Consider the following 143,832-nt stretch of genomic DNA (forward strand, 5'->3'; position numbering starts at 1 on the left):
GAGTGCTGGGATTAAAGCCATGTGCTACTATGGCTGATCTAATTTCTGTTTCATAACCACACTTTGTTTGGTACACCTCTAGTATTCACTTTGACAGTTTCAAGCAATGACCTCTCAAGGACTTTTGCCTTTTCATGGCCTCCATACAGGAATTCCCTTTGCCACACACTACCTGGCCTCTATAACTTTGGAGGAAGAATCCATGACAGTTTCGCTCTTGCATTTTTCATTCCTCTAAAGTCAGTTCCATGTGGGTGACACTGCCAGCTTGGGATGGACCCTGGCCACTTGAATAATATTAGCAGTAAGCTTCTAGTTAGCCGCTTTCTAGGAGCAGACAATGCTTTAGTTTCTTCTCTTTTACAAGTTGGAAGCATAGCTGGCTGGGCATTTGTTCCAGTGCAGGGCAGGCTCTCCTTTTTTTTTTTTTTTTTTAAATTTTATAGAGGAATTTATTAAATGAGCATGGGGAGAGAAGGAGACAGGGGAGGGGTGCCCCAGAGACACACACACACACACACACACACACACACACACACACACACACACACAGAGAGAGAGAGAGAGAGAGAGAGAGACAGAGACAGAGACAGAGACAGAGAGACAGAGAGACAGAGGAAGAGAGAAAATAAAAGTAAGAGAGATAGAGAGAGGGGCAGTCTCTCTTTAATGGCATTAATCTCCCAGTTATAGCCTCTTTTCCATAAAATGCACTGGCTGTGTTAAGCCTCCTGCACTCTTTGTCTCTCCACAGGTACATTTTGTATTGTTTTTTGTCTTACTTCTTCTTTTTCACTGAAGACCTGCATAAGCATTACCAATAACTACTACTCCACAGATTCAATGTCATGTCGCCATGAAATTTCTTCTGCCAAAAAGAATTTAGTCTGAGCCAGATGTGGTGACACACACTCAGGGAGGCAGAGGCAGGTCAATCTCTGTGAGTTTGAGGCCAGCCTGGTCTACAAAGTGAGTCCTGGACAGCCAAGGCTACCCAGAAAAACCCCCTGTCTTGAAAAAAAAATTAGTCCATTATTTTCAAATTTTGGCCTAGCTGTTAGTATTATTCCCCTCTGAAGCCTCTTTAGTAGCTCTGTTTCTACATTCTGCATGGCTCTCAGCTTTTCTAGTCAAGTGTTCCAGAGTCTTCCGTTTGTGTGCCACGCTCACAGAGGCTAGAGGGGCCATTGAATCGTCTAGGACTGGAATTACAGATGACTGTGAGGCACCGTGAGGATTGCTATGAGGGGAATCCAGGTCCTCTGAAGACTACCGAGTGCTCTTATACCCACTGAGCCAGCTCTCCAGCCTCCCTACGCTGTTCCTTAGAGTAGCCCTGGCTGGTCTGGAACTGGTGTAGAGTACGGTGCCCTCAAATGCACAGAGATCTGTGTACTTCTATGTCTTCCTCCTATGGACATTAAAAGTCTGTGTCACCGGATCCAGCCCTTAATGCTCCTTAGCTCAGTATGCACTATGGGAAAAGAGGCCTGGTTTGGACTTTACATGGCACAAGAGTAAAGGACTTTATCATTTTATGTCCAGCATCATATTGTTTTATAAGCATGTGTTCGCTAGTGCTTGTAAACACTTCGCTCATGTTGTATTCACTATATGCAAAGGAGACTTTCAAAGTACAAGACATTCTAAAGAGCTGTGGATGCAGTTTTCTTGTATTCCTTGAGATAATTTAATTTTAAATGAATCTTACATTTAGGCAGATTACTTTTTAGTTTTATTTAAAATTCCTTAGTGTTCCTAACTTGATATTCATTATGGGAAAAGAGACTTGGTCCTTTGAATAAGGAGGACTTATAGCATCAAAAAATTCTTTTTTTTTTTCTTTTTCAAGGTCTCTCTGTGTAGGCCTGGCTGTCCTTGAACTATATAGACCAGGCAGGTCTCAAGCTCATAGAGGTCTACCTGCCTCTGCCTCCCAAGTGCTAGGATTAAAGGTGTGCACCATGACCACCACACCTGAAAACACAGTCTATTTTACAGGTACATATAGATACTATGTTCACTATGTGACAAACAGGATTACTTGGCCAAATGAAACTGGACTTGAGATAGATAGATAGACAGATAGATAGATAGATAGATAGATAGACAGACAGACAGATAGATAGATAGATATAGATAGATATAGATAGATATAGATAGATATAGATAGATATAGATAGATAGATAGGTAGATATAGAGGGCTGGAGAGATGGCTCAGAGGCTAAGAGCACCATCTGCTCTTCTGAAGGTCCCAAGTTCGATTCCCAGCAGCCACATGGTGGCTCACAACCACCTGTAATGAGATCTGGTGCCTTCTTGTGGTGGGCAAGCACACGTGTGGGCAGAATACTGTATAAATAATAAATAAATCTTAAAAAAAAATACTTTAAAAAAGTGGCGGGCAGATAGAGATAGATAGATAGAATATGAAGTTGAGTGGGAAGTGGTGAGGGATCTGGGAAGGGTTGGGAAAGGAGGCTGAATACGATCAATATTAAATTTTCAAAGAATAAATAAAACATTAAAACTAACACGAGCCTTGCAGCCTGAGGTGCTACCTCCTCTGTGGAACATTCCTCGGGGGTTGCAGGTTACTGCCATCTCGGTGACTCATAGGGCACCTTTGGTCTTGTCCTTCCCTTGCCTCTTAATCCATAGTCGGGCGAGTGTCTTCACAGTGGGCAAATGTACTGTGTTTATTCCTGAGTACAGTTGCACCCAAGGGACTCTTGATGGAATGTAATCTCTCCCATCTATATGTAATCTACCTGTCTCGCTGAATTCCAGAGACATTCCAGTAAGATCACTCCAGTCCTCCGAAAAGTCTCTGTTGACACAAGTTTATCACCATGACTGTGAGCGATAGCACGGAGTTCTTTTTCCTTGTGTGTTTGTGCTCTATATATCTTAATGTACCTTAAGTAAATAATACTGATAACTATTGTGTGTGCCTTATGTGGTATTTGCCATGTAAGTACTGCTGTGATGTGCATCGGTACAGTATGAAATGGGTCAGAGGTGTCAAGTAACCGCTGTAGGTCACAGTTACAGGCGTCTCCCTGCCAGGCCTATAACCCAGGACCACATTTCCTCCTGGGTTTTACACTCTAGCCACTGTGTCTCTCATGCCCCCTTCCTTAAAAAGCAAACTAACTCAGGTCTGTAGGGGTAGGTAGACTTAGGAGCTCATGGCCTTTCTGGGCTACACAAGTCCTTGGCTCAGAAAAATAACAATAACAGCAACCTAATTAAAACAAAATAAACACAAAAGTAATTTTAAAAAAAATCACAAGCACCAAATTCAGTTTCCCCTGAGGACGTTTGTACTGGATTTGTTTGGAATGCCTTTCCTTGCTTGTAGAGCTGGCCCTTGCTTTTCAATGGTTGTCACTTCCAGACGTCATCCTGGACCACGCTGCCTAAAACTGTCCCTACCAGCTTTTCTTTATATGACTCTCATGTACACTGTTCATTGCCTTTACATTTCCTCATAGTTTTCTCCTCACTTGTTCCTGTGCTTGTTAAGCAAATTCATACCACTGCAATACAAACTTCCTGTAAATAGCAACCTTGTCTGTTGCTCTCAGCTAAATTTCAGGACCTACAAAACCATCTAGCAGTTAGTGAATTACTTAAACATTTAACCTTTTAGCACCAATTTTATGTGGCCTCTTAGATTATAGATCTTAGTAATTATAGTATATACTATAAAACTGACTGTTAATGTGTTTATGGTCTCATTTATTTATTTATTCATTTATTTATTTGTTTTTTTTTTTTTTAACAGGGTTTCTCTATTTCGCTCTGGCTATCCTGGAACTCTTTGTAGCTCTGGCTTGCCTCAAAGCCAGAGATTTGCCTGCATCTGCATCTGCATCTGCCTCTGCCTCCTGAGTGCTGGGATTAAAGGGATGTGCCACCACCTACCGCCTGTGATCTCACACTGTTGGGGCCAATGGATGCTTGCATTTCCATTTTTATCCTGCAGAGGGAGATATAAAGAGGCTCTCACCCAGCAGTTGGGTGGATAGGGATTCAGAGACAGAAGGGGGATGGATGCATAGTGCACATTTTTCTCTGGTTTCTTGGGTCTTATTCGTCCAAGCAGAGACCTGAGTGCAGCCCCGGGATCCATATAAGATGCAGATGTGGTGCTGTTTATCTGTAATCCCAGCACTGTAGGAGGAAACTGGAGGAGCCCTGAGGCTCACCAGCTGCCAGTGTAGGCTCATTAGTTAGCTCTGGGCCAGTGAGAGGCCCTTTCTCACAGGAGGTGACGTTCCTGAGGATGACATGTAAAGTTGTCCTCTGGCTTCCATCCACAGCCACACATACACATGTACACACACTCACAATACCAATGGGCACACACTCACATTGTAAGGACCAGACAAACACCATTTTGGGGCTGGAGGGATGGCTCAGAGGTTAAGAACACTGACTGCTCTTCCAAAGGTCCTGAGTTCCATTCCCAGCAACCACACAGTGGCTCACAACCATCTATAATGTGATTTGGTGCCCTCTTCTGGCATGGAGGTGTATATACAGACAGAGCACTGTAGAAATAATATAAATAAATCTTAAAAAAGAAAAAGAAGCCAGGCGTGGTGGCACATGCCTTTAATCCCAGCACTCGGGAGGCAGAGGCAGGCGGATCGCTGTGAGTTCGAGGCCAGCCTGGTCTATAAAGCGAGTCCAGGACAGCCAAGGCTACACAGAGAAACCCTGTCTCGAAAAACCAAAAAAAGAAAAGAAAAAGAAACTCCATTTTGTGTTAAACCTGGCCAAGGGCTGAATCCAGATTCCAGGAAAAACCATAAAGTAATGTAAACAGAAAAATTCCTCTAGCAACACAATCAACTCACGTTGGGAAAACACCCAAAGTCCAAATATAATCTCAGCTGGTCAAGCTGACCAGTAGGTGGTCTGGCACATAGCAACAGCCAGTTAGGAGAAGCAAAGCCAAAGTTCCTAATGCCTCATGACTGCTTCAATTAAGCTTTTCTATAGGTCAACTTACTCCTACACCTATTACCCAACCACAAAATGCCAAGGCTTGTAACTCCCTGCTTGCAGCTTTTCTGTCCAAATATAATCCAATCATATACTGTAAAACCCATTTCTTTGTCTAAAACCTTTAAAACCCTCTTCCTTGAGACTGGAGGCTTCTTCCCTGCATCTGCTGTGTCAGTGCATAGGAGGTGTAACCCAGGCTCAATCTTGCAATAAAGACTTCCTTCTGATTGCATTTGGACTTGACTCTTGGGTGGTCTGTTGGGGGTTGGGTCAATGAAGAAAATCAAAGTTCAAGGGCAACATAAAATGAATTTAGATCATAGTCAAAAAGTTCATTTCATATCAGACTATACACACACACACACACACACACACACACACACACACACACACACTCACATATTTTTTTTTCTAGGTGGGCTATAAATTTGCCTTTCTAGCTGGGCGTGGTGGTACAAGCCTTTAATTCTGGCACTCAGGAGGCAGAGACAGGAAGATCACTATGAGTTCGAGGCCAGCCTGGTCTACAAAGTGAATCTGGGACAGCCAAGGCTACACAGAGAAACCCTCTCTTGAAAAAACCAAAACCAAACAAACAAATTTGCCTTTCTGGCCATCAACCCCAAAACATTTACTGAGATTTGAGATGAAAATGAATGACCATTGAGTGTTTCTGTTACTGACACATTCAAAAACAGGTAAAAAGGCTATAGTTAGGAGTAACAGGCTCAGTAACACAAAGTCCTAATCAGGAGGCAGAGGCAGATGGATTTCTGAGTTCAAAGCTAGCCTGGTCTACAGAGAACTCTGCCTCAAAACAAACAAATCAAATTCCTAAGCACAAGGATTATTTTTCTGTTTCTGTTTGTTTGTTTTTTTGTGAGACACTGGGAACATGGTACAGAGACCAGGCTGGCTTCACACTTGCATTGGTCTTGCCTCTGCCTCTTCAGAGCTACTATGACAGATTTTAGCATAATATGCTCAAAGGTCGGGAGGCAGAGGCAGGTGGATCACTGTGAGTTCGAGGCCAGCCTGGTCTACAAAGTGAGTCCAGGACAGCCAAGGCTACACAAAGAGACCCTGTCTCGAAAAACCAAAAAAAAAAAAAAAAAATGCTCAAAGGTATCTGAGGGGGGGAAAAAGATTTTCACCAACGGTTTTTTGTTTTGATTTTCTTTTTCTTTTTCATCTTTTCGTTCTTATTCTTCTTTCTTCTCCTTTCCCTCCTCCATTTCAGGAACAGGGTTTTTCTTTTTCCTGGAACAAGCTGTCCTGCAGCTCACTCTGTAGACCAGACTGGCCTTCAGCTCATAGAGATCCACCTGCCTCTGCCTCTTGAGTGCTGAGATTAAAGGTGTGTGTTGCCATGCCTGGCAAGAAAGCTATTTTTATGTGTTCATTTTATATTGTGCTACTTTGCTGAATGTATTTATCAACAGTAGAAGTTTCTCAGTAGAGTTCAGGGATTAAAGGTTACCTGGACTTCATCAAAATTTTAATAAGGTGTGGCTCAGTAGCTGAGTGCTTGATGTGTACAAGGCATACCCTCAGTACCAGAGAGAAAAAAGACAGGCATGATGGTAAATGTTTATAATCATAGGATAGCTGAGGCAGGAGGACTGCCAAGAATTTCAGGCCAGTCTGGTCTATGTATTGAATTCAAGAACTTGTCTCAATAAATAACAACAACAACAATAACAAAACAAATAAACTAAACTAAACCAAACCCAAAGGCAAACACACAAACAAACCTCAAGACGAAACCTAAGGTAAAATAAAAAAGCAGAAAAAAATCCATTTTTCTAAATGTTTATATTATAGAGGGAAATAAATAAGCATGTTGGTTTAAGCCATTTTACTCCTGCAAAACTCCCCACATACGTCCTGTAGAAGAAAAATGAAATGCTAAAAAAACACAGTTTGAATCCATTAAAATACTATAATTCAAAAAATGCAAGTTGCACAATGTATAAATTTATTAACTTAAAAATACATCCTTTAGCTTCTCTAGTTTTTTGGAGAGTGGGAGGATTTCACTCCAGCCAACAATATTTCTTTTCCCAACATCATTTTATTCTAGATTTTTGTTATTGTTGTAGTGCGTGCACGTGTGTGTGTGTGTGTGTGTGTGTGTGTGTGTGTGTGTGTGTGTGTTTTAATGACAAGATGTCATGTATACCAGGCTGGGCTCGAACGCCTATGTAGCAAAGGACATGCGTGAACTCCTGATTTTCTCTTTTCTCTCTTCCAAGAGTGTTTTTGTTTTTTAAATTCTGGAATGGTAAATTTTTGAACCACTGGCTGCACCAGGAACTTGGAATCGCTTGGCGTCTGGACAGGCGAGAGCGTACTGCAGTGGTGCGGCAAAGGACCTGAGCCATCACTCAGCTCTCTTCAGCGTTTGGCCTCAGGAGGCAACACATGTCTGCTGGGGAAAAGCACTTGACAGGGATTTTCAGCTCAAGTTACATGGTTGCATGGTTGCATGGTTGACTAGACCACGGAGTCTGAGATGGGCGCACCGAAGTTGCGTTTAGTGGCGTTGCTACGCAATGAAAAAGGCGGTGGGCAAAAGCAGAACCTTCCATCTTGCTGAAAGGATCCCTCAGGTGTGCACGCGTGCACCTAAGAGAGCGCTCTTGAGTTCGGCAGCTAGGTGAGGAAGTCCGTAGTTAGCAGATGCAGAACTGCGAACCTTCGCGGTTGGAGATTCTTGAGACATGCACCTGCGCGCTTGGCTTAACCGCATTGCCAGGTGACAGAGGCGGCGGTTGAGCGGACACGGAACCATAGACACCATGGATGCTCCTGTGGAGGACTGGGCGGAGAGACTTGGCTGGTTGTAATTGATAGTTTTACCTGGAGGAGGCGGGGCCCCGCCAGGGAGGCAGGCCGGATTGGCTGGCCCCTTAGCCTGGCTATGAGGAGGATCTTTTGGTCCGGGAGGGGCCGCTCTTCCACCCCACAGTGGGCTGCTTGCTTGGGCTTTGGGTGTGCTAGCGATGATAGCCCCGAAGTGCGCAGATACCTCACTGGATACTGCGCGGTGGGACAGATCCACCGGGCTGCGAGTGTTGGCGCTGTAGCTACAGTGGAGCGCTTCCTCACGTTCCGGGTAAATGGCGTGAATGACACAGACAAGAGGAACAGGTAAGAGAACCTGGGATGGGTAGGAGCAGAAGGCGAAGGGGCTGTGGGCATCCGTCGGGGCCAACTTGGGGGAGTGGTTGAGTCAACCGAGTCGGATGCGTTAATTATGAGGAAGGAGAGTTTTGCTGTGCAATGGAGGGGTTAGCTGTAAGTGACCAACTCCCAACTTTTGTGAGAGGGAGGTGGGTCGTACTAGGCACACCGTCCAACGTGCTCGCCAAGAAAACAATAGTGGGGCTCTGCCTTTTGACTTTAACTGTTAGAGGACTGGTCGGATCTAGGCCCGGAAATGAGTTTCTCCCAAACGTGAACAATGGGCTAATACAGACCGTATTCACCAGTTCCAAGAGGAGAATTTTGGGGGAAAAGTGACAATTTGGATACGCCTCAAGGTTTTCTTATGTACTAAGTTTATCTTTAAAGTTGAGGTACCTGAGTTGGGGTAACGTTAGTATGTGTATGACATAAAAAATAATGCGCGCCCAGGTTACATCATGTTCACCGTTCGGGAACAGAGCCTGGGGAAGACTAGACACAGTGTCCACTGCTCTGCAGTCCCAGCTAATGGGAGGCTAGGATCCAATGTCCGGATCATTCCCATCGGAACAATGTCCCTGACTCTTGCACAGTTAAAACTACACTCACCTGAACATGCAATCCTGGAGCAGGAGAGATTGACTCAGTAGCTAGAGGTGCTCGCTTGCCAACCCTGGCAACTTCAGTTTCTGTCCTGGGACCCCCATGCTGGACAAGGTTTGACTTCGGCAGGTTGTCTTCTGACTTCCATATGCTCAGTAGCACGAGTGCCCATCCCCCACCCACCCACTCACCCACCCCACCCCCACACACAGCAGAGTCGGTGAAATTCTATTCTTCCACTTCATTGAAATGTATTTGTCAGCAGTGGGAATACTAACCACTGTATCGACACAGCAGTGAGCTGTCGGGCGCTGGAAACACTCGTACATGCTTTGTGCAGATTTGCATTGCGGCATCACAGTAGTGTCGTGGAAGATAGTGACTGTGTTTGATCCCATCATGTGAATGGGGAAATTGAGTTATGCAGCTCGTAGAAAGCCTAAGAAGTAGCTAGTGGGTAACAGGTTAGAGTAGGATTCAAATCCAAGCCAGGATAAACCCAATGGGCTTTCTCCTTTTACACAGCAGGCTGCTCCAGGAGCGGATGTTGTCATGAGAGAGCACTAGCCCTGATTGGGGCAGCCATGTCTTATGTCCCCAGAATTGGAAGAGAGGAAGGAAAGAAATTATCTTTCTTCAGAAAAAAATTTTTAAAAAAGATTTATTAATTATTATGTATACAGTGCTTTGCCTGCACATACACCTGCAGGCCAGAAGAGGGCATCAGATCACATTATAAATGGTTGTGAGCCACCATGCGCTTGCTGGGACTTGAACTCAGGACCTCGGGAAGAGCAGCCAGTGCTCTTAACCACTGAGCCATCTCTCCAGCCCCAGAAGAAAATTAATTATACAACATCTAATATTTAGAACAGTATGGATAAATGCACTTTTAACATAAGCTTCCATTGTGTCCTAAAAAGACCTCTTACTTTGACAGAACCGCGCTGCATTATGCTTGTGCGCATGGCCATCTGGGAGTGGTGACTCTTCTAATAGAGAGGAACTGTGACATCAATGCCCGCGATGACGACAGCTGCACACCTCTAATTAAGGTAGATAGACGATGGCCAGCGGTTTCAGTGTGAGACGGATTAGACCCAGCTGCTTGGTCTTGTGCGGCGAATAGTGGCTAGCACAGACACAGCCCTTCAGAATGCAGAGAATAAGTTCGTGTCTGTGGGGTGCTTAGCCACAGTGGGACCTCTGCGTCACCCTCCTTCCTGGGAGGCTCAGGGAGCGTCACAAGACAGAAGGCTGAAACGACCCAAACCAACAGAAGTAAGAGTCCCAGTTGGAGAAGCGTTGAGTGGGAGGACACAGATGATAAATAAAGGAGACAAAGCATAGCTGGGACCAGGAGATCTTGCACAGGCTGGTGACTTATGCCAAGCAAGTTTACTTCGAAGTACAGCCTCACACATGCTATTTTCAAGGTGTGTGTGTGTGTGTGCGGGGTGTGTGTGTGTGTGTGTGTGTGTGTGTGTGTGTGTGTGTGTGTGTGTAAACAGCCAAGGTCAACAAGAGCTAAGTCAATGTTGGCAAAGACAACATGGGATACTGCAGACACAGCTGCCTAAAGACTGGTTACCACAGACTAGAAGGAAGAGTTGGGTCCTCAGAAGTTGCAAATTTGACTCTTTTGAGACACTGGTTCCATCCCTAGATGGTCTTGCCAAATCCACTCCTTGCCAAGGATACAGAACTAAATTTCTCCCTACCTCCCTTTGCCTTTTTATAAAAGTCTCTGAGGAAGTGTTGGGTAGGTTGGGCTCCCCACACCGAAAGGTTTTGAGAGCCAGAGGTCAGGGAAGACCAGAATGGTAAACAGCGTCCTCTGGGCAGGACAGGACTGAGGCACTCATGAACTTAACAGCAGCTGGGATTCACTGCCAAAGACCTGAACAAGATCAAGGCATTCATTCTACAATGGGGTGTGAAAGGTGTTCATGAGCTCCATCTTTAACTGAGGAGCTAAGGGCAGTTGGTAGCTTCTGGGGGAGGGAGTGTCAGCTTTCTTTAAGGGTGTGGGTACTAGTAAATCGACCACACCCCAGCAGATGATCACACACCAGGAGCATATTGGCAGCACAAATTGGAATCAATGGGTTATTTAAATTAAAAAAAAAAAAAAAAAGAAGACCCAAAGTTGGGGAGTATTGGGAGGTAGAAGTGGATCTGGAATAAGGGGAGTTAGGGGGTGAATATGATTAATATACATTGTATAAAGTTCTCAAGGAATTAATAAGCATTTTAAAAGTGCTTAGACTATCTAGGTGTGTTTATACACACCCGTAATCCTACCACTTGGGAGGCTGAGGCACGAAGATGTTGAATCCAAGCAAGGCTGAGCTACATAGGTGACTGTGTCTCAAAAAGCAAGGAATAAGCCGGGCGTGGTGGCGCACGCCTTTAATCCCAGCACTCGGGAGGCAGAGGCAGGCAGATCGCTGTGAGTTCGAGGCCAGCCTGGACTACAAAGTGAGTCCAGGACAGCCAAGGCTACACAGAGAAACCCTGTTTCAAAAAACCAAAAAAAAAAAAAAGCAAGGGATATTTCATAGAATAATAATAATAAAAAAAATGAATGTATCTTAGTTAATGACAAGTAATTGATGAAACATGTGGAAAACTTCCTTTTAGTTGAATTAGTGAATTATTTGTTTATGTATCACTCGTAGGCCTCACAGCGCCAGCATGAGGAGTGTGCTGCTCTCTTGCTACGACACGGTGCCGATCCAAATGCTGTGGATGCTCTTGGAAACACTGCCCTTCACTACGCAGTGCACAGTGAGAATATGTTCATAGCTTCCCAGCTCCTTGAACATAGTGCAAATATTGAAGCTAAAACAAAGGTAAAAAAGCATTCACTCTTATTTCCAATTCACCTCTAATATATTATTTTATAAAATATTGACACACCACAGAAACTCAGGCATTCACAGAATGAAAAAGCTGTAAAGAGGCTAATCATCAAAGGTATCAAAGCTAGAGGGCTGGAGAGATGGCTCGGAGGTTAAGAGCACTGGTTGTTCTTCCAAAGGTCCTGAGTTCAAGTCCCAAAACCCACGTGGTGGCTCACAACCATCTATAATGAGGTCTGGTGCCCTCTTCTGATGTGTAGGCACATGCAGGCAAAAGACTGTATATCTAATAAAAAATAAATAAATCTTAAGAAAAAAAAGGTATCAAAGATACAATTTTCAAAGGCTATATATTCTATATATTAGTAGAAAATAGTTGCAGGAACACTGAACTTGTTAAGTGTAAAAATATTTTGTATGCCTTTTCACTGAAGCTTTTTTTTTGTAGTTAGTGTAAAAAAGCTTCTTATAATTGGGCTTTCTGAGAGAAAAAGAGGATTTTATAATAAATGGAGATTGTGTTGCTGTTAATAATTTACACAAACCCAATTTGTCTCTCAGAGGTGAGGTTGACACAGGGAAATGAGGATGGAGCGGTAACCAGGACCACGGGGCAGTTTTGGGACCCTGGTCTGGAAAGGCAACACCAAGGAGACATTGGTTAACTTTCCCAAGTTTACATGAGCAGATGAAAATGCTCTTCAGTTGTGGAGACAACTCTTCGTATAGTGAAAAAAGTTTACTGAGTTACAAAGTAGCTTAGAGATGACCTCACTTGCTAATCAAAACAGACAGCCAAAGCTGGGCGTGGTGGCGCATGCCTTTAAGCCCAGCACTTGAGAGGCAGAGGCAGGTGGATCACTGTGAGTTCAGGGCCAGCCTGGTCTACAAAGCCAGTTCAGGACAGCTGAGGCTACTCAGAGAAACCCTGTCTCGAAAAAACAAAAACAAGACGACAACAACATCAACAAAAACTTTTACTATCATGTTTTAGGGTTGGGACAATGGAGAGAAAAGTTAGCACCACTGTCCTCAAGAAGCACTTGTTTTTTATTTAATTAATGTTTTTTTAACATTTTAATTTATTTACACAACACACATTACACTCCGACTGCTGTTTACTTTCCCCCTTCTCCCCCCCAGTCTCTCTCACCACCCCCTTCCCCTCCCCTCAGAAAAAAAGCAGGCCTTCCAGGGACATCAGTAAGACCAATCATCCAGTCTAACAACAAGGCTGGATGAGGCAACCTAGTAGGAGGAAAAGGGTCCCAAAGGCAGAGACAGCCCTGTCACCACTGTTAGGAGCCCCACCAGAACACAGAGCTACACAACCTTAACATATGTGCCGCGGGCCTCGGTCAGACCCATCCAGGCTCCCTCGGCTCCGTGAGCCCACTTGAGTCTCAGTCAGTTGATTCTGTGGGTCTTGTTCTTGTGGTGTTTTTGATCCATCTGGCTCCTACAATCTGTTCTCCTTCTCTGTAGAACCCCCTGAGCTCCATCTTATATTTGCCTATAGGATTCTATATCTGCTCCCATCCATCACTGGGTGACGTCTCTCTGATGAAGGCTGTGGTAGGCTCGGTCCCAGTGCGTGCTGGTTTGTAGGGAGCTGGCCTGGCCTCTATTAGGGTAGGAGCAAGATGCTCTTGTTTTAGTTGAGAAAAAGCATATAACCATATTGAAGTGAAGATTCTTTTTTTTTTAATTGGAGTTCATATTTTTATCCATTTATTTAATTTTTTTTTTTTTTTAGTTTTTTTGAGACAGGGTTTCTCTGTGTATCCTTGGCTGTCCTGGAGTTGCTTTGAAGACCAGGCTGGCCTCGAACTCACAGTGATCTGCCTGCCTCTGCCTCCTGAGTGCTGGAATTAAAGGCGTGCGCCACTACACCCGGCCATATTTTGTTTTTTATATGGTTTTATTTACTTAATCACTTTTCAGCTCCATCTCAGCTCCTCCCTCCTCTCCTCCCAGACCCTCCCTCACGTCAGGTGGAGATTCTTGTCGCCAGTGACTGGAGGAGTATTGCACAGGACTGGAGTTTCAGAGGGGAGGGGCGACCTATGGGGAAGGGCAGCTGGGAGCCAAGGAAGAGGAAGCGGTTCATCTCCTGTGCTATTTATTTATTTATTTATTTATTTTTTAATTGGGAGGGGTTTTCCAACAAAGTCAGAAAACCTGCTAGACAAATTCAAAAAGAGCTGTAACACTTTCTCTTTGCTATTTATGTCCAGAACATTAAAAAAAATTTTTTTTTCATTCAGTTGAGAAATATTCCATATGCTGTAAGTTGTTTTTGTTCGTTTCTCAGGATGGTTTCACGCCACTTTCACTTGCTCTACGGCAAAACAAAGACCTGATTGCAGAACTTTTGGTAGAGAAGGGTGCAAATATACACAGAGCATTTCACCCGGGCAGGTACGGTTGCTCTTCTTAGAAACTCTTAGGGCTCTTCTTTATTTGGAGGTGTGGTGTGTGTGTGTGCAGTTTCAAGACAGGGTTTCTCTGTGTAGCCTTGACTGTCCTGGACTCACTTGGTAGACCAGGCTGGCCTTGAACTCAGTGGTCCGCCTGCCTCTGCCTCCCAAGTGCTGGGATTAAAGGCGTGCGCCACCAAGCCTGGCCCTTAGGGCTCTTCTTAAACCACGCCCCCTATAGCCAATACTTACTCAAGCACCTTCAGTCCTGGTGCTAGTTAAACAGTTGTTTTTTTTTAAATCTATTTTTTATTTTAGGTTATGTGTACAAGTGGTGTCCTGCATGTGTGTGCTTGGGGCCCATGGACATCAGAAAAGGTCATTGGATCCCCTGGAACTGGAAGAATGGATTGGCTTTTTTTGTTTTTTATCTTGGTTTGGTTTTTTTGAGACAGGGATTCTCTGTGTAGCCTTGGCTCTCCTGGGCTCACTTTGTAGACCAGGCTGGCCTCGGACTCAAACAGATCCACACCTCCCAGAGTGCTGGGATTACAGGTGTGTGTCACCACACCCAGTTTAAGAACCAGTTCTTGTGAGCACTGTGGGTGCTGGGAACTAAACCAGAGTCCTCTATAAGAGCAACAGGCGCTCTTAACCACGGAGGTCATCTCTCTGTCTGATAGTGCTATTCTCCTCCCTTCTTTTCTTTCTTTCTCTTTTCCTTCCTTTCATTCAGAGAGGGTCTTTCTACATAATCCTGTGTAATAGCCCTGGCTGACCTGAACTGCTCACACTACTGGCGGGCCCAGGAGGTGGACCAGCAGTCTGTGAAGGGGCACTTCTTCCTGGGGCTTTGCCAGCTGGAAATAAAGAGTTCTGATGAGGGCATTGCCAATCTGCAGTGAGCCTACTGCTTGGCCAACAAACAGCGACTCAACTTTGGGAATGGTATCCTTAGTGCCCATTGCGATGCTAGGAAGAAGAGCTTGGACGATATTGAGGAACGGTGCATCTACCAGGAGTGCGGGCTGCACTCCTATCTACCAGGCTCATTGCTGCTGAGCGAGGGGAGGTGGGGAACAGGAAGTGCGTCTGAAGAGCCACGAGGGAGATGAGGATGATGGCCACATCGGGGCGTGGTGCAGGGGTGGGAGGTAGAAAGGAAGATATCCCCGATTACCTGTGTGGCAAGATCAGCGTTGAGCTTGGGAGGGAACCCTGCATCACACCCCGATAGTGTCACCTATGACAGCAAGGGCATTGAGGAGCACAAGTAGCCACTTTGACGCTGTGACCCAGGAACAGCTCACCCCAAACCTGGCTATGAAGGAAGACGCTGATGCATTCATCTCGGAGAATGGCCTGGCAGAGGATTCCGGGCCCCATGGCGTGCCTTGCTTGGCACCCTGGCTCAGGAGGGCTTGGGACGGAAGCTCCAGCCCCTGGATATAGCCTGTGTTCCTGGACTTGGCTCCGTTGGTTGTGATGATGCGTTCTGAACGCTGCGCTTCCCAGAATACCCATTGCTGGGACAGGAGCCTTTCCTGTACCTCTTCTGGGCTAGGAAGTGGCTGAGGGTGGGCTAGGTTGCTGCTGCCCAAGTCTCCTGTAATACAACTCACGAGAACGACAAAAATCACTTAGGTTGATAGGAAGATTAAGTAATAGGAACATAGTGAAATCATTAACACAACAATTATTCAGACTACACAGCACAAAGAATGGTATGTAGAAAGGCTCATATTCCCCTCGTTGTTGTTGTTGCTGTTGCCGTTTTTTGAGACAGGGTTTCTCTTGTGTAGCCTTGGCTGTCCTGGATTCGCTTCGTGAGCCAGGCTGGCCTCGAACTCACAGAGATCTGCCTGCCTCTGCCTCGTGAGTGCATGCCACCGCACCTGGTTTCATATTCATTCTAATTAGACTAATTCTTATGATTTATAATCTGATTTTATTGATCATGTGATCTTACATTAGCTAAGGCAGGTTTTTGTTTGTTTGTTTTTTTGTTTTTGTTTTTTTCGAGACAGGGTCTCTCTGTGTAGCCTTGGCTGTCCTGGACTCCCTTTGTAGACCAGGCTGGCCTTGAACTCACAGCGATCCGCCTGCCTCTGCCTCCCGAGTGCTGGGATTAAAGGCGTGCGCCACTACGCCCAGCTAAGGCAGGGTTTTTTGTTTTGTTTGTTTTTATCTTTGAGACAGGGTTTCTCTGTCCTGGAACTAGTTTGGTAGAGCAGGCTGTCCTCAAGCTCAGACATCCACCTGCCTCTGCCTCCTGAATGCTGGAATTAAAGGGTTAAAAATGGTGGTACATGCTTTTAATCCCAGCACTTGGGAGACAGACACAGTAAGTTTGAGGCCAGCCTGGTCTACAAAGCAAGTCCAGAACAGCCAGGGCTACACAGAGAAACCCTTTCTTCAAAAACCAAAATCCCAAACACAAAGCAAATAAATAAATAAATAAATAAAGGTGTATGCCACCACCATTGGTTTGCTAAGGCAGTTTTATATTAATATATTATATTATATACATTTATATATATAATGAAAATGGTTGAATTAGTGTATCTTGTTACAAAATGACATTTGTTTTGTTGTTGTTGTTGTTGTTATTTTCCTTTGTTTTGTTTTTCTGAGACAGGGTCTCTCACTATGTAGCTCTTATCCTGGAGCTCACTATGTGGACAAGGCTGGCCTGAAAATTCACAGATATCCTCCTGCATCTGTCCCCCCTGTGCTGGGACTAAAAGCATGTGTCACCACACCCAGAAATATTATTTTTAAAAGTATAGGTTCTAGTTTAATTTTTGATTGACAATGAGCTTTATAACCTTTTAAAAGTATTTCCATTCTGCTACTTGTATATTTTCCTTTAAAATGTTACAGTCAACATAGAGTTTGAAAATGAGGTTGTCAAGCCTTGTGTGGTGGTGCATGACTCCCAGCACTCAGGAGGCAGAGGCCAAGAGTTCAAGGTCAGCCTGGTCTACAAAGTAAGTACAAGACAGCCAAGGATACCCAGAGAAACCCTGTCTCAAAAAACTGAAGAAAAAGAAAAAAAGAAAATGAGGTTGTCTCTTGAATCACTCAAAGCCTTTGATTGCTTTTTTTATTCATATTATTTTTATTTTATGTGTACACAAATGCACAAGTGCATGTCTACATATTACATGCATGTAGTGCCTGCCCTCAAGGGCCAGAAGAAGGCATTGGATTTTCCAGAACTGGAATTACAGACAGTTGGTACTGGGAATCAAACCTAGGTCTTCTGCAAGAACAGCCAATGCTTTTATCCATGGGACCATCTTTCTAACTCCTTAAACTGTTATTTGAATAACCAAATGCATCAGGTTATCATGATGATCATTAAATGATGTTACCAGGTGCCATTTTTTCTTTGTTCTCTCTGAATTATTTTGATACTGTGTTAGTCAGCTGTGCACCTAACCTCCTGAAAAGCTGAAAACAGAACAGATTTATTTTGGCACATGGCTTTGAAGGTTTCAGCCTAAGGTCTCAGCCTAAGGTCGTCTGGACCGTTAGCCTTGGTAGTGGGACCATATGGTAGAGGAGTGTTCTGCTCATGAAAGTGAGAAAGCAGAAAAAGACAGAAGACAGTTAAAGGACAACACACATCATTTATAGGTGCACCCACAGTGGCCTACTTCCACCAGCTGGGCCTCACCTCTTTTATAGACAGTGCAGCTGTATGCACACACTACAATTTTTTAAGGCACAGAACTAATATGCTTTGGGTGATTTAATTTCCATGAAGACTTTAAGGAAAAAAGAAGAAGAAGAAGAACAAGCACTGTTCAAGATTTTTCAGGTGGGCTGGAGAGATGGCTCAGTGGTTAAGAGCACTGGCTGGCTGGGCTTGGTGGATCCTAGTGAGTTTGAGGCCAGCCTGGTCTACAATGCGAGGCCAGGACAACCAAGGCTACACAGAGGGACCCTGTCTCGAGAAAAGAAAAGACAAAAAAAAAGAAAAAAAGAAAAAAAGAAAAAAAAAGTTTAAAAGAGCACTGTCTGCTCTCCAGAAGTCCTGAGTTCAATTCCCAGTAGCCACATGGTGGCTCGCAGCCATCTATAATGAGATCTGGTGCCCTTTTCTGGCCTGCAGGTGCACATGTAGAGAGAACACTCGTATACATTAAACAAATACAAAAATCTTTCAAAAATATGTTAAGGAAAAAAAAAAAGATTTTTCAGGCTTTGCTGGAGATCCCTTCAGCGGTGCCCTTCGGATATGGTTCTGTAGAATGTTCCGGGCCTTCTCAACACAACAGTGGAGAAGGCCAACGTGGAGCCTAGGAAAAGAAAGCCCTGCTTCAGAGTTTGCCGACAGCAATCCCTGAGATCCGGAACTCATTGCTGTCATCAGAAAGTGACGGAACTGAAGGGCTGTGCTGCCCGCCTGTGAGTTTTGGCACAGATTCTGAGTTATAAGGATTCAACATTACACAGAAATGCTTGTTGTGGATAGAACCAGGCAGGCAGTGGTTTCCAGGATCACCTATGAACGAACTCTTGAGCTTAAAGGTATCAAAAGTGAGGTGGCTTCTGAGAGTGCTGGCCGGGGGATGCTTAGAGCAGGAATCCGGTCTCTCTGTAGAGAGCATTGCACTCAGTGGAATGCCTGCAAAGTGTCACGGCAGAGGCAGGGCTGTGTCATGTGCCGTAGGGACACTGGCAGGTGACTGAAACAGGAGTACCAGTTCCGCAAGCACACAAGTACAAAGGCAGCGGTTACTGCAGCCATCAGAACAAAACACACAACAACCAAACTTCTCCTTCCTCGAGAGTGTGTGTGTGTGTGTGTGTGTGTGTGTGTGTGTGTGTGTGTGTGTGGTTTTGTGGTTATTTTAACCAAGGACTAAATTCTTCCCATTTCTTCTACATGAGAAAAAGTAAGGACAACAGCTGTTAACTGCTGAGGAACAAATTAATAGTTGCTCACTCGATTCTAATGTAAGGTACATTATGAATCCCAAAAATAATTTAGAGTACTTGGTAAATATTTGTCATATATATATTAAAGTAAGTATCATTTTTTTTATATGCTGCAGTGGAGCAATACCCAAGAAACAGCAAATCTCAATTCATGAAAACTCCGTACAGACCACTACAGGTAAGATTTTTGATAAAGAATTACTCAAAGTGGTCCTACCCTACATAAAAAAAATGTATAAAAATTTTTGTCCTAAAAAAAGAGTTAAGGTGTAAATTACAATTATATTGTTCATTAATTTGTTTCTTAACATTCTGGAAATTTAGAATTATTTAAGAATTTATTTCCAAAAATTTGAAATATGAAAATAATCTTGTCTGAAAATGTTGGTTTATTAATTTTGGCCTCTGATATCTTTGTATCCACAAGAAACCTAATACATTATTGTTATTATAGTCATATTACCACAAATTGGGCTTGTTATAAAAATGAATTCATTTACATTTTATAATAAATGCAACATATTTTGTCCCTATGAAGTTCAATGTCTCCCATGTCATTATGTAGCCTGGTATAGAAATCCACGTCTTTAATCCCCAGCACTGGGAAAGCAGAGGCAAGCAGATCTCTGTGAGTTCAAGACCAGCCTGGTCAACATGATGAGTTGCAGGATAGCCAGAGCTACATAGTGAGACCTTGTCTCAAACAAAACAACAAAACAACAACAACAACAACAACAACAACAACACACACACACACACACACACACACACACACACACACACACACACACGAAACCCCAAATGTCATTATGTAATAAGACAATATATTCAAACATTTTCATTAATTCCTCCCAAAGAAATTCAAATTTTGTCAGTTTGGAACAGCAGCTCTGATTTCTATGTTGTTTTGTATGATCAAGAGAATAATCTGTGATAGCTGTAGCTTGGTTTTGAATAAGCGAGTTTATTAAGTATATAACAAATCAGAGTAAAAGGAGAGAGAGAGAAGAGAGGGAGGCGAATGCGTGTGTAGTTTGAGGCCGGCCGAGGAAGCCTCATTGAGACAGTAGGCTGGAGTTCCCCATAAAGAGTTCTGGGGAAGCAGAGTTTCCCCTCAGGGGGTGAGGTTTTCAAGGAAAAGAGCAAATGGCTGCAGAAAGAGGCTCAGCCACCTCCCACAGAAACTGGGGGGAACTGAGGCTCTCAGCTGGAGCTCCCGTGTGAGCTTTCTGTCCACGGACGAGCGTCCCAGGACTGAACTGACATTGTGTTCCCACACAGGGCTTTTTGTATCATGGAAATGGACAACAGTAGCCTCTGGTGGGGGAAGAGCTTACCTTCTGCTTGTTCCAGCCCACAGTGTTTTCATTCTTGGGCTGTCTTGTTCTCTCCTCTTTGTCAGAGTCCGGAAGGGAGCCATCCTTAGATAAGGGGCCTTGGAGGACACTGAGACAAACATGCTTGTGTGTGAAACAGGTAGGGGCAACCTAGCTCCAGAGCTGGTTTCACAGTTACTTCAAACTACACACGCATTCGCCAATGTCCCGCACATTGGGTGTGGTGTGTTCTGCCATGCTGCGGAGAACAGCTTCCGTAGATCTGGCTTCTGTGTGCCAGGACTTTTAATCTTTAACAACTTCAACTGGAACTGGGGAAAATCTTTGTCTTAACAAGTACTCTGTCTTAGAATTATTGTTAGTGTTCCTAGTCCAGGAAAAAGACTAGGATACTTTTCTTGCCACTGTCAATCTGATTCTGCTAACGACATCATTTTCTATTAGTTTGATAGCACACATTTAGCATGATCATCACTGTATGTAGCAGCCTATTGCATGTATTCTATCTTGGTCAGTTTCTTGCTTCCAATATTTGAAATGTACAACTTTGGGAGTTAGATATTAACTGCCTATCAACAGTCTAGTTAGTCTTCCCTTTAGTAGTCTCCCAAAGGAAGACGTTATAACCAATTACTAGTCTTCTAAGTGCGATATTATATTTTTCTATTGTTACAAAAGATATTTTGCTTTTCTCCTTTGAAACAGATGACAGTACTGAACACAACTCTTTGCCCAGGTAGGAATTCACGTATGTGAAAATATATTAAGTAACTGGGGAATGAGTGCATATGTAAGTAATTTAATACTTGCCTAGTGTCTGGGGGTAGATACTATCTCATGCACTAGGGCTTGTTATATCATGCAGTCATTGCAGAAGATTTGCAGGTTATCCATGCCAGCATAATGTATTCTGTATCAGTTGGTCACTTGCCATTCACAGAGCTGGATTAATTGGTTCCTGGTGCTGATTAACAAGTCTCTGACTGTTAATCTGTTTAGTTATCTAGCGCTTTCTCATGCTCTGTAGCATAGAATGGTTTGGATCTGTGTGCGCAGCACTAGCATCACAGGTACATATCAGTATCAGAGCAATCCAGATTGTTTAATTATGTGTTGCCCCTAGTGCAGAGTTTTCCCAGGAACCTAGATTCCGTAGTCTAATAATTTGCCCTCCGACTTTCGGTGTTTGCAGTGGTAAGCAGTGCTTTGCTTTTAAACCATCAACGTTTAAGCTTTTTCTGTATTCTTGTGAATTTCATGCATGAGTACAATGAGATATGACTAATGCAGTCTGATCACTCTTTAACATGTACCCGATCATATCTCCTTCTTTTTCCTGTCAACCACCCCCACCGTCCTTTCCGCAGAGTCAAAATTTGGGATTGTGTTTTGTTTAAGTTTGTTTAAGTTTAGTCAGTGTCTTAGTCAGGGTTGTATTGCTGTGAAGAGGCAATTCTGACAAAGGAGGAAAGCATTTAATTGCAGTTGGCTTACAGTTTCAGAAGTTTAGTCCATTGTCACTGTAGTGCTGGAGAGCTAGCCGAGAGTCGTGTGTCAGGATCTCCAGGCAGCAGGATGAGAGAGACTGGCCTTGGAACCCTTTTGAAACCTCAAAGCCCAGCCCCAGTGACAAGCTTCCTCCAAAAGGCCACACCTTCTAATCATTTCAAATAGTGCCACTGTCTGGTGACCAAGTATTCAAATCTATGCGTCTGGGGTGGGGGCAGTGGAGAGGGATGGTATTCTCATTCAAAGCACTGCGGCCAGGGCCATCTGTGTAACCGCTGAGTTTTCACTATCCCCTGGAGCCCGGTGGGGTCTGAGGTCATCAGCAGAGGGCACTAATTGAAGACAGGGACTCTGCTCTCCCCAGCTCTATCAGTAGCAAATAGTTCAGCGGTGAGGGGTGCTTCCTGAGCCCCTCCCTGCCCGCCTGACTGTTGACAGTCCATTCTTGTGTGGACTCAGTGCTGGCCTTCGTTGAGTGAGTTCCTAATTGCAGTGGCCATGTCTCACCCACAAAACATGGCATTTTATGCAGACCTTCTCCCTACCTTCTTTTGGCTCCTTCTTCTGTGGTATTCCCTGAGCCTTTTCTCCTCCTTTTTACTTTGAACTTGGATGGCATTTTCCCACTATGACTATACTCCTTTCTTATTTTTTATTTTACTTACTTACTTACTTAAATTTTTTTGGTTTTTTGAGACAGGGTTTCTCTGTGTAGCCTTGGCTCTCCTGGACTTGCTTTGTAGACTAGGTTGGCCTCGAACTCACAGCAATCCGCTTGCCTCTGCCTCCCAAGTGCTGGGATTAAAGACATGCGCCACCACTGCCTGGCTGTATTTTTTATTTTTTTTAAGTCAGGGTCTCTCTATGTGGTCCTGGCTATCTTGGAACTTGCTGTGTAGGCCAGGGCTTCAAACTCACAGAGATCTCTCTGCCTCAGCCTCTAGAATGCTGGGGTTATTAAAGGCTTCTGTCACCAGGCGTGGCTGGCTTCCAATCTTCTTTCTCCTCTTCCCTCCCCCTCCTCCTTCATTTCTGACATCTTAAATTCCACTCTTTTTTTTTTTTTTTTTTTTAGACAGAGTAAAAGCATCTAGAAGTCCAGGATTTTTTTTTCTTCCCTAGACAGGCTTTCTCTGTGTAGCCCTAACTTTCTTGGAACTTGCTTTGTAGACCTCGGATTAAGAGATACACCTGCCTCTGACTCCAGAGTACTGGGATTAAAGCCATGCACCAGGACACCTGGCCTAGAAGTTCAGAATTTTAAGAAACTGTAGAGACTAGGCAAGATGCTTCGAGTGCATTAACTCATGGTTCCCATTCTGCCCAAACGGCTGTTCTGTTAGAGAATCTCAAATGCAAACTAAACATGAAAAGGCACCAAGAGGCAGAAGTGTAATTTGGATGTATTTTGTTAACGTTAAGGCCAGTCGTCTTTCTTAGGCATCCACATGTAAGTGAGTAGTTTAATAGTACAGTGGGTAAGTTAGTACAGCGAAGCCTATTGAAGATCAGAGTGGCATTAACACGTCATCTGTGGGTTATGGTTCTGCTGTCAGGGCTGACAACTTGAATTGTTCCTTGAGCCTCCTACAGAAGAAGAAGAGAACCAGCTTCCCCAAGTTGTCCTCTGACCTCCACATGTGTACACATGTACACACACACACACACACACACACACACACACACACACACACACACGTGCGCGACTGGAAAAAGAGTGGAATAAACAAGTTAGATCTGTAGTAAGGAATAGGAATGAAGTAAAGGTGATAGACGGAATGTGAAGAGGAGCACCATTTTGGGTAGCAATCTGGGTTGAAGAAAATTGTTAAAAAGTATGGCAATTTACAAGATTGACAAAGGTAATACTAAAAAAAATAAAGATACAGAATATTGAAAATATTCTAAAGGGGCAGCAAACCAGGCACTGAGGAAGCATTGCTGCCCTTTTTTCAGTACTTTTTTGAGAGAACTTGAGAGACTCTGAGGCTTGTTTTAGATGATGTCAAGATAATTTAAGCCCCTTTCAAGGATCTCTGCAGCAGGTGGGATTATGGGATCACCTACTTCCATCTTTTATTTTATTTTATTTTTTTTGGTTTTTCGAGGCAGGTTTTTTTCTGGGTAGCTCTGGCTGTTCTGGGTTTACTTTGTAGACCAGGCTGGCCTCGAACTCACAGAGATCTGCCTGCCTCTGCCTCCCGAGTGCTGGGATTAAAGGTGAGCATCACCATGCCCAACCTACTTCCATCTTAATATACAGAAAGAACCCACTTAGAGTTTGACTAGATATGGACAATGGAAAGGCGATAAGCTGTGTAGTCTTTACTAAGGGATAGACGGTGGCCATAGCGAATCTTCTGCCTTGTTTTAATACTTTAAAAAATTGTTTATTATCATTATTGTTGCTATGAGACAAGGTTTTGAGACAAGGTCTAACTCTGTAGACTAGGCTAGCCTCGAACTCACAGAAATCCGCTGTCTCTGCTTCCCGAGTGCTGGGATATTTTTTATTATTTTTAACTTCGTATAAAGTGTATGTGTCTGCATATGGGTATGTATACATACACACGAGTGCAGGTGTCTACAGATGCCTGATACCAGAGGCATTGAATCCTCTAGAGCTGGAGTGACAGGTGGTTGTGAGCTGCCTGATGTGGGTGCTGGAAACTGAGTGCTAGGAACCAAAATTGGATCCCCTGGCAGAGCAGGAAGTGCTCTTAACCATGGAGGCATCTCTCCAGCTGAGTAATGGCTTTGCTTCTGTTCAGGTAGCAAATAATTGTTATGTGGTCATTTTATAGTCATTAAAGAATATTTCAGTTTAGTCTTCAGGGCAGGCAGTTTGTGCAGGTGAATTATTTTAGGCTTTGCCAATATTGGCTTTTGCTTTTTTATTTGGATTTGCGAATGAGTCTTCATTTAATTATGTGTTACAGATTTGTGATAACTGAAGACAGAAAGTACTAATTAAAAATAGTCAAAGGTCAACTTCCAATTATACAAATCAGGAAATACCATTCAATATGAAAATAACTGACCTTTCTCCAGATTTTGATAAAATATCCAATTTGCTTGTTATTGTATGTCTTTTCTCTGGAGGGCCTCCTGCAAATCTGGTCATGATAGTCCCAGACAAACAACAGAAGATGACAGTAATGTTGATACTAAGGTAATAGTCTCCTTTGTGAGATTAATTTTCTTGCTCTAAATTCTGAATTTGTAGTGTTTTCTTACATTCACAGTTGCAGCCTGGTGTGGTGGAGCAGGCCTGTAATCCTAGCACTCAGAGAGGCAAAGGCAGGTGAATCTCTGGGACCAGGCGAGCCAGCTTGGTCCAGGAAGTCCCTGTCTCACCTCGGCAGTTTTGCAGGTGGAAGCACACTCAGGTTTTTAAAATTTTTATTTAGTTTTTTTTAATTAACTTTAAATTACATATAAGTGTTCTGCCTGCATGTATGCCTGCCTGCCAGAAGAGCATACCAGATCTCATTATAGATGGTTGTGAGCCACCATGTGGTTGCTGGGAATTGAACTCAGGACCTTTGGAACAGCAGTCAGTGCCTTAACCTCTTGAGCTATCTCTCCATTCCAACACTTAGTTTTTAAAGTGGATTCTGAGGGCCCAAACTGTGTTCCTCAGGATTGTACGGCAAGCATTTTATCCCTTAAGTCATCTCCCTAGCTCAACCCTTGGCATTTTATTTCTGATTTATATTTTTGCCTAAAACACTTTGAATAAAGAAACATTAAATAAAGTATGAACTATTCTTAGAGTATCTTTATAACTGAGGTATCTTTTCCTTTGTAGCTTTCTTTTTTAAGATTTATTTTTATTTTATGTGTGTGTGTGTGTTTCGCCTACATGCATAGCTGTGTGTGCCTGGTGCCTTTTGGAGGCAAGAAGAGGGCATTATCTTACCCCGTAGCTGGTTGTGAGCTGCTATTTGTGTGCTGGCAATCAAACTCAGGTCCTTTGAGAGAGCAGCCAGTGCTCTTAAGCACTGAGCTAGCTCTCCATACCCTCGGTGTAGTTTTCATGGTTTTGTTTATGGGATAAAGGCATGGCCTAAGTTGAGTTTTATCGTTAACCGGCTGGAGTTTCAAGCAATGTAATAATGATGATCACTCAAGAATAAGGGGTTCATTCCCAGTGGCTTAAATTTGCTGTTTCCTATTATTAGTCATGCCTTAGAATTAGTTCTGCTTCATGGTCTTTAGTCATCCTCAGGGTCTAGACTGAGGCAGAGAACAAGATGACAAAATCAACCCAGTCGCTCTTAGTAGCCTTGTATCTACCACAGTAGAACCTATGGGAGAGTGCATACAAAAATAACTTTCTGCCTTATTTTATTTCAACATAGCCAACCCGTAAGAAAGTTTGTATGCGTTGTCTTTAGTGGAAATTAGAATGTATGAGAAGTGAACTTGATACATACAGACTGTGCAGATGCACCACTCCATCATAATATAGAGCTTAAAGCAAATTTTAAGAGTTGATTTTTTTGACGGGTATTTAATAATTTTGGCTCTTAATAAAGCTTGCCTAATGTTTAGGGATCTTCAGAAAAAGGACTGGTGTGCACAGTCAGAGCTCACTATGATCTAGGTAAAGTGAGGTAAAACTATTTTCATATGAGGATTCCTTTGTAATTTTTTTTTTTTGGATACTGAGTATATGTAGCGCTTGTTGTCCTCAAACTCATGGTGGAGACCAGGCTGGAGATCTGCCTGCCTCTGCCTCCCAGTGTTAGGATTAAAGGCATGCACCACTTATGCCTGGCGTCTTTAGTAATATTAAAAGACAATGTAATTTAGTTGAATGTAGTGGATGGACCACAGCTTTAATCCCATTCTTGGGAGGCAAAAGCAGGCAGATATCTGTGAGTTTGAGGCTAGCCAAAGCTGTACAGTGAGACTCTGTCAAAAACAAAACAAAACAAAACAAAAAAACCAAAAATCCCACCCCCAAACTTCTTAAATTTAGCACATCATGACATGTTTATTCCAAATAACATTGACAAAAAGTTAAGTGTGTTATTTTAGGGTTTTCTTTTAGTCTAGGCTGGGTAAATTATTTTCAGTTGTTTTTAAAAAATATTTGCTGATGCTAGGAATTGAACTTAGGGCCTCACACATTTGAGGCAAGGGCTGCATCACTGAACTATATCTGCAGCCCTGTTTAGTTCTTTTTGTTGTTATTTTGTTTTTTGAGACAGGGTTCCTCTGTTTAACAGCCCTGGTTGTCCTCTGTCACTCTGTAGACCAGGGTGGCCTCGAACTCACAGAAATCTGCCTGCCTCTGCCTCCCAAGTGCTGGGAATAAAGGAGTGAGCCACCTTGTTTGGCTTCCTGTTCAGATCTTAATGATAGCCCGGTTGCGAGTGACTGAGCAGATATGAAGAAAATAACTATGGTCTGAGTTCATTTCTATTTGTTCTGTGCCCACCCCGCCCCATACAACGTATAAGGATGAAGTTGCTTCCAAAACCAGTCCTCCAAGACAAAAAGCATCTCAAGCCAGGAAAACAAACCTTCTGCCTGATCATCTGCAAAAGACATCTCAGGAGCAGAAGAGGAAGAAAAAGGGTGATACAGGACACGCCCCTGAGCACGCAGCATGTCCTTCTATGAAAACACATGAGAAAGCCCAGCAAAGTGAACAGCTTAACAAAGTCCTCAAATACAAACTAAGGCCATTTCCTGAACCTTTTAAGAAAGAGCCGTCCCCTGGCACCTCTAAAGAAAAAGTACCCTTAAAGGTAACTCACTTTAATTTGAAAAATGATATATCTGTCTCTGAGGGAGAAGATACATCTGGAAAGACTGTCCCTATAGTACTGCAGATTTTAAAAAAACATTACCCAGTCTTGAAAATGTCCTTGCAACTCCTTGTCCCCAGTCTCGGGTTACACTTGACACATGCCTTCTAAGGTTTAACTACAAATAAATTACATTATGAGAACAACAAACCATATCAAAAACATACTTTAAACACTTAAAAATGTATTTATTATTTTCTGTGTGTGAGTATTCTGGATCCTTGTATGTCTGTGCACCACGTGCCTGCAGTGCCCACAGAGGCCAGAAGAGGGTGCTGCATTCTCTGTGACTAGAGTTACAGGTGTTTGTGAGCTGCTGTGTGGGTGCTGGGACTCAAACATGGGTCCTTTGGTAGAGCAGCCAGTGCTCTTAACTGCTAAACCATGTCTTCAGTCATCTGAAAATATTTTTTTAAACACAAATGAAGGCAATTAAAAAAATTTTTTTTTGAGACAGGGTTTCTCTGTGTAGCCTTGGCTTTCCTGGACTCACTTTGTAGACCAGGCTGGTCTTGAACTCACAGTGATCTGCCTGCCTCTGCCTCCCGAGTGCTGGAATTAAAGACATGTGCCACCATGCCTTGCTGAGGGCAATTTTTAAAAATAACAATACAAAAAATAACGGTGATTATAATTGTAATGATTTCTAGAGTATCTATAGTTGAAATGAAAGGAACCAACATGTTTGATATACAAGTGATATCACTAATTGAAAATTAGATATTAGACATATACATAAATCTAGTAAGCCAAAAGGGCAGTGGTTTACACTTCACAAGTGTCTCGTGTGTCTCAAATAAGAGATGCCACATTTCTGCAATTCAAGTAATCTGAAACCAAACCAGTACAAGCCTGGAAGTAGAAGCTATTACTTTGTAAAGGCTGTGTGCTAAGTGCAAAAGCATGGGCCTGGACAGGTACGGGCAGCTTTTCTCTACTACACATCAGCAGAGTTGGTGTTGTATATGCTCATGAAGGACTAGAGCAAGACAGAGAAAGCAGACAATGACACAGGAATATTACAAGGATGGTTCCTGGCTTTGGAAAAAGAGAAAGTTCACTTTTCGTGGATTTTTCTCTGTCAATTTCATTCTGCTTACAAAAACAGTGGTGTATACCGCTGGATTATCTGTTAATGAAATTGCATCTAGATATAGCTTACTTTTTCTTTGTATTTCTTTTTTTTAAAAATTTATTTATTTATTGTATATGAATGCTCTATCTGCAGAAGAGGGCAGAAGAGGGCATCAGATCACATTATAGATGGTTGTGAGCCACCATGTGGTTGCTGGGAATTGAACTCAGGACCTTTGGAGGAGCAGGTGGCGCTCTTAACCACTGAGCCATCTCTCCAGTCCCTTCCTTTGTATTTCTTTCTTTGGTTTTTCGAGACCGGGTTTCTCTGCGTAGCCTTTGCTATCCTGGAACTCTGTAGACCAGGCTGGCTTCCAACTCACAGAGATCCACCTGCCTCTGCCTCCCCAGTGCTGGGATTAAAGGCGTGCGCCACCACGTCCAGCTCACATTTCTTAAGTTCTCAGTTCGCCTTATTTAATTTTATCAACTGCCTTGTGACACAAACCAGTGGCTAACACCACAGCAGAGCTTCGAATGGATCCTTCAGGCTTTGTTCACATAACTCCTGCTGTAGGTAGATGGTCACGGCGCTGAATGAAGCAGGGCATCCATTACTGGGCATCCCTAGGTACAACAGTCACAGCTAAGGAGTGAGAAATCTCCAGAATCCATACTCACAACTCAGCGGCTCCCCTCTGCTGTGGGAGGTGGTACACTGTGTTCACGCATTTCAAAGGTCACCCTGTTTTGCTATCCCAGGATCCCAGTGGGCAACTGTGAAAGGTCACGGGAAAGGGCTAATGTAGTGCAGAAGGGTGAGGTTCCTTATGTTCCAAAGCTCCTCATTGCGCCATCTGTCGGTTAATGTGTAATCTAGGTCGTGCAGACTGGAGAGGACACCTTTTGTCTTTCTCTTGATTTCCCATTATGCAAGACGTGAATGCGTTAGGTAGCAAAGGGCAGATTTTTAAAAGCCAGATGGAGCATGTCCTCTGTTGAGATTTCTGAAAACCCTGGGTCTTTTACTCAAACAGATATGAAGCCGAGTTTACAAAATGTTAGTGGTTTGTATTGATAAAATTGTAACACAAGTATTTGTGGACTAAAATCAAGACCATGGTACTGACAAGTAGTAAAAGGAATTAAACTATAAAACCATCCTTTAATGAAAAATAACACAACTTGAACTTTCCTTAAAGGCGGAAGAAGAGAGGAAGTTCCGACTCCAAGAACCGGATGTCGCACTAGAGAACTCTAATGACAGAACTGCTTGCACAGTTGCTTCTGCCTGTGCGGCAGCTGCTGCTGCTTCTGAAAGACCCCCGAAGGGAGACCCTCACTCAAGCCTCGGGATGGCGCGCACCCAAAGATACACAAACGACCGTCTTGCTGTAAACACACGAGGTAGTTTATTGGCGGAGCTCCGGGTCGACACGTATCTCACGCAGGAGACAGAGGGGTCGACCCCAAAGCCCAGGGGTTTGGGGTTTATATGGGCAAGAGTGGGGGGGGGGGAGTGGGTCGTTTTGGCGTGACCACACACAATTGGTTGTTTCAAACATTTGAACATCAGCAAGTTGCGTAGGCAGATCTGGGGTAAGCTCAGACTTAATCATATGGGAACAGTCCTTGGTTCCTGTTTTCCTTGAAACCCGAGGGTAGAAGTTTTATCTGAGCTGACAACACATCTGGTTAAACTCAAACCTGCAACATTGTGTGCGGGCCTCAAAGAGGATTAAGCAAACACCATAAAATTGGATGAGGGGTCTTGGCTCATTACTCACTTGATCATGTCGGGTACCTGCTTCTCTCAGGAATTTGTCCTTGTGTATCCTCCCTATCTTTTATGGCCAGCCGGTCCCTGGAATACTCAGTAGGCCATTGTCTCTTATCTCCACATTCTTTGTGACTTATCATCTGGGACCTTGGGCTAAAATACCTGTCGACCTGCACTTATGAGTTAGAGAGCTCTGCTGTTCTGGTTGCTTTAATGCTAATTAAAAATATTCCTTTTCACTTCCACTTCCACTTCCGCTTCAGCTGCTTCTAATATTGCTTCTGCTTCTGCAGCTTCTGCTTCCGATGCGTCAGCGGCTGCTGCAGCTGCTTCCGGTTCCGCTTCCGAAGCTTCAGCTGCTGCAGCTGCGGCCTCCTCCAACACTGCTGTTAAGGCTGTGGTCACCGCTGCTGTCACTGCTGCTTTTGCAGCTGTTGCTGCTGCTGAACACAAAGGCAATGCACCAACTCTACAAAGGCCCAGTGGAGCTGCTAGCAACAAGGATTTTGGCCTTAAAGAAAAAGAAGAACACGATAAGTAAGAGCACGGCATTAATTCAAAATAGATCATTCTTTCCTTTTTACTTAAAAATTTATTTATTTATTTATTTATTTATTTATTATGTGTACAGTGCTCTGCCTGCATATAACAACTGCAGGCCAGAAGAGGGCACCAGATCTCATTATAGATGGTTGTGAACCACCATGTGATTGCTGGGAACTAAACTCAGGACCTTCAGAAGAGTAGTCAGTGCTCTTAACCTCTGAGCCATCTCTCCAGTCTCCTTTTCTTTTTCTTTTTTTTTCTTTCTTTTTTTTTTTTTTTTTTTTTTTTTGGTTTTTCAAGACAGGGTCTCTCTGTGTTAGCCTTGGCTGTCCTGGACTCACTTTGTAGACCAGGCTGGCCTCGAACTCACAGCGATCCACCCGCCTCTGCCTCCCGAGTGCTGGGATTAAAGGCGTGTGCCACCACGCCCGGCTCTTTCTTTATTTTTTTTAAGACAGGGTTTCTCTGTGTAGCCTTGGCTGTCCTGGACTCCCTTTGTAGACTAGGCTGGCCTTGAACTCACTGAGATCCACCTGCCTCTGCCACCTGAGTTCTGGAATTAAAGGTGTACGCCACCACTCCCAGTGCTACCTGTTTTTATAATTAGAAAATATATCTTTCATTGCTTTTAAATGGTACATTTTAATTTTAAAAAAATGAATAAATGAATTAATACGGGGAGACAGTTTCATCCAATTGTTTTTTAACCTTGGTTAGTAGAATTACTAAAAAAGAAAATCTGGCTTTTATGATTGCCTTAAAGGAGTGAACCTGTTACACATTTGATAGAAATAAACAACAGTGAAAATAAAAAATATTTTCCCAGAGAATCTGAGACTATATCAACATTTGAGAAATGTACTACAAATCCCAGTGCTCTGCCACAGGTGAAGGATAGTTGCATTTGGGAAGTACATCAGGATGAACGAAGGTAAAAAGTAAACGTTTTTAAAAAATATTTATTTATTTATTATGTAAACAGTATTTCGCCTGCATGTGCACCTGCAGGCCAGAAGAGGGCACCAGATCTCATTGTAGATAGTTGTGAGCCACCATCTGGTGGTTGTTGGGAATTGAACTTGGGACCTTTGAAAGAGCAGCCAGTGCTCTTAACCTCTGAGCCATCTCTCCAGCCCAATATTAAATATTTTGTTCTCTGCAAAGGGATATTAGCAGTGTGTACTTTTCCTGGAAATAAAACAAAAGCCTACAGTGGCCACTCGAAGCAAAAGGACACTCAGCCATAGCAATGCCGCTGGAACACTGAGTGAAATCGGGCCAGGTCGATACTCGGTCCTTGAGGAAGCCAGGCAGCGAGAGTGTTTACTCAGAGAAGCTTGAGAGAAGGAGGTAATGCCTGCGGAAGAATGTAGGATTTAGGATTTTCATATCAAAATGAACATTGTAGAGTATGTGTATTCGCATGGTTTTGGAAAGGGAAGGGAGAAATGTCAAACTTTATTTGATTAACAGTAGAAGGCACAAGCAAGAAAGCAGGAATGAAAAAAAAATTGTCTTCTTAAATAAAACAAAACATTTTGGGCAGTAAAATGTGCCCTACTTCCCTGATAAGAAACAAGACTGTTGTGGCTATTTTGAAAAGACAAGAGTATTCAAGTTTTCAAAGTCATGGTAATTACAGAATTTCTCCGTGAGGTTGCTTTACAGAAATTGAACTTAAAAGACATAATAATCTAACTGTAGACTATATGACCAAAATAAAGAGGAGTGTTTATCTGATTCTGCCCATTTTTAAAACAGTTTAAAATGTAAGTGAAAATTGTGAGTTTGAGGCCAGCCTGGTCTACAAAGTGAGTCCAGGACAGCCAAGGCTACACAGGGAAACCCTGTTTTAAAAAACCTAAAAAGAAAGAAAGACAGAAAGAAAAAAATGCAACTGTTATATTTATGTGCTCTGTATTAGTTAGGTGCTAAGTGCACAAAGATGAATATGACATGTGTTAGTTCTCCGGTCTCTGGCCTTTTGAGTACATAATCCTGTTAATATTACCAGCTGTATATCTTTGCCTCGATCCTCCTTTGTGTGTGCATGTGTGTTTTATTTTTTACTTATTCACTTTACATCCCAAATGTAGCCCCCTCCCTCATCTCCTCCTGGCTCCACCCTCCCTCCCTCGTTCACCCCCCCTTAGTTCTCAGAAAGGGGGAGCCCTCTTCCTCTATCATCTAACCCCAGCCTATCAAGACTCATCTGGACTGCCTGCTTCCTCTTCCTCTGTGGCCTGATAAGGCCACCCCATAGGGGGAAGTGATCAATGCGTGGGCAGTAGAGCCCACATCAGAGGTAGCCCCTCCTCCCCATGTTATAGGACCCACACGTGGACTGTGCTGCCTAGCTACTGCATCTGAGCAGGGGCTCTAGGTCCTCTCCAAGCATGGTCCTGGGTTGCTGCATCAGTCTCTGCAGGCCCTCCTGGGCCCAGATTTGTGGCTCTGTTGGGTCTCCTTGTGGAGCTCCTGTCTCCTCACCCCCCGCCCCCCCCCACCCCCCCCCTGCTCCCCCACACCCACCAACATTTCCATAAGACTCCCTGTGCAGCTGCGTGCAGTGCTTCATGCCTTTAATCTGAGCCCTTGGAAGTGCAGAGGCAGGTGGATCTCTGTGAGTTTCAGGCCAGCCCAGTCTACAAAGAGTCCAGGACAGCCAAAGCTGTACAGAGAAACCCTGTTTTCAAAACATAGCAAAACAACAAACAAACAAACAAACCCCCCCAAAAAAACAAAAAACAAAGCAAAGCAAAGCAAAATTAAACACAACAGAAGACTCCTGGTGCTCCACCCTAAAGTTTGGCTGGGAGCCTCAGCATCTGCTTCAATCCCCCGCTGGGTGGGGTCTTTTTGAGGACCTCTAATGGTAGGCTCCCCGCCTGTTCCTTAGCCTCAGCTGCTCGTCCCCCTACCTTTCTCCTTCTCTTTCTCCTCTATCTCCTCTTCTTCCTCTTCTACTCCTTATTCTTCCTCTTCTTCCTCTCCTTCTTTATCTTCCTTTTCTTTCTCTTCTTCCTCTTCTTTTTCTTCTTCTTCTTAAAGCACGTTTCCATTTTGTTGCCCTGGCTGTCCTAGAACTAGCTCTGTGTAAGAATTGTCTTCAAACTCACAGAGCTTCCTGTGCTGAGTTTTAAAATGAGATGTGTACGGTGCCTAGGACTTGCATATGGGGTCCTGAGAAATCTGGTTTCTAGTTGTATTTTAAAAAAGAGTTTCCTGAGTGCTTAAGCAATATTTTCTGAATGGGTTTTAGTGTTCATGAAGGTTTGCTGGTGTACTTTTATTTATTATTTATTTAAAAATTAAAATTGCGCTTATCCTTTGTGTGCTGGCTGCCTGCATGTACATGTGTGCGCCACATGTGTGCTTGGTGACCGTGGAGGTCTGAAGAGGGCATCACAGCCTCTGGATTTATAGTGGCTGTGAGTCATCATGTAGATACTGGAAATTAGCTCAGGTCCTCTGCAAGAGCAGCTAATGCTTTTAACCTCTTAGCCATCTTTCTAGCCCCTTCTTTTTTGTTTTTCCAGACAAGTTTTCTTACTTTGGAGCTCTTGCTGGCCCAGAACTCACTATGTAGACCAGGCTAGCCTCAAATTCAGATAGACCTATCTGTTTCTGTGGCCTGATTGTTTGAATTAAAGGCATGCACCAGTATTCCCAGGCCTGGTGTAGTTTTAAATGACAAAGCTTAAAAAAAAGGAAAAAAAAAAGAGAGAAAAGAATTATATTTCTTTCTATCAAATAAAAGTATTTGGCAAACAGAAAGTTGGACTAAAGTTAATTATTGGCCATGATAATAATAATATTGTTAGTGCCTTAGGTTTATTTTCAAGCCTTTTTATGGAAATAATTGTATATTAAGTATCCTATAACAGTTGTGTAAATTACAACCTCAGATTCTTATCTGCAAGAAAAATAGAATTTATATTCAAAATACTTTCTAATAATCTGAAAGAAATTGTGTTTCTTTACATTTTAAGGCCTGCAAGGAGCACATCTAAAGAAGAGCATGAGGTACTGTAATGGAATAAAGAGAAAAATAGTTTGGTGGCAGAAGCAGAGAAAATTAGAGTCCTGAGCAGCGGTGTGACCACCACATGGGGGAGCTGCTGAGCCTCCCATCTGACTCTTCCCTCCCTCCCTCCCTCCCTCCCTCCCTCCCTCTCCCACTCCCTCCCTCCCTCTCTCCCTCCTTCCTTCCCTCCTCTTCTGTCTCCCTCTCTCCCTTTCTCTTTTATTTTTTAATTTTTAATTTATGTATTCACTTTATATTTGGGTCATAGCCTCCCTCCTTCCTCTCCTACGAGTCCCACCCTCCCTTTCCCTCCCCTGTTCCTCTGGAAAAGGGGAAAAGACCCCCTACTCACTCACTCCAGCTCATCAAATCGTATCAGGACAGAGGTCATCCTCTTCCCTGCAGCCTGGCACAGCAGTCCCAACAGGGGGAAGTGATCGATTAGCAAGCAACAGTCCACATCAGAGACAGCCCTTGCTCCCCTTACTATGGGAACCCACATGAAGCCTGAGCTGCCCATTGGCTACATCTATGTAGAGGACCTAGGTCCAGTCCGTGCATGGTCCTTGGTTGGTGTACGTGTGTGTGTGTGTGTGTGTGTGTATGTGTGTGTGTGTGTGTTTGTGTGTTTTTTCAAGACAAGGTTTCTATGTAGCCTTGGCTGTCCTGGACTCACTCTGTAGATCAGCCTTGCCTCAAACCCACAGAGATCCACCTGCCTCTGCCTCCCGAATGCTGGGATTAAAGGCGTGCGCCACCATGCCTGGCAAACCCAACATATTTTAAGACATAATACATGTTGTATATGGTATAAACATCTTGTGGTGTTTATTTTACAGGTCAGAAAGCAAATAAATGTTCTAGAAGGCCTCCATGACCGGACTGTGTCATCTCAAACAGCCTCAGATGATTGTGAGTTGCTTCACCCTAGTGATAAGCATGCTTTGCTGCTAAACACACAACCTGGAACAGAGTGTGATGTCAGGACCAGCGTGTACATATGAGATCTTTGAGTGTGCCTTGTACTCACAGGTACAGAGTGAGTAGCGCTGTGGCACAGAACAGTGATGTGTTACACTTTCTGCTTACACCACTCCTGTACTTTATATTAAATAGAATGGCTGTTACGGTTATCCTCCTTGCATTTTTCTCGGTGCATGTGACATTCCCATCTTTTCTTGGCTGTTTTCTCTCCTGTCCCTTCTTCATGATTAGGTCAGGTTGACCATGGTCTCACCCTGGAATACCATAGTAACCATAGAGCTGTTCCCAGCTGTCCTAGAACCATGATCTCCTCTGCAAGTATTATGTGTTTTTTAAAAATTACACCTACATAGACTCTGTCTCAAAATAAACAAAACAAAAACTAACAGATGAAACCGTTCAACCATGTCCTTTGTGCAGCCCTGTGTGGTTTTAAGACTTACAATATAAAATGTGATTCTTTCCCCTTAGTGTATTTCCCTTGTTAAAACATTTATTATAATTTATTCAGGTTATATCCTGATTGTTGTCCTCTTGCTTGTAACTTCCCTTTCCCACTCTCCCTCCCTCTTTTGCCCTATTCCCCTCCCCTAGACCTCCTCCCCCACCATATGACCACAGCCTATCAGGTCTCATCTGGATAGCCTGCTTCCCCTTCCTTTGTGTGCCTGCCTATCCTCACCACCAAGGGGAAGTAGTCAAATAGGGGACACCAGAGCTCATGTCAGAGCCAGTCCCTGCTCTCCACACAAGCATGGAGAATGAGTTACCCATTGGCTAGATCTGAGCAAAAGGTCTAGGTTTATTGCACACATTATCCTTGTTTGGTACAATGTTTGTGCAGACCCCCCTGGGTCCAGATCTGCCTGCCTTGATGGTCTCCTTATGGGGCTCCTGAACCCTCTGGGTCCTTCCATTGCCCCTGCCCCCCCCCCCCATTCTTCCATACCACTCTCAGCACTCCACCTGGAGTTCAGAAGCAAATCCCAGCATCTGTTCTGATCCACCCCCCCCACTGGGTTGAGTCTCTCAGAGGACATCTATGTTGGGCACCACTTAAAAGTGAGTACATACCATGTGTGTCTTTCTGAGTCTGGGTCACCTCACTCAGCTTCATCTTTTCTAGTTCTATCCATTTGCCTGCAAATTTCAAGATTTCCATGTTGGCTCAGTAATATTCCATTGTGTAAATGTACCACAGTTTCTTTATCCACTCTAGGGACATCTAGGTTGTTTCCAGATTCTGGCTATTACAAACAAAGCTGCTATGAACATAATTGAGCAAATGCTCTTGTTGTGTGGTAGAGCATGTTTCAGGTATATGTCTAGGAGTGGTTTAGCTGGGTCTTGAGGTAGCACTATTCCCAATTTTCTGAGAAAACACCAGATTGATTTCCAAAGTGGTTGTACAAATTTGCATTCCCACCAACAATGGAGAAGAGTTCCCTTTCTCCACATTCTTGCCAGCATGTGCTGTCACTTGAAATTTTGATCTTAGCTATCTGGGTAGGTGTAAGATAGAATCTCAGAGCCATTTTGATTTGTATTTCCTTAATAACTAAGGACGTTGAACATTTCTTTACGTGTTTCCTGGCATCTATCTATCTATCTATCTATCTATCTATCTATCTATCTCAATGCTTTTCCATTGTTGTAGGCTTGAATTTTATCCTTTCTTTCTGACTGGTGGTGATCCATCCTGCACACTTGCCAGCACTGTTCCAGCCATATCTTATACCTCACATATTATTTTTATTCAGGCCTAGTACTCACATAAAACCATTGGTTTCCTTCTGACCCTTTCTTGCATGTGTTTAAGGTGCTATAACCTCCTATTGCACATTGCTTGTATTTTTATAAAAAAGAAGCTGGCTGTTTTTGTGTTTGCCCAATCCTTTGTATTGTATTCCATTTTAAAAAATGACTTTATACTAGCATCACTCTTGAGTCTTCTATATCTGTAGTATGTGAAGCAATCCCAGCCTTCCTCTTGCTGTCCTGGATTTGGAGACTACTTTGGCTATTGTAGGTGTGCTACATTTCTCTGATTTCGGTTTTGTTTTTGAGTGCTGGGGGTTAAACCCAGACTTTGTGTGTGGTAAGTAACTGCTGTCCCGCTAAGCTATATTCCCAGGCCTTTACAGGACTGTTATAGACATATTTTCAATTAAAAACAATCCCTTGTCTTTGGCTCTGCAGGAGTGGTTCTTTGCCTGAGAATGGCCCACATCAGCTCATACATTTCAGTGCTTGGTCCTTAGGTGGTGCAACTGTTTAGAAAGGGTTAGGATGGATGACCTTTTTGTAGAAGGTGTGTCTTTGGGAATGGGCTTTGAGGTTTCAAAAGCCCGTGTCATTCTTAGTTTTCTCTGCTTTCTGGTTGTACAGCAAACTTTCAGTTACTGCAAAAGCACTCTGCCTGCCTGCTGCCATGCTCACCACAATGATGGTCATGGAACCCTGAGCCCTGAGTTAAATGATTTATTTTTAAAGTTGCCTTTGTCACTGCGTCTTATCATAGGAACAAAAAAGAAACTAGACAGTTAGTAAAGACATTAAACAGAAAGCTTGATTTCCTGAGTTTGATCCCCAAAACTCGAGGTAGAAGGAGAGACCCAACTCCCACAAGTTTTCTTCTGACCTCACACATGCGCCATGACATAAACACCTATACATATATACACATATATACACATATATGTGAAATAAATAACTGTAACTAAGAAAGACTAACATGAAAAGTCTTTGGGGAATTAGACTGTTGAGAATTAGCATTTAAATAATCTTTTGACTCTATAGCAAAGTATATGACTACTTAGATTTGATTCATTTAGATTTCTCTGAAATATTTGTAGTTTTTAGCATATAGATCTTTATGTGTTTATCACATTTTTCTGAATTGATGATATTCTGATAAAGTATAGATTTAAATTCTGTTTATACATTTTTATGTTTAAATGACATGTGGTTGTGTGTATCATGTGATCCAGTGTGACATTTCCATGTATGTGTTCAATATGGATGGTCAAAATAGCTTGACCAAATGAGGGTGGTCATCATATCTGTTACCTCATAGAGTTACTGTTTCTTTGTTGTCATAACATCATTAATCCACTTTGTTTTTTGAAATCATAAGTCAACGACTGTTATTCATAGTTATTTTATTGATCTTTGGAACATTAGGAGTGAGTCCTCCTATCCTGCTGGACTCATTCCAAACATTGCTTTTCATCTTCCTCTGAGATCTTATAACCACTATCACCTGTAAGATGGAAATTTTCATAGAGGCTAGTTAGATGTTTGCCACTTTTGTTGATATCTGGAAAATACTTTATTTCTTTTCTGTTTTTTTTTTTTAAGTTCCAAGGATTAAATTTTTGGCCTTATACATGCTAAGCAGAACCTCCACTTTTTGTTTTAGAGAGGTTCTCAATGGGTTTCCCAGACCATCTTCCTGATAATAAGTTCTAATCCATTCCCTCCCTTTTGCAAGCTTTGGGATCATGACTATTGCTGATAATCCTTTGTCTTAAATATTGTTGACAGAACAATCTCATCTGTTTTGGCTTTGGTGGTTTCTGGTAAAATTATAAGTTGATACATTTCACTCCATCTTTGTTGAAGGCAGACTACAATGTAATCTCAGCAAATGCTGTCCATTGGCTAGACTAATGCTGTCCATCGGCTAAACTAGTGCTGCCCATCGGCTAGACTAGTGCTGTCCATTGGATAGACTATCTTCTGCTGAATCCTGCTCGTCCTTGATTTCCCAGTGTGGCCGTCTCTTCCTCAGGATAGTCTCCCTTGGTCCCACTGAGGCAGTCCCCTGTTTTCTATCAGCATTTATCTGATTTTATAATGGTCATTTTATTTATTTTTCCATCACACGTGAAACTGAGCATGAGCAGGATCTCATCCATTGTATCTGAAGAGTCAGACAAATATGTTCCACACTGTCCACATGCAGAGCTGTTAGCTCAGTAAACAAACTAGAGGGTGTCAAACATATAGTCCACCATGCATAAAAAAATCCTCAGACGTGTTGTTTCCTATATTGTTTTCTCCTAGATACAGATTCTGGTTGCCTATTGGGACTCTGGGATGAATTATATTTATATAAAAGGCTTCTAGAAATTAAAGATAGTTGTGCTGGTGTACTTATAAGAGAAATTAAAAAAATGGAAGCTGAGCATGGTGGAGCACACAAAGAACTCTCTAAAATTACTAAAGTGTTATCACAACTAGAGCAAAGAGAAACAGAACAGGAAGAACGCTGCCATTTGAGGTATGACAGGTAAGCTGGAAAAAAATTTTTAAACTTTAATGTGATGCTACAGAATTGTAGGAGATACTTTCTAATTATTGACTTGGCTTCTGGACTCTTATATGGAAGAAAATGTCTCAGTCTTGTGTAGTATAAAATTCTTGTAAATAGTTTAGCCTTGTGGTACATACCTTAAATCCCAGCCCAGTTTACATAGCAAGTTTAAGGATAGCCAGAGCTACACAGTGAGGCCCACATTAAAAAAATATATTATTGTAAATATGAGCTGAAGAGGTGGCTACTCCCTTAGGTTTGATTATCAGCATCTACAAGACAGCGCACCATGTGTAGATCAAGTTCCTGGGGACCTGAGGTTCTCTTCTGCCTCCATAGGCATGAGGCATGTATGTGATGCACAAATACACATGCAGGCAACACACCCATACATATAAAATAAAACTTTAAAGTAGTAAAAGCGATTAAAAACATTGTTGGTAACACTATTAGCTGTTAGCTACAATAATCCTAATACTTAAATGACTATTCTAAAATAAGAATAGCAATAAGATTTTATGGCTGCTTTCATGTTTCTGTGGCTATTAATACATCAAGAAATATAATTTATGTTTTGGTATTATTTATATTTTAGTGAATGCTTCAATGTAATTATTGATTGAATATGTAAGAACTTTTAGGAAGGGATTAAGCTGTACCCAGGTCAGTTCAATTAATTTAAAAGCATACCACCAGAATATAAAAAGTAGCCCTGAGGGTGAGAATGTGGGAGAGTTGGCTCCACCACTAGTCCATCTGCTGTGAGGTGGCATTGGTACAAGGGTGATGCCCTCCCCCACCTTGCCCCTTGCCACCTGGAGGCCCTCAGGAGATCTGGCCCTGGATCATGCAAATGGGTGGGCTGGCCCTGTCTCCCTGTCCCTTGCTGGCTGCAGCGCTTGGGAGAGCATGCCCTGCTCCTTGCCTTGGCAGCACAGTAGAGCTGGCACTGGTGGAGGGAGTGCAGGTGAGCTGCCCAAGGGTGAGAGTGAAGGAGAACTCCTGTGAGGTAGCGCGGATGCAGGAGTGATGTCCCATTACCTTCCTCAGAGCTGCCCCTGAGGGCATGAGAGGAGGGAGAGCTAACCCTGTTCCCTCACTGGCTATAGCACTCAGGAGAGTAGGTGCTGTGTCTTGCTTGGGCAACCCAGTGGGGCTGGCCCTGATAGTGAAGGCACAGGTTAGATAGCCCTGAGGGCCTGAGAGCAGGAGAGCTGGCCCAGCCCCTCACAAGCTGCAGCACTTGGGGAAGTGGGTCCCACAGTGGAGCTGGCTTTGGAAGCATGGGTGTGGGTGGGTGAGCAGGACCCAAGGGCATGAGAGTAGGAGAGGTGACCCTGCCTCCTGTCCGTGGCTGCAGTGGGTTGCCTAGCCCCAGCAGTCCTGGAGAGCTCTCCCTGGTGGTGTGGATAAGGTGCATTGGCCAATTAAGTCAGCTACCACCCCGGCCCAGATCCAGGGCTCTGAGTGGGCCTACTCCAAAATCTGTATCAACCGAGAATGAACTGAGATGCATGGGAGGGCCAGTTCTGCTAATCCAGAGCTGGAAGGTCTCCATGACACTGGACAACAACGAGATAACCAGGAAGAGTCCTAGTGGGGATCCAATATTGATGGTGTCACAGAAGCCAGAGACCTCAAACAAGACCAAGACTCACCACAATGAACATTTGCAAGTGAAAGTGTGTGGACAGAGGGATACACTGTGGGACACACTGTGATGTACTACGGCTTCCATGATGAGATGTTTTCTATACTTTTTGTTGTTTAATTGTTTGTGTGTGTTTTATTTTGGGGGGAGGTTGCAAGAGTGAAGTGCAGATGTGAAGGGAAGGGGAGATGGCCAGAACTGGGGTGCATCACAAAAGAATCAATAAAAAGTAATACATATGTATAAATTTCCTGAACCCAGGATTTTTTTCGCTAGGATGTAAACAGTTGTAGTTTTTAGTTAATTTTCATTGCTTGGGATCAACCAAGGGTCTCATATGCTAGACAACCCAGGCTTCATCAATACGTTTGTTCTGGATGTGCATGAAATAAACAAACCACTAGAAGGTTGGGAGGATGGTTAGTAGGTAAAGTGCTTGTCATGAGAGCATGAGGGCTTGGGGTTGGTCCTAGAATCCTTATGAGAAGTTGGGTGTCACGTTGTATGTCTGTAATACCAGGGCTAGGCAGGCAGAGAAGGGAGGGTGCATGGACACCAGTGGCCAGTCAATCTGTATCAGTGAGCTCTAGGGCTAGAGAGAGACCCTGACCCATAAAATAAAATGAGCTATTGAGAAAGATCCCTGACACTAACTTTGCTTTATACATGCATGTGTACACAACGCACACCTGTGCATAACAAGAGGATACACATATATTATGCATACAGTCAATATAAAAAATGTAAATTGGTGCTTAAATTTATTCAACATGTTTCTCTTACACACTGATGATTCAAATTTATATAGTACAAGTATATATTATTTTTATTATGGATTAATTAGATCCTATACTGGTCAAATGGGGCCTTTTTAATATATAATACTTAACTGAGGTAGTATATAATATTCAACAAGATAGGATGAAGTACTAAAAAAAAAATCTTAACAAAATGGGACAACAGATTTTAGACCCCTTGTTCTAGTCAGAGTATGGCAGCGTGCAGAAAGCTGCTGTGTAGTAGCATCTCAGGGTGCTATCAACACTGTACGATCATTTTGGGGTTGCTTGTAATATTGTGTGTGTGTGTGTGTGTGTGTGTGTGTGTTGAGTCAGGGTTTCTCCGTATAGCACTGGCTGCCCTGGAACTTAATGTGTAGATCAGGCTGTCCTGGAACTTAATGTGTAGACCAGGCTGGCCTGGAACTTAATGTGTAGACCAGGCCGGCCTGGAACTCAAGGATCCACCTGCCTCTGCCTCCAAAGTGCTGGGATGAAAGGTGTGCATTGTCACACCCACCTGCTTGTGTATTTTAGGAAGATAAAATGTAATTTCTAGTTATTTTAGAAACTTGTTCATAAGCAGTAACTTTAAAAAAGTGGTTAAATTCATATTATTTGTTTTAATTGAGAAATAACTCTAATAGTGTGGAAAAGATGATTTTCAGTTGGTACCATGCCTGAATAATTTCAAGATGATTTTTTTCATATTCTTTACCAGAGTTACTTTTAAGGAAATTCATCAATCATTAAAATGTTATTTCATTATTACATTTCAAGTATACACAATCTTTCAAAGAGACCGAAATGAGAAATAAAAACATGTGAACTAAATGGGAAAAATAATGGGGACAGAGCAGCTTTATTAAGTCATTAAAGATACTGATTTATTAGTGTGCTGAAACTCTCAGTTACAAAAATTAACATTTTCTTTTCTAAATAATGAATGTCTTACTTCTCTATTGGCCAAATGTCATGACCAAGGCAACATATAGAAGGTGTTAAATTTGGGGCTCATGGTTCCAGAGGGTTAGAGTTCATTTTGGAAAGAAGCATGGTATCAGGGAGGCAGGCATGGTGCCAGAGCAGCAGCTGAGGGCTGACCCTGAGAGCAACAGCTGAGCGCTGACCCTGAGAGAGCAACAGCTGAGCGCTGACCCTGAGAGAGCAACAGCTGAGCGCTGACCCTGAGAGAGCAACAGCTGAGGGCTGACCCTGAGAGAGCGACAGCTGAGCACTGACCCTGAGCCACAGCCTGAGGCAGACAGCATGAACTAAGTGAGAATGGTGCGGGATTTTGAAATTTCAGAGTCCACACGCAGAGACGCGCTTCCTCTAACAAAGCCATACTTCCCAATCCTTCCCAAATAGTTCCACCACCTGGGGACCAAACATTCAATTATCTGAGCCCATGGGGCCTATTCTCATTTAAACACAATGAAGATTAATATAAGCATGTTTAATTGCAGGTATTTCTTCAAACGAAGTGAGAAAAGAATAAGTGATGCTTGTTGTTATGGAAAAATGAAAACTGAGTTAAGAGACGGGGAAAGGCAATATCATGAAGAATTTGAAAGGCAGCTATTGTCACCGTCATACCATCAATGCTATAATGAAGAATTTGACATCAGTCAACATCAATTGTTCCTTGAGAATCTTAATATTAATCTAAAGGCTTTAAACAACAGTGTGACACAGGTAAATTAATCATCACTGCAAATTTCATATCTTATCAATATTACTTGTATCAATTTGTGTTTTATATATGTATGTAATATCTTTAATTTATCTGTCTCTATCTATCTATCGATCGATCGATCCATCCATCCATCCATCCATCCATCTATGTGTCACTAAAGGGATGCTATTTCAGAAACATGTTCATTGACAATATCATCATTCTGCAAGCACTAAAGGTTCTGCTTACACAACTGTAGCACATGGACTGCAGCACTGGGAAGCATCATATGTGGACCACCATTGGATAGTCACACATGCAACAGTTGACTACGATGTTGTTATACAGTGTATTGTTATATTATTAGGTGCTAAATAAATTGTTTCATCCTATGATGAAATTATAACGTAGCTAAAATTATGGATCTAACTCTTGTCAATCATTGTTTGTAACAAACTTGCCTGTAATTTTACTTTGTTCTTTTAGTTTTTGCATTGTTATTCATTTGTTTAGAAGACAATCTTGTATAAGTATACATTTACTGAAGGAGAAATGATATTTGGTAAGGATGTAACTTTTACTTAAACTGAACACATTTTTTGCTTAACAGTTTGCCAGGACAAAATTAAGCACTTCACCTTATATACTAAGACCTGTGAGATAAATGTGGGTAAGCAATTAAGTATGGAAATTTGAAGCACTTATTCTAATAGAAGATTATTTTGTCAAAGACAAAAATGAGTTTTCCTAACTATGGAGACAAATGAGATTTGGATTCCTTTGTTATGGAGCTAGCTGGGAAGGTGGACTTGTAGTGTTTAATTCAGAAAGGCTCTGGGCACTGCTTTTCTGATACGCATTCCACATACTCTTCAGAGTTCCGGGGAGGGCAGCCAATCATGAATACTCATTAGGAATGCACTGATTCATGAACCTTGATCTTAAAATAGAGTCCAATATTATGCCAGTCTTTTCAGGTACCACATCTGTTACCTGCTGTGTGGTGTGAAGGTTCTGTTTGCATTTGACTATATGATCGTTGCAGTGAAAATTAAGCACTGAGAAAAAGTTACTTATGAATCATTATAAGTGGTTGCTAGTGCAGTTGTAAACGTTTTACATATGTTGGGGAGAAATTACGGGCTGCTGCTTTCTGCAGTGTGAAAAATGACAGAGTGCACTGTGTGTGGAAGACCTCTACGGACACGCCAAGTACCTACCATAGCAGCTCTTACCATGCCTTAAACCACAAAGTGCTAATGCTGAAAGCTAATATAACATACGGCTCCTGTGCACCAATTACCTCTATAAGAGTCTGCTGTTGTAGGTAAATGGATCTCTCATGGTAGAGTCAGAGTCACTGAAGTACAGAAAGCTAAGCTGTTCACTTCACACAAGTGTTAAGCTTGGGGAGCCGGAGTACAGATCCATCTGTACAGGTGATACCACTCAGACAATTTCATGAAACATCTACTTGTTGCCCAGAATATCATCTTTATTTTTTATTATCATTGGAATTCTGTACGAATTCACCTGTATGAATTTTCCAAATGATCTTTTTTGAGTTAGCATTGAAATATAATCAAATTCCTCACACGGGTGAATTTCTGGGTTTTCTCCCATTTTATTAATTATCTCCATTTGAGTATGTCATAAGATGTAATTTCAAAACAAGAATCTTGTGCTTCCATTCTAGAGCAGAGGTCAAAAACTCTTCTGCAGGAAAGTGGACTGTATGGTTGTAGGCTTCATGGGAATAAGGTTCCTTTTCCAGCAACTCTGCTCTCAGTCTGTACAGCACGGAAGCTCCAGCAAACCATGGCAGAATGGCGAATGCGTGCAGCTGTTTGACTAGAGCGTTAGCATGAAAGTAGGTGATGGGCGGATATGTTCTGAATGACTCTAAGCTTCTGTGATTTAGTTGCAGGAAGCACAGTTGGGAGAAGATCCACAGAGAGAAGGGGTCTTGAGTTCCCCAAGAACGGAGCATCTGCTACGGAAGTATGACGTAAAGCCACATGGGAAACACCTCAGTAATGTATAAATCCGATCAATAGTGTGGTGTGGAGATTGTGTCAGCTGCAGCAGTAAACACACCCGTGTTAAGCCAGAGAGACTTTATGTTATGTACGCTGCCTGATTTAGGGCTGGGATACAAGTCAGTGCTAAGCTACATAATTTGTATCAGAAAGATCCTGGCTTCCCTCATCTTTCTTCTTTTCACTTCTTTAAGAATCAAATCATAAACCAGGCATGGTGGCGCACACCTTTAATCCCAGCACCCTGGAGGCAGAGGCGGGCAGATCACTGTGAGTTCAAGGCCAGCCTGGACAGCCAGGGCTACACAGAGAAACCTTGTCTTGAAAAACAAAAAAAAAAAAAACAAAAAAAAAAAATCAAATCATTATGAATTTAGAATAATGGGCTGGAGAGATGGCTCAGTGGTTAAGAGTACTATCTGTTCTTCCAGAGGTCCTGAGTTCAATTTCCGGCAACCACATGGAAATAGAACACTCATATAAATAAATCAATATTTTAAAAAATGAGAATAAAATAATTTAGAATAACTAGTTATTCTGTAAAATACTTTTTAGGCTGGAAGTTGAGTGTCTCAAGTTAGAGCACTCAGTAAAGTACCAAGCAGAAGAAATCGAAGAGATTGAGACTCAACTCTTAAGAGAAGATTTGGTGAGCTAGTCTGGCATTCCTTTTACCACTGTGAAGAGCAATCTGCCTGACCTCAGTGCTGCTGTATGGAAAAAGTATAGGAAACAGGAAAGAGTTAATTGATAAAAAAATATTTCTGTGTTCATGGTGATATATGTTAAGAGTGCAAATCCTCTTGACTTAACAGAAAAACTTGATTGAATTCATAGAATTAACGATTTGTCCAGTAAGGTCTTGCCAGAGAGGATTTTGACAGTTGAAATCCAGCATTTCACTGTGTTTATCCATCCACTGAGGGACATCGGGGCTGTTTTTGCCTTCTGCCTGTTATAACCTACTTTAGAGAGGCATGTGTCTATTGTCTCTGCTTGAGGCTCTGTTGGTATTTTACAGAGCTCTGCTAGTATTTTATTTTTCTTAGCATATTAAGTTGACATTCGATGTAGTCTCTTGTAATCTAGCCTTTCAGGGATGTTTTAAGAATAAATAGCTTCTAATTTTTATTTCACCAAGAACTAGTATTGTCCATTTCACAAACACTTCCCCCAATAAAGTGTATTTTTTCTATACTTAAAAGAAATGTGATGCGGTAAGTTGGTAGAAATGGTTGCTCGATGTGCTAGAGCCTTGCAGAGAAATTGGCACCACTGGCACTGAGGGCTCAGAGGCTAATTTTTTTCTTTCACGTTTGCTCATTATCCTTCCAACAACATTTCATGGCAATCTCAGAAAAGGCAGAGATGTAATTTAGGATGCTGTTTTAATAGCACATAATGAGCTGGAAAGATGGATCAGCAGTTCAGACATTTGTGGAGGACCCAAGTTTGGTTCCCAGCACCCATGTTGGCTGACTCACAACTGCCTATATAACTCCAGACCTAGGGGTTCTGATGCCCTCCTCTGGACTCAGGGGGCCCCTGCATTTACATATGCACATTACCAAACACAGACACATGTAAACACATAATTAAAAATCTTTTAAGCAAAGAAATTGGGATCATAGGATTATACTGTGAGAACTAAGTTGAAGCAATGATGCATTTGCATCTATTGACTTGTCTCTTTGCATCACAGTAGCTAGAGTCATGTGGTTCATTGCACACATGTGCTTCTCGGGGCAAAGCAGCACATTTGTATTGACTGAGCTTCTTCATGACTGAAGAGGCGTCAAAGCAGGTTTTAATTATTCCTATTAATTAAACAGTCCACCTGTTGCCATGCTTTTCCTGCATATATAATGTGACACCATATCAATAAAAAGTATCCTGTTAATAAGAGTTCTAGTAGACACTCTACACATAAGTGTCATACAGAAATGCATTAGGATGTTAAAAATTGAAACTTTTATAATAGCACCCCAAGCCTATTAAACTTATTCAAATGTATTGATGGATTTTCTATAGATTCCCAAAGGAATGGATTAGAAATAAGCAATTAAAATTAATCATTAGCCATTTTCCAGTTTACTCTATAAACCGGATATTTAGTGAGGTATGTTTCTTTTCATGAACTCAGTAATTAGCCCTAGCGCACCCAGAATGTCCTCAGACCATAGGTTGCTTACACTAGAGAGTGCTTTTATTAAGATGTTATATATATATAAGAATCTAAAATGGGGACTGGAGAGATGGCTCAGAGGTTAAGAGCACTGTCTACTTTTCCAGAGGTCCTGAGTTCAATTCCCAGAAACCACGTGGTGGCTCCCAACCATCTGTAATTAGATCTGGTGCCCTCTTCTGGTGTGTAGGTGTACATGCAGATAGAACAGTGTATAACATAATAAATCTTTTTAAAAAAAGAATCTAAAGTGAAGAGTCTAGACTGGGAATATGAGATCTCTATCTGGCACAGTGACCTTACTTCCAAATGGTTGAATGCCATGTGAGAGGAACTTCAAGGTAAGACCTCCTTAACATCATGTCTGTTTAACAAAGTAGATTATTCCAAAGACAAGAGAGGAAACAATTGACAGTCTTGTGTTCAAAGAATAGTCCAGCACGGTAAATGGAGGCCTGCAGCTGGGGCTATACTGCAGTGTGTGGAGCACGCCCCTCCCATGCATTACTGCAGTCTAATAACAGCCGCACAAACCACTCGGACTCCGGTCTCAGTCACATATGGACGGTTTACTGGGTGAATGCACAACCCAAGACAAGGCTTATTGCAATCAGGGCCACAGAAAGGACTTGGGAGCCTAACTGTGACACTGACCTCTTTCCCAGACACAGTTTATAAAGGCAAAAAATGCAGTTACCTCATACAGTGGGGTGGATGGTGGAGCAGGGTGGTCAGTTCTGACTCGTTATTCCTGCTAACCAGACAAGCAGTTCTAATCGACCTTTAGTTTGATTGGTCCAAAGTGAGATAAGTAAGGCAGTGCTTAGTGTACATCTAAAAGTATAGCCAAGTATGTAGATCAAAAAGTATGAATTATGACACCATTGAACATAGACAGCAAGGCAAGGGTGCAGCTAGTGTGTAGCTAAGTATAAGGCCAGCTTGACCTTCCGGCAGGGAATGTTAGTGTCAGCTATGAATAACGGCTTCCAGGAAACCGTTGAAAAATTTAAGAATTTTGAACTTAATTTCACTGTATAAGCAAAACAACGGAAGCTGAATATAAAAACGGCTGCAGCTATATCAAAGAGCAGAGCACAACTGCGTAAGGCCCTGGGTCCAATGCCCAGCACTGTAGAAAGGGGCTGAGACAGTAACAGGGTCTTTCAGAGCCATAACTATAAACACAGAGCAGAGGCTGGTATGCTCAGACAGTTTGTTTTTAAGGGTCACACACAGGGTATTACAATACATAAAGCAGATAAAATAGTAGTTGCTCTGTTATAAGCAAAGGTCAAGGCCATGCACTTCCTTCAAACTCCCTAAAAGATGGCTAATGTCATCGGAGCTGTGTTACTTGAAGATCTTGCTTTGGAAATTGTTCTTTTATTTTTCTTTTATTAAAAATAGATTTTTAAAGGCCGGGTGTGGTGGCACATACCTTTAGTCCCAGCACTTGGGAGGCAGAGGCAGACAGATTGCTGTGAGTTCGAGGCTAGCCTGGTCTACAAAGTGAGTTCAGGACAACCAGGGCTACACAGAGAAACCTTGTCTTGAAAAACAAACCAAAAAAAAAAAAAAAAAAAAAAAAAAAGAAAGAAAGAAAGAAAGAAATTGTATTTTTTTTTCCTTCAGGCATGGTGGCCCATGCCTTTACCCCCAGCACTCGGGACGTAGAGGCAGGTAGATCTCTGGGCTCAGGGCCAGCAATGTCTACAAAGCAAGTCCTGGACAGCCAGGACTACAAGAGAAACCTTGTCTCAAGAAACAATAGACTTGAAGATGAAAACCTGTTTTCAAGAATATTAGAATCTAGTGGAAGGCAAGAAACAGATTGAAAAAAAATCAGAAGAAAACGACAAAGTTAAGTCAGTTTTTGTGTGACTTCTTCTCAGGATACATTAACAAATGTCTTTTCACCCTAGATATGGCACCAATAGCCAAAGAAATGATTCCAGGTGCGGTTTGGTAAAACAGTGAGCTTATCAAGGTTATTTATAGGAACATTTGGGACTCAAAGATAGTGCCATCACTGAGGTGGAAACACCAGCATAGTGGCAGCTTAAAAGCTTCATTCCTGGGGCTCACTGCACACATTAGAGTCAGAGCCACTACAGAATCTCCTCTCCCCAACAATTATTTACGCCTTCATGGTGAACAGTGAGGGTGTTAACACTCTTACTGGTGGTGAGGCCTTCTGTCTCCTGTAAACTTTGAAGCTTTCTGACTCTTGTATGTTTTGCGTACTTCCTGAATCTCCTGGGTCTTCTTACTCCTTCCTGGAAGGCATGTTTCAGTCCTAAGGAAACAGGTACATAACAAGCACTTAAGTTGCTTTCCTATTGCTGTGAAAAGACACTAGGATGGAGAGCATTTATAAAAGAATGTATTTAATTGAGAACTTGCTCATAACCATCATGGCAGGGATCCAGGCAGTAGGCAGACAGGCGTGAGGCTGGAGCAGTGGCTTATCAGAAAGCTTCAGGCAGAGAGCTGAGAGACTGGACCTGAAACCCCAAACCCCACTCCAGTGACACTCCTCCTCCAGCAAGGACACTCCTCCTCCAACAAGAACACTCCTCCTCCAGCAAGGACACTCCTCCTCCAAAAAGGACACACACCCTCCAACAAGGACACACCCCCTCCAACAAGGACACTCCTCCTCCAACAAGGACAGACTTCCTCCAACAAGGACACTCCTCCTCCAACAAGGACACTCCTCCTCCAACAAGGACACACCCCCTCCAAAAAAGGACACACCCCCTCCAACAAGGACACTCCTCCTCCAACAAGGACACTCCTCCTCCAACAAGGACACACCTCCTCCAACAAGGGCACTCCTCCTCCAACAAGGACACACCCCATCCAACAAGGACACACCCCATCCAACAAGGACACTCCTCCTCCAACAAGGACACAGCTCCTCCAACAAGGACACAGCTCCTCCAACAAGGACACAGCTCCTCCAACAAGGACACACCCCATCCAACAAGGACACTCCTCCTCCAACAAGGATACACCTCCTCCAACAAGGACACTCCTCCTCCAACAAGGACACTCCTCCTCCAACAAGGCCACACCCCCTAATCCTTCCCAGATGGCTCACCAAGTGGGGACTAATCATGCCTTTACAGCCTACCGGGTCAATCTCATTCAACCCAGCAAGCGGCACACCTGTAGTCTAAGCTCCTGTGAGGTGGAGGCAGAAGATTCCCCCTTCATTATATCGTGTCTGTCCTCTAAGCCAGCTTGGACTGACAGCCTGTCTAAAACCAAACCTCAAGCTAGAAAGCTGCAGTCTGTTTTGTAGCTTGGCATTTGCATTGGCTATTTCCCCATCCGATGCCTGTGTGTGGACAGGGAGTGAACACCCAGGAGTAGGACAGGATTTTATGACTCAGTTCAGGTATCTGGGAATGGTGCTCATGGGCTTACTGGCATTTATGAGTAAATAATTCTGTTTTCTCCTGCTTGTTCACCTGTCAGCTTCCAAATACTCAAAACTTATGTTTTAGCAAATATATCCAGCATTTATCTTCTGTGTGAAAGAAGTAAGTCAATGTATTCTGTTTTTTAAAAAAATCGTTATTTGACTTTTCATAGTTGGCATTTTATAAACTGTTTCTAATGCATTTTGGTCATAAACTCATGAGAAATACTGTTTAAAGAAATAAGGATGAGTCTTAGGTAATAAAAAAAATATACTTATAAATATTTTGTCAAAGACTGGAGACAGAAAGAAACAAGGAAATAAACTGACGGAGTCAGCACAGTTTCTGGCAGGTGCTTTGGAGCAAGAGAAGGAAAAAACTGAAGAATTAGAAAAGGAACTACACAGGTAAATTTTTAATATTCTAGATCTTTTTAGTTACTCAGCTATCAATTTAACTTTAACTTAATGAATACTTAAATAAAAATTAATTATGCACCTGCCACTTTGTAACCAAAAATTATGTTTTTGTAAAATTTTAAACGATAGAAACGAAAATAAACTTAAAAACGAAGCTTCTGGAAAAACCATTTGTTCTTCCCTGTCTTGTATCGTTCCTCAAACTTGACCTTGTCCTCCCACCTGGCCTTGGGTTTCAGGGCTGGGTCTCTAAAGACATCCTTGTTGACAACAGTCTTGTCCAATGGGATATCCACAGAGTGCCTGGTGGGCATGAGGTGATTGTAGTTATAAACTTTGACAAAGGACTTGAACTTTGACCTCTTGGCGATTTTCTTCTTGCCCATGGCAGCTGTCACTTTTCAGGGATAGCAGTCAATTCCAGCCGCCAGGGCATGGCTGTGAGGGCAGTCTGAGGTGCCATCAGCCACCAGAGCATGGCTGTGAGGGCAGTCTGAGGTGCCATCATCCATGTTCTTAATGATGACGGCTTTGTGTCCAGAGTAACGTCCAGCCAGGACCAGCGCCACTTTCCCGGGTTTCATGAACTTGCCCATTTCACCAGCTAACAGCTGGCACCCAGCAGAAAGGAAAGAGGGCCCAAAAATTATGTTTTAAAGGTCAATGTAGAGCCTTTTTTGTGTGCCCAAATATCAGTATCACTCTTTAACAGCTTTGGCAGCAGTAAGAACAGAGCCTTTGGCATAACAGTCATTGTTTTCTTTGTCTTCCAACTGGAATTTGTAGTTCTGAAATGTGTGAGTGTGTAAGTGTGTGTGTGTGTGTGTCTATGTGTGTGTACATATATGTTTGTGCATATATGCATGTGTGTGTTTGTGCATATATGAGTGTGTCTGTATGCATGTGCTTGCAAGCTTGTGTGTGTCTGTGTGGGTATATGTTTGTGCATATATGCATGTGTGTGTTTTTGTGTATATGTGTGTGCATGTGCTTGTGTGTGTGTGTGTGTGTGTGTGTGTGTGTGTTTCTTTTTGGTAATATCCTTCTCTTTGACATTCAAACCTGCTTATGTCTGAGACTCTGTTGTCCTTTCCCAGCACAGTTATGTTGATTGTATTTACTTTTTTTTTTAAACTCTTTTTCAGTAATAAAATATATGGAGAGGATAAACTCATTTGAACTGAAGTCTTTCTTGTTGACATGAGATATATATGTTCTTTTAAAAATATTTGTTTATTTATTTTTATGTACTCTATCTGCATACCAGAAGAGGGCATCAGATAACTTCATACATGGTTGTGAGCCACCATGTGATTGCTGGGAGTTGAACTCAGGACCTCTGGAAAAGCAGTCAGTGCTCTTAACCTCTGAGCCATATCTCCAGCCCAATATATATGTTCTTAAACTTTAGTTTGTTAGCTGATTGTATGCCCATGAACATAGATATTTTTCCCAAGAATATATTTTTTTTTTTGAGACAGGGTTTCTCTGTGTAGCTTTGGCTGTCCTGGACTCACTTTGTAGACCAGGCTAGCCTCGAACTCACAGCGATCTGCCTGCCTTTTTGCCTCCTGAGTGCTGGGATTAAAGGCATGCACCACCACACCTGGCTTCCCAAGAATTTTTAATTCATGGTTGGTTGAATCTATGGATGTGAAACCTGTAGATAACAAGGCTGGCACACAAAATATATGTTATGTCTCAGACACGAAGACATGAGGTGAACAATCATGTCTCTACCGCCATATTCTGAAATACGTTATATTTCCCAGCTTCTTTGATGGCTCTCCCCCCTGATTGCTTTGGATTGGTTTCTGAGTTCTTGTGACTTTGTTCCTTGACTCTAGTCGATGTCTTTGTGTCATTTAGTTGTCCCTCTGCATGTGGCTTTGCATCTTCGGCACTGTGCTTATTTTACGCTGGCAAAAACCCGCAGCTATTTTGTCATCGCATGAGGAAAGTAGCCATTACAGAACTAAAAATGAACTTGTTTCTCAAATAATTCTGTATGTGGTTACAGGTTTATCTGCCAAACTAATCATAAAAATTTTCCTCACAAGCCACAGCTGGTCAAGGTGCAGAGATAATGTGATCTTGGGGTACCCATTCCCAAGTAATTTACAGCATCACCCCTGCACTTCAGACTCAGGGTACACTATAGAACAGGGTAGAAAGATTTTAAGAGACAAAGGAACAGGACATATGCTGCAAAATAGTTTGTTCTAAAATAAGTAGATACAAATAACATAAAACAGGGTTGGAGGCGGGGAGGGATGGCTTTGGGAGTTGTGGGAAGGCGGCCGTGGGGGTGGGGTGGCTCTGGGAGGAGTTGTGTCCTGCAGTGTTGGGGGGACAAGATTAAGATACCTTACATGTGGCCTGAGAGATGGCTTAATGCTAAGGGCACTTGCTACTCTTCCAGAGAACCAGGGTTGGATCCCTAGCCGCCACATGACAGCTGGTTATCTGTTACTCCAGTCCATCTATAGGCACCAGACACATATGTGGTAGATATACATATATGCAAGCAAAACAGGTGTAGGCATATGATAATACAAAATTAAAATACATTGTGAGCTGGGCGTGGTGGCGCACGCCTTTAGTCCCAGCACTCGGAAGGCAGAGGCAGGCGGATCACTGTGAGTTTGAGGCCAGCCTGGTCTACAAAGTGAGTCCAGGATGGCCAAGGCTACAAAGAGAAACCCTGTCTCGAAAAAAAAAAAAACATTGTATGAAATTCCCTAAGAATATATATGTATATGAATTTCTATTAGAATACTTTCAAGTAATTTTAGATTGGTACAAATGAGACAGGTTTATACTTTATAAAATAACTTATTTACTGTCTGTTTAAATATTATTTAAATGCTTACACTTAAATTTTCACATGCTACTACTATGTTCTTACAGATTTATGGAAGTCTTAAAGATAACAGAAGAAAAGTTAAATGAGTGTGAAAATAGAGAGTTATGTTTCCATGGCCATATGAAAAATAGAACATTTGAAGCGTTACAACATGAGGTAATTTTAAATCTTAAAGACTTAAAAATCTTAATTTGGGGGCACATAAAACTTCAAGCTCTTTACTAAATATGTAAAGATTAAAATTGTTTATTATTATCATGTGTGTAAATGGTGTGTGTTTGTGATTACACACAGGTTATATGGAGGTTGAAAGAAGTTTTATGAAGTCAGATCTTTGTAATAGGAACTTTTCTTTGCTTAATTTAATTGTCTCTGAGGCTTACTGTCTCCATCTGCTAACCTAGGCCTAGTACTGGAAGCTTCAAGCCTCAGTACAATCTAATCTAGGTCTAGAATGTTTTCACCCTCAAAACTTACTGCTCAGTAAGCTCACCCTTTCTTGTTCTAAGCTCTGGCTTCTCTCTTGGCCTCTGACTGAATTACTCTGCTGGCCTCATACCAACTTTGGCAATCTGTTCTAATTTTCTGGCTCCTTCTCATTCTCTGGCTCATTCTGTCTTCACCTGTGTCTAGTTTATTCTCTCTTCAACCTCTTTCTGTAAAACTGCCTCCTCTCTCTTCCTACGCTGCTCTTAAACAGCCTCCATTTCCTGTGCTGTTTTCGTGAGAGTTGGGCATATCCCGTCTGTCAAATCTTTCTCTGATTCGTCACTGATCCTCCCATTCAATTAGACATCACTTTCAAACTTGGCTTCTTCTACAAAGTAACTTTACCTTCATCGTTTGGGATTAAAGGCATATAGCACCACACCTGCACTTAAGATTTTCTTCACCTGAAACTTGCTCTGTGGAAGGCTGGTGGCCTTCAACTCATAGATATGCTTGCCCCTGTCTCCTGGGATTAAATGTATGTGCCACCACTGCCCAGCATGCCTGCATTCCCCCCAGATCACACAGACCTAGAAGGTCTTTGGATGTGATCTCTTGCCAGAGCAGCCATGTTCTCAATTAAAATTCCTCTACAGCTCTCTCCTTCCACAGCTGTGTGGGGGTCTGGAGGTGTAGTGGTCTTGTTAGGCTTGCATATAAGTGCATGTAAGTGTCTCTTCTATAGGTGACATCAGCTGTTGTACAGCAGTACAACCTTGGGTGAGTGAGAAAGTGCACATCTCTGGGTCCACCCAGGCAAGAGGCCCTCAAAAAAGCTTATCTGGGAGGAGACTGTGAAGAGCCAGCTCATGCACTGAGCAGGCTGGAGGCAATCAGGCAGGGTTCACTAATAATATAATAAATCTGCCCAGTAAGCGCACCTTTAGTGTAGGGATGCCAGGAAGAACCTGTCTATATCATCACAATGGAAATTACTCTCAAAGCTGTTACACGCACTGTGTGCTGCTCAGCCACCCCTGGCCTCCCTCCCTGCAGTCTTTCTTGTATATTGATGCCCTGTTGCCTAGCCTAATATCCTGGAGCTTGGTAAGAGTGCGGTTTGGCTAGCTTGGTGATCATGGAGAAGCAGGGCTTATGAAACCTTTGTCCATGTGCTCCTGTCTTGCTGAGGTCATCTGCAGGTCTCATCACCAGGTTTACTTGCTATTTTGTGGTTCTTTTCTTTTGGGTTTCTACTCACTTCATCCACGGTTCTTCTCCCCTAACTTTTTGTCTTTGGTGGAACCCATTTTCCCCTCTTCCCACATGACTGTTTTTTTTCACCACTGAAGGATGGGAAATGGAAGTCTTGGGAGTCTGCATTTATGACAAGTTCTCCAAGTAATTCAGATGCCAATAAAGCTGGGAACTTTGATCTGAGACCACTTGGAAAATGGCAACTCTTCCAGGTTGCTCCATGCTCCACTGCTTTGCACTGTCTCGGCAGGAGACTGGGGAGGAAGGAGCTGAGCTAAGCTGTAATCTTTTATTGCAACAAAGCCTGCTTTGGGGAGGCAGAACAAATTTATCTCTACCTGCAGACTCTAGGAAAACATCAAACTGAGCTTAAAACTGACTCCAATTATTAACAGTCTTGACTTGGGAAATCCAACAACAGAGAAAAATAAGAGGAAAGGTAGGAAGAAAGGAAGGAAGGAAGGAAGGAAGGAAGGAAGGAAGGAAAAAGAGAAAGGAGCCCAGAAGGAGACCATAGAGTTAGTGAAGTGAGCCCTTCTCTGCAGAGTGCGTCTCCTTTCCCCAGCATATGTAACACAGGGTGATGTACACTTGTAATCCCAGAACCCAGGAGAACAAGGCAAGAGAGCCACTGCAAGTTAGGGCAAGACCTTGTTTCAATAAAAACCAAATGAATGCAGCCCCGGTCCTCTGGATAGAGATGTCAAGATTAATGTTTTCTCAACAGGCAACATATTTTCTAGTCTAGGGCTGGGTTAAGGTCTGAAGTCCACAAGGCATCCTGTGCGCTGGAACCCAAGGCATGAGCCAACACTCACAACTTGAAATAAGAGAGCCTAGGAACACGGTGCCTGCCTGTGATCAAAGCGCCTGGCCTGGGGGCTCATCCACACCAGTGTATTTCAACAGTTTTACCTTGAGGGACACTTGAGGGCTCTGTTAGGTACTAGTCCATACCTCTGAAAAGAGTAAAGAGAGGGGCAGCTACTTTACGTCACTAAAATGTTGAACACAGTGAGTCAGAGCTTAGCATGCCAAAGTAATATGGGGGTAGCCTGCACGGTGGGAAGGTAGAGGGTTGGATGGGAAGGCAGCTGGGGACCAGAGTGTTCCAGACTCACAGAGCTGGCCCAGGGTTGGGTGACTTAAGCCTGTCAGTCCTGAGCTCAGCTCTGCTGTCCCAGGGGAAGGCCTTTGCCCTGCGCTTGTGCAGGTGGCTGTGAGTGTCTCTGACTTCACGCTTAGCTACCTCCAGTGGTCAAGGAGGTTCTGCCGCGCTCTTCCCTCTTCTTCCTACAGGTCAGTTGAGTGTCCAGTACTTCCCTGGATTGTCCGTCCTGGAGCACAGGCGTCACTGGCCCCTGCCTGTCCTGGATGCTTTTGGAGTTTATGTACTGGTCCTATCAATAGAGCCTGGAGAATAGAACAAAAAATGACCCTGAGAATCTAGCACATTAAAATTAGCCTCTGCCCCGACTTCTAGAGAAGGGAAGAAGTAAGAGGAAGCAGCGCTTAGTATGTGTCTTTTCTGTGTTTGCTGTGTGGTCCTCAGAAAGACCATCTCAGAGAAGACGGATGAGAAGCCTTATGTGAGCATGTTTCCGGGTGCACTTTGCTTTACTCAATGTATGTGAAAGCACTATTGATTCTTTTCTCTCTCTCTCTTTCTTTCTTTCTTTCTTTCTTTCTTTCTTTCTTTCTTTCTTTCTTTTCTTTCTGAGACTGGGTTCTTTGTGTAGCCCTGGCAGTCTTGGAACTCACTATGTGGATTAGGCTGGCCTTAAACTCAGAGATCCATCTGCCTCTGTCTCTGAAGCACTCGGATTAAAGGCTTGCGATACCACGAGCCAGCTCGTGGCTTGGTTCTTATCTAGTTTGTTCAGTCTGACTACATAAGGCACTAAACTCTGTGCTTTAAAAGAAGGAAAACAAGAAACACTTATAGAACAAGGAAAATGAAGGGCTAAGGGCGAATGTCCACTTTTGTGACAAAGATGGTGACAAAGAGTGTAGCTCTGTGACTCCTAGTGACTTTTGAGAACTTCAACAGATGACTCGCCAAGGTTCTGCTACAGATTTTAATAAGTTACAACTGCATTTATGTCAGAATTATGCATTTATTCTTATTAGACTATTTTCAGTCTAAATCCATCACTACAAACTGTATTTTTCCTCATGTAGATCCACTATCTTAAAGATACATGGGAACCTATACATTGCAAATACCTACATCAAGATATAAACATTCAACTGGCTGAACAAGAGCTGTTAAAAATAAAAACAGACCAAGAGGATTATGAAAGCCTATGCAAGATTCAAGGAAACGTGGAAAAGGAAGTATTAGCCCTCAAACATCTGGTTCAAGAGAGTATGGTAAGTCAAGGTCAGTTCAACAGCATGAAAGGAGAGCCAGGCAGGAACAAGGCATATCATCCTTAGCTTCATTTCACTGAGAATGACATTTTGGGTAATTCTGTTGTGTGTTTCCTCCACTTTACTTACAGCAAGTTGATTTGTATATTTCTGGAAGGTAGATGACCTAAGTTCTCCCCTTTAGAAATTCAATTCCCATCATTACATTATAAGGATTATTGTTTTGAGTCATTTGTCTTTTAAAGCTAGTTTGTGTATAAAAAGTCTATTGGGAAAAACCCGCGTCATCCAGTGGATTTGTTCTTAAGTTACAATGCTCAAGTTTTAATTTTTTTTTTGAGGCAAGTTTTCTCTATGTAGCCTTGGCTATCCTAGACTCCCTTTGTGGACCAGGCTGGCCTCGAACTCACAGCAATCTACCTGCCTCTGCCTCCCAAGTGCTTGGATTAAAGGCGTGTGCCACTATGCCTGGCAAGTTTTAAATTTTTGAATGACTCCATGACTGAGAGTTATCTGGTAACAGGAGTGGAAAAATGAAAGTGGCTCTCAGCTGAGGCTGTAACCCAGTGGCAGGGCACTTCAGCAGCACACACAGGGCTCCAGATTAGACTTCCTTCAGCGGCAAAGAAAAAAGAAGAGCCAGTTAATGTTCTCTGACTCAGGTGTAGTGCAGTTCTAGGAAATCGAAGGTAAATATTTTAAAGTCCAGCATATGGTATCGAATATATACAGCTGCTAGTGATTTATGAGTTCTGGAGATACATACACAGTACTCCCTTTGGATATAGTTATTTTTAAAAATATTTACTTCATTTTAGACACAAGCAGAAGATGAAAAAACATTAGAGGAATTAAGAGAGAACAAGAATGGTTCTAGAATGAGTCAAGTGATGCTCAGGGTCAAAAGTTTGGAATCAAAACTCCCTGAGATAAAAAGTCAAGTGGATTCTTCTAGAAGAGAAATGGAAAAATACAAACAACGCTACATAGAAGAAAATAAAAGTAGAAAATCACTCTCTAGTGCACTAAAGAAGTAAGTCAAAACAGCAATGGAAAATAATTCAACTCACTCATTGGTCTCTAAAGCATGATTTCTAGTAAAACCTGTTTTTTAGATCAGTAGAAGATGAACAGTAGCTACACAGTAAACGTTGAAAAATAATGGTAGAGAATGAATTGCACTTAAAACGTTAGTCCGCGACAGACGGTTTCTTCTCAGTTTTCTAGCTTTGGTTTTATGTTGTGGCTGCCCCTTTTATATTTTCACAGGGCTAGCCTGCTCTACTAGTCATTTGTTTTGTTGCTGTTGTTGTTTGAGACAGGGTGTCGGTGTAGCCCTGCCCTGAAAGTCATTATGTAGATGAGGCTGGTCTTAAACTCGTAGAGACATGCCTGCTTCTGCCTCCCAAGTGATAGTATTGAAGGCAGGAGCCACTATGCCCAGCTTTATTAGTGTTTTGAATATCTACTTTTTTAGTTTTTGTTTGTTTTTTGAGTCAGGGTTCCTCTGTGTAACCTTGGCTTTGTAGACCAGCATGCTTGAACTCACAGGGATCCACCTGCCTCTGCATCCCTGAGTGCTGGGATTAAAGGCATGCACCACCATGCCCAGCCAAATACCTACTTTTTAATAAAAATACTCCTAGATTCTTTTCACGGAATTATTAATGAGTTTATTTTGAAGGTTGTGCTTGAACCCAAATGGGGGAGGAGCAGCTGTAACACCACTACCCTGGGTACATTCTGAACTTGGGAAATTAACTTTCCTCAGTTGTGATCTTTGGTATCATCAGTGCCCATGGCAAACTTCCGCTTCCACTTTTTCTCTATTCTTAAAGATAAACTCATGAGAAAAGATTAAAACATGAATAAATGGATATGTAATTCACAATGCGGTTAAAGTAATTCCTTGGTTAGTGTGAGAGGGTGTGTGCAACACAGAAAACACAGGACCCAGCTCTTATGGCTCGGCAATGGGCTCACTCAAAGGTTTCTTCTTTTAAAAAAGTGTAAATGTGTGCGATGGCTTCAGAAAACAGGGTCTTACCTTCAAGTTCTTTGAGGCATCCAAGGGCAATGGAAGAAGCCTGCATAGTTTTGGAAGCCTTGTGGGTCTCCCCTAATGAAACTCAAAGGGAGGTTTCCCAGGCTTGCCACTGGGAGTTTTGTTAGCTTGTCTATGGCCACTGCAAGAACATTAGTTCTTTGGGTCACCCCACTGGCTATTTCCTCTTCCCCTTCGAGAATGATCTCTTGGGGGGGGATAAATCTTAATTTATATATAGATTATGGACAGAGTGCACAGATGGTGAATGCAAATAGATGACAAATGATTTCATGGGATGATTAAAAAAACCCAAATTGGTTTACTAATGACAAAGTCTTATGGTTTAAAAAAATTTTATTTATTTTATTTTATGTGCATTGATGTTTTACCTGCATGTATGTCTGTGTGAATGTGTCAGATCTTAGAGTTACAGACAGTTGTGAGCTGCCATGTGGGTGCTGGGAATTGAACCCGGATCCTTTGGAAGAACAGTCTATGCTCTTAACTGTTTGAGCCATCTCTCCAGCCCCCTGTGGTTCTTTTTTTTAGTTCTTATTCATTGTATACATTTAAGGAGCACAACGTGATATTTTGACACAATCACATATCGAGAACTCACTGTATTGCTAAACAAATATAACATAAATATGTATATTTAACTCTTTGCAACGAAAATATTTCTGCTGTCATCTTCAGGGATCTTGTAAGTAAAACCTTCCAGAAGGTGGTAGTTGTGACTCACTGCTAACCCTGGTAACCCTGTCATCTGAGAGGGGAACAGATGTCTTTTGTGTTAGCAGTGAGGGATTCCTCCTGCATAGATGCTCTTCTTTCACAACAGCTGTAAATCTATAATTGTGTGAGGTTGGTTTGCTCTGATACATTTTCAGCTCAAAGACTATTTGATGGGCCACTCTGATTATTCCTAGAGCATTTTTCAGAGCAAAACAAGTAATTTAAGAGTTATTAAGGAGAAAAATAAGATGCTAAATACATCCTTGTTGCAATCTTCACAGGATGATGGAAAGACTTGAGGTATCTAAAAAGAAGCTTGTGCGGGTCAACCAGCAGAAAATGACCTTGGAAACTATTCTGAGTTCCCTGCCTGTTCAACAGTGCCCTCAGACTGCCAAGCTCAATCCTGCTGTGGGACGCAGCCCTAGTCTGCCTCCAAACGATTCCTCATTTCTTCCTACTTCAGAGCCGCAGCCTGTTGGCAAGAGCATGAGGAAGGGCCTGTCCAAGGTTATTAAAATTGTCTTTTGTTCAGGAAAATTTCAGTTCCCAATATAATACTTGCTTTTAATTTGATGAAATACTGAGTTGCTTAGTTGGATGATGCATACTAAGTAGAAATTACAATAATTTCTTTTAACAAATAGATATTTTACAGATTTTAATGAGCCACTAGAGCTTGTTTTTTACAAGAAATACCCAGTTGTTGGGTCTTGTAGGGTGGTTTCGAGGGGTGGTCTGCAAGATGCTTTCAGGGCTAGTTTCAGGTCATCTGTAGAGAAACTGCATTTCTGTTGGTTGTCCCTTATCTGGCTCAGCAGGCCAGCATCACAGGATGAGTACAGTACTTTTCTAATATCCAGAGACCCAAAGAAAGATAGGGTCCTTTTTGGGAAAGACCATTTCAAGTTCTGACTTTCATTTTTAAAAAATGAGATAAGGCTGGGCATTGTGGCGCACGCCTTTAATCCTAGCACTCGGGAGGCAGAGGCAGGCAGATCGCTGTGAGTTCGAGGCCAGCCTGGTCTACAAGGTGACTCTAGGATAGCCAAGGCTACACAGAGAAACCCTGTCTCAAAAAAAAAAAAAAAACCCAAACAAACCAAAAAACCAAAAAATGAGATAAGCTCATTTAAATGGAGAAAATATAGTTTTTTAAAGCTTTAAACCGACACAAGCCACAAATGAACAATAAAAATGACCTCATATATATATGTGTATATGTATATCTCAATATACATATATATATTGCAAATATCATTTTGTAATCAACACCAATGCAGTAGCATAATACTGAATAACTACTAAGTTAGCAGAGTGAAAGTGGGGTCCCAAAAGTCCTGGCAATGCAGAATAAGTGGACGCAGCATCTAATAGATAAAGAGCACCTTATCTGTCGTAGAGTTACTCTGGACTCAGCCAATTGGATGTTCTTATCCTGGATTGTGTCTGTTTGTCTCCTCAGGAGACTCAAAAAAGGTCATCAGAAAAGAGACATTTTTATCTCTTCTAGCTCTAACTGGCAGATGTTGGTGACTTTAAACCTTCATGTGAGGAAGGGATTTTCAATTGCTCTTCCAATACTCAAAGACTTGTTTTTAAAAAAATCACTTACTATTTGCTGCTTGCCATTTGAGAGCTAAGACACCCCTAATTTTCACCAATCAGGACAAAACAGGAGCCTTCATTGCTCAAGATGTTTAAGTAAACGTTGGGGGATTTATCATGGAGAAGCCCCTTCCCCTAGTATTTTATGCCTGTCCTGTTCCGTTTGTCTTCCTCTGGTCTTTGCTATCTCTTTCTCAAAGCAGTTGCCCTCAGCTGTGATTTCTACTGTGTAGTATTCAATGCTCACTGAAGGAGAGGAAAGGGATGGGTAGGATGAGGCCACAGCACAGCTGGAGAGGGGAAATTACTCTACCAGGTGCTCTTGAAGAACTAGGAGAAGACAGGTGATATCTACTTGAATTTGTTATTCCTCACGTAGGAATTATCTAGTCCTAGGGTTAAGATCTGTTCACACAGGCCTGAGGTGTGCTCAGAGGAAGAGTGCATGTTAGCTCACACAAGCCCTGGGACCCAGTCAGCACCAAAACATGTAAGCAAGGAATTAAATGGATCACGTGGGAGGATGATAAAGGGAAAAGAAATGAAAGGATGCCTTTAGGACAGAAGTAAGGAATTTGGGGCAATGTTTTTTCTTCTTCTCCCTCCCTCCCCCCTCACTCCTTCCCTCCCCCCCTCTTTGTGCGTGCCGTGTGCACCTGCACCTGCACACACTGAGGCCCCAATGAGGGTGTCTGGCTCTCTGGTGCTACAGTTACAGGGGGTTGTGAGTTACCTGACACGGGTGCTAGGAACTGATCTGGGCTCCTCTGGAAGAACAGTATATGCTCTTAACAGCCAAGCCATTCCTCCAGATACTGAATGGAAATTATATGTTATGAATATATTTTTGGGAAAAGTATGCATAATAACAAAATCTACTACCTGTAAGTGTTAAATAAATAATTCAGAAAAGAACTTTGGATGGAAGATAATGTCACATTGCTGGTTTCTAACATACAGTTTTCCAAAATGTGATACTACAGGAAGTGTTTCAGCCTCCTCTGGTGTTGAGTTGTTACACTTACAGGACTTTCCCATAGTGCTGTTGTCACAGAAATGTGATGGAAGGCAAACACTGGGAAAGTGTCCGTCAAAGAAGTCCCTCTTCTGGCCTATAGAGACTGAGGACATTGACTACCACATTCTCACTGCCACCAAGCATGTGCATTCTGCTTTCTGCTTCAGGGTCTGCTTGGGATGTCAATAAAACGACTTAGTTTCTTCCATACAAAGATTTAAATGGCAGCATAAAAACAGGGGGCATTTCCAAGATAGTCAGAAGTATTTTTAAACATTTTATAATTAATAATTTATAACTAATATAATTAGCAAACATAAAAAGATTTTAAAATTGTATTTTATGTGTGTGAGTGTTTTGCCTGCATATATTTACATGCATCACATGCATGTCTGGTAGAGAAGTTTACTACAACTAGTAAAATAGTTCATTCAGTAAAAAAATACATATTTATTTAAGCTTTGTATCAATAAATCATACTCTTTTTTAAAAAACATACATCTTTTTATTGTTAAGTCAAAGAGGTATCAAAGTTAAAGCAAAACGTACATGGTAAGACCTAACAAAGCTACAGAGGAGCATCAAAGGAGGTGAAAATGGAACTAGGCACAGGGTGGTTACGAATTATTGGACACAGGAAGGGAGAGCAGAGGGAGCACGGTGAGAATGCTCTGACAAGGCTAGGGGAGACATCTGGTGTTGCTTTGATTGCTCGCAAGCGCCCAGGTAAGTGAAGAATGGGATAAGATTTCTAACCTCCACTTTGTGATTAAGAGTCATCCGTCCTCCCCGTTGGTGCTGCCTCTGTCATCCTCTCCTTCCTCGGCCTCTTTCTCATCATCCTGATCAACTCCTGCTGGTCATGTCCCCGCCTTCATTATCGTCATCATCCAGCAGGTCACCCTCCTCAGCAGAGTCACCTGCACCTGCCTCAGACTCCAACTTCCCAGAAGTGCTGTTCTGCTCCTCCTTGGACGTTTCACTCCTCATCTGGGGATGAGAGGGACAAGCCTCTTGTTTGCTTTGTTCTTTTTCACTTTTTAAAAACTCCCTCTCCCCTGGGCTTTCCAGCAGAGAATCCACTTTTTGTTTTATCTGAGTCAGCTCCTTCTTAATGGCCTCAACTTTCCAGACTTGGAAAAGATCCCTAATTGCCTACTCTTCAAATTGAATTCACTTTTGCCCCTTCATGAGGTGTTTCCTGACATATGCTGGCATTTAGAAGGCACCACAGCTCAAGCAAGAGGAGGAGGAGGAGGAGGAGGAGGAGGAGGAGGAGGAAGAGGAGAACGAGGAACACATGCTGGGTGACTGCACATCCTGCCATAGTAATTCCACTGAAAGTCATAGTCGAAGTCACGTGAGGAGCCGAACATCTGTGCTGCAGATTGTTTCACACCTGCTTTCCCTTGATTCCCTTTTGGCTCTGCAGCCAGGTTAATATCTAAAACCTGGCCAGCAACATTCTGCCACCCTCTTCAGCCACAACAGCCTGGGAATTTCTTCCATTAACATACTGTATAAAGGCAAAGCCCCTATGCACAGAGCAACCCACAATTTTGTCATACTTTGAAAAAAATGACCTCTATATCAGACTTTTTGACCACAAGAAGGTTGAGATTTCCAATGAATACATGGGAATTCATGGATCGAGGATCTGTCTTGTTGCTAACATTGCTAGCCATCTCCTTTGATGATAAGGTGTCTCACAAAGCTGAAAACAAGAGGAAGGAGAGAGAGAGAGAGAGAGAGAGAGAGAGAGAGAGAGAGAGAGAGAGAGAGAGAGAGAGAGAGAGAGAGAGAGACTGCCTCTCCTACTGTGGGTCAATGCTAAGATGCCAAAGCTACAGCAAGCAGGGAGCACATGACTGTTCACTCTCTGTCTCTTCACAAAATCTAAACCATACTCTTAAGTAATGTATATTTAGTGAATATATGTCCCTGTACTCTTGTTCAGCTCTTGGCACAAATGTCTTCTCTATGATCTAAACTTAAAATAAGTAGAAATTTTATTTATATGATTTCATTTTCTTGAATCAATCCTCATTAGGTCTAGTGTCTAAAATTAAAATGGCTATCATGTTCATAATAATTACTTTAAGCATTCTGTAAATAACATTTGACTTATTTCAGAGGCAGATAGGATTGGTAAAGCGCATGACCAGAGAAGCAGAAGAAGGTATGCTCCCCAGCTTGAGAGTTAAATTTAGATTAAGTAATTGATTTCTAAAATAACTTATAAGCAGCACAATAGGCTTTTCTTTCTGGTTAAAAACTTCTACATCAACTTGTTCCTAAGTAGATCAAACAAAAGATGTGAGCACACACATCGCTAACACACATTTATTCCTTGTTTTTCATGATCTGTGGCTTTGTCTCCAAAAGTCTCTGTACCCTCATGCTTTCTATCCCAGCACTTTATCACTTCTGTCACCATCGCCCTCTCAGAATGATGGTAGAAAAGACCAGACTCTCCCAGCAACACTTAGATGAGGAGTCACTGTGTAAGCTGTCCCCTGCAAGTGCCATTTAAACTCCTGCCACTGTTTTCTCGCTGCATCACTTTCCCCTCAGGGAAGTGTTGTTTCCTTAGCCTGCACTAACACAAGCCATCCCCACCAGCCAGCTGGTTGGCCACACTCATCCTCATACCTTGCCACCTGCCTACTCCACTTCTTTCTCTGTAAGCGTCCCACCACATGTGTGCTTTTTTTCCACCTCTAGCTGTTTGTGGGCTCTGCTTCCATCTTCCTGGCCTGCTCTCTTCAGTGTTTCCCTCCACCACAGAGCCTGTAGTACTGACCCAAGATGGACTTCCAAGTTTCATCTGTGTGCTCCCACAGTTCCCTGTATTATACCTGAATAATAGCCACGAGCTGAGTGGACATTGCCTGTCCATCTGATTTGGGAGGATTACGTCATATGGTTGCCGAATAGTGGACCCTCTTGTCTTGACTCTGCTGCTTGGTCCGTGTGACTTAGCACATGGTTTTTCAATGAATACAAGTGGGAAACTGTCTGGTACTTAGCTATGATGCTATCAAAGTCTGGGTGCAAACCACAGGCACATCACAATTTTTCTCATTTTGTATTGTGGTTCATACACAAGTTGGTTCTCAAACACTGGTGATTCAATGTTTCCCACCTACTTCTGCTAAGCTACTTCCAGAGCCGTTGGGATCAAACATGTAATTCTTGCTTTTCTTTCTAGATTCTGCTCCAGTTGATCCTTGGTCCTTCGAAGCTTCTGCCTTGTGACCTACATAATCTACATCAAGACAAATAAAAAATGAGAACATTTAAAGAAAAATATTTTTTCTAAAATATAACATTTGTTGAATGAGAATTTCCCATTATAATATACTAAGTAAAAATCATAAATTTTAAGCAAGAATGACTGCTTGTCTGAATTTTCTCCTTAAAAAAATCTTATGCTACTCTCACACTGCCTGTAGTCCCTCACTGAGTGTTGAGGCCCAATGATCCTCTCACCGTGTAGGATGCCCTGATGGTGCCCCAATATTATGTAGGATTTCTGCAGGAAAACACAGCTGTATGGAGCTCATGAGTGCATTACCATGTCATGTCCAGAGGACCCCATGTCATAGCATTTCTCCCCAAACTTTGATGCTTCCATTCTTTCCTTCTCTCCCTTTTACAGTAGCACATGAGCCAGGTATGGTGGCGCACACCTTTAATCCCAGCACTCGGGAGGCAGAGGCAGGTGGATCTCTGTGAGTTCAAGGCCAGCCTGGTCTACAAAGCGAGTCCAGGACAGCTAAAGCTAAGGCTATACAGAGAAGCCCTGTCTCGAAAAACAAACAAACAAAAAAAGAAAAGAAAGCAGGCTAAACAAGCCATGGGGACTAAGCCAATGAGCATTCCTTCATGGATTCTGCTTATGTGTGTGTATGATGTTTGTGGTGAGTGTGCTTGTAAGGCACATATGTACAGGTCAGCAGCCAACTTTTGGGAGTTGGTTTGATCCTCCTCACATGGAGTCTAGGGATGGAGCTCGGGTTATTAGGCTTGAATGGAGAGTGATCTTGCGTGGTGAGCCATCTCAATGGTCTTCCCCCGCCACCCAAAGTTTTACTCACATTAACATTCTGTAGTGAGAATTTTGGTCTCTTTACAAACAAATGTTATGTGAGTATGTTTCTGTTTTAATCCTAGGTGTGGGATATGGGGCTGCTTCAGATTGTCTACAGTAGCTGACTATGATTTGTCTCCTGCTCTCGTAGGTAGGGATATAATTTTGCCAGCTGAGGATAGTTTATGTTTGGAATTCTGGGGCCTCTTCAGAGCATATATAGATGCCAGAGCCCCAGGAGGCAGCTGCTGCACCCTCTGTTGCTGTCTGCCCCTGCTGCTTGCTGTTACTGGTTGCTGTTTGTTGTTTGCTGGATTGCTGTTTGCTGGTTAGAGATATCCTGCTGACAAAGACCAAATTTTCCCCAAGGAACTCAGCACCCATAATCAGCAGGAAGTAGTCTAAGGATAGTGATGCCTCTTTACCTTCTAGCCTTCTTTCTTTCCTACCTAGTGTTGAGGGGTTGGAAGGTATAGAGGTGGTATATGGAGGTAGGAAATAGAACCAAAGTAGTCAAAATCTGGCTACAACTTTTCTTTTTTTTAAAATAAAAGAGACATATTTCTTATATTCTTCTCCCTCATTAAAAAAAGAAACGCCTTGGAAACTGCTATTAAGAAGGATACTTGGCTGTGCATGTATCTCAGGGGTAGAGTGAACTTGCCTCACACATGGAAAGCTCCAGTCTCCCTTTTAATGCTGAAAAAAGGCACGGCATGCTAATATAACTAATTATGTCTCAGTACAATCAACTATGAATTGTATAACACACAAGAAGTTTCTGCTTTTAGCAGTATTGTGTCCAGAAGAAGCCATCATGTTTTCACTGCTCTTGGAAATATCTTCATTTACCGTGTATAAAAAGATAGGATCTGAAGAACCTTGTGTTCAGAATACACAAAGATCTTTTATAACAACACTAAAAGGCCACCCAAGTGACACAGTGGGCAATGGATCTCAACAGACATTCTCCAAAGAAGACATTCAAATGGTTCACTAGCACAAAGGAAGATGTCCAACATTACCAGCCCTCAAGCAATACAAATCAAAGTACAACGAGATGCTACTGAATGTCATTAGGATGGTATATCAAAAGGTAAGTGCATTGTGAGGGCACAGCCCTGTAATCCCAGCACTTGGTAAGTGGAGGAAAACATACATGAGTTTGAGGCTGGGCAGCAAGATCTCTTAAAAATTAGTAAGTGTTGCAGGTTGAGGACATAGCTCAGCGATATAGCATGTATCTAGCACGTAGAAGCACTGGGGCACACGTAAGCATATAGGAATTGAGGAACATGAATCTGCTACATTACTGGTAGAACTGTTAAATATGAAATGGCACATCCCTTAGCACCTCTATGTGCTCAGCATGATTTATAATAAACACAAATAGAAAACCTAAATACCCACCATTAGATGAATAAGTAAACAAAGTGTGGTGTGTTAATACCATGGGATATTATATAGCCATAAAAGGAGAAGTGTACTGATGCGTCCTATAACACGAATAAACCTTAGAAACATTAAACTCGGTGAAAGAAGCCAGGCCCGAGAAGAACGGGATAGTTCTGCAGTAGGTGATTTCATTTCTATTAAATACCAGAGAGTCAGATTGGTAGCTGATAGGGGGTAGGGTCTGGAGGAACAAGGTGTAAGTGTTAATGGATACAGGGTTTTTCTGGAGTAATAAATATGTTTTAAAAATCAAACATTGTGTTGGTTATATAAGGACATACTAAAAAACCCTTTTGAATTGTATACTTTAAAAGAATTAATCCAACATCGATGTCCTCTGAGAGACTCCACCCAGTGGAGGGTTGATTGGGACAAATACTGTGACTCGAAGCATGTCATGTTGTGGAGATTGTGACTTTGTCTTAGCAACAGGCTGGTTTTGTTGATTTACATGGGGCCTAGGGCCAAAACCTCAATTGAATGCTATCATGTACCACCACTGTAAGTGTCACCTGGGCTGTTGAAACTCCTCCGTTTCTAGGAGTCCTCATGTGGATCCTCTTCTTAGATTGTAGGAAGTTTTCAGTGCATTAGGCTTCCACAGCACACCCAGAACGGCCCCAAAGTAAGTCACTTCCTGCGCTTTCTTCCTCCATCCCAGCTCCACTACCAGCCACACTGTGATCCCCATCTGTGCCCAGTGTGCCTTCAGAACATCTACAGAGACTATTACTAGTGGTCTTATAAGACCAGGAACAATTCATGCCCTTTAATGGGAAGCACAATTCTCCAGGGGCTACAGGACTAGGAAAGAACAGGATCGGGTACTCTGAGACTTTGAACATGTATCCTTATTTTTCTGAAAACTAGCAGATGTGGACAAGAAGCTTGACTCACATAAGTTTGGAACTGGAAGGTTAAGAGTGACGTGTTTTAGAAATGATGTTCAAGTCTATCAAGTCTGGATAGTTTGGTCTTTTGATATCTACTCTCTTGAGTTCTTTATATATTTTGGAATTTAGTCCTCTATTGGATGTGAAGTCAGTAAAAATATTTTTCCATTCTCTAGACTGTAGCTTTGTCCAATTGACAATGTCCTTTGCCTTACAGAAGCTCTTCAGTTTTGTGAGAATGACCCACACAGCTTTCTTGTGCCAGGCAAGTGTTCTGTTACTGAGCTCAAAGCTTACTCTCCTTTTAGTGTTCCATTTTGAGCCCAGTGTACTTTGCCCAGGCAGCCTTGAAGTTGTGAACTCCCTCCTTCAGCCTCTCGGTTATCTTCTGCCAGCCCTGAGATCTCTCCCTAGATTTCTTGGACACACAGACTTGGAGGAATACTAGCCAGCAAAGCTGCAGGGGTCTTCAGAGTGATACTTCAGTTGTCCATTAGATGTCAGTCTAGTCTAGCATGAGGAATGAAACAGGGCAGCAGCCTTCTTCCAGAATCAGGGAGTGATTTCCCTCCATGCCTGTTAAAAATCAGGTTTTCCCAGTACTGGGTCTTGTGAGCTGAGGACTTCAGGAACAGAATTTTTTTCTCTGTAAACACTGTAGCTGGATTTTGACAACACCTCAGCAGAACCAGGTGGCTTCAATGAGACTGAGTTTAAAGAGAGAGAAAAGGAGAAAGGAGGTGTGGTTGCAGATGACATTCTTGAATTGGTGGCTTCTCAAGGGGGTGGAAGAGCTGGAAGCCACACATTCCAGAGGACAGGATACACAGACAGATCAGAGTGAGTACAACACAGGGCTCCTCTGATGAACACGAGGGGTCGAGTAGTCGCTCTGGATTTATCTTAGGTTTAATCTTTATCTATTTGTGAAGGCATCCCCCCTTTCTATGATAGAATTTCCCCCCAATGATTGTGTTATTGCCATGGAAAGACAATCATATCTGCAGAGTGTCTCTGCATTGAAGAGTATAGGTGATCACTAGTGATGACTCTGAGCTCATGGATTTAAGGTACAAGCGCCACTTCCCTGTAAGAGGTAGAACTTACATAAAGGGAGCTGAAGTCACCTAGGGAAATTGTTACCAATTGATACTATTCCTCTGTTTTACACCTAGTCTGTGTGATGGCATTTGTTGGTGCAATCTAGGATGGGATGTTTTTCCCCTCTTTATCACCATGGCAGACAAGTTCTGTGAGAGAGCATTATGGCAGGGTGGATGGCAGAGCCCATGATGCTGAAGAGGTTCAGGCATCAACAGCCAAGCAGCTACCTGGCCTATGATCAGGCAGTTTCCTCACTGGTGTGATTCCAGATAACACTAAAAGATGTCATTTGGCTTTTGAATTAGGATACACCAGGCTTGTTAGGTGTGTTTGGTCCTCACAATTGTGCAGCAAGCATTCTTAATCACAGAGATCTCTCTCCTGCCCCTGAAGACACACCACTTCAAAAAGTCTCCCGCTGAGGCAGAGGCTTGCCAGCTCCAGAATCTCAATGAACTGTACCCTTGGGTAATTCTGAGCAATAAGCCATGTGACTGTGGCTTGAGATCTGGTCAAGAATCAACAGAATGTCTAGCCTACAGGAAAGCAGCTCTGTATCACAACCCTAGGGCATTCAGTAAGGTAGAAACCTGGTTAAAGACAGTCTTCAAGGAAACACAGACTCAGATGCTCAGAGACATGGGAAATTCTACCCAGAGGCAGGGCCAGCATTCAAAACTGGAATCCTGAAGGACCACCTAGTGATGACATTATAATCTGTGACCTAACCCATGAAGGACTGTTCAACAGTGGGGCCAGTATGTAACACCTGATCTTAACCCCATACAGAGCTCCTCATAGGCAAGAAAGTCATTTGCAATCCAGCCTCTCAAGGACCACCAAATGGCAGGACCAGTATGTGTGACTTGGCCTCACAAAGGGCTGCTCAGGGGTGAAACAGGTACCTGGAGTTTGAGGATGACATCTAGGCTGCAGCAAACAAACAGCAACTGTGCTTCTATACTCCCATTCCACTCTCACGCTTCCAAACTGATTCCTCCTATAATTAATACCCAGTGTCAATTCAGTAGGTTGGCTCTGTCCTGCTCATCTCTCTTATAGTACTGCTTAACGTGATCATCTCATTGCCATTTTTGAGAGCAGATTTCTTTGTTCAGGTAGCCATGGCAACATATAGAACAGAACAGCATAGCAATAGCTAGGTCTATGGTCATGGTAATGGAATTGTCAACACTTTATAGTAGAAGGAAGAGAGGCTCATGGGACTCTCACCTGGAGTTCCAGCCTTTACTCTCTTGTGACTTTCTATAGTATTTACCAGTGACCTTTTGTGATGTTGGAGTACATAGAAATGGAAGGTTAACTGAAATTAGGGCTGCATGATGTAGCTTCCATGAAGTCAGCATCCATGATGGAGTAGGACTTTGCAGTGATGAAGCTATTTTGTGGTTACCATGTTATTATTTATAAATAGTCTCACCATGTTGGACTTTGGTAGAAAGAATCCTTGCTTCGTTTTGTAATAGGTACCCATTCTTCCCCAGGAAAAGGTAATGCAACAAATTACTGCCCAATGTAGAATAGAAAAAATCCAAAGTTGAGTTTGGGGGAGCTGGAAGACGCCTCAGTGGGAAAGGTGCTTGCCATCAAGCCCTATGACCTCTGTTGAATTCTACAGAGCCACATGGAGTGAAGAAAGTACAGACCCTAACATGTTGCACTTTGACTTCCACATGTGACCTTTGGCATATCCATGAGTTTTGGAGTCGTGACTTCATGGCCCTTGGTTTGGATAAGGCTAACTGAGGTTGAATTGTCTGGATGAGAATATGCATGGAAAAATCTCATGTGGCCACCTTTTTACATGGGTATGCAGTAGTGTGCCTTGCTGTTTGCAGTTGCAAAGGCCTTACTATGGGTAGAACATACAACTAAGGCTGTGCCAACTGGAGGTGGGGTGTGTGTGTATGCTTCCCCCCCCCCCAGTCTTTCTCTGTGTGATATGGGTGTTGTGCCATCTTGATTAACAGGGTTCACTGACTTTAGCATGAATTGCAGTCACTAGGAACAGCCTGTATGGCACAACACTGCTAGCAAGCCATATCTGCGTGTGTGTGGCTGCTGCTATGCACTGTAAGACATGCAACTGAAGCTGAGGCAGCTGCACAGCAGGAACTTGCATGTGTAAGGAAGGAAGGGTTGTGACTAGTGTCTTTCATGTTATCTTTTCATCAGACCAGTAAATTGGATAAGAAGAGAACAAGATTGAGATATTTGAGATAATTCACCAATTTCTATAAATTATGTATAAACCTGAAGTGGTCAATCTGGATTCCAAGACTTTGGAGAAAGGATTGTGACATCTGCTTTTATATTCACCAAACCTACTATTTAAACACCATTCAGTTGCACCATTAATTTGGGTCTCTGATCGTTAACTATTGTTTGCTAGAACACACATCTTCCAGTACTCCCAACTGCACCCATTCTTTCTACGGCTTTGCTCTTGATGTAAGGAAAGAGTTAACAGCTGAGCAATTCTATCCCTTGCAACAACTTGCATCTCCTTCTTTACATATGCCATCTTAACTTCTTCCTTACAACACCCATCTATAATACCTGGGTGCACAATAAAGCTGTGAGAAGTTAATCCATTTCTTCCGAAGGTCATTCCTACTGTCCCTGAGAATAAAGGAGCATAAACAACAGTGGTTATTTTGTATCACTCAAACTGTGGAGATAGTGTAAGATATTTATCTGAGACCAGATCGAAACCTACACTGCCTTCAGTGGCATACATTAAATCATCAATAACTAGTCTTCATCTTCATCTTCCTGCATGCTTGTTATCTCCAAGCTGACCAAAGAAGGCGCCTATTGTTTGTTGAGTCATGCCCAAGGGGTGACTGTGTCCAGCCAACAGGATGACAGGGTCCCGCCCATAGGGTGACTGACAGGACTCCTTGGTCCCACACACTGGGTGAGTGACCCTCAGGGTTAGGGCCTGGGCACAGGGTGACTCACAGGAAGTCCGGGTCCTGCTCAGAGTGACTGACAGGACGCCCGGCCCCGCCCGCACGGTGATTGGCAGGTGTGACACATGCGCAGAACTCTTATGACTTTTTGAAAAGACGGCCAGCAAAGAACCGCTGTGGGGTTGCTTCATAGGCCCTGGGACCCATGTGTGACCCTCCCGGCAGTGAGTGGAAATCGCGGTGTGAGTGGTCTGCAGCGCGTCGTGATGACGTCGCTCTACAGTGTAGCTGTATCCTCCTGGTGATCCAATCGGCTCTTCTCTCAAGTTGTCGCCGCCGTTTTGAAGCTCCCATACTAGGGGCGTGCCCTTGCGTGGTGTTTCCAACCCTGCCTGGGTCCGTCCGTCCCAGTGTCCCTTTTGGCGCCAGTAAATCCCCGATTCGTGGTATTTTGGGCGCGAAGCAACGACGCGTACCCGTAGTGTTTACGTAGCGGCGCGATGACGTATTGTCCTCACTGGACCCTGTATTTTAGGACTAGGAGAGTGTACTGCGGCCTGTGGAAAAGGCAGACGTCAGCCCGCGTGGGGTGTCCAACCCGGAAGAGGCGGAGCCCGGCAAGGGTACGTGCTTCCGCTTCTGTGTTTGTTCTTCCGTCCGTGCGGCTCGGTGCCACGTAAAGCCACTGTTATTGTCGCTGCGCGATGACGTTTCCATCCCGCTCCGGAGCCTGTCTCTGCGGCGTACTCGGTTGTTTTGAAACCTGCGGAGGCGGCGGGCATCTTCGCGCGTGGGGTTCCCCGCCCTCCGGGACCCGCCCCGCGTGGGGCCGCATGTCCGTCCGCCCCTGCGTTTGTCCATCACTCCGTGAGCACGGAAGTCCAATGCCGCGTCCTATAAAGCCGCTGTTTACGGTAAGTGGCCAGCGTGTTACGTCACGTCGCGGCGCGATGACGCAACAACCCTGCACCCATTTTTTTTTTTCCGTCAGCAGGCGGCTGTATTGAAGCCTGAGTAGTTGCGTGGGCAACCCAGAGTCCCTGCGTATCCGCGCTTGGGCCGCGCTTCCGCTCTGGCGCCCGACACGGCCGGTGTTTCCGGTTTGCGGCCGCAGTGTTGATGTCGCGCCATGATGACGCACTAACCCCGAGGTTAGACGCGGCTGTTTTGAAGCCGGAGAAGCCGCCTACGGAGTTTACGGGCCCCGAGGCAGCGTTTCCGTCGGTCCGCCTCGCGTCTCCGTCCGTGCGACCGCACTTCCGTGCGCTATGGCGCCCCGGAACCCGCCGCGGCCCGCGCTGCACCTGAAGATGGACGAGCTGTTCCTGCGCTTCCTCAGCGATCCCGACGTGCAGCGCGCGCTGAGGGACGGGCTGCGCCGCATCACGGACCCGGAAGAGGACCACCGGGCGGACCCGAAACGCCACACCCCTGTGGTGCGTGGGACCGGAAGCGGGGACGCAACCGGAAGCGCGGACTACAGAACTCCCGACGTGCCCCGCGCGCTGCTGCAAATCACAGCTGGAAGTGCCCGCCCCGAGCGGTCCCCACGGAGGAGGGCGGTGAGTGTGCGAGCCGCGGGGAGGCTGGGGGCGGGGATCTCGGGTGACTGACAGGTGTCACCTGTCGCTCTCGCGAATTAAAGTGAAAGAGCGCGTTTTAAGTCTCGTAACCGGAAGTCTCTGTTTGTGTGGCGGGGGAGAGAATCCCAGCGAGTCTTCCTCCCTCCGTGGAATACCGGGAGAGACAGGAGTCACCTCGGGGTCACAGGGGATGGTGTCGCGGTCACAGGACGTGGTCGCAGGCGCACACCTCCGGTCTCCCCCTCCACCGTGTGCATCCGTCCCTCCCCCACCCTCACTCCCTACTGACCACTTGTCACTTGTCAGGACTCCTAATCCCGGCGTCACGTGACGCCGAGGGCAGCGGTGGCCTGCCGGGGAGGGAGGGCAGGGTTGGGCTGCAGCCTGCGGGGAGGACAGCGAGAGCCGACTCCGGGCCGCGCACGGCCGCCGGGCATCGGACCGCAGGGAGCGCACCCCGGCCCGCCATGCGCGCGTTCCCCCGCTGACCTTCCGCCCCGCGTCCCCCATGCGCGGCGCCCCTCCCGCCCCGCCCCCGCGCGGCCCGGACGGCGACCATGTGCGGCGGGAGCTGGCGGCGCTGGCCCGGGGGTGCGACCTGGTGCTGCCGTCGCGCTTCCGCCGGAGGCTGCGGGCGCTGGGGCAGGTGCGTCCGTCAGGATCTGTGTCGTCCGCGTCTGAGTCCCTAAGTCCGCGCTTCCATCCGCGTGTGCGTGTCGGGGGCGGGTCCGCCCCGTGACACCTGTCAGGTGTGGGGGGCGGGGCTCTCCCTAGCGCCAAGTCCGTGTATCCCGCCCTCCGTGTGTCTTTAGGGGGTGGGGCCGACGTGTGATACCTGTCGGAGTGAGGGAGGAAAAGTGTGTTGAGGGGTCCCTTAGGCTCTCACTAAGTCCCTAAGGGGTGGGCGTATGTGGTGTGTCTGTGGGTCCCTGTCTGTCCCGAGGTGTCCGTAGCTCAGGTCACAGTCCTGTTGGGGAGACGGAGAAGGACAGGGTCTGGGTGGCACCAGGAGGCTCCAGTCAGGGCCACGGAGGCCTAGAAGGGGCTGGTCGGGAGCCCTGGCCCCGCCCACAATCAGGGCCCCGCCCGCCTTCTCCCAGCAACTGCAAAGGCTAAAAATACCCCATGTTAATCTGGCAGAGGCTGCCAGGGGAGTCTGAGGGTGACTGATGGGCTGTGGGCGTGAATCACGGGTTAGTCGCTGACAGGAGGGGGCATGTCCTTAAGGTGACTGACCCCCCCACCCCCCAGGTAACGCCCCATCCCTGCCTTCCCCGTAGGCCCAGACAAGGAAGGAGGAGCCGCCGCCCCCCCAGGCCCCGCCCACCAGCCACAGCATCATCCCGGCTTTCCATTTTCCACGCGGGCGCCCCACGCAGCAGGAGCAGGAAGGAGGGCGGAGTCTTGGTGGCCGCGTGGATGATGTTATCGCCAGGGTGGAGCGCGTGTTCTCCGGGTTCCCTCAGGAGAGGGCGGCTCTGGGGGACATGGGCGCCCTGGCCGAGGTGGGCCCCTCACCCTGACTACCCTGTGCCCTGCCCTCTGATGTCCCTGGGCCCTGCCACCTGATGACCTCGCCCCTCGCTCCAACCCCACAGGCCTGCGGCTGCCCGCTGTACTGGAAAGCCCCTCTGTTCTATGGCGCTGGCGGGGAGCGCACAGGGTCTGTGTCTGTACACAAGTTCGTGGCCACGTGGCGGAAGTGAGTATGCGCTTGTGTATGAGGGGCTGGAGTCCAAGCGGTCATGGTAGGAAGTGAAGCCACCACCACCCGCTCTCTCCCCACCCCCAGGATTCTGTTGACTTGTCATGATGATGCCTCCCGGTTCGTTAGGCTGCTCATGGCTCCTGGGACAGATTTCTTGGTGCAGGAGGACTTCGTGCCCTTCCTGCAGGTGAGGACACGCCCCCTTTCTCGGGAACATGCCCATTTCACAGGTCCCTACCACTTCGCTAGCCCTGCCCACACCACAGGTAACGCCCACCCAGGAAACAGATACCTGGTATACCAGGACTTACTGCAGGTGAGGACATGCCTGTCCCAGCCCCTGCCCTGTCCCTTTCCTGGACTGGGCCTTCTTGTAAGCCACACTCACTTGATGGGACATGCCTCCACCCTGGGGCACGCCTCCAGACCCTTCCTTGTCCCAGTCCACATTCAAGACCTAGGCCAAGCCTTGCCCTCCCTGGTACCAACTTCCTGGGGCAGGAACTCCTGCCCTTGCTGCCCCAGGGCCTTAGAACCTTTGTTCTAAGTCTGGACCATATACCAGTCCACGCCCCCACCAGGGTCATACCGTCTTCCAGACCTTTTTATTGCCCTTGACCTGCCTCTTTGGGGCTGTTCCTTACTCAGAGGTCCATCCTCTCTGCTCGGACCATGCCCCTCCAGTGTGCACTCCCCGCTCCCCCTGCCTCTGCCTCCCCCCCATACCCGTGCCTGGTTTCTTGCACATCCCAGGCCTGGCCACCCACCTGTACCTGGTCAGACCCACACACCACCGGCCATGGCCCCACCCCGGGCTAGTCCTCTGCATATGACAATTCAAGGCTTCATCCTGTCTGAGGCCACGCCCTCTCCTGGGCCACATCAACTTCCAGGCCTCCTCCATCCTACCCATGTGATCCCTCCCCCTACAGGATGTGGTGAACACTCACCCTGGCCTGTCCTTCCTGAAAGAGGCCTCTGAGTTCCACTCTCGCTACATTACGACGGTGAGTGACAGGCCCTGACCACGCCCGCGCCCGCCGTAACGCCGCGTGTGTGACCCCGCCCCTGCTGTGACCTGCAGGTCATCCAGAGGATCTTCTACACAGTGAACAGGTCGTGGACTGGCAGAATCACGTGCTCAGAGCTGCGGCGGAGCAGCTTTCTGCAGGTGTGATTGGAAATGGGGCTTCCAGGGGAAGGGGTATAGCCATCTGGGGACATTAATAAGGGGCGTGGCCTACCTGTCTCTTTCCCTCCATCTATCCATGTATATGTTGTGTGAGGGGCATGTCCCATAAGGATGGGGGCGTGGCCTACCTTTCCCTTTCTGTCCCCCCTCCACCATCCATTCATCTATCCATGTGATATAGTGTGAGGGTAGTGTCCCCGCCAGATAAAGTCGGGTGACCCGTGGGGGGGAGTGGGCATGTCCCACCCAGGCCCCGCCCCCTCAGAATGTGGCGCTGCTGGAGGTGGAGCCTGACATCAATCAGCTGACGGAGTTCTTCTCCTACGAGCACTTCTATGTCATCTACTGCAAGTTCTGGGAGCTGGATGCTGACCACGACCTGATGATTGACAGGCGTGACCTGGGGCGGCATGGGGATGGGGGTAAGCATGGGGGGCAGGGCCTGTGTGGATGGATGGGGAGGAGTTACAGGACGATGGATGGACCATGGCCTTATGGTTGAAAGGCGTGACCTGACATATCAGGTCCGGGGGCGGGGCCTGTGGGGACACAAGGTGGGGTTACAGGGGGACAGACAACAAACAGGACCTGATGATGGGGCAGAAGTGAAACGGGACCCTGGTGAAGAGGGGCGTGGCCTCTGAGTGATAGGGAGTTGAGGTCACTGGCCTTGATGGGCAGAGGGGTGGAGCCACAGGGAGCATGGAGCAGAGCCCTGGGTAGATGAAAGGCCTGGGAGGGAAGCTCAGTGGGCATGTCTAATGACAGGGCGGGGCTGATTGAAGGACAGAGGACAGGGTGCCAGGTGATCTGGGGTTACACGCACTGGTGGGCTTGGGCTTGGGAACAAAGGTGTGTGGTTGTTGCACTGAGGGGGCGTGGCCTGGGTGATGGGGACACAGGCAGGACAGCTGGGTGAGAGCTGGAGATAGATCAAGTCACAAAAGAGCTGATGGGCGTGGCAGGGTGGCATCGGTACGGGGACAATAGGACAGATGGTCATGCCTGCCTGAGACAACATGCTTGAGGGACTGGGCAGGTGCAGAGCGGAGGGATAGGACCAGGGCTGAGGGGTGGAGGAGCGGGGCCTGGGTGAGTGACAGTGTGTAGCAGATGGGCTGAGAGGGACTTGAAGAGGAGGATCTGATGGGCAGGACAGCTGTGGGTGACGTCACAAAGGGGCGGGGTCTCAGCCACCACTCCCTCCACAGCCATCTCCTCCAGGATGATCGACAGGATCTTCTCCGGTGCTGTGACTCGGTACCTGCTGGGAGAATGGTGGCAAGGGGAGTCCCTGTGACGTCACAGGCGGGCCGGCCCTGACACCACCCACCCACAGGGGCCGGAAGGTGCGGAAGGACGGGAAGATGAGCTATGCGGACTTCATCTGGTTCCTGCTCTCAGAGGAGGATAAGACCACGCCCACCAGGTATGTGGGAGGGGCCGCGGGCGGAGTCTCCGTGCAGTTGGTCCCTGAGCTTGTGTCAGTCACCCATCCTTGTCACTCACCTGGCAGTCTCCGGTGCTGTTTCCCTGTCCTTGTGTCACCTGTGCCCACCCCAACACTCCCAGGTCCCTCGCGTGACCTACACACCGTGCCACGCAGCGCTGAGTACTTGTTCTGCTGCATGGACCTGGACGGGGACAGCATGCTCTCCCCCTTCTCCGTGTGTCACGTGTGTCCCACCCAAGTCACCCTAATTCCCACGCAGCACCGAGTACTGGTTCCGCTGCATGGACCTGGACGGTGACGGCGCGCTCTCCTTGTTCGAGCTCGAGTTCTTCTACGAGGAGCAGGCCCAGCGGCTGGAGGCCCGGGACGTGGAGCCACTGCCCTTCCGCGACTGTGCATGCCAGATGATGGACATGGTCAGGCCGCGGGTGCCTGGTGAGAGGGGGCGGGACTTTCCGGGGGAGGCTGGAGGTGGGCGAGTTGGAGCCAGTGCCCTTCCGCGAACAGTTCTCTAAAGACAGGTTTGAGTGGGCGGAACTTCCGTGAGCGGCTGGAGCAGCTGCCTGAGGAGGGGTTTGCTGGGTCCTTGTGTGCATGGGTTGAGAGGGGCAGGGCTTCTGGGAACAAGGCGAGGCTTCCAGGGAGGCATAGCTTGGACATGCTAAGGAATGTGTGTCTGTGAAACATGGTAGGGTGTGGCTGCCTCCCACGGGACACTGCCCTCCCCGAGAAATGTGACCCGCTGTGCTCCACGCAGGCAAGATCACGTTGCATGATCTGAAGCGCTGCGGCCTCGCGGGCGTTTTCTTCGACACGTTCTTCAACGTGGACAAATACCTGGACCGGGAGCAGCGGGAGCGGGCGGCGCCGGCGCGGGTGGGTGTCTGCAGTGTTGGGGAGGGATTTCCAGTGGTGACTTCCGATGTGGGCGCGGACTTAGGGCGTGAGACTGGTCATCTCCGCCGTAGTCACCACCACATCTCTCACGCAGGACGCCGACTCCCCCGACGGCCCCCCTCCCTCAGACTGGGATGTCTACGCAGCGCAGGAGTACGACTTCCTGGTGGCCGAGGAAGCGGCGGCCACAGCTGGGGACGATTGGGAGGATGCGTGAGTGGGCGGCTCCCGCGGGGCGTGTATCCTGCTTCTCCTGTAGGGCGCCGCCCATCGCCCTGGGCCACTCAACTTCTGCCCTTCAGCTTTCCTCCCCTCACTGCTGCCTACCCCGCGTGGAAGCTGCCGCTAACTGCGCTCTTACCGTCGGCCCCGCCCGCTGATTCTAGCCCCGCCTTTTCTCTACCCCAGGTTCGAGCTGAGCCCAGCGGACTTGAACCCTTCCTGGGATGACCAGGATGACGACGACGTGAACCTGTACGACCTCACGCGGCCCCTGTGATGTGCCCGGGATTACTTGGGGGATGACGTTTGTGCTTGCAGCCGGCCTGCCCCGCTCCTGCTCCCACACAAGCCATGACGTGATTGTTCGAGTTGCACAGACTTTCCAGGGTCACGGGAGTAATGGGCTCATTGGAACAATGGGATCTTTCTTCCTCACTGACCGGACCCTGGCCACCTGCAGGTGCCTTCCCACCCCGGCCCCACGTGACACCGTTGCGGCCTGTGGGAGAGGGGCGGGTCACTTTTTATTTTTCAATAAAGTTTTCGATGGTTTTCATCCCTTGTGTGACGGCACTCTGGAGGTGGTGATGTCACGGGAATGACTGACGTCCTTAGCTACAAACACATAGCGGAACATAGAGCCAGGGACTCGCCACCTTAAGTCCACAACCATAACGGTCTTGCCTCATGGCCAATCACGAGGCCAGGCTCTGCTCTTTCCGACTTCCCACACAAACACCGGGTTCTCTTTGGACACAGCACTCCTGTCCTCAATCCTGCTCACTCTGCCATCTGTGCAACAGGGTTCCTGTTCCCGTTAGGGCTTAGGGGTAGGGTTAGAGTTAGGTGGTGCCCAAGGACCAAAGACCAAGGTGGGTAGGGACTGTAGACCCTGGCACCCGAACCTCCTGGGCAGGAACTTCCTGAGCAAGAGGAAGTCAGCGGTCAGTCCACTACCACTCTCCCGACCCCCACCCGAAGCATCATCCAGAAGGTGGGTCACTGCATAGCCTAGCCGAGACATCTCTTCTGTGCTTTTTAGAGGTTACCGGACAGCTTCAGGGGTTTGCGGGGTGGCACAGGGAGGGGTGCGGGGGAAGAGGAGGGAGGTGATGCTGGCCTGTGAAGCTTAAAGTTCTACACTGTCCGACATTGGACAGTCGACTGTCCAGTGGAAGGAAAGTCACTGTCGGAGGTGTGCGAGCTCCTTAGGGTCCTTGAGCCCCCAAAGCAACTTCCTCTCTGGCCCGTGTGCCTTTCTTCCTGCGCCCCGGAAGGCTTGCATCCCTTCATGGTGGCAGCCTCTGGAGGGGAGGAATGGATGGCACGTGTGTGTGTGTGTGTGTGTGCACGCGCGCGCCTGGGTGTGGGGACAGGCCAGGGAGCTGGAGGAGCTAGGATTTCATGTTGTAAAGAGCAAACCATCCTGGCCACACACCCACATTCCCTCCCACTCAACTGGGACATTAGGTGAGGCCTTGCTCCTGGATTCTCTAGGAGCAGAGAAGATGCCCTAGTGCCAGGAGGTGGTCAAGAGGGAGACAGTGTCCCCAGGGTGAGGGATGCCACCTGAGCACCCCATCCAGCAGGGCACCCACAGGGCAGGGTCTTCCCTTTTTGGGAGGATGAGCCAAGTGAATCGGGTACCTAGTCTGTGCCTATCTGGGTGGCTCCCCGCCCCTCCCCCCCAGAAGCTAGTGGTTGCCAGTTGCTGAAGGGAACTGGCCAAAGCACAGGCGGGGCAGGACCTGGAACCCAAGCCCCAGCACCTCCACCCCTCCCCAGCACTGCCCCCTGGCCGCCGCCTCCTCCTCCTCCTCCTCCGCCTCCATCACCACCACCACCACAATGCCTACAGGTGAGAGGAGAGGGCTCGAACCAGCCCAAAGGTAAGAGCCTCCTTGGACCCAGGCCTCAGGCCCCATGTGGGGCGAGTAGGGGTCCCAAGCCAGCGCTTGCCATGGGCAGCCCTGAGACATCCAAGCCAACACTGCTAGATTCCAGACTCAAGGAGCCATATGCGACGGGCACACTGGACCAAAGGCTGAGGGGCAAAGGAATGGGTGGGAAAAGGAAGCGAACCAGCAAACCTGCCAAGGGACCAGTTAGGGGTCTGTGGGGCAGAGAATGTGGAGTGAGGGTGGGGGTGGGGGTAAGCCTGGCCGCTGCTGGCACCGGGCCCCTTCCAGTTCCCACAGAGGACTGCTGAGGGGGTCCTGGCAGGTGGGCGCGCAGGCTGGCTGGCTGGCTGGGGCTTGAGCCAGGTTCCAGAGGTGGTCTAGTTGGCTGGGCTCTGGGCAGGAGAGCAGCAAGCAGCACAGCAGGCTCTTGGGGCTCCAGCTCCCCCACCCCCCTGCCCCCGCTCGCCCCCCCCCCCCCTTCCTCCCACCCCTAGTCTAAGGGCCATACCACCCTGAACTGCTGGATCTCTTCTGATCTCGGAAACTAAGCAGGGTGGGCTTGGTAGTACTTGGATGGGAGACCGCCCGGAAATACCTGCTGTAGGCTTTTTTTTTTTTTTTTCAAGCCTGCCCTCTAAGAGGGCTTTTATGCTTTTGGCCAGGGAGTTTCTGGGACCCAGGGCAGGGCCTGGCCCGGCCCCACCCACCCACCTGTGGTCTGAAACAGCCTGGTCTCCACTCTGACAAAAGTTTGCAAATTCACCCTGGGTCAGAGCCCTCAGGAGGGAGACAGCCGCTGTGAGGCTCTCTTGACTTGCCTGAAGCCCAGGCTGGCCTTCAGATCCAGATCCTGGGTCACCACGCACAGCACTTGGCTCAGGTCTTCCTTGTCCAGGTAGTGTGTGGGGGAGTGGAGGTTGGAGGGTGTGGAGGCTCCTGCCTAGCCCACCTGGTGGGAGGTTAGCCACAAGGAAGCCAGCTTTCTCACCTGCCTCTAGGGGCCAAGGGCATATATGAGCCTGAGTGTGTGTGTTTGTGTGTATGTGTGTGTTCTTGAAGTTGCTGTTGGAGTGAGTACAGGAGCATTCGATGTGTGTGTGCTGAGTGGGGGGGGGGGCGCATTTGTAGCCCCATCTGCCTTCCTGCTGATTTCGTGTGTGTGTGTGTGTGTGTGTGTGTGTGTGTGTGTGTGTGCATAGGCCAGTGTTTGTGTGTGTGTGGGGTGCCCCAACTCCTGCCTGTATGTGCATGTATGTGTGTGTGTGTGTGTGTGTGTGTAAGTTTGTGTGTTTGCCTTGTGTGCCTTTGTAGCCTTTTGTGATTCCCTGCCTACTGTCACGCCGGGGAAGAGGATGCGTACTTGTGCCAGGGTGAGAGCAAGCCGGTCCTTTTATTGTACCACACTAACCAGCAACGTTAAGGATTAAGCAGACAGTTTAGCTGCTCACCTGCCAAGATTTCCTGAATGAGCGCAAGTACCGTGCGTACACTCACCAGGACGCTTGCTTCTCAGGTGTGAGTCACAGGGAGTCTCATTCTGTGTATCTTTACTATCAGCTTGCACCTGGACCACGGATGCTCTGGTTGCTACTGGAAACACTTCAGCTCTCTCCTATCCATGGGGGCTATGTTCTGACACAACATCCCTCAGCAGATGGTTTACACTGTGGCTAGCAGTGAACCCCACCTATACTGGAGACTTGTCCTGGCCCTTAACAACTAAAAAATAAGAATTTTCAATTGTGTGAGGGAAGCAGGGCCATGGATGGCAACTAACACTTATGGAACACCTATCCCACAACACACACACACACACACACACGGGACGGGGTGGGGAGAGAGAGAGAGAGAGAGAGACAGAGAGACAGAGAGACAGAGAGAGAGAGCGCTGAGTGCATCCACAGAATCTGGGAGCCTGGCCTGAATTCAGTAGCACCTAGCGGGACCCAGCTGAAAATCTAATTACATTAATATGTCAGGCACTCTGAGTGCACATGACTCTCCTCAGGGTGAGAGCAGCACAGCATCCTTGCTACAAGCTGAGGGAGCCAGTTTAAGAGATGCGTACACCTCCCCCACGGAAGCCAGTGGAGCTCGCTCTGTTCCTGCTCCGAGCCCTTCTAGTGAGTAGCTCCCAGGGCCTCATCACAACTTCCCAGGAGGTAACTGAGGCACATGGCTTGTTCCTAACGGCACAGGTGTTAAAAAAAAAAAGAAAAAAAAAAAAGCAAACCCCAGTATTACTACCTTCCTCTGCTACTTCTTCATTTTTGCCAGAAATCAAAAGATGACTGAAGAAGGTAAGATCACTTTAACAGCAAGGGCTGGAGAATAGTGGGAAAGTAAAGAAAACTTCTGAGCTGAAGTGCACCATCTAAGAGAAATGGGCACAGTATGTGATGTGCCCACTATGACAGTCGCTGTTCTGGAAACTGAAGCTACCCTCAGTCCCTTTCCTGTTTGAATTGGCACTATGTTTAAGGAAGACGAAAGGTTCTCACTCCCATGTGGATATTTGTGAGTTTTCATTGCCAGGGATTGAGTAACACGTGGTCCACCAACACAAGGCTCAAATTTCCCTGCACACAGTAGATGTGGTGTTTGTTGCAGGCTCCCAGATGGACGTTGGTACAACTGCTGCCATGAAGGAAGCATCGTTCGGGCCCAGCATGTAGGCAGCACCACCTGCCAAAGTGAGAACAAAGACCTAATCCATCAGAGGCTATAGTTCTGGGAAAGTGCCTAAGTGTATTTTCTGGCTTCTATAATTTGTCAACCCAGGATGTGTAGGCTCAATTTTCTTAACCAATATATTTTATTACAAACTTATTAACTGAGCTTATGTCCCTTATAACCCGACTAACCAAAACAATAGGAAAAGAGGATTAAAGAATACAATAACTAAACCGTAAGGATATCAGTTCTGAGAAACAATTCTCCTGGCGTTGCCAACAGGATTTCTTCTGCTAGAACCTGGAGTAACCAGAACCCGGTGCCTCAGCAGGAACCCGGAGGCCTGAAGCCCTCCCTTGAGCAGTTCTCTCTAGGAGTGTCTTGAAGTGCAGTGATGAACAGCTAAAACTAACCCAAGTCTCCAAAAGCTCCGCCTCCAGTTCTGGGCTCATTTATATGTCTCCTCCCAGAGTCTGTTCCTGGATCTTTTCAGCTGGCGACAATTAAGCTCCCACACTAGGTGGTTTGTCTTCTAGTGGATTAACCTCACCTGTTCTCTCACAAGACCGTTCCCCATCCCACACTTGGGATTGTAACAAAAATAGGTTTATCTCTCCTTCAAGGATGTTATCTCTTTTTTGCAATTTTTACTATATTTCTTTTTTACATATACATTTATATTATTACACATAAATAAAATAAACTGCATACAGCAAGAAGAACCACAAAACAATAAGGAATTATATAAATGTTACATTCATAGCATTTTGGCTATTTTGTATGTGGCAACCTTGAAGAAACCATCTTTCCTATCTTGGTGAGTCTAAAATTCTGAATGAAAATCAGTATTTATCATATCTCATATCTATCAACTTAAAAGATTTATCTAGACCTAAAAACAGCTTAACCATTAAACAACTAATTTTAATTATAAAACTAAACTATCTGGTCTTCAATGCCATCAGAGACTTGAGAAGGAATAAAACTTAATTACCTGAGGAAACCAGAAGTGCAGGTTAACAGCTTCCAAAATGAAAATATGACAGAGACAGTTTGCTGCCTGAACAGTCACCCAAAACTCTTTATAATAGTGGAGCATGATATGAATGTATATGTAAAAAACAAAACAAACAAACAAACAAAAAGTTGCCTTTAAGGACCCACAGATAAAACAGGAGACAACCAAAGCATTTCACGAAATAAAAATTAAAGAAATGGGGCAAAGCAGGCAAAAATAGAGAACATTATAAAATTAAATATTACTTAAGATACATGTTGCATTGTAAATAAATGAAACAAAAAAAGGTAGGGAAAAGGGTAAAAGAAGGTACATAAAGCCAGGCGTGGTGGCGCACGCCTTTAATCCCAGCTCTTGGGAGGCAGAGGCAGGCGGATCTCTGTGAGTTCGAGGTCAGCCTGGTCCACAAAGGGAGTCCAGGACAGCCAAAGCTAACACAAAGAAACCTTGCTTTGAAAAAAAAAAAGAAAGAAAGAAAGAAAGAAGAAGAAGGAAAAAAAATAAAGAAAGAAAGAAAGAAGAAAAGAAAAGAAAAGAAGAAGGGCCTTTAAAAGATATATAAAGTAAAATGATGGGGAGTGGAGAATAATGTTCTCAAGATGGATGGGAAAGAGCAAGAGATTTTTAACTCCGGTTGTCCTCCAACAAAGAAGTACAGAGACAACGTATGTAGATATAAGAGATACGAGAGGGCGGGTGAGGCGGCACATGCCATTAAACCTAGCACTGGACAGCAGAGACAGGCAGAGCCTTGAGTTCCAGGCCAGCCAGGGCTACAAAGAAAAGCTCTGTCTTATAAAAATTCTTCCTCCTCCTCTTCTTTTTCTTTTTTCCCTTTGTAGGGCAGGCTGGCTGGGAACTCATGTATCCCAGGTGTCCCTCAAATTGTAGTGGTTCTCCTGCCTCAGGCTCGCAAGAACTAGGTAAAAGCTTTTTAAAAAATAAACTTGCTGGGCATGGTGGCACACTTTCCTTGCAGTGATCGGGAGGCAGAGGCAGGCAAATCCTGTGATTCCCAGCAAAAGCTACATTGTGAGACCCTGTCTCAAAAATAAACAAACTGCTTCCAAAAGAATAAAGAAAAAAATGTCTCTGTGAGCCTCAGACATGAAAAGAAAAACGTGCAAGTGTTAGAGAAATTCCTCTTGATCTGCTAAATTTTGGGGTCTTTTAGTTAAGTGGGGGAAGTGGACAGGGAGTCTGTGTCAGATGCCCGAGGATGTTGCTCTTCCTTTAGGAAAGTCCATTCTCTCTGTGTGAATCAGGAGCTCTGCTGGCCACTTCGCTTTGCTTTATTTGTCTATATACAAATAAAATACATTCCAATTTCTAGAAATTGAATACAAAATACCAGGGTATCATACATTGTGTGGATCAATAACACACTAGGCTGTATTTAACAGGCATATATTAATATGCTCATTATAGATGAATGTGTTTTAAAAGTTATAAAGGGGGCTAGAGAGATGGCTCAGTGGTTAAGAGCACCGCCTGCTCTTCCAAAGGTCCTGAGTTCAATTCCCAGCAACCATATGGTGGCTCACAACCATCTATAATGAGATCTGATGCCCTCTTCTGGCCTGCAGGTGCACATGCAGACAGAACACTGCATACATAATAATAAATACATCTTTAAAAAAGTTATTAAAAAATTTTTGTTCCAGAATTGAGGATGAGATCCAATGACTTGTGCGTGTTGGCTGAGCACACTACCCTGGAGCACACTTCAGCCTGGAAAAGGTTTACTGAGAGGTAGAAATCAGTTTGAAGGCATTAACCAAGTACTTCTTCAAGAAAATTCTTACAGGATCTATCCTCGCACAGTGGAGAAGGCCACAGACTGGAAACCTACCTATCTGTGTCAGCACCCAGCTAGCTTCCCTGCCCGTCTACTTTAGGTGTTCCTCTTAGCTGCAGTGCTTAAGATCTGTGGACAACTGAGAACTTCTGGCTTCGTATGAGCATGCCATCCCTGGGCAAGCTATAAGATAATATAGACGACCAAACGTTATCACTGTTTAATCGTAAAGAATTCTGACACCTTAAAAATCCTCAGTAGCATCACAGGCCTACAGGTTTACTATGGAACATTCCACTCAGAAGGTAGAACAGCAAACTGTCTGGGGTCCGCTATGAGGACAAATAAATTTGCTCTTGTATGTCCCCCAGATTACATTTGATGAAGAACTGCTAGCATCTTAGGAGTGAGGAGCCTTCACAGTTAGTATAGTGTGACTTTGCATATCTGTGTCTACTGCTAGTGGGGTGCCTAGAAGTAATATTTCCGTCATTACCGTTTTTCCTTTAGTAGGCTCCCATTCCAAGTCTGCTCATGAAATCCTGAGACTGGCCAGCCTAACAGTCCCATGGGGACATCCTCTGGTTGCCAATGTTGCCACAGAGCACTAATCAAGGTCCAAGTGAGCCCTGCAGGATCTGAGACACAGTGCTTCCTCAAGGTGTGGAAAACAAACAGAGGTTAACTGTGAGAGCCACCCGAGTACTTCTATGTTTTGGTTTTTGTTTTGCTTTAGAAACTACTATGTAGCCCTGGCTGGCCTTGGACTCCTAGAGATGCATCTGCTTCTGCCTACTGAATGCTGGGATTAAAGGTGTGCACTAGTGCCAGGCAGTGGTGGCCCACTCCTGTACTCCTAGCACTCAGGGAGGCAGAGGCAAGCCGATCTCTAAATTCAAGGCCAGCGTGGTCTACAAAATGAGTCCAGGACAGTCAAGGCTACAGACAGAAACCCTGTCTCCAAAAACCAAACCAAACAAATAAACGTGTGCACCACCATGCCCAGCTTCTAACACCTAACTCTCTCTATTAATTTGGTCACTTTGGGGAGTTAAGTCACCAGAGATGACAGCAGTAGGAAGATGGCCTGGTCAGAAAACATGGAAGCGATTCTCTTCTTGTGGATCCAAAGGAAGAGAAGGCCTTGGGTGCCATGTGACCAGCACTTAATCTCGGCAGAACGTCCAGTCCTCTCCACTGCGTGCCTAAGATGAGGTAGTCTCTATGCTTTTGAAGTAAAGACTTTGGAAGCCACAAGCTCACTCCACAGGTCTGAGAGCGGTGTGGAAAAGGAGTAGCATGGGCCAATGTTTAATAGTTTCCTTCCAAATTATAACAATCTGTCATGTGCACACCGCAGCACATCGATCCTCAAAATCCATGCAGGAAAATTGGAAGAGAGATAAGAAGATACACACTGAAAGTAGGCGTGGTATTAGTGTAGCCTGCTCCCTTCTGGTACGCTCTGTCCCAGACCACCTGTTATCTTCCGATACCTTCCTTGTCCCTCTTACCTTTAAGCCTAGCCCCAAACCACCCACATCCTGTATGTGAAAAATAGCCTGTGGTATTTATCTCCGGTGGGCTAGGTTACTCTGTCTAACACAGTTAGTTACCTCAAAGAATATGACAAATTTTGATTCTTTTTCATAGGTGCTATGTGATTTTTGCCCCTGATACCATATACACACTCTCTTTTTATCCACTGGGGCATGTTGTATTCCGTGAATTCCCAGGCAAAGCCTATCCTGGTGCTCAGTTGGGCCCTTTAGCTCAGTGCCTTACCTTCACGATGGATTTCTTAGCCAAGTGTGTCAATGTTTTGTCCTTTGAAATGCAGATCCTGGTTTTCCTGACTTTTGGTCTTTCCAGTTCTTTCTTTCTTTCTTTCTTTCTTTCTTTCTTTCTTTCTTTCTTTCTTTCTTTCTGCTATGACCCTTCTTCCTTCTTTCCATCCACCGTGTTTGGCTCTGATTGGCATTTGTCTTCTCATGCCCTCGAAGCGTATCTTGACTTTTCCTCAGAGGTGTCTGTGATTTTTACTCTACAGCTCTCAGCGTTCCTCAAAGTGATTCTAATTTCTTTTCCCTGCCATCTCTCCTTGCTGTTGGTACTGTTGACTTCTCCCATCAGAAGTGAAGTGTGATGCTGCCAAGGGAGCTCAAGGCCCCAGTCCCTTCAAAAGGCACATCCTGGTAAAGGATTACTACGTGCTGGCCACTCCAGGTGAAGGGTCTTTTGGACAAGTCAAAGTGGCTCTCCACCTTGTGACCGAGAACCTGGTGGCCATCAAGATACTGCACCGTACAGACTCCCTGATCAGCTCTGAGACTGACCTGCTATAGTCACTGCACCAGACTCACATAATCCAGCTGCTGCAGGTCATCATGACCAGCCAGAGAACCTACCTGGTGATGGCGTATGTAGCCCGAGGACCCCTGATAAAGCATCTCAGGAAGCACAGGCATCTGGAGGAGGAGGAGGCACATACTCTATTCAGGGAACTGACTTTGACCATCAAATATATCCACAGTCGCAACATTGCCCACCGAGATCAAGCTTGAGACCACCTTTTTAGATTGGGATGGGCATGTGAACCTAAATGATTTTGACTTGGATGGAAGACTGGCCACCAGGGAAAAGGTCACAGGCTTCTGTAGAATGCCACAGTATTGTGCTCCCAAGGTGTTTGGTCACAAGGAATACGAGGAGCTTCCACCTGATGTGTGGAGCCTTGGCGTGGGACTCTACCTCACAGTAAGCGGATACCTCCCATTCTGAGAGACAGAGTATTCCAAGCTAAAGCAGCAGATCCTTTCCTGAGACTGTTGGATGCCACATTGTCTCTCCTCAGAACTTCAAGACCTACTCAACTGCTTATGGACAGTGGAACTCTACAAAGAGGCCCTCCATCAAGGAAGCCATGGTACACCCGTGGCTGGGCCATGATGAAGACACATTGAGTCTCTCTGAAGAAATCCCCAGAGAACCAGAGCCCAACCTTGCTTTTGAAATGTTTTTTGAGTGGATACAAAATGCAAGAGCTCAAAGATGCTTTGAGGGAACTAAAGTATACTAGCGCCATGGCAACATACAGGTAGATCCCAGGCCTTCATCGGCAACAGCAACAACAGCAGGACCAACATCCTCAGTGTACACACACACACACACACACACACACACACACACACACACACACACACGGCAATCCTCAAGACTTGAAAGCACACAAGATGTGAGCACTGAGATCTCTGAATCTATAGACAAGGTCATCCTCCAGGAGTCCACATCCAGGAACCCGTTCCGCAGTGACGATGCCCAGAGAGGAGGCTCAGGCACCGGATCCTCACTGGACAAGGGGTCAACCTCATGAGAAACAGAACCCCAGGAGCAGCTCCCAGGGCAGTGCCAGGGTGTCCAGAGTCCCACAGAGACAGCGGGCCTGGAAGGGCCTCAGCAAGGGTCTCAGTGCTGATTGGGTGGGAACGTTGCGAATTCCAGGAATTTAATTCGAGTTTTAGTCACAGAATAATGACGATTACAAGGGCTGGTCTGTGGTAGAGGCTGGAGGGGGGGGGGGAGGGTAAGAGGTCATGAAGTTCCTTGGCTTTTCTTTTTATCTTTTTGGCGGGCTTTTGAAGGGGTGGAGTAGGGGTTGTTCCCTCCACTTCCTGGGGGGAGGGTAACCTGCATTCATGATGGAGCTCTCGGGGTAGCTAGGTTGTTGAATTGGGGAGAATGAGGGAGGTGGGGATGCCAGTTATGTAGCCCTCATAGAAATTGGGGTAGGGGAGGAGTTATCAGGAAGAGTCATGTATTGAATTGGTCCTAAGCATTGGAGCACCATGTTTAAGATATATGGGCATTAGGGAGATGCTATTTTTCTTTCCTAGATGTCTCTATTTTGGATGAGGGAAACAACTTGGGACCATGCATAAGGGTTATAAATATTATGGATGGCCACAAAAGGCGCTGTTGTCGTTAGTTCTTCCCCAACTGAGAAAATCTCTTTTTTGATGAATTTTGTGCTCCACCATTTTAAGAGGTTACATATGGCCTTAATATGGGGGCCCTTTTTACCTGATGAACTGTTCCCTATGGTGATAGAAAACAATTGGAGGTGTTCCTGATGACTGTAGGAAAATAGATACACACACACACACACACACACACACACACACACACACACACACACACACACACACACACACACACACACACACACACACACACACACACACACACACACACACACACACACACACACACACACACACACACACACACACACACACACACACACACACACACACACACACACACACACACCCCTTAGGCCTGGGAGGACTCACCACGGTTTAATCGTGACCAGTTCCACTCTTTGGACAGCAGATGTCGCTGTTGTCCTGTGTTTTAAAGCGCCAGTTGTCGGTTCTCACTCCCTCGTGGTGCCTTTCCTCAGCCTCTGCTCCTCCAAGACCTGGTGAAGCTGTCTGGGCAGAGGCTTGCTCTGTGATGGATCACGCAGAGGGCTGAGGGTTGAATGTGGGTGTCCACGCGTTGGTTCTCAGTCAGAGGGGAGCCAGGTTCTTACACTCTCTGAAGCCTAGGGGTTGAAGAAGTTCATGGTGGCCAAACGTGGTTAGCCGAAACAAGGCAGCCAAGAGACAAAGAACTAAGTTTTGATTCACGCACTAAGGCTGGTAGAATTAGTTTAGAGGTGAGTGTCTGAGCTCAGCTGCCAAAAGGGGAGGTAAAGAGAAGCCTAGGAAAATGGGAAAAAAGGACAAAAGGCTTGGGGTCAGGAGGACAGAGAAAAGGGATGAGAGAGTCTCCCCACTTGGGACCCAGGGTATCTCCCAGGTGCCTGTCTCCGGGGTCTCTTACTAATTCAGAGGCTGTGTTGAAGTCTTCCAGCGAGACCAGGACAGTCACACCTTTCCACCAAATGGGATTTTTCTGGAGACAGGAGGGTGTGCTTCCTCTTATCCCCGTGCAGGTAAAACTGGCTTCTCCGGAGAGGAGCTGACTCAGACCTTTGCCCAGAAAAGTATATATGTATATGTGTGTGTGCTTTTGTATGTATGTACATATGTATATTTATGTGTATGTATGTACACATATATGCATTAAAAGGCTGTATAGTTTTTCATTGTCTATGCTCTGGTGTAACTGCTTTTCTCTGACAGGAAGATTCTTGCAGAATCATTATAAAAAATACTTTTATAATTCTTGTTAAAGACTCCTTAATTGATTCAAGTGGCTTTCTCTACTCCTCCTGCAGAATAACTATATGTGCTAAGAATTCTGTGATATTTTTCACTTGACATAGACATATAAACTTCACTAGGATAGAAATAGGCCTGAAACAGATTTGTGGCTTCAGATAAGCTTTCACTCTTATCTGGCACCACAAATCTTGGCATGTGCCATAAATATAGGCAAGTTGGTTTAAACTTTCCATGTATTCAAAATATAATGGGGCTACCAAGAAACGTCTAATTAAGTACTAATCTTTTTTGTTTGTTTTTGTTTTTTCCAGACAGGGTTTCTCTGTGTAGCCCTGGCTGTCCTGGACTCCCTTTGTAGACCAGGCTGGCCTTGAACTCATAGCGATCTGCTTGCCTCTGCCTCCTGAGTGCTGGGATTAAAGGCGTGCACCACCACACCTGGCCCTTAAGTACTAATCTTAATGTCAGGGAAAATTTGCTTTATTGTGGATTCTTTTTTTTTTGTTTTGTTTTTTTGTTTTTTTGTTTTTTGAGACAGGGTTTCTCTGTGTTAGCCTTGGCTGTCCTGGACTCACTTTGTAGACTAGGCTGGCCTCGAATTCACAGCGATCCGCCTGCCTCTGCCTCGTGAGTGCTGGGATTAAAGGCGTGCGCCACCACGCCCGGCTTATTGTGGATTCTTATAGTTTGTAAATTTATGGCTTAAATTTACTTTGTATCTTGCAGTGAAAGTCAGATACAGTTGTTGTCCTGAAATCACATTAAACTAAGAGATAGCTGGAAAATGTGTAGCGAGGTCAGTCCTAATTGAAAAGACATATATCTTGTTGTAACCTCTTGGAGCCTGTTAACAATTAAGCATTGTCAACTTGTCATTCAGAACTTAATGAATTTATGTTATGGATACATAGATAAGAAATGTTTTTTTAATGAAAAAATGTAACCTATTATCCTGTTGCATTCATCTGTATTTCTGATTAATTTCCTTTTTGACTGTGAGATAAATCCTTTTCTGATGTAGAAAACTTTGTCTCAGAAGTATAAAATATGACCAGACAGTACCTGTTTGAAGTTCACTATAATTCAATTCATCCATGAGACGTAAGTATGTAAATATGTATATGGTTATACATTTGCATGTGAATGTGTTTGTCTGATTTTTGTACATATGTTACATTAATATATGTCAATTGTCTGTCTGTAAGGAGCTCCTTTTGTATCATCTATTTAATACACACACACACACACACACACACACACACACGTATGAATATGTACAGGTCTATATGTCTCATCATTTGCCTTTGTGTCCCTACAAGCTGATCTTGTTTAAATGTCCATGGAAGCTGCCAGGAAAGAGGTTTTCCCTGAAGGCAGCCTGCACTTCCTGCAGTTTCAGCAGAGAAGATGCCAGCTGAAGCCAACATCATTATCAGTATGTAAGTTTGTCAGTATTTGTTGGTGGAAATTTCTTGTTTCATCTATCTTTTGAATGAGCGCGTGTTTGTGTGTTTGTATATGTATGTGTGTGTGTGTGTGTGAGAGAGAGAGAGAGAGAGAGAGAGAGAGAGAGAGAGAGAGAGAGAGAGATATCCATCTTTTCTCTTTCTTTCCTCTTTGGCTTGCAGAGGGTTAACAGGACTCTATCCTCTTTCAATGGTCTGAGCCTGAATTTACAGCCCTAAACAGTTAACTCTGATTGTAATGGCTTCAAAGCCAGCACAGGGATCACTGCTGGACTGAGCCTGCAAAAACAGGCTGAAGCTTATGAGTAATCAGGCTAGAAGCTCATTGTCAGTCCAATTAAGACTACCTGTTGTATTAAATTAAATGGAGAGATACTCAAGGAAATCCCTCTAAAATCGGGGACCAGACAAGGCTGCCCTCTGTCCCATATCTCTTCAATATAGTTCTTGAAGTTCTAGCCAGAGCAATAAGATATCAAAAGGAGATCAAGGGGATCCAAATGGGAAAGGAAGAAGTTAAATTATCCCTATTTGCAGATGATATGATAGTGTATATAAGTGACCCCCAAAATTCCACCAGAGAACTCCTACAGCTGATAAACACCTTCAGCAAACTGGCAGGATACAAAATAAACTCAAAAAAGTCAGTAGCTCTCCTATATACAAATGACAAACAGGCAGAGGAAGAAATTAGGAAAATTACTCCCTTCAGGATAGCCACAAGCAATATAAAATATCTAGGAATAACCCTAACCAAGCAAGTGAAGGATTTATTTGAAAAAAACTTTAAACCTCTGAAGAAAGAGATTGAAAATGACATCAGAAGATGGCGGGATCTACCTTGTTCGTGGATCGGAAGAATCAACATAGTAAAAATGGCCATCCTACCAAAAGCAATTTACAGATTCAATGCAATCCCTATCAGAATACCTACAAAATATTTTGAAGATATTGAAAGAACAATTCTCAACTTCATATGGAGAAACAAAAAGCCCAGAATAGCAAAAACAACCCTATACAATAAAAGATCCTCTGGAGGAATCTCCATACCTGATCTCAAGTTGTACTATAGAGGAATAGTAATTAAAACGGCATGGTACTGGCACAGCAATAGGCTAGTGGACCAATGGAATCGAACTGAAGACCCAGAGATGAATCCACACACATTTGCTCACTTGATTTTCGACAAAGAAGCCAAATCCATTCAATGGAAAAACGACAGCATCTTCAACAAATGGTGCTGGTCTAACTGGATGTCTACATGTAGAAAAATGCAATTAGACCCCTATTTGTCACCATGCACAAAACTCAAGTCCAAGTGGATTAAAGACCTCAACCTAAAACCATAGACATTAACCCAGTTAGAGGAAAAAGTGGGGAAGAGTCTGGAACTCATAGGCACAGGAGACAACTTCCTGAACAGAACACCAACAGCCCAGGCCTTAACATCAGCAATTAATAAATGGGACCTCATGAGGCTGAGAAGCTTCTGTAAGGCAGGTGACACTGTCAAGAGAACAAAGCGACAGCCTACAGACTGGGAAAAGATCTTCACCAACTCTTCATCTGACAAAGGTCTAATATCCAAAATATATAAAGAACTCAAGAAATTAAACACCACCAAACCAAATAACCCAATAGAGAAATGGGGCGCAGAACTAAACAGAGAATTCTCAACAGAGGAATATCAAATGGCTGAGAAACACTTAAAGAAATGCTTGACCTCCTTAGTCATCAGAGAAATGCAAATCAAAACGACACTGAGATTCCATCTTACACCCATCAGAATGGCTAAGATCAATAAATCAACTGATACCTCATGCTGGTGAGGGTGTGGAGAAAGAGGAACACTCCTGCATTGCTGGTGGGAATGCAAACTAGTACAACCACTTTGGAAAGCTATCTGGTGCTTTCTCAGAAAAATGGGAATAGGGCTTCCTCAAGACCCAGCTATTTCACTCCTTGGAATATACCCAGAGGATGCACTACCACACAACAGGGACATATGCTCAACCATGTTCATAGCTGCCTTATTCATAATAGCCAGAACTTGGAAACAACCTACGTGTCCCTCAATAGAAGAATGGATAAAGAAACTGTGGTACATTTACGCTATGGAATACTACTCAGCTATTAAAAACAAGGAATTTCCAAAATTTGTGGACAAATGGATTGAACTAGAAATTGTCATAATGAGTGAGTTCACACAGAAGCAAAAAGAGCTAAATGGTATATACTCACTTATATCGAGACACTAGTCCAAGGTGTACATCCCCATGAAAAACTGTACCTACCAGGAAAGTGGGTAAGAGGGGAGGACATCCTATTGAGACTTTAGGTGTGAGAAGCCTGGGAGAAAGAGGAAATGGAAGGACCCAGTGGGTCCTGGAAAACTACAGGCGAGTCTGGGCCCTGGGGCCCTCCGCAAACTGTGGCAACAGCCAAGGAAAAAATAGGCAGAAAACCTCGAACCCCTACCCAGACTAGCCGATGGACAGGACATTCTCCACTGTTGAGTGGAGAAGGAGATCTAACTTTCACACAAACTCTGGTGCCCCATATTTGAACATGTCCCTTGGATGGAGATGCATGGTGGCACTCAGAGGAAAGATAGTAGGTCACCAAGGAGAGACTTGATACCCTATGAGCATATACAGGGGGAGGAGGTCCCCCTCAGACACAGACATAGGGGAGGGGAGAAGAGTAGGGGGGAAGTGGGAGGAAGGGAGGAATGGGAGGATACATGGGATGGGCTAACAACTGAGATGTAATATGAATAAATTAATTAAAAAAAAAAAAAAAGACTACCTGTTGTTAAGGAAAAAAAAAAACTTTCCCTAGGGAGTGAATTTGGGGTTAGGAAAGCTAAGAGAGCCTAGGGTACTTCAGTTGGCAAAGCATCAGACTTTAAGTCTGTAGGTCGGGGGTTCAAATCTAAGTAGAACTGCTTTTGAGCTCCTCGCCACAAACCTCAAGTGGATTAAGTTTAAGTAGTCAAACAGTTTGACTAGCCACAAAGCACATCAGTCTCTGTTGGATAGTGTGACCTGTCTGCAAACCCCACACCCATCTCACTCAGTTTTCCCAGCCCTGGACATTAACACTGAAGCCTATCTAAATACTGTCTGCTTAACCTTGAAAACATATACATGAGGCTAAATAAAGCTTATTTCTGTAATTAACTTAATTGGCCCCTAACATGACTACAAGTTTGTTTATTTATGGGTGACTACTAATTTGAAATTTTTTAAAGGCAAAATAATGTTTTGGTTTATTTATTTGTACAGATGGCATTGTTGGCCACATGGAGTCACAAGGGTTTATGAACATTCTGGCATATCTTGCCCCACAACAGAGTATTTGGAAAAATACCCAAAATATGGTGATGTTCTTCCACCTCAGAGTCCTAAACCAAAGCAAGAATTTCAAGCATATCATGGTAAAATGGAAAGAGTAACCACATTTAAGTAAATATTGAGAAACTGTTTCCTTATTTTTTGTCTGACTCTTCTGGACATAATAAAGTTTTCTTAATATTTAAATTTAACTAGCTATTTGATTTAAGTAGAACTAATTTGAGAAGCGAGAAATTAATTCACAACTTGAGAAAAGCAGAAAAATAAAAATTACTAACTTGGATTTCTTAATTATACTAAACTGTTTCAAGAGTAGCTATAGGAGTAGAACTTTATTATATTTTTAATGAGTTGCATATATACAATGCTTTAAGCAACAGCTCAGTCCTATACATAGTATGTTGTAGCTTATAAGAGCTTAAGTTTCTATCAATATAGAAACTTAAGTTTCCATCAATATATAAACATCAATACCAATGTAAAATATTTTAGACTCATTTTCTAGTCTAAAAAGAGATACAATAATCTACATTTCTTTTCCCTGTCAAAGAGATACAATAATCCATCCTCGATGTTCTTTCACTCCTATATCCCCCCCTTTTTGTCCTTTCATCCTCTTCCCCCCAACACTTGATAGGACATGATTTTCTGCTCCGTGTTTGGGCCAGTGAAAAGTATCTGTAAATTAAAAAATATATATCTTTACAGTTTATTTAGATGTATTTACAGAACTATTTCTGCATAAGTTATATTTAAGACATCAATTCAGGCCGTTGCCTCTTGTAGGACAAACAATAATAGTCTCAACAGAAAATGCAGCTCACTGGTTACACAGACTCAGATTTGCTTCATCATTTAGTTGTTTTGCCACAAACCACCTGCTAACAGTTACATTTTGACACGGACATTGCTTTTTTAGAAGTTCAATTTTGTGATAAATTTAATTTCTTTCTTTCTTTCTTTCTTTTTTTTTTTTAGTTTTTCCAAGACAGAGTTTCTCTGTGTAGCCTTGGCTGTCCTGGACTCACTTTGTAGATCAGGCTGGCCTCGAGCTCACAGCGATCCACCTGCCTCTGCCTCCCGAGTGCTGGGATTAAAGGCATGCGCCACCACTGTCCGGTTTAAATTTAATTTCTTGAAAGAAATAGAGTCAAAATATATTGTTTCATATACAGAATTTTTAAAGTTTGGCATTGCAAATAATTTTAAGTGCAAAATATGACAGGACTCGAGAGAAACTGATTGTTATAACTTTGCCAAAGAGAGGTGGTGTACAGTGACAGGGAGCCACAAATGTACCCAAAAGTACAAACACATACAGCTGGCCAATCCTGCCAGCCACATACAGAGCACTCACGGGACAGATGCTTCCGTCTGCTGGCTGCTCTATTCAGAGCAAGGGCAGCGGTAGAAGATGGCATTCTCCTGCCTCAGAAAGCTCAGACCCAGTCTCTACTCCAGACACAGCCCAAGCCAGACACACACCTGGAATGGATTTTTTTTGTGGGTTAGGAACCTATCAACCAAGTTGAACATTTACTGTAACTTGGGACAAAGAACTTGTTTTCGCTCTCCTTTCTTTCAGTTTATAAGAGCCTATGGACCTTAGCTACTTCATCTCCATTTGATAATCTTGTATTTGTTGTGTACAGGCAGCTAAAGTTCATAAGAAGAAATAATGTTCTGATATGTTTAGAGTGCACATTTTTTAAAACAACAAAAATAAAAATTCCAAGCATGTGATAAAGTAGTGATTTTTTAATAATATAGTGTTGCTTTATAACTATAAATGGGAAAGCTATAAACTTTACTGGTCTTTGGTGCATCCAGAGGGATAAATAATTTGCCATTTATAAATTAAAATGAAAAATTTCTCTTTTGTTATAAAAGTTTACTCTGTGAGACAAATATGAGTGCTAACATTGCTTGATTTAAAATACAACACAAATGCACACCAGGTTCCAAATCAGACCTGGAAAGAGGTGTGTGACAGAGCCCCTGACCATGAAGAGTGCAAGGCAGCACTCACTCTGCCTGACCTTTGACAGTCACAGAATTAAGTGTAACAAAAAGGACAGAGGAGAAGCAAAGGGAATATCTGATGTCACTAGTCCATGCACCAAATGCAAAGTAATATTCTTTCTTTTTTTTTCTTTTTTTGGTTTTTTGAGACAGGGTTTCTCTGTGTAGCCTTGGCTGTCCTATACTCACTTTGTAGACCAGGCTGGCCTCGAACTCACAGCAATCCACCTGCCTCTGCCTCCCAAGTGCTGGGATTAAAGGCATGCGCCAACATGCCGGACGCAAAGTAATTTTCACTCTGGATCTCGATGCCTGCCCCGTGGTTCTCAGTACTATGGTTTTCAGTGTACTATATATTACACACACACACACACACACACACACACACACACACACACACACACAACCTCTGTTTTGAGTTACCCGTTGTAGTGGTATAAATAATGTTAATTCTGAATAATCTGGAATAAGTGTGGCAGTTTCCATATGCAAATCAACTTTGCATATTTAGTAACTATATTAAGGGCTTCAGAAAAAAAATTTAATAGAACCATGGGATTAGCATACAGTTCTGACTTTTGAGCTGAAATGTATGGTCTTTTAATTACTTATACTTTCTGACTTATAATCTGCCATTCCTGGCTTATTGACATCTGTATAAAAGGAAAGCTGTATTATATAAGGAAGAATCCAAATAATTCTGTTTATAACCTAAGTTGCTTGCTTCTGGGGTATCTCTTGTTAATGTCTCCCACAGAATCACTGCAAGCCTTTTGCCAATCCGCATCAGTTATCCATAAAGACGTAATTTAAGAATCAGTACAAGGCTTTATAATCTCTGCTGGGTCTTTTCCTGATAATTTATAAAGTTTTATTCTCCCTTTAACAATCAAATCAGAAACCTTTTCTATATATGTTTTTAATTTTACTCTGGGTGCTAAAAAATTCATTCTAAGTTTATTATCCTTTCTCTGCAGAAGAGTTCCTGTGGGAGAATGAGTAGAAGACAAAATAACTAAAATAAAATCAAGCTTTGGACCCAAGCAGTCCACATGTTCATCCTGTAATCTCTTTTCTACCAGAGCCAATTCCTTTTCAGCTTCATCTGATAATTTTTTTTGGACTATTTAAGTGCAAATCACCTTGTAAAGTTTGAAATAAATTACTTAGCTTACCAGGAAATGGTGGCACACGCTTTTAGTCCCAGCACTCGGGAGGCAGAGGCAGGTGAGATCACTGTGAGTTTGAGGCCAGCCTGGTCTACAAAGTGAGTCCAGGACAGCCAAGGACCCTAAAAGGACAGCAACCCATGAAAAGAAGTCATTTTGATTAACAGAGAAATAAGTGATCATTAACTGTTTCCTAAACAAGTCGCCAGCAGTAGAGGAGTATTCGGGTGACTGTGTCTCAGTGAGCAGAGGGCTGTCTTTGAGTCAAGCTAAGGGCTATAGACATTGTCCTCGGCGACTGCCTGATGTTCAGGGTTACACAGTTCACCTGTCCTTTTGAGGTTCCTGGTTCTTCCCACCAGAGCAAACGCCACGCCCATAAGATGCAAATTTAATGCAGCACAAATAAAACAGCCACTCCATCTCCAACCAATGTTAGGACATCAGGGCTCTCAGAATCTGCTAAAGTAAATAAAATAAATCTTTAAACACAACTCTCTCTGCATCTGCAACACTCTTCAAGAGGGTGAGAGAACACTGGTCAGAGATGTTAATTAGCAGACAGAATTTGGTTTTCCTGAGCTGTTTTCTTTCTTTTGAGAACAGATTCCAGCTCTTGTGAGTGAAACAAAAGCTTTACCATGCTTGCTCAAGTATCAGCCATTAAAGCACATCAGTCAGATTCCCTTAAAGATGTTCTTCTCTCACTCCTAACTCTGGGGTCGTGTTCATGGCAGAACATACGTCCCTGATATTTACATCTGTAAGGGACAATGAAGTCCTGTGGCAGATTCCTCACACTTGAGTTCCTACACTTGGACAAAGGCATCATTTATACTAATATTAATGCATTTGTAGAATTTTTGTTTAATTCTATGTGCTGAGATGTATATACACCTGCACATGTGTCTATGTGCTGTAGAGGTCAGAAGTCAATGCTGGGTGTCTTTCTCAACCACTCTCTGCTGTAATGTATTGTCTGAGGGAGGGTCTCACAGAACCTGCCTCTCACAAGTTCAGCGAGGCTGGCTGGGCAGTGAGACCGGAGAGTCTCTGTCCCCCCACCCCAGCAGTGGGATGAGAAGTGCCCACTGCAGCAACAGGCCTTTATTGGCTGCTGGAGATCTGACCTCAATCCCTAATGCCTACACAAGCACTTTGCTTACCAAGCCATTTCCACTCTCCACTTGTAGAAGTATTTTAAAGTGGTTATCAAATTTCTCTTCCGTTTCTTGATGTGCTTATTTTTCAGCTGATGTTATGATCTAAAGACGAGGCTCAGAAATACTTAGTGACATAAGCTAGTAACATTTTTAATTTAAGAAAATATTTATTTAATTTTATATTTCTGTGTATAGGTGTATAGGTGTTTTTGGCAGCATGTATGTATATGTACCACATGCATGCAGTGCCCAAATGGACCAGAAGAGGGCATCAGATTCCCTGGAGCTGGGAAACCCTGCCCCCCTACCCCTCCCACTTTTAGCCACAGAACAATCTCTCAGCCCCTTCTAGTGACGATAAAACTTGCTCAGAGCCTAAGCTGGGGTAGATGATGTCCTTCCTGAAGACTGCTGACTCAGGCACACCTGCTGATTGATTGTTCACCATATGACAAAACAAAGCTCATGGAATAAACATTGAGATGAGTTCAACCATTGCTGTAAAGGGTGCTCTCTGCTCTTAGGTGGAAACAAGAGGTGAGTAGATACATTCTTTCTGGTGTGCAGGAGTATGTGGGGAAGTCAGGAGGTTGAGCAGTGGGGAAAGCGGGCCTGATGCTGAGTTAAAAAAAATAAGGCTTTGCTAGTGGCATTTATTCCTTAAACTTTACAGGACATTTTTTGGTGCATAATAGGAGTTTTGGAATCTACAGATTTGTTGTGAAATGGCAATACTGAGCCATTCATATGTACTTTAGTTTACATAGTTGTTTTTTCTGTACCTGTGGAAATGGCACAGGAACTGACCCTTGTGTGAGTCATGGAGACCACACCTGGGAGAAGCAGCACTTTTCCCAAAATGAGAGGTTGATAGCCGAGTTCCAAAGAAGACGGAAAAACAGGAGGGTCCAGACTGGTTAGAGCTTTAAGGCTTAAGGGAAAACTTTGGGTTTTATTCTGAAAAGTTAGAAACCTCTGACAGATTCAGAACAGAGCACTAAGAAAACATACTGAGAACTCAAAATCATGCAGACTGCTGTGTAAACAGAGAACAAAGCAAAGTCACACAACAGCACTGCCACCACCAACCCACCACCCTGACAAAGCCACACACCACCACTGACACCACCTTGACAAAGCCACACACCACCACCGCCATCACCAAGCCAGTGAGAAGCAAAGACAGTCAGGGAGATGAGGGGTTGAAGCAACAAACTCAACAAGATATAATGGGAGCAAAGAAGATGCTGAGATGTGGCCAGACTCTGAGTAGATCCAAGACAGCCAAGAGCAATAGATAAGATGCTGGAAGAAAGATCCTGGGGACCAGGAGCCAAGAAGACGTCAAGAATCTGGACAGGAGCATCTGGACGGATGAGGCTGCCCTTGGCTGAGGGAAGAAAGATCAAGTTTGAACTAGATAGTTAGTCAGACACTCAGATTGGACAAGATTAGGTTTAAAACATTAGTCATCCATCCACCAAGGCAGGTGGATAAACAAATCTGGAGTTGAGGAGGATGACCCAGGCTGAACACAGACATTCGGGAGTCATCTGTGTGGACGCGGAATTTACTAGACGAGATTAGATGACGAGTCTGCATCGATGGAGCAGGAAGGAGATGTGAAGGCTCTGGAGAGCACCAACATGTGGAGCTTCAAAGAATAAGAAGAATCCAATAAACTTTACAAGAAGGAGCAGCAATGACACAGGAAGAAAACCAGGAACAAACGGTGCTAAAGCTAAACAAGGAGAGCTGGAAGAGGGGGAGCAGCTGGCACGCACCCCACTCGCAGACCAAGACAGAAAGGACCGAGATGCGAACACTAGATCCAATGGGCAGGTGTTTCAATAGAATGACAGGCAGAATCTGATGGGACTACATCCAAGGGACCCCCCAGAAAACACAAGATGGAGACAGTGAATACAGGAAGAGATGCTGGATTGATTCCAACATGTCATAAAAAGTAATGTGGAGCTAGCGGGTTTAGAAATGACTGAGAATTTTCAGTGTAGAGCAATAAGTCAAGTAGTGGGGGAGAGGGGATGTTAACAAGGAAAAGGACATGATGTCAAGGAACACGGAGAGCAATGGCACCAGGGCGGCTTACCTCTCAGAGCACTGCTGGGATGTGTGCCTTAGAGAGAGTGATAGAAAAGAAAAGGGTGGGAGATGATGGCCACAAAGTGGGCTGCCTGACACTGAGACTGCAGAGGGCACAAGGGACAGAACTGATGCGGATGAGAGCCACTTGGGTCACTTGTGAGAGTAATGGAGGTGGGGTAGCACATACGTGCACAGGGGGTGAAGACGGTGAAGGGGGGTGGGAAGCTGAAGTGTTTGAATGGAGACCCAGACACTGAAATCCTCACCAGCCATAAAGGGAGTCACAGGGGAAAGAACGGAGATGGACCAGACACCAGAAACAAGCCACTACGTCTGCAGACAGCTGTCCTCAGGAAGACGAGGATGAGGACACAAAGCCGCCATGGGTCTGCAGACAGCAGCGGCTTTCCATCTTCCCTTCATCATTTTTACCTCCAGCCAATCTCAGATGAACTGGGTCGAAGCGGTGATGGAGGGAGGATAGATGATCTGGAAGAAGGCATGATGAGCAGGGAGGACACTTAGCCCACCTCCAGCCACAGTGACAGCAAATGAAGGAGTTAAATACCACGTCTCTGTGGGCAGCCATCCGTCCCCTTGGAACACAACTGAAGGCAGCCATGTTTCCAGGGCTGTGGGCGAGCAGTGGGATTTAGTGGTTCTATGAAATGGCTGTGAACAGGGACTTAGAAACTGAAAGACTGCTCACTGTGCTTGCATTGGCTGGACCATGCCCACTCTTGCTAATGTGAAGTTCTGTTTATTCAATGTACTGCTATCTGGTTAAGATTGGACTCACAGCTGTTGCCACTGTCCTCCTCCTGCTAGGATGAAGTTTACCCAAGGCGTGTCTTTTCCCTGTGGCACATCTCAGCTTTTATGTGCTTAGCAAGGCCAGCCTGGACTACAAAGTGAGTCTAGGATGGGCGTAGTGGCGCACACCTTTAATCCCAGCACTCAGGAGGCAGAGGCAGGCAGATCGCTGTGAGTTCAAGGCCAGCCTGGACTACAAAGTGAGTCTAGGACAGCCAAGGCTAACACAGAGACCCACATCTGCCCCAAGCGTGGCGCCATTTAGACCAGGAAATCAACAGCAAATATAAAACTTACATGATTGCGATGCTAATAGGCTACAAAAGGACCCTTTTTACAGCATAAGAGCTGAACCCAACAATGTCACCTTAATCACCCTGACATGGTCACTCTGCATGTCTGGAAATGAATACAAACACACTACCGATATTTATTTTGGATTCCAAAGAAATTGTAAGGAGAAGGTAAATTCACAAATAGAAAAATCTGTGTGTAAATAGTGAGATTCAACCTTAGGTTGAGAGGTTGGCACCATGACGGTTCTGCTGAGGGCATAGAGTTTTAGAAGACACAAGAGATGTGCTTGAAGGCTGTCTGTGTTAGTCACTTTCCTGTTGCTGTGAAAAACACCAGGACCAAAGGCAACTTACAGGAGAAAGGGTTTATTATGGCTCATGGTTCAGGGGGAGAGATTCCATTCACAGAGGGAAAAGCATGGCGTAGAGGTAGAAGTAGGTTCATTACATCTCAACTTCACACAAGAAGTAGACAGACAGAAGACACACACACACACACACACACACACACACACACACACACACACACACACACACACAGAGAGAGAGAGAGAGAGAGAGAGAGAGAGAGACAGACAGACAGACAGACAGACAGACAGACAGACAGAAGGATACATACATACAGAGACAGAGAGACAGAAGATACACACACACACACACACACACACACACACACACACACAGAGAGAGAGAGAGAGAGAGAGAGAGAGAGAGAGAGAGAGAGAGAGAGAGAGAGAGAGAGCAAGCACAGGAATGGGGCAGGTCTACAACCCCTCAAGGCTCGCTGCAGTGACATACTTCCTCCAGCAGTGCTGCACCTCCTGAAGGTTCCATAACCTCCCACCCAAGCCACCTACAGAGAACTGAGAGTTCACATATCTGAGCCCTTGGGTGCTGTTCTTTATCTAAACCACCACGCTGTCGAAGGAGGATGCTGTGTGGTCAGATTAGGCACACACCAAAGGGCATGTGGAGTGATATCAGTGCTCAGGGGTGACGGGATTCTGGACGTCTGTGGTCAGTAGAAAGATCTTTGGGCACAAGTGTAAACTTGATACAAGATTTGCCCCTTTTCACTTTTGTTTACAACTCTGCAGGTCCCCTTCTTCTCGCCAGTGTCCTTCCTTCTCCATCCTTCTCTGTGGCACAAGTCACACCAGAATCCCTGCACTTTCCAGAATGGCCAAAGGACCAGAGACAGAGCGGGGAATTCAGGTTAGAAACTGCTTAGAACAGTGACCAGGCCTGTGGGGCCACGCTAGTCTGGCCTGGGGCTGCGCTCCATCCAGCTCTCTGACCTGTGATCCCTGCTGCTGCTGTAGCTGTAGCTGGAAGGATGTCCACGTTGCTCTCAGCATCTTGGGTCCTGCGAGCCTTCTGCTGGGAAAGTAGATGTGGGAGGAGGGTCGCTTTGGGTGCCAACGCAATCACATAAAGGCAGTTAGTTGCTTGACTTCCAGTCTCTGAGGCAGGAGACCATGAAGGGAAGGTGCTGAGGGATGGCGCAGGCTTGCCTTCTCGTTCTCACACTTACCCCACATCCAAGCAGGGTAGGGAAAGCCTGAGCGTTTTATCTGCAAAATGTAAGTAGGGTCTGATCATGTCTTAGGATGTCTGATGTTACTCTGGCCTGAGCCAGCATTTCCCCCCTGTTGGTTGTGGGAGCTGTTTCCATGGGTCCTTGCAATTTAGTTTCAACAACAGTGAGAATGAAATGTCTCAACATCATTAATTGCATCTTTTCTCTGATTAAACAAACAAACAAAACTATGGTGGATTTCAACAACCATCCCCAACCCCTTGGTGTGTGTGTGTATGTGCGTGTGTGTGTATGTATGTGTTCGTGCATGCGTATGTGCATACACATGCACATATGTAAAGCTGAAGAGGATATTGATGCCTTACTCTATATCACTCTAATTCCTTAGAGGCATGTTCTCTCACTGAACCTATAGCTAGGCTGCAGCCTGCAAGCTCTGGGGATTCTTTGTTTCCACCATCCTCTCCAATAGCACTAGAGTTAAAGGCATGCGTGTGGCCACACCCATCTCTTTATGCTGATGCTAAGGGTTTGAAATCAGGTCACATCCTCACACAGCAAATACCTTTAACCACTGAACCCTCTCCATAGTCCCTGGATCCTCATTACGTACTGAGTAAGACACAGCAGTAGTCTGTCTATCCTGTACCACCATGTTCTGAGCTCATCCTCGTGGGTCCCCACCTACTGTCCTGTCAGGCAGCATGATCCAGCATGCACTGTGGTCACACTCCTACCTCAGGGCCTTTGCTCTGCCTGCCCTTCGTATGGGATGCTCTTTCTTGGGATGATCACACAATCACTGTTCTAGTGTGTGTCTGTTGCTGTGATAAGCACCATCCATGACCAAAAGCAACTTGGGCAGGATAGGCTTGATTTGGCTTGCACTGGCCACCAAACATAACTGAAGGAAACAAGGCAGGAACTGGAGGCAGGAACATGGAGGCAGGAACTGAGGCAGGAACATGGAGGCAGGAACTGAAGGCAGGAACATGGAGGCAGGCTCTGAAACAGAGGTCATAGAAGAACACTGCTTACCGGTTTGTTCCTTGTAGCTTGTTCAGCTTGTTGTTGTTGTTTTTAATGCAACCTAGGACCACATATCCAGGCTTAGCACTACCCACAATGGGCGGGGTCCTCCCACACCAGGCATCAATCCAGATAATGCACCACAGGCTTTCCCACAATCTGGTGGAGGCTTTTTCTTTACTGAGGTCCCTTCCTCATAAATGACCCTAGCTTGTGTCATATTAACAAAAGCTGACAAGGACATCCAGTGCCTTCCATGCTCGAGTCTTTCCCCAAGGGAGACTTCTAATTAAGCTCTCTGTGTAATAGCTGAGCTCGTGTCTTCATTCCTTCAGGTCTGTCTCAGGGACGTTCTCCTTTTACTTCTCTATGGCACTGATGTGCTTTCATCATCTCCCATCATTTCCAGGCCTGTCTAGCCCAACTAAAACGTGTTGTCAACGGCAGTAGAATTTTTTTTTTGCGTTGATCTATTCTACACACATGAAAAAAATAACTCCCCATAGTGAGCACTCGGTAGACACTTGCTAATGACTGCATAGGTGGCTGCTCGTGCTGCTGGGATAGCTGTTCATCTCAGAAACAGAGAAACGAATGGCTTCTAGGTTTTCAGCAATTGTTCCTGTCTTGGTGGCATGAGGAGGAAACCTAGAAACTTCCAGGCATAGAGTCTGTCTGAGTTGAGTATGTGCAGAATTTTTCTAATATAGTTAAACATGTCCTAGAAGGTGATTGTCCATATTTGGGGCAGTTTCTGTCTGTTCAGATGTCAGGTTAATTGAGGTCTGTACATCTTAGGGATGGAGAGATGACACACAAGTGAAAATGCTGCCCATTCTTCCACAGCTTACGTCACAGCACCTGCACCAGGCAACTCACAGCCACCTGTAAAGCTAGGGATACGACGCCTTCTGGAGTCCACAGCCACCTGCACATACCGTCTCTGTCTCTCTCTGTCTCTGTCTCTTTTATCTCTCTCTCTTTCTCTCTGTCTCTGTTTCTCTCTCTCTTTCTCTCTGTCTCTGTTTCTCTCTCTCTTTCTCTCTGTCTCTGTTTCTCTCTCTCTTTCTTTCTCTAACACACACATACACACAGAGAATCAATCAATCAATCAATAAACCATTTCTTTTAAAATATATTTTAAAAAGATTCAAGAATTTTATTTTGTGCAAGTCCTTACATAACCCAGTCATTGTGGCATTAAGGAATAATAGAGGGACTGACTGATGCAGACCATCTGATTTGTCATGTTATGGGGACAGACACGGGACATGAGGATGGCCTTCTGCACTCATACATGGGTAAAATGAAAAGCCCTGACTGTAGCCTCCCGTCCTTTCCCTAGCCCTGGCTCAGGCCTTGGCAGGATGCTCACCATTCTTCCCCAGATCCCAGCAAAACTAATGATCATCAAGGCATCAAGTGAGCACGTGTGTGTGTGTTTGTGTGTGTGTGTGTGTGTGTGTAAGTGAGTATATATTATGTATACACAAGTATGTGCTATTGTGTGTGAGTGTGTGTATGAGCTTCTGGTGTGTGTGCATGAATATGTGTCTGAGAGTGTGTAGCATGTGCACGAGTGCATGACTGTGTATGGCATGTGCATGAGTCCATGTCTGACTGTGTGTGTGTGAGTGTGTGTGTTTGTGAGTGTGTGAGTGTGTGAGTGTGTGTGTCTGAGTGTGTGTGTGTGTGATTCTGTGTGTGTGTGTGTATGTGAGTGTGTGAGTGTGTGTGTGTCTGAGTGTGTGTGTGCATGCGTGTGTGAGTGTGTGTGTGTTGTATGTTCTTTCAGTCTGCTCATTAAAAGCAAAATGAAGTGTCGTTCTGGCCCCATGATTCACTGTGTTGCTCCACACTGCTGTATAGCCTCTGAAGCTTCTGGACTCTCTGTTTAAATATACTTCCTTCTGCAGAGACAGGGTTGGGAAGGCAGCTTCCTGGAAGGAGCTTCTGTGGTGACTTGATAATCCTTATGTGAGGTGGAACGGAGTGCAGAGGAGGGAATAGATCCCTATGCAGAGGGAGCCTGAGAGAATAGTTTAATTAAGATCCTGTAGCAATGTGTTTCAGATAAGGGTGAAGTTTTCCATGCTAGTGGGAAAGTAGTGTACAGCATTAGTTGCTTGTGCTTGCCAATGCCCGTCCAACCACTAGTCAACTAGAGGACTGGGTGTGCCTCTGGTCCACAGATCTGACTTGACTGCCTCTGACTCTGACCAGATGCCTTTTTGGCCCATTTATGAATGGAAACAAATTCTCCTTCTCCCTTGGTGATTCATGATGATCTTTACAGTAAAGGCTGGTCTTCCTGAAGTCTAGATCACATGGGAGCTGGATGGTGACTAATGACGCCTGTCATGTGACCACCATTAACATGAAGTCTCCTACTGCTCATGGCTGTTTTTAGCCCACTAGTATGAATTACTTACAATGAGCTTTTTCTTATTACATAGAACTACCTCTTACAGAAGGTGGGATTCCACCAGGGCATGAACATTCCCCTTAAAATTAAATTTTTAAAAAAGGAGAGGGAGAGAGAGAGAGAGAGAGAGAGAGAGAGAGAGAGAGAGAGAGAGAGAGAGAGAGAGAGAAACCTAAATATGTCATCTTATTCTGCCAAGGACACACATTTTCTTGACTCAGTGTCTGCTCAGTTGGAAATACTTCCAAGTTCTGATTCACTGTTTATCTCTCAGCCTCACTTATTTAAAATTGAAATAGATGCACAAAGATGTTAAGGGGAAACCAGAAGGCCTTTCTTCTCCCAGTCAGTTTTAGAAAATGTCTGCCTAAAGAGCCATCATTATAAGCTGCTCTCCTGTGCTGGTTTGGATGAGAATGACCTCAACAGGCCCACACGCTGGGATACTTGATCCTCAGTTGGTGGAACTGTTTGGGAAAGATCAGGAGGTGTGGCCTTGTTAGAGGAAGTGTGTCACTGTGGGTGGGCTTTCAGGTTTCAAAACTCCACTCCTAATCCAGTCTCTCTCTCTCTCTCTCTCTCTCTCTCTCTCTCTCTCTCTCTCTCTCACTCTCTCTCTGTCTCTCTGTCTCTGTCTCTGTCTCTCTCTCTCTCTCTCTCTCTCTCTCTCTCTCTCTCTCTCTCTCTCTCTCTCTCTCTCTCTCTCTCTCTCTCTCTCTCTGCTCGCTGCCTATGGATCAGGATGTAAAGCTCTCAGCTACTGCTCTAGTGCCCTGCCCATCTGCCTCTCACCATGGTGATTATGGGCTAACCCTTCCAAACTGTAAGCAAGCTCCCAAAGAACCAATTATAACAGTTGACTTTGCCATGGTGTCTTCACAACAACAGAACAGTGGCTAAGACACCTTCCTTCAGGGGCTGGTTTATCCTGGAAAGGGAACTCCCAAGGTCCCCTGGCTGAGAGTCACTCCGTGGGCCAACAGTTCAGAGAACTCATGTTTTAAAGGCATTTGCAAAGAGAAAATGATTTACAAATGTTTGGCAACCAAATATATATGTATCTCTTTGTCACTTTCAGAGGCAAAATTGGACTAGTAAAATGTCCATGTATGTGAGAGTAAAAAGCCATTATTTAGCCTCACATGTGTGAAGAACTCTGTATTGTTCTGTGCCCAGAGGTTGATGTGGGCAGGAAGGATGGCCTCACGATCCACTGCCCATTCTTCCAGAGACCCAGGTTCAATTCCCAAAACCTTCAAGGCAGTTCACACCCATCTGTGATTCCAGTTCTAGGGGCATTCAACACCCTCTTGTGGCCTCCAATGTCATGAGGCACCCAAGGGGTACACATGCATATATGCAGAAAAATGAAATTAAAAAAACATTGGTGGTTGAGGTTGATGAAGGGGCTCTGAGGTCATAAAGTGGCTGGTGCATTAGAGAGTGGTGCTCTATCCAGAGGGAAGTAGGCAGTGCTGCTTAGGGGGCTGCACTGTGTTGGGTATTTTGAGCTGCTTCCCTGTATATAGACAAAACTGAGGCTATCAATTGCCATTAGAATGAGGCTGGGCTGATCATGAGCCTTGACCAATCATACAAGCTTTCTTCCCATGCCGTCCCCTAGCCTTTATGATAGCCGAACTGAAAAGTGCCCTGGTCTCCTTGACTCTGAGTTGCGGGCTCTGTGTTCTTCATTCAGCACACGAGGCCCATCAGTCATTGACTCCAAAGGTCATGAACACGCCAGCAAAGAGTCTGGAGACTCTCTGGAGACTGTGACTCAGGAGAAGGAAGGCCTACAGCTAGTCCTAACTGCCAAGGTTTTCCTCCTCGGGCTGCTGTACCAGGCCTGCCCGAGCATGCATGTCTCACATCTGGGTGTCTGCACTCTCATTCTTTCTCTGTTGTGGAGGTTCATTGTTCTCGGCCCTTCTCGAAGGCACCTGAGAGTGATGAGGATGAGCCTTTGGCTTGGATCAATGACTAACACTGAGTTATAAACAGCCAATTCCTAAAACCCAGAAACCTGTCCCTATCCATTGTCCCCTCCACTCTGACCTTCAGGCTGTCTTATAACCATTTGTCCCTCAGACATGTCTTTAGAATTGGGAAGAACTCAGACCATTTTAGGGTCTGGAAGGAAGGTCCAGAGTAGAAGATTCTGCTCTCTGGCCTCTTTCACGACTGAGCAACAAAGAGGAACACTTGGAATGCAATGTTGGGATGAACATTTAGAAGCAGCAGGTATGGGGGTGGGGATGGTTTTGGTTTCTGCCAAGCTCCAGAGTGACACCATCAGTGATGGTCCACTAGCCACACTCCACTGGGAGACTGAGTGATGGCTTCAGGACACACAAGCAGCCAGTGAGTCCTTCAGTGGCCATAATAAACACATCTAAGCCCCGGAAGTGTGGAGATACAGTGACAAGCACGCCTCTGAATCTCTCTGAGGTATAGTTTCCTCATTTACAGAAATTATGGATTTCTAGACCTTGGAACGCATTTGAATGGCCAAGAACATGCTGTAAGCTTCATGTTCACCATCGCTCACCAAGGAAGAGAGAATAAACAGAAAATGCTGAGTCAGGAGCACTTGGGGCCCTACGTGTGTGACCAAGGAAAATCCTCAGGGCTCAGACTTTCTTCCTTGAAAGGAGATGTTGCCCTGGCTACCTTTAAGGTCCCCTCCAGCCTGGACAGCCACCTGACTGCACAGACAGCTGTAACCCTAACTGAAACAGTACAGCAACCCACACGTGTGCTGTTCCTCTTTTTACAGTATAATGGTGACTTTGGCTGTCACACAGGTGTGTGTTCCCATTATATCCCCACAGGTCCCCTCATTCAAAGATTACTGTAGTGCCAATCCACAGTCTTGGTCTTCTCAGTGGGAGCCACTGTGCACACACATCTTTGGATACCCCAGGAACCTAGGAGTCTGAACTGTAACCTGTTTCTCAAGAACAGGAAGAAGGAGCCTAGGCAGCTGGCAGCCCACCTTGCCTCTGTGCAGAGCTCTGTAACCCTCTGATGATGCCGCTGCTTTCAGAAGAAGGCTCCCTGGACCATTCCCAGTGCTTTCACATCCGTGGGACAGAACCATCTTTACAAACTACAGTTTCTATCAATCTCATTTTGTCCTCACCATGACCCCAGAAGCGCGTCTCCTCCCCCCTCCTCCTCTCAGAGAAGGAATGAAAGTTGAGCTTCAGGGAGGGGCCAGATTACCATGCAGCCCTAGTGCACAGGCAAGCCAGGCCTGAGACTAGGATCTTCTTGCTTCTCAGCCTGGGTTTCCTTCCTACTGCGCAGGCTGCGTTCTTAACAGTCTGCAAACGTCCTGTGAAAATGTCCATATGAAATAGAGGCCAAGTGCTAGGTCTGTTTACTTCTGACCATGGAAAAATTTTAGGGCTGTGGCTCCCCCACCCCATCGTCCTCTCCTCCAGCCCCCGTGAAGAAGAGTGTGTATCTGCAGCACCTCTTCTGGGGCCCCTGGAAAGAATCCAAAGCTGTCACTGTGTTTTCCATCTGGACCACGTTCAAAAATCTCCTTGCTGCTTACTGTAGCATGGAGGTCACAGGCAGAGCTCTGAGGATTCTGACAGGTTGCTGTGCCGGGAGCAGCACTGTGCCCTTCTGCATCTGGAAAAGGCGTGGTGGGCACGGCACGCAGGCCCATCTCTACAGAACAAACCAGAAGACAGGAAAGCGGCCTCCTGTGAGACCACTCCTCAAAACAAAAGACTGCTGCTGGTCTAGCAGATGACTTTGTTATAATCAGTGAATAAAAATTTAAAACTTATCTTATTCATCTTATTTAAAAAAAAAAACAAAACATCCCTTAATTTTCCTGAAAAAGTTATTAGTTTTTGCAGTCACTGGTTTTTTAAACCAATAGCGAAAGGCAACATTTGAGTTTCCATACGAAGGCTGGGGGACAGGCCTTTGCCCCCCACTCTTAGCTGTCCATGTGTTTACAGGCCACCAGAAAAAGTCTAACCAAGAAGCCAATGAGATGATAGAACTTTCTGGAACTTCAGAAAAACTCATGTTTCCAATAGACACTGTTGTTGACAGTTTTCTTTGGAACCGGCCCACAAAGCAGAGCAGAAGAAGCCTGCCTGGGCCTGCGCATGTGAGTGACCCTGAGCTCCAGTCAGCTTGTGTGTGCTGAGCATGTTGTCCCGTTCCTGTAGCCTGGGCATCTGCTCTTGTCTGGTCTGTGAGGGATCTATTCGAGGATTCTCATTCAGTGCCTAAAACCCAGGTAGCCCTGGCCTCTGTATCCAATGCTATGACTCTGTGACAGCCAGGTGCCAACCAGGGCGTCCACTGAGTGACTAACAGATGGGAGACATGTACAGCATGGATCCCCCAGAGCAAGAGGCTTTTCTCATGCAGACAGGAGAAGGACTGGATGGCATGTGCTCGCCACTCTGCTCAGAGTGCCGGGGTCTCAAACACATGGGTTGAACTGCAGTTGACTAGTAGTAACTAACACTGTGAAAAGCTTAGCTGCATGTTAAAAACTGTTGAGGGCTAGGGGTTTGTGGCTCACTATAGAGTGCTGGCCTAGCATGTGTGAGGTAGGTTTGGAAGGGCAACACTGCACAATAAAAAGTTTTAAAAGAATGCAAAGAGCTTGTTCTTTAAGGATTCCTGTAGATGATCCTAAAATCTAACAGCCAGTGGAACTGAATAGCCATTCGGGAGCTTTGCAAGGAAAACCAAGAACCGGGCACTAACCGGTCCACTCTTCACTCAAGCACTGGCTGCGAAGAGCTGGCTCACCCTCAGTGCCCTTCAGAACTGTGCTTGTCCACACTTGCTCACCTTCACACAGGACATGCTCTTCACAACTCTCTCTGTATCTGACTCACCCTTGCCCCAGGAGTGCCTGCTGTGTGTAAACATCTCCTTATTGAGGGGTCCAGGTGACAAATGATGCTCCCCCAGGGGTCTTTCCCCCTCATTTTTCCTTGACTCAGAGCACCAGAACTGTATTTTCTCATAGCTTAAGAGGCTGGAAGTCCAAGGAACTGAACACCTCCTTGACACTTGTAGTTCCTGATGACCCTTGCTGCTCCCTGTTTTCCTGTTAGCCCTTGATAGTCATTCTCCAATCCTTCCTTCCCCTCTTTACTTCTGTCTTTCTTTCCCTCTCTGACTTGAGAGCTCCTGCTGGAGACTTCAGGCCCACCCCAATTCATGCAAGATGACTTTCTCCTCTCAGCTTGCTTTAGTTCATCCCAAGGGTGGGACACTGACAGGTCCTATGAGGCTCATCATTGAACCCACTCTGCACTTGTAAACATAGGTCTCAGGAATTCTAAATCCTTAATATGACTATAGAAAGTTCTAGATTTTCATTTCTTAGGATATATTTCTCACACACAGTTTTAAAGAGCTCTTTCCCAAGGATGGGTCATAATCCATTGATTTGGGTAATTTTCTACCTGCGTTTAAACAATAAGCAAGTGCTGTTCTGTTTTGTTTTTATTTTATTTTGTTTTGTTGTTGGTTGGTTGATTGGCTGGTTGGTTTAAGTGACACTCTGTAGGCTCACTTTCCTTAACAATTATACTTTATTATGAACTTATTAAATGAGCGTACCTCCCTTATAACCTGACTAACCTAAACAAGAGGAAAAGAAGATTAAAGAAAACAAGAATGTAACCTTCTGGGTATCAGTTCCTAGGAATGGTTCCCCTGGTGTAGTCAGCAGGGTTTCATCAGACCAGCAACTCAATGAGAGTTGTTCCTGGAACCTGGAACAGCAGCTGGAACCCGGAGCAGCAACCGAAGCCCAGAGCTCCAAGCCGTCCCTCTAGCAGTTCTCTCTAGGAACGTCTTGAAGTACAGCAATGAACAGCTAAACAGTACCAAGACCCAAAAGGCCACACCTCCTGTTTTGGGCTCACATATATAGCTCCTCCCAGAGTCTGGTCAAGGATGTTTTTCAGCTGACAACAATCAAGTTCATTCACAAAGTGGTTCAACTTCTAAGTTGATAAACATCACCTGTTCTCTCACAAGTCGGTTCCCCATCCCACACTTGGGATGATGACAAAAACAGGCTTATCTATTGTTCAGTACTCCTTTGGACCATTAAAAAGCTGAGGATGTCTTAAGTTCTTGTTTTTTTTTTTTTTTCCTGTGAAGAAACACCATGACCAAGACAACCCTTTTGTTGTTTGTTTGCTTGGTTTGGTTTTTTCAAGACAGGGTTCCTCTATGTAGCCTTGAAGTCCTGGACTCACTCTGTAGACCAGGCTAGCTTCAAATTCACAGTGATCTGCTTCCCTCTGCCTCTCCGAGTACTGGGATTATAGGTATGTGGCACCACACCCAGCTCCAAGGCAACTCTTTTAAAAGAAAATATTTAATTATGAATTTGCTAACTGTTTGAGAAGATTAATCCATTGTTATAATGGTGAAACAGCATGGTGGCACATGGGCAAGCCTGGTCCTACACAAGTGGCTACATCCTGACCCACAGGCAACAGGCAGAGAGAGAGTACCACAGGCTTTGGCTTGGGCTTTTGAAACATCAAAGCCCACTCCCAGAGACACACCTCCTCCAACAGGCCACACCTCCTCCAGCAGGCCACACCTCCTCCAGCAGGCCACACCTCCTCCAGCAGGCCACACCTCCTAATCCTTCCAAATGGTCCACCCCCTAAGGACCAAGCATGCAAACAGATGAGCCTATGTGGGCTGTTATCATCCAGAGCATTACAGATGGGCATTCCCTTTTCAGAAATAAGATATGGAATGTGACATTTCCTAAATGGAAATGTGGATTTGTCTTAGCACAGCTTGGAACAAAGCTTACATTCAAAATTTCCACTGGGTAACATAACCCAGGGGCCAGCATGAAGGAGGGCGTACTAGCCAGAGGCTGTCACCAGAACAATTCAGTCAACTTATAAATGGGGAAGATTTATTTTGGCCCACAGCAATAGAGGGTTCGGCTCACCACTAATGGGACTTGCTGTTCTGAGTCTGTGGTGTGGAAATGTACCATGGGAAGGGCACTCGGTGGAAGAAACTATTCGCTTCTTGGTCAGGACACAAAAGAGAAGAAGAGGAAGGGACTGGACCTCACAGTGTCCTTCAAGGAGCATCTCAACAACTTCAGTTCTCTTCTTGGCTCCACCTCTTACAGCTGTGTACCACCCATAACACTGTGGCTTCAATACAAGGGCTCTGGGGAAATGTTCCACTGAGCATCCAGCACAGAGAGAACTGGCACCAGAAACCACTGCTGAGGACATTCTGGGTCTGGGCATCTCTGGAAGTCATCTTCAAGAGCGAGGTGAGACTGGCTGAGGCTGGTACATAGAGGAAGACAGGAGGCTCCGGCTATGTCCAGCTTCTCTCTTCAGTTCTCTGAGGTGCCTTCTACAGAGACTCACGCGCTGGGCTTGGCCAGGCCTGCAGCATGAGTGAGTAGCTACCCCACTTCATCAGAACAGCATCAGTCGCTGTAGAGAGCTGGCTACAAAATGCACAGTAGTGGCCACAGCCACTAGATGTAGCAGGTGGCTGAAACCAAGAGGTATTTGATATAATCTGGACCCTTTAGTTCAGAGAACATCTGAAGTGTGGAAGGCTCCCCGAGAAAACATTTCATGTTTCCTGCCATTTCTGCCACAATCACTTTGTTAAGACTCGTTCTGACCTGACCTGTGAGTTCTGACATCATACATTTTCTCAAGTGCAGAATGAAGATTGTTATCAAGTTATCGATGACCAAATCTTGCAAAACACATGCCGAGGCTACATGTTTTTGTTTTGTTTGTTTTGTTTTAAGTGAAGAGAATGCTCATTCTTGAGAGAACTATCTATATGCTCCAGAAAGCACATTCCTGAAGATGATTTGATTTTCTCTTCATTTGGATTTGTGTCTGCTGACTGTGTTCTCTACAGTTAAAGGGCTTGCTGTGGCCATGCAATGCTTCCAGGTCAGCTCCTTTAGCCAGTATGGTCAACATCAACTTACAGAGAGGGGGAAAAGAGTGCAGAGCATTTTCTAGCCCAGCTCAATGGAGAGATGAAAAAGAAAAACATAGGAAGTAAAAGAGAATCGTTTGGATTCAGATTTCAACAGTTACATTAAACACAAGAACCCAAAATGGAAATGTGCTCCTTTGAAATGACTGTAATTGCCCAGATGTTGAGGCTGAGAGGAAAGTGATGATGGAGACCGGGTTGGTGAGAGTGTTCATTTTCTGTAATGGTAACGGATGGATGGTGGCAGCTGAAAATCCTTCACAAGCATCTGTAAGGGGGGATGCTGATGAGGAGGACACAGCTTTTCAGAGCCCTGCTGTGCTGGCCGGACTCTGTTTTATGGACAGCTTCTTGGTGAAGAGGTACCATGAACCACTCTCTGGCTGTGTGCTTTGTACAGCAGGCACACAGGAAACATGCGACCCAACCCTAGCCAGGAAAGTAAGGGTTATTCAGAAACCCCAAATCTTGCCAAATCAATTCAGTCTGGTTGTGGTGGTACCATCAGCGAAACAAAACAGAATCTACTAGCAAGGTCAGTAAAAGAGACAACAAATGGTTCATGAAGGATGGGGCAAAGCTATGCTGGTCCAAGTGTAGCTTAAATGCCCATTGGGTGCGTTCATGAGGTACGTGGGGTGCGTTTGTGCATGTGTGAGTGCGTGCGTGCCTGTTGATGTAGCTGTTCCATCCGTGGCTGAGCTCTCAGTCACTTATTCTCAGCACTCTGAGCAGTTGTGAGTCTCTGCGTTGAACTCTACCTCCGCCGTTTCTTTGACCAAGGCTGAGAGCAGCACACATCTACAGATACAGATACAAACATTTAGAAGACAGTTTGACAGCATAACCGCTTAGAAAACCATGAATGTGTTCTCCAGTAGGGCCTCTGGTTTTCCTCAACCTGGGTTTTGACCCAGTTTGCAGTACTGGGCATGAATCCTCTGCTGCGGAGCAGGCCTCAAATCCAATCCAGGGAGGTTACCTACCCTCATAGATTGCACTGTCATTGTTGCACCAGTGGGCACATCTTCCTTGACAGGCAGCTGTTGTAACCTGCAGGGTCTAGCAGTAGATAAGACCGTTGTTCCCCCTCCCCCAACCCCCAAGCTTCCATAGCTCCTTCTAGTGCTATGACAGCTAGCCAGCAGGGAAAGAGTTTCTCGGTTAATTTACGATTGGTTTCTCTGTCTTACAACTGGAATGTGAGCTCTCTCCTGCAATAAGGTTTTACTGTCTAGCTATAGTGAGCAGCCAAGAGCAATGACCGTGGCCCAGGGTTTTGTGTGCCTGTGGGACCTCCCTAACCAATACCTCCTAGGGATGTGTCCCATACGTGGCACTGAGGTTTTTCATTTAGTAACCTCAGTGTTCTGGGAGCAGCATCGCTCACAGGAATGCACCTCTATTCCAACCCTTACTGTGTTTTAATTAACTTGTACCTGAGTAGGGTTCCGTAAGCCTTCCTCCTACACCCTTAGTTCTGAGCATCCCACACCCTGTTCCTCCTGTCCCTCCTCCTCCCGGCAGCTTCTTGGCCGAGAGGTGAGCAGCTTTGCTTGGCCACTTACTTACTCTGTGATGTTTTGTTTCATCACAAGCCCAGAACAACGGAGCCAGGTGACCATGGGCTGGGACCTTCACGACTGTGAGCCCAGTGAACCTTTTCTCTCTGTAAGCTAATTACCTGTAGTGTTTGTTAGAGTTGGACAAAGTCATAGGAACCACGCTCGGCCCCAGGGGATCAAACTTTGAACATCTGGAAGGAACATTGTTTTTTCAGTCTGCCATGGGATTTAGAGAGACAAACACAGTAGCATTGTGGCTGGAGAGGCAGCCTTGGTGGAGAGCAACAGAAGTCTGGCTTGGAGGAAAATGCACACTCTTCCATGCAAAGACCAAGAAGGTGAATACACTTCAGTTTAATTAGGTGGAACTCTGGCTTTGGTTTTTTTCTTCCTATAACTCAGTGGGCCTCAACCTTCCCAATGCTGCGACCCGTTAATACAGTTCCTCATGTTGTGATGCCCCCCAGCCAGAAAATTATTTTAGTTGCTACTTCAGAACTGTAATTGTGCTGCTGTTATGAGTCGCAATGTAAGTATTTTTGGAGCTAGAGGTTTGCCGAAGGGGGTTTCCATCCCATAGTTTGAGAACCACTGCTATAACTTGATATTGACGCTTCCATGATAAGATAGACACCATCATATTTATAGAAGATTCTGATGGAGTTTGGGATGATGAAGTAAATATTAGTGTTAATAAATTTTCATACAAATCAATTAATTTAATGCTATGAAATAGCTAGGAACTCATATATCTGTCCATCTGCCTAAAGCGGACAGCTGACATAGGAAGGTGGCATGTAATTCCTCAGAAACAGCACCGTGTGGAGCCATTTCCATAGCAAAGATACAACAAAGACAAAATGGAGAATTCTGTACTGGGCACAATATCCGCTTAGTAGCACGTTCTCTGTGATTCCACATCTGGCCCACAGGTCCCCAAGCCGACGCTGAAGGAATGAGTGACTGAAGGAGGAAGCAACGCAGGGAGACAGTGTAGCCTGGTAGTTTAGCCAGTGGACCCTGTCATCAGTATCAGAGGTATTTTCATTTGAGTTTCGGAGAGAGACATCTAAGTTGGGAAGGCGGCTTTCCCTGAGCTTGAACCAAAATCTACAAAAAGATGAAAGTGAATTGGCTTTGTGTGTTTTCAACACAGGGGAGCATAACAGCCCATCCTGTGGGGTGACAGCATTGGGGATAATGTAGCAGTCTGGGCCAGCTGTGGGGAGTCAAGACATGTGCCTCAGCAGGAAAAGGCCTTACCATTAAGTCCCAGAGCATGCCTTGGGCTGTCTTTTTTTATTCTTCCTTTTGCAGCTGTTTTCAAGGTCTGCATTTTAGGTACATGGGTGTTTTCTCTGCATACGTGTTTGTGCACCATATGCCTGCAGTGCCCCTGGGGGCCTGAAGAAGGTGTTGGATTTCCTGGAACTGCAGTTATGAGCCATCTTATGGGCGCTAGGAATCAAACTCAGGTCCTCTGGAGAAGCAGCCAGTGCTCCTAACCTCCAGCCATCTGCCATATTTTCTTTGTTTTGATGACATCAAATTTGACAAGTCAAATTTGTCTCTTGATTGAAAAGGTTTCACTGAGACATCACAGAGCAGACCAGCTTACACCGGTGCTCCCCACATTAACATGATTCCATTTGTCACCAACACAGAAATTATCACAGATGAATAAACAAGAGGTGTCCGTTGTAACCCCAAGGGGAGGGCACCCTTTCCTTAAGCCCACGGGCACAGGCTTATGACGCCACCACAGTGTTCACTTTCTGATTATTTTCTTGGCCTAAAAAAATAAATAACAGCAATGGAAGAGTTCCTCAGGACTCTTCCTGAGCCATAAGCCAGAAAAACTGACTTATGGAGATGGTTTCCTATGCCAAGGGAAGTGAGAGAGCCCAATTTACTGCCCTGTGAGTCAGTTTTGCCTGTTACTGTAAAAAGACTGTTATGAAGCTCATCAAATACCCCTTTAGAGGAAAGCCAGTGTCTGTGATCTGTTCAGAAAACAAACTAATCACGACACATCAGACTGCTCCTGGCTTCACCGGCTGAAGTGTGTTTCAGTTATCTGCTACTTATGTAACCACCTTCCAGAACCTTCTCCCACGCTTCCTTTCAGTTCAGAAAAACAGAGACTGTCTGGAACTAGGTCCAAGGTGAAATAACAGGAGGGAGGCAGCCTGCCTACCCCAAGTTGCACTCAGCTCAGCAGGGACTGAGCAGCCAGGTACACAGAGCCTGAACATAGAGGAGATTGGTAGACTAGCAGGCCAGACATAGATGGCGAGGTCCCTAGAAGGCAAAGGGTTGGTACACAGTGCCAAGAGTCACAATGAAGAGTCACATTTGCCAGCAAGTTCCAGAGGCTTAAGGCCTAAGACAAGTGATAAAACTGCGCTGAGCAGGATCTGTACACACCAGACAGACTAGGCCGCTGTGGGTGGGGCTGTATAGGGCTGTCTGTAGGGGCAACAAATAGGGGTTTTCTATGCTTAAATAAATATATATATATATACACACATATATACATATATACATACATACATATAATCTGTGCTGGGGAAATAGCCCAGCCTGTTAAGTGTTTGCCTTGCAAGGACCTGAGTTTGAGTCCCAGAACCCACATAAAACTGTTGGGGCTTAGTGTGGACTCAGGAGGTAGAGGCAGGTGGATCCCAGGGGCTTGAAAGCCTAGGGTATATTGTAAGCTCCAAACCAATCAGAGAACTGAGTAAAAATACATAACACAAACAAAAAGCAAATAGCAAAGTGGATAGATCCTGAAGAACAACACTAGAGGTTGGATTCCACATGTACACACCCTCGCAGGCACATCTGAACACTTGTGCACACAAACAGGTAGACACACACACACACACACACACACACACACATACACACACACACTTGCAAAGCAAACAAGAAAACCGCAAAACAAAACCTTGGTGAAGGGCTTTAGTGGGGGCCACCGTCCTGAGGGGGTGCACCCTTGCCTTAGGAAGAGGACAGGGAGCTGGGCAGACGCTGGGGGTGTGTTGTGAGACTCACCAGTGTTTCCTTCTTACCAGCTGGGGGTAGCTCTGAAGCTTCGTCCCCTTTCCATTCTTCCTGTCCTCTCCACCCTTATAGCTATGATTATCCTGGAGGACACTCAAGGGCATATGGCTGCGTGTTCCCAAAGCCCAGGGCTGGATGAGATCTGGGCGGAGGGGTTGAGAGAACCCACACATAGTTATATGGCGCACGTGGTAGCTCGGCTGCTGTAATCTGCTGCACACGAGCGTTCCCAGACCTATCTGTGGATGGATGAGTCTGGGCAACTAATGTGCATGGAAAGACACCTGTCAACATCATATGATACTTTCTCTCTATGTCGCTGGCTAATTGTCGATTGGGTAGGCCTGAAATGTACCTAGGTGAACAGTAAAGTGTGCCTCTGGGTGCTTACAGGGAGAGTTAAGGAAGGAGTGCTGCCCTAAACCCAAGCAGGGCCATCCCACTTCCCCCCTCTCTCCTCTTCCATGCCCCTCCCCTTCTTCCTCCTCCTTGTCTTCTTCCTCCCCTCCTCTTCCTCTCTCTTCCTTCACAGTCATTCTGTGAGCTGTTATGCTCTGTCACACAACCTCACAGAGAAAGCTCTGAGACCGTGCACCAGAGTAAACTTCGTCCCTTGGTTTGTTGATGGGCGGCATTTGATTTACACTGACGAGAAAGGCATACGCATGTGCCACATGAGAGACCCATGTGGTTGCATGGGCAGATGGCACATGTGGGTACCTAGTCTGTAATTTGAGGGTAAGATTGTTCCCCAAATGTTTTTCCTTTGGAAGCTCAATATCTGGGAAGCCTGTCACCAGTCTGTGTTCACTCGCTTGTTTGCTTTTTCAGACAATGTCTCAGGTAGCCCAGGCTAGCCTTTGACTTGCTGTGTGGCTGAGGATAACTGTGGGCTTCTGACTCTCCTGGCTCTGCCTCCTGGATGCTGACATTATGGGTGTGTGCTACCACCGTTGGTTGGCTTATGATCCTGGCTCTCCTTGCTCTTCTGTGGAACTGGCATCACGTTAAACGCTGTCACTGCACAGAGATACTCACATTAGATGACACAATTGTTAGTCCACAATGTATGTATGGCCAAAACCCACACGTGCAATCCCTCGCCAAATAAAACCAATAAGACAGCTGTGGAGCTTTCACTTCTAAGAAAACTCATGCAGATAAACGTGTTAGAAGTGATTCCAGCTGGGCTGCAGGTTCTGCTCACCTGTGCCTCAAAGGATGTGCCTTGCTCGTGCCGTCATGGTGAACACACGCTGTGTGTGCTGTCCTCCCTCAGGCTGTGGGCTGTGCTGTTCTCCTAGGGCACAAGAGCTATTGAGACCACAAGATCACTTTATAGCTAAGTTGCCCAACAAGGACTGGCTGGTGAGTGCCATGCAGGCTTCGGGGTTACACTAGCACTCCTGCTACTTTTAGTTTTAAGTGTGTGTGTGTGTCTGTCTGTCTGTCTGTCTATCTGTCTGTGGGTGGTTTGTACCTGTGAAGGGTATCAAATCCCTGGAGCTGGATTTGCAGGCGGTTATGAGCTGCTTGCTGTGGGTTTTGGGAACTGAACTCTGGTCCTCTGGAGAAAAAATTTTATAAAGCAAAGACTGAGCCCAAGCCTATTACTGCCAAGGAAGAAGAAATTCAGCCCACAGATGACCTTTGGCCTCCGGTTGCTCGTCCTTGAGCTTCTAGTGGCTTCTCTATTTGCTTTGTCCTCAATGAGCATCCACCATTGTGTGAGCTAGTTCCTTAAAACAACTTTTTCTGAGTTTGCATTCTGCTCCCTGTTTCTCTGAAGAGCAGGCAGTCCAAACTCTATGGCTGTTTTGGGCATTCTTTAAAACAATTCTTTTTAGGTTTATTCATGTTATTTCGTGTGTCACTGTTTCGCCAGCCTGGGTGTGTCTGTGCGCTGTGACCTTGGCCAAGTTACTCACCTTTCCTGGCCACCAGCTTCATTATGGCAACAGCTCTCAACAGTTTCAATATAATTATTAAAGTGAAAACAATGGACCCCTTGTTACAATAATAATAATAAGTGGTTAATCATGGCCCAGGTGGGAGAGGTCATATAATAAGGCCCCCCCCCCATTTTTAATAGAAAGCTTGAAGAGGCAAGAACATTTGTTTTCTCTGCAGTTAAGCTGGATAAGCTAAATAGAGGTGAATTCTTGGAGGTGGCCACACTTAGCCAATTATCCAGCAACGTTAGTGGGCACACCTGCTCATCTGCCTTTTTATTATTTGGCCTTAGAGCAAATAAAATTGCAGAGGGCCCAGTTCCTTTTCACAAAGCCTTGGTTTCTGTTAATTATAAATTTTCTCCTAAGTGCCAAAGGGGACAGAGGAGAACAAGTGTCAAGGTGTGTGACCCACAGGGAAACCAAGCAGATGCCACTGCAGATGCCTGATCCTTACAAGTGGCCTATCAGGACCTATGCGCCTTCTAGCTTTAGCTCACATATACTGGGGCAGTTGCTATGCGTCTGCGTAGGGAGAATTCTGGTGAGGAAGCCCGGCTTTGGCACTCATCAGGGTGGCCTTTTGTGTAATAGAAATACAGTGAGCAAGAGAGAGAAACCAGAGGTGCTGCCAAGGGGCTCAGGGGACCAATGACCATAGAGGAGTCTCTGAGACCAGTGGCCCAACTACTTCCTTTACTCATGGGGGAAACTGAGGCCCAGCAGATAGAGGTGCTTCCCTGATAGTCTCCTCAGAGGAGAACAGCCTCCTGTGTCTTTCCCTACCTTTCCTGTTCAGCCACAATTTGCCCCAGTGAAGTGTCCCCCATGTCAGCAGCAGCGGTGGGGAGTCAATTCCCAGGATCTTCTGGGGGAACACTTTGTTGTCATTTCTTCCTGGACTGTTTGGGTGAAGGGACACATCCCAGGCCTAGGCACAGGCTGCCCCTGTTTCTGGTCTGAGCTCCATGTCATCTGTCTTCACACTTAGGGAAGCTCACCTTGTCCACATCCATCGAGAGGAGACTTTTGCGTGAGTCACAGTGACAATTGCTGGGGAGGGAGCAGGGGACAGGGGAGGGGGATGGTCATTCTTTCAGTCCCCGTGACAGTGCTGTAAGGCAGGCAGCTCATTGAGGACAATGTTTGGCCTGAGGGGTCCAGGTTGAGAGGGGCAGTAGTGACAACTGGGTGAAGTGCTGACAGAAAGAAAATCATCAAGGGTAAAGTGTGTGTGTGTGTGTGTGTGTGTGTGTGTGTGTGTGTGTGTGTACACAGACATGCCCATGCTGGGTGTGTATGTTATGTCTATGTACACTTGCATGCCTGGGTATATGTAGTCACATGACTGTGGAGGCCAGAGCTTGGTGATGAGTGTTTTCCTCAGTTATTCTTACACAATATGGAGCTCTCCTGTCTCACTAGGCTGTCTGGCCAGTGAATTCCGGGGATCCACTTGTGTCCGCCTCTCTAGCGCTGGGCTAACAGGTTCCGGCCATCACAGACAGCTCTTTCCGTGAGTGGTGGGATCTAAACTTGGGCCCTCATGCTTCTGCAGCCAGCTCTTTACTGACTGAGCTGTCTCCCCACTCCTAGTAGTTCAGAGTATGTTTCTATTGTCATCCTGGCTCAGTTGCTGTGAGTGCAAAAGCCTGTGGTCACATAAATATCAGTAAAACAGAGCCAGAGACATGATGGAACTGTATCCTGCACAACAGCACACTCAGAGCTGTGGTCCTAGGTCCTCTGCAGGGTGGAGGCCTGGGCAGCTGGGCTTGCCAGCTTTGAAAACAGTATTAGAAGCCCATACTTTCCCTGGGTTATTCTCAGTTCTAACATGCCAGTGGCAACTCATTTATTAAAACATGGGCCAGACTAAGTGCATTGAGAACTACACTAAGCTTATAGGCAGGCCATCACTTTTGAACTTTTATTTTATGAAATAAAATATAATACCAGTGTGCCTGGCTGCTATAGTCCGAGCTGTCTTGGATGTTAGGTTTCATGTGCTGGACACGGGATCCCCTACACCCCACTTTGGGAGCTGATTGGATCATGGGGAATGCTCCATTTGCAGGTTAGTAAATGAATAGCTTATCAAGGGACTGGAATTATTATAAAAGTAAGCTGTGCCTAGAATGCTAATTCTGTCTTCCTAAGTGATGTCATCTGCCACATATGCGTCCAGCAATAAGACCCCAAGAATTGGAGGAGATGCCCATCTCTTCTTGGTGTTCCCATTCTCCAGAACTGCAATAAACAAACAACTATATATAGTATAAAGCCATATATACAAAAATATAAATAAATTATACACATATGTATGTATGTGTGTATGTATGTATGTATGTATGTATGTATGTATGTATGTATGTATCTTCCAGTGTTAAGTATGTTGTTATAGAAAGGACCTAAGGCACAATCAGAGCCGATAGAGGGAGCACAGACTAGAGGTGAGCATTGCCTACAGGCAAACCTTGCGGAATGCACAGCTTCCTGTAGTGCAGGCTCACGCTGTTTTCCCATGAAGCTTTTGGCAATGCCAGGTGTACCCTGACCAGTCCTTGCAGCTGGTTCTCTTTGTCACAGAGCTCCCACCATTTTATTTAATCACATATTGCAAAGCTGAAGGAATTGGATATTTAAAAAAAAACAAACCTCTTATTTGGAGGTTTCCGTGTTTCATAGAGTGAAGATATAAATGAAAATGTCATGCAAATTGCAAAGCGCTCTATAAATGCTGGTTGTGGTTTTCATTGTGGTTACAGGAACATGGACTGCTGTTTTTGTCAGAATTAAGTGGTGGCTTAAGCCTAGAAAACCCACTGTAATCACTTTTTGGTGTTTCCTTGTATTAGTGAAAGATTACAGATTAAGGGAATAGTAACCTCAAATTGTGTCTGCTTTGGATCTCAGCCCTGAGCTACTTGTCACCATTGATCGTGTGCCTCATGTAGCCACCCCACACCAATGTCTAGAAGAGCGGCCATCCTTGACCCTTGAAGTTCGATGTGGCCCTGGCTTGCTTTGACCGGTGAAACACAGTGAACCACACGCCATTGCGCAGAGCTGAGTCTGCTCATCCATGGTGGACAAGTCTCCGGTCACCTGCCTCTGCTTTAGCAGTTGTGGACACACGAGTTACTGCAGAACAGGTGCTTGCTATCTCCGCCCTCACAGAGATGCTGCCCGGCAGAGTGGCTCTCTAAGATCTGGGAGTCATTTGTTTCCGTAAATCAGTGCATCCCGTGTTGTCTGGCAAAAACTACCCACCTGTGGGGACATGTGTATGACACCATTAGTTACCAGTGGGGCACCTCATGTCATGGAAAGAGTGCAGGGTTTGTGGGTACACTGCAATTTTCCCTGGCCTTGTTGCTTGTTAGCCTCATGATCTTCAGGACTCAGCTCCCTTGTTTGTGAGGTGGGCAAGAATGACCAGGAGGAGCGGGTTCTCTTGGCTGGAATGTGTGTCTTATGTGGGATACAGCACCTGTAGTGTGTGCAGCGTGCAGCACCTGTAGTGTGTGCAGCACGCAGCACCTGTAGTGTGTGCACTGTGCAGCACCTGTAGTGTGTGCAGCACGCAGCACCTGTAGTGTGTGCACTGTGCAGCACCTGTAGTGTGTGTAGCACGCAGCACGCAGCACCTGTAGTGTGTGCACTGTGCAGCACCTGTAGTGTGTGCAGCACGCAGCACCTGTAGTGTGTGCAGTATGCAGCACCTGTAGTGTGTGCAGCACGCAGCACCTGTAGTGTGTGCAGCACGCAGTACCTGTAGTGTGTGCAGCATGCAGCACCTGTAGTGTGTGCAGCATGCAGCACCTGTAGTGTGTGCACTGTGCAGCACCTGTAGTGTGTGCAGCATGCAGCACCTGTAGTGTGTGCAGCATGCAGCACCTGTAGTGTGTGCAGCATGCAGCACCTGTAGTGTGTGCACTGTGCAGCACCTGTAGTGTGTGCAGCATGCAGTACCTGTAGTGTGTGCACTGTGCAGCACCTGTAGTGTGTGCAGCATGCAGCACCTGTAGTGTGTGCACTGTGCAGCACCTGTAGTGTGTGCAGCATGCAGCACCTGTAGTGTGTGCACTGTGCAGCACCTGTAGTGTGTGTAGCACGCAGCACGCAGCACCTGTAGTGTGTGCACTGTGCAGCACCTGTAGTGTGTGCAGCACGCAGCACCTGTAGTGTGTGCAGTATGCAGCACCTGTAGTGTGTGCAGCACGCAGCACCTGTAGTGTGTGCAGCACGCAGTACCTGTAGTGTGTGCAGCATGCAGCACCCTGGCACATGCCTTTAACCACTACGCCATCTTCCTGGCATCTTCTAGTCTTTGCTGCTATGTACCATGTCACACCAACACCCAGGAGCTAAGGTGAACCACCGTGTGAGGCTTATAGTTTCAGTGGACTGTGGATTAGGCAAGGGTGCTGTGAGGGGTTCATTCACTCACAGGTGTGGTGTGGGAGGCTTGTAGGCTGGGGTGCATGCAAATCCTCAGGCTTCTTGTGTGGAGGCTCCAGCCTTATATATCCCAGCAGTTGAAGTCATCTGGTCATGACGACGCGACGGCTGAAGCCACACAGCCAAACTCACTACATTCTGTTGGTTGCACATAAGTTTCAAGCCTATTTACAGTAAAAGGGATGCGGCAAAGACCCCCTTCTCCTCATGGGAGCAGCGTCAGTCACAACATAGAAAAGCATGTGAGGTGGTCTCATTTACAGTCTCCTGGGTAGCCTGGCAATCATCTTATGCAAGTTGCTTTGTGTTCTGGAAACCTCAGCACACCAGCCGCACATGAGTGTGTTCACACACACCTCAGTACTGACTGCTCTATACACCAGCTGCACATGAGTGTGCTCACACATGCCTCAGTGCTGACTGTTCAGCACATCAGTGGCACACAAGTATGCTCACACACACCTCAGCACTGACTGCTCAACACACCATCTTCACACGAGTGTGCTCATACACCTCAGCACTGATTGCTCAACACACCAGTTACACAGAAGTGTGCTCACACATGCCTCGGCACTGACTGCTCAGCTTACCAGCGGCACACATGTGTGCTCACATGCACCTTAGCATTGATTGCTCAACACTCTAGCTGCACATGAGTGTGTTCACACACCTCAGCACTGACTGCTCAGCACATCACCTGCATAGGAGTGTGTTCACACATGCCTCAGCACTGACTGCTTAGCACCCCAGCCACACAGGAGTGTGCTCACACACGCCTCAGCACTGACTGCTTAGCACACCAGCTGCACAGGAGTGTGCTCACACACGCCTCAGCACTGACTGCTTAGCACACCAGCCACACAGGAGTGTGCTCACACACCTCAGCACTGACTGCTTAGCACACCAGCTGCACAGGAGTGTGCTCACACATGCCTCAGCACTGACTGCTTAGCACACCAGCCACACAGGAGTGTGTGCTCACACATGCCTCAGCACTGACTGCTTAGCACACCAGCCACACAGGAGTGTGTGCTCACACATGCCTCAGCACTGACTTGAAGCAAGGCCAGTCTGCAATGCTGGCAGATGCTGTCTTAGGTTCTAGCCCTAGGTTCCTGATGGTGGACCTGGCTTGCTGTTGGGTCCCAGTCATCAAAGCTGCCCTGCCAGAAGCTGGTAGGAGTGTTTGTCTCTGAATGGTGGACGTCAGACCAGAGGGGGCCTCAGCAGTTCGTCTGTCTCCATGATTTTCAAGTGTGTTGTCTCCGTGTGGTTAGTGTGGAAACTATAATAAAATGCACCAACACTCACAGAAGTGAGCACAGCCATTCCTATAGCTTGCTTTAACTGTGAGGCTTTGGAACAAGAGAGCAGGGGTGGGGTGGGGTCAAGGGTCACAGGTTAGGCTGGGCTGTTGGAGTGTTTGTGGTACCTTTTCCGTCAGATTCACTATTCTTGCTAACTCCAGATCTACTTTGGACTGTTGTCCACAGAAGAGCTACAGGCACTATTTCACAGCCAGGCAGAGTTCCCAGTTATTGGCTGCTCTGGACTCAACTTGAACCCGGGGAAAACCTCAGGCGTGCCTTTTAATAGCGGAGTCCATTTAAAGGACTGCAATGAGGTTATCCGTGGCCCAGATGCTGCCCTTAGGAGTGCTCCCAGGAGAGAGGCTTGCAACACAGATGGTGGCACTGCTTATCTGTCATTCTCTGGCCAGAAAGGGGCGAGGGTAACATAGAACACACATTCATTTCTGGCCTTGGGATGGGGCCAGTAATTTGGTCTAGGCAATCTGTACAGATGCTTAAGGCATCAAGTAAGATAATGCAACACATGGCATAGGTTTGGGTACCAAGCTGCTGGGGTGCTGCCTTGAGCTCTATCAGTGTGCTCAACTTTTATTGTCTATGACTTTAACACACAGGGACAAACCACCTACTAATTTAAAAATTCTTTGGTTGTATCTTCAGGTCCCCTCCCCATGATTTATTCATCACTTATGAAATAGCTTGCTACAGGGGAAGGCACTGCAGCAGCTGACAGGTGGGATTCCTGTCCTGGCATAAACCAGTCAGGGTGGAGCCCAGAGGAATTCACAGGGAGGGCTGGGAACAAAAGGCTTTTTTTTTTTCCCCTTCCGATGTCATTTTCTCTTCTCTTTCCTGGAAGAGACACTGAGTACCACTTCATAGAAACACTTCCCTCTCTTTTAAAAAAAGAAACGCATTGAGCTTGTAAGCAAATGCTTGGCTTAAATGCAGCTGGTGGGGACGTTCCCCAGTAACCAAATCCAGATTGGACTATGGCGAGGCCTCCCCGCTGCCTCCCAGTTTAGTCACCATTGGCAGGGGAAATTATCCTACAGGCATCGAGATATTTTGGGAAGAATGAAATCTTAAGCGTTTTTTTTTTTTTTTAAAAGCCATTTTGAGGGCTGGAAGAACCCCAGCCATGTTTGCTGTTTTCAGTTTAACTTCTGCTGAGCATCTTTGTATTAACTTAGGAATCTAAGCGCAGTTCGAGGGCGGCTGCATCTGTGCAATGTGTTTCTGATTATTTGCATATAATCCAGCAAAGTCGCTTTGGGAGGAATTATTTATTTTTCATCTCTTTAATTTTCATTAAGCCTCATGATTTCCTCCCCCTCCCCCCCCCAACCCCGTTTCCTTTCTCTGGCTTTAGTTTACCCAATGACCTTTTTGTGGACAGTGAAATATTTGCATTTCGAAAGGCTGAGACCATCCAGACTCCTTGGTAGGACAAGATGGATTATTTCACCAGTGGAATGAGAGTTGGGAAGTGTGGACGCTGGGTTGGGGCTTGGGGCCCTCAGTACCTCTTTTATCTCTCGAATCACTTTGGTTGGTAATTCTGAAAGCAAAAAGGGTTATCGCATGCTTGGCAACGTGAGGACAAGCCCAAAGAAGAAGCCTCTGTTCTTACGGGCCTGTGTGCCTTCATAGCTGCCTCATGGCTGCTTCTGAGAATGGCTCCTTTAAGGGGAAGCAGCTCTAGGAAGACCCATTGGAGGGATCTGAAAGATGCTTTATGAACCCAGAAAGTTAGGGGAAGGCAGGGGAGGATTTGCAAGGCCTGGGCTGTGAGAGAGCCTTAAAGTGTTGGGCGTGGGGCTCAGGTGTCTCCTCAGTTCCTCTTGTCCCTTGACCCCTGGTTGCTTGAGTACAGTTGCCCTGTTTATCTATATTTGTGACTACAACAACATGTCAGGGACAGTCTGGCTCCTAGGCTGCTGCTCTGGGCACTGTCCTCAGTGGGGAGCCAGTGGGAGGACAGCTGGTAACCGAGGGACTGGGAATCAGGCAGGCCAAGGCTCTCCTCTGGTGTCCAGAGGCCTGTGGAGCGGCTGGGCTGGCACCTTTGTCTGCATTAGGAAGAGTTCCAACAATGTCAGCTGCCCCCACCAACTTGTCTGGTGCGTACACAGTCCTAGCTGCTTCTGGTGGGTGTCTGCATGGGGAGACCCTGACAGACTAAAAAGGCAAGAACGTGGGGACCCAGAACACACTCTCTGCTCAAAATGATCAGATCCCATGTGTGTAACACAGGCCCATTTTCCTCACTCATGGACACATCTGCCCTGAAAACACCTCCAGTGAGAAAGCTGCAGTCTTTCCTCATGCCTGGCTCTATTTACATGCCCTTTCTAGCTTTAATTTATGATATGTTCTGCCCAGGGCTTAAGCTGTGATTCCTTCAGCCTTCAGCAATGCAAGTTACTTCAACTTTATAAAGGTAATAAGTTGTTTGGCTTCCACGTTTATCGCCTGGAGTGGATGGGAAGGTCAGGCAGGCAAGGCGAATGCTGTTTCGTGAAATCCAGTTTAAGAGCAGGATCTGTTTTTGTAAGGCAACAGCTCCTGTGGAGCTAGATGTCACACGCGGCAGCACTCCTAAGCCTGTTCAAGTCACAGGTCAGCTGCTGGGATCTTTTCACAGGTTGGGCAGCCATCGCTGCTGTCCGATTCTAAACACTTCATCTGAGGGAAACCCTTTAAGCCTCTCTTCTTTCAGGCCCTGTCAGACCTATAGAATCACGTAACGTGTGGCCATTTGTGGCCAGGTCTCTGTTGTGTGAGTCAGCACATTGCTCCTTTTGCTGAATCGTGTTCAACTGTGTGGTACAATGCATTTACTCATTTATTAGTTGCCGGATAGTCAGATGTCCAGGGATTTATACAACTGCTTGTATGAACAGGTGTTTTAACACTCCCTGAGGAGTGGCATTGCTTTGTAATTCCTCGTATGGTAATTTTGAATGACTGTGCCTGATTGATTGTTTTCCAAAATTGTTGCATAAATGTTACAGACAATGAGCAAGGATTCTAATTTCTGGCCACTTTCAAAGGGCCTTGTCTTTCTTATTTTTGATGTTGAGTGAGCTTGCGGTGGTACCTCTGTGGTTTGGTTTATATCTCTCTGTGATGGGCTGTATTGAGCATATTTTTATGGGCATATGGGTCATCTGCCTGTCTTCTTTATAGAAATATTTGTTCAACTCCTTTACTCATTTTAAAACTGGCTTACCAGGCATGGTGGCACTTATCTTTAATCCCAGCACTCAGGAAGCAGAGGGAGGTGGATCTCTGTTAAAACCAAGGCCACCCCTGTCTGCATAGTGAGTTCTAAGCCAACAAAAGCTACACAGCAAGACTGTCAAAACAAAGGATAAAACAACCATACAAACAACAACAAAAATCACTGGCAATTTGTCTTTATATTTTTGAGTTGATTATATTGTTGAGTTATGCAAGCTCCTTATATATTCCAGAACTAAGTCCTGTATATATGATTTGCAAATATTTTCTCTTGTCTTGTGGGTTCTCAGTGGCATCTTTTGAAACACAAACACTTTTCACTTCAGTGAAGTCTAATTTATCTATTTTTGTCTGTCTCTTGTGCTTTCAGTATCAAATCTAAGAAAATGATGTTGCAACTATTTACTTTGCTGTCTGCTAAGGGTTTTGTAGTCTTTCTTATTGTTATATTGCTGTTTTGTTTTTGTTAATTTGTTTGCTTGTTTTTGAGACAGGGTTTTCTGTGTAGCTCCGACTGTCCTGTAATTTGCTTTGTAGACCAGGCTGGCCTCGAACTCACAGAGATCTTGTTTGGCTCTGCCTCCTGAGTGCTAGGACTAAAGATTTGCTCCACCACGCTCAGCTGGTTTTGTAGTCTTAAATCTTATTTTGGGTCTTTGATTTATTTTCAGTTAGCTTATGTGTGTGCAGTGAAACTGGAGGGCTCTTCTTCTGCATGCTGGTATTGAAACCTTTATTTATGCACAGTCTTGGCCCGTTCCATCCACCAGTGTATCTGTCTTTATGTCTTTACCACACAGTCCTTTTATTAAAAAAAAAAAAGATTTATTCATTTATGTGTATGAGTGTTTGCGTGGCTGTCTGTGCACCATGTGGTGCAGTGCCTGAGGAGACAGGGGAGGGAACTTGAGTTACAGATGGTTGTGAGCTGCCCTGTGGGTGCTGGGAGCCAAATCCCAATCCTCTGTGAGAACAGCCAGTGCTCTTCACCACTGAGCCACCTCTTACTCTCAGCACCGCCCAGTCCAGATTACAGTAGTTGAAGAGAGAGTTTGGAAATTTAGAACCAACTGTGATCCCTCTGATTTATGTCCTCTCTCTCTCTCTCTCTCTCTCTCTCTCTCTCTCTCTCTGTGTGTATGTGTGTGTGATAATTTTAAGTATTCTGAATCTGTTATACGCATATGCAATGGGGGAACATCTTGCCAATCTCCTCAAATAAGAAAGCTGAAAAATTTATAATGAAGAGCAATTTGTTTTAAAAAGAAAGCTAATACAGAGGGTTCATGGTTCAGTCCTTGCCTTTACATTATCTTTTTTATTAAGATTTTTATTATTATAATTTATTCAGATTATATCCCGATTGTTATCCCCTCCCTCTTACCTTCCCAATAAATCCCTCCCTCCCTCCCTCCCTCCCTTCCTCCCTTTCTCACCCTATTCCCCTCCCCCAGACCTCTGATAGAGGGGGCCTCCTCCCCCATCATATGACCACAGCCTATCAGGTCTCATCCAGATAAGATAGCTTGTTTCCCCTTTTTCCGTGTGCTGCTGGGCCTCCCTACCAAGGAGAAGTGATCAAATTGGGGGCACCAGAGTTCATGTCAGAGGCAGTCCTCGCTGTCCACACAACCATGGAGAATGAGCTGTCCATTGGCTAGGTCTGAACAGGTGGTTTAGCATTGTCATTATCCTAATTAACAAAATGACACCATGAAAGGGGCGGAGTGGTGGTTCAGTGGTTAGAGCACTGGCTGCTCTGGCAGAGGACCAGGGTTTGGTTTCTACCACCCACAATCGCAGCTCATAATCTCTGGAATTCCAGTTTCAGATGATCTGATGCCCTCCTCTGGCTTTCCTGGGTACCAGGCATGCACACGGTGCACACACATATGTGCAGGCAAACACTCGTTCACAGAAAATGAAAAAAAAAAAAAAACCCCAACAAAATAAAAGACACCATGATTGTGGAGTGAACGTAAGTGAGTTAGGAAGAATAAATTGTGGAGCGTGTTACAAGGAGTCTCTTCCCCAGCAATTGGTATAATAAACTTCAAGTAGCAATAGTTACATGATGAGAGATTGATATAATTCAGCCTGGTAACATTTTTTTTTTTTTTAGATCTTGACACAGTGGCTCCTATGTTGTTGCTTAGTATACAGCACTGATCATAATTATTGTCTACTTCTGCTAAGAAGAATACGGGGAGAAACAGGGTGCTTACAGTATGAAGGAGAGCTGAAACCAAATCCCGAGCAGCTCGTTAAAGAAAGAGTTGGCTCTTCCGTTGATGGGACGGAAGTCAACATCAAGGTCAAAGCTGGGCAGTGTGAAATACACCAGGGCTTGTGAAGAGACACAGAGGCCACGTGCTCAGTGTGTGAGCCGAGGTCTGTGGGGACAAAGCTGCCGCAAGAAACGGTGCAGCTGAGGCCCCAAGTGGCTGATGGGAGTGCTTTAGACTGTTCTGCACAAAACTGTAAGTCCTGATAGGCATAGCTCTTAAAGTACAAAAGTGTCGAGGATAATAGTTTTTAAACGTGTAAAGGAGTCCTGGGATTAAAAAAATAATTGCTCGGAAACCTTTACGTAAAACACCCTTAGGTAAAAAAAGAACATATCTTCTCAGGTGTTCGTGCCTGTGCTGTAGTGTGCCCACTGCCTCTCTTCTCACTCCGATGAGAATTCTGACCTGGAGAGAGGCTAAGGGAATTGCCCAGGGTCACGGGGCTAGTAAGCAACAGAGGTAGAATTGGAACCTTTTGTCTTTTGTTTCCCAGGCTGTGTCTGAGGGGTCTGCAGCCTTTGGGTTCGAAGGATATTAAACTTCATAAGTAGCTGTGTCGAGGGATAGGGGAAGCAGGCATTCTGAGGCATCACCCAGCAATTTCGCAGAAACCATGTTGGGTTATGAATCTCTAGTTGACTGACAGTAACAAGAAGCTGAGCCCACAATCTAGCCCGTAATATCCCAAGAGATCTTGCCTTGACACTCCCAGATCTTTCAAAGAGTGGTTTGTTGGCTGCCCTGAGTCCTTGACCTCATTAGATTTATGGCTTGAGCCTAGGGGAGTTGGCTAGCGTGCTGCCAATTACTGGGCTGGGCCACATTAATCACAGACTCCCTCCCAAAGAAATCTTGGGGTGAGCGGAGAAGCCAGCCAGGTCAGCACAGAGCCCACCTCAGGGCAGTGACTCTTCTTGGTACCACTATGTCTAGTTTTTAAAAAAAGAAAAGAAAATCCCAAATTAGGGTGGTTATACTCACTGTGTAAAAAAAAAAAAAGTAAAAAATTGGCAGATTATGAAAACTTGGTTCAGACTTATCAGACAGTTATGGCTATGTGAACTATAGCTTACTCATTTCTACCATTAAAATCTCTCATACATATGACACACAGGAGACCCACCTTGCACAAAGCCACCTTTGCTCCTTGATTTCAAGATAAGGGGACAGGGGAGCAGACTCTCCTCTGCCCGAGCCCACAGTGAGTTTACAGCTCAGGCCTGGGGCTCTCCCTTCTCCGGATGGTCCCACATTTACCTCAAATACTGGCAAAACATTGAAAGAGAAGGGGAGAGCAGAATAGTTCCTGAGGGCTCAACTCCTCGGTGACAGCAGCTCTCATTTTTATTTTAGGGACATTTATATCTATTTTGATGTCTTGAAATTTAGCTCCGCACGCCACTCTATCTTACTACCTTCCCTTACTCTAAGGCAATATGAAGTCAAGGTTGCCAAGGGCTGTTTTGTCCATAAACTGATGGCTGCTTGGCTACTGTTGAGCTCCGCTTTTAGGTCAGGAAGAAAGATGAGCATAGTGTGTAAGCTGTAAGGGGTTCATGAGGGCAAACAGTCAGATATAACATCAGAGACTTCTGGTGTGGCAGAACAGCACAGCTACCTCACCGTGCCTGGGAAGCAAAAGCTAGGGAGGGAGAGATGAACACTTACAGCCCTAGTCAGAGGCATTCCTGGATGTCCAGAATATACAGTGGGCCCCAGTCTTTACAAGGTTCTGCTGTTTCCCTAGCAACAAGCTGAGGAGCATATTTTATGAACATAAGGGTTTGGGGAGCTGCCACAGATCCATACTGTACCAATGACCCTCATGTTGTGTCGTCTTTGTAGGCTAGTGATGGGGTCTGCATATATTTCCCTGACACACATACAAATTTATGTGTTGAAAACTCCGTCCCCAGAGTTATATGTTAATGGTGTTTGGGGAGCTGGAGAGATGGCCGAGTTTGAAAAGGGCTTGTCATGGAAACACTAGGACCCAAGGTCAGGTCTGTAGCATCCCTGTAGAAGTCAGGAATGGAGGTTTGTCTGTAATCCCAGTGCTGGGAGCATGGAGACAAGAAGGTCTCTGGAGGTCATTGAACAACTAACCCAGCATCCCACCACAGAACACACACACACACACACACACACACACACACACACACACACACAGAGATACATAGCATTACACAACTGAAACGCACACAAATATACACAGTGCACACACACAGCAAACACACACACACAGCAAACACACAGACATACAAAGCACATGCGCAGATAACACTTATACACATATACGCACAGCACATAAGCAGAGCACGCGTACACACAGATATACACAGCAAACACATATACACAGAACACACATGCTCATAAATATATACAGCACACCCACATGCACATACACACACACATACACTCACACACACACACGCTCGCACAAGATGGTACTGGGAATTATGGCCTTAGGGAAGTGGTCAGAATTAGATGAAGCCCAGGGCATGGAGCCCATGGCGGCAGGAGGAGATCTATAGGCCTGAGCTAACATGCTTGCTCCATCATGCCGTGTGACACCTTCCAGAGGCTATCAGACGCCAGCGTCGTATCTTTGGATCTTCTGGTCTCCAGAGTCATGATAAAAATGAACTCCTATTCTTTATTGATTATTAGGTCTCAAGTATTTTGTTATAGCAATAGAAAATAAACTAAGACAGGTGGCGCGAGCCCCACTTTGTGGTTGCCTGAGTGGCAAGTGTGGCTTTAACCCCTAGGCCCTGAGTGCAGGCCGTCCTTCGAGAGCCTCCTGCAGCTATGCTGCCACCAGGCAGGCCGGGCCTCAGCTGGCCTGAATGCGTGGCTATTTCTTACGACATTAAGGAGGAGCTGATGGAAACCTGAGGAGTTTATTTCCATTCATTTCCACAGGAATCACAACTTACAGTTCTGTAATGGAGCATAAGCTTCATGCAAAGATAAAAGGCCTCACAGAGCTCCATGGGTCGCCCAGGCTTCCATAATCAGAGATCAGAGAGAATCACCTGCTCTAGTTCTCATACACATGAAACTAAAACGACCAGATGAGGTAAAAAGGAAATGAAAAACAAAAATAAAAAAACCAAAACCCAACCCAAAACAAACAAACAAACAAACAAACAACAATGACAACAACAAAACCAACCAACCAACCAAAAAAAAAAACAAGGCAAAAAACAAAAAAGCCCCCCAAACCCCAAAAAACCCAGAACAAACCACAAAATCCCATAGGTGAGTCACCTGGGCTTCTCTTACCTCTAGGAGAGAATGTGCACTAAGGGGATTGAACAAGCTAGGAAATGGAATGACTATGACCGTTATTGTACCATATCTCTGCCAGTGTCAATCAAAATACATGAACATCCTTCCCCAAGCTGTTCACTTGTTCCCAAGTTTGATGAAAATGTGACACTGGAAAGTCATGGGGCTGAGGCTGGTGGGATGGTCCAGGGCTTTGCTCACCCACTGGGGTGAGCGGAAGTTTAATTCTAGCCCCTGGGGTCATCTTAGGAACTCTTAGGCCTTCCGGGAGAAACTTGAAGTCTAAATGAGCGTGCTCCAGGCAATTTCCTAGAGCTGAAGCCAATACCCAGAGTGATGTCCGCCCTTGCTGAAGAGCCTGAGACCCTGCCCTTGACTACTGCAGCCCTGCACTGCTGCCCTGGCCTGAGCCCCTCTTGGGCTAATCCCCTGCATCCGGATTCGTTGTGGATTAGCTTGATCTTTGTGAGCTACTGAGTTCTACCGTTGGGTTGAGGCTGCAATAGAAGCTTTATTAGGATTGGCTAGACAGTGAAACTGAATCAAGCTAACGAGTATTCCCTGAGCACCTACTGTGTGCAAGGCCGCATGCGCACTCCTGACTGCTGTTGCAAGAAAATGTTGGCAAATCCATGGGGGCTCACAGAGACTGAACCACCAACCAAAGAGCATGCGTGGACTGCACCCAGGCGCCCTAACAGATATAGCAGATGTGCAGCCTGGTCTTCATGTGGGGCCCCTAACAATTGGAGTGGGCTGTCTCTGACTCTGAGGTCTGACTTTGGATTCCTTTCCCCTACCTGGGATGCCTTGTCTGGCCTCAGTGGGAGAGGACGCACTTAGTCCTGCTGTGACTTGAGGTGCCAGGGTGTGTTAGCACCCATGGGGAGCCTCCCTTCCCTGAGGAGAAGGACACAGGGGAATGGGGGTGAGTGAGAGTGGGACTGAGAGAGGAGGAGAAAAGGGTGGCTGTGATCAGGGTGTAAAGTGAATGTATGAATAAATAAATGAACAAACAAACAAACAAACAAACAAGAAAATGTGGACAAATCCTTGGAAAAGATCACTTTGTCAGCATATGAGTGCTTTTGTACTAAGGGTGTAATTTTTTTTTCACTTACTAAGTTCTGTGTTCATTCAACAACCTCACTGCTGTTTTTATTTTTTACAGAATTATTTTTATTATTTTTAAATTATATGTATGCATTTATGTCTGTGTGTGGTTATGTGCACATGAGTGCAAATACCCATGGAGGTCAGAAGAGGGTGTAAGGTCTCCCAGAGCCATAGTTATAGGCAGTTGTGAGTTGCCTGAACCTGGATTTTCTGCAAGAGCAGTGCATGTTCTTAACTGTGAAGTCATCTCTTTAGTTTATTGCACTGTCTCTCAGAGATATGAGGTCTTTCCCAAAGTCACATGACTAACAAGTAAACAGTATTGGGACACATGAAAGTCAAAGATAATTGTAGCATGTTAGTTGAAAACCCTTCAGTTGAAATGTTTCTACTTTTAGAGTTTTCAGATGTGGAGCTACTTTATGGATTTTTACCAGTTGAACAGTCCAACTTGAAAATCTTCAATTTCAAACATTCCCAGATAAGGGAACCTTTTTGACATCATGCTAACACTCACACATTTCAGATTTGGGAAGACTTTGGCTTTTTTCATGCTTCTGAGTAGTAGGGTTGCTCAGCCTGTGCCTCTTCTGTTTGGGAAATAAAAGCCTGAGTCTACACATGGAGTCCCCATTCACCTCGTTGTGCATTTCCATGTCCACATCTACCTTGTCAACAACGTGTCAGCTCCTCAGAGGTTGGCAGCTCTGGAGACCCCCTGACAGCAGCCCATCTCCAGCAAGCAAAGGGCAGTGGGAGCTGCCTTTCTCCACGCCTCTGGGAAATAGGAAGACTTTATTTCTTGCTGCTAAAAGGGTGGGAGTTTGGGGTTTGATGTTCTAAACCATGCATTGAAAACGCAGATCCGAAAGGCCTTCAACCTACTGGGTTCTCAGTTCAGTTAGGTCCAATTAGATGCCACAGTGCAAGACACTGGCCATCACTAAAAGTTAGGAGGGCTCTGTTGCTTTCTCCATCTCAGCTGTCAAAATACCTGGAGTTTTCATGT

At 45.2% G+C, this 143,832-nt stretch overlaps 2 protein-coding genes and 2 pseudogenes across 15 annotated transcripts; 2 read left to right on the top strand and 2 right to left on the bottom strand.

The window, feature by feature from the left end:
* Positions 1-7,524: 7,524 nt before the first annotated feature.
* LOC311604546 (uncharacterized protein) lies at positions 7,525-68,352 on the top strand. Of its 10 annotated transcripts, none has more exons than XM_084794491.1 (24): positions 7,525-8,173; positions 9,753-9,867; positions 11,494-11,667; positions 13,991-14,097; positions 19,163-19,224; positions 21,089-21,119; positions 24,995-25,064; positions 27,364-27,654; positions 29,991-30,198; positions 30,832-31,105; positions 31,878-32,045; positions 35,107-35,140; positions 35,981-36,053; positions 40,194-40,419; positions 44,343-44,571; positions 46,473-46,552; positions 47,146-47,239; positions 52,501-52,613; positions 55,536-55,647; positions 59,359-59,550; positions 60,369-60,583; positions 62,614-62,842; positions 67,092-67,137; positions 68,170-68,352. In XM_084794491.1, the coding sequence occupies exons 1-24, from the start codon at positions 7,944-7,946 to the stop codon at positions 68,214-68,216; spliced, it is 3,420 nt and encodes a 1,139-aa protein (XP_084650617.1). In that variant the 5' UTR covers positions 7,525-7,943; the 3' UTR covers positions 68,217-68,352. The 10 variants fall into 10 exon arrangements, with proteins under 10 accessions (XP_084650617.1, XP_084650619.1, XP_084650620.1 ...); XM_084794493.1 differs by having other exon boundaries at positions 40,194-40,410; XM_084794494.1 differs by having other exon boundaries at positions 29,991-30,195; positions 30,862-31,105.
* LOC311604561 (large ribosomal subunit protein eL27-like) lies at positions 52,622-54,003 on the bottom strand (annotated as a pseudogene). Its single transcript has one exon. The product of its transcript is annotated as a large ribosomal subunit protein eL27-like (transcript).
* On the bottom strand, positions 64,586-66,755 carry LOC311604555 (heterogeneous nuclear ribonucleoprotein C-like; annotated as a pseudogene). Its single transcript has one exon. The product of its transcript is annotated as a heterogeneous nuclear ribonucleoprotein C-like (transcript).
* Positions 68,353-75,321: 6,969 nt separating the features above from the next.
* On the top strand, positions 75,322-83,050 carry LOC311604552 (serine/threonine-protein phosphatase 2A regulatory subunit B'' subunit delta-like). Of its 3 annotated transcripts, none has more exons than XM_084794520.1 (14): positions 75,322-76,353; positions 76,431-77,001; positions 78,303-78,527; positions 78,621-78,724; positions 78,815-78,917; positions 79,663-79,737; positions 79,815-79,901; positions 80,188-80,344; positions 81,134-81,182; positions 81,262-81,351; positions 81,635-81,810; positions 82,133-82,251; positions 82,367-82,485; positions 82,681-83,050. In XM_084794520.1, the coding sequence occupies exons 2-14, from the start codon at positions 76,708-76,710 to the stop codon at positions 82,769-82,771; spliced, it is 1,689 nt and encodes a 562-aa protein (XP_084650646.1). In that variant the 5' UTR covers positions 75,322-76,353; positions 76,431-76,707; the 3' UTR covers positions 82,772-83,050. The 3 variants fall into 3 exon arrangements, with proteins under 3 accessions (XP_084650646.1, XP_084650645.1, XP_084650647.1); XM_084794519.1 differs by having other exon boundaries at positions 76,434-77,001; XM_084794521.1 differs by lacking the exons at positions 75,322-76,353; positions 76,431-77,001 and adding an exon at positions 77,063-77,668.
* The last annotated feature ends 60,782 nt before the right edge of the window (positions 83,051-143,832 follow it).

Source organism: Acomys minous (genome assembly GCF_964271855.1).
Source record: "Acomys minous genome assembly, chromosome: 9".
Lineage (NCBI taxonomy): Eukaryota > Metazoa > Chordata > Mammalia > Rodentia > Muridae > Acomys > Acomys minous.

What these genes read in the sequence shown, in the direction of transcription:
- LOC311604546 (XM_084794491.1), top strand. Translation starts at nt 7,944, where the DNA reads ATGAGGAGGATCTTTTGGTCCGGGAGGGGCCGCTCTTCCACCCCACAG. An exon ending in GTACATCAGGATGAACGAAG is followed by an intron (nt 32,046 to 35,106) that starts GTAAAAAGTAAA and finishes TTACATTTTAAG; the next exon opens with GCCTGCAAGGAGCACATCTA. An exon ending in TAAACAACAGTGTGACACAG is followed by an intron (nt 44,572 to 46,472) that starts GTAAATTAATCA and finishes TCTGTGATTTAG; the next exon opens with TTGCAGGAAGCACAGTTGGG.
- LOC311604552 (XM_084794520.1), top strand. Translation starts at nt 76,708, where the DNA reads ATGGCGCCCCGGAACCCGCCGCGGCCCGCGCTGCACCTGAAGATGGAC. An exon ending in ACATGGGCGCCCTGGCCGAG is followed by an intron (nt 78,528 to 78,620) that starts GTGGGCCCCTCA and finishes CCAACCCCACAG; the next exon opens with GCCTGCGGCTGCCCGCTGTA. An exon ending in ACTCTCGCTACATTACGACG is followed by an intron (nt 79,738 to 79,814) that starts GTGAGTGACAGG and finishes TGTGACCTGCAG; the next exon opens with GTCATCCAGAGGATCTTCTA.